The sequence below is a fragment of the Crinia signifera genome, chromosome 11 (assembly GCF_055691185.1).
Source record: "Crinia signifera chromosome 11, ASM5569118v1, whole genome shotgun sequence".
NCBI classification, from domain to species: Eukaryota; Metazoa; Chordata; class Amphibia; order Anura; family Myobatrachidae; genus Crinia; species Crinia signifera.
Genome location: NC_139227.1, coordinates 73,619,424 through 73,763,602, shown reverse-complemented (window position 1 = coordinate 73,763,602; position 144,179 = coordinate 73,619,424). Strand labels below are relative to the sequence as shown.

General features: G+C 46.2%; 2 protein-coding genes across 2 annotated transcripts; both read right to left on the bottom strand.

Annotated features, from left to right (window-relative positions):
- Positions 1 to 31,800: 31,800 nt before the first annotated feature.
- LOC146045770 (phospholipase A and acyltransferase 3-like) lies at positions 31,801 to 51,267 on the bottom strand. The gene is made up of 5 exons (XM_083164822.1): positions 51,150 to 51,267; positions 50,586 to 50,636; positions 48,939 to 49,038; positions 33,459 to 33,712; positions 31,801 to 32,238 (listed from the first exon to the last, which is right to left on the bottom strand). The coding sequence occupies exons 2-5, from the start codon at positions 50,595 to 50,597 to the stop codon at positions 32,134 to 32,136; spliced, it is 471 nt and encodes a 156-aa protein (XP_083020948.1). The 5' UTR covers positions 50,598 to 50,636; positions 51,150 to 51,267; the 3' UTR covers positions 31,801 to 32,133.
- Positions 51,268 to 68,787: 17,520 nt separating this feature from the next.
- LOC146045769 (phospholipase A and acyltransferase 4-like) lies at positions 68,788 to 107,611 on the bottom strand. The gene is made up of 5 exons (XM_083164821.1): positions 107,513 to 107,611; positions 97,899 to 97,953; positions 97,128 to 97,227; positions 81,843 to 82,111; positions 68,788 to 69,507 (listed from the first exon to the last, which is right to left on the bottom strand). The coding sequence occupies exons 2-5, from the start codon at positions 97,908 to 97,910 to the stop codon at positions 69,463 to 69,465; spliced, it is 426 nt and encodes a 141-aa protein (XP_083020947.1). The 5' UTR covers positions 97,911 to 97,953; positions 107,513 to 107,611; the 3' UTR covers positions 68,788 to 69,462.
- Positions 107,612 to 144,179: the final 36,568 nt, after the last annotated feature.

The following is a 144,179-nucleotide window of genomic DNA, read 5'->3' as shown; positions in this document are numbered from 1 at the left end:
TGCTGTTTTGAATACTGTGAGGGGTGCAGTTTTTGAAATGGCATCATTTATGGGGGTGTCTCACATACAAGTCCCTCAAAGTCACATCAGAACTGAACTGGTCCCTAAAAAAATCAGTGTTTGAAATTTTCTTGAAAATTTGAGAATTTGCTATTCATATTTGAAGCCTCCTAGTGTCCAAAAAAATTAAAAGGAAGTTGAAATAATGATGGCAACATAAAGTAGACATATGGTCTATGTTAGTTATTAACTATTTTGAGTGGTATGATTATTTGTCTCACAAGCAGAAAATTTAACATTTTGCAAATCGCTAAATTTTCCATTTTTTCACGACATTTTGGTATTTTTCACAAAAAAACACAGACTGTATCGACCCAAATTTACCACTAATTTGAAGTACAATGTGTCACGAAAAAACAATCTCAAAATCACTGGGATAAGTAAAAGCAAAAAAAAGTTATCCCCACTTAAGTGAGACATGTCAGATTTGAAAAAAATGGCTCTGTCAGGAACGCAAAAACTAGCTCTGTCAGGAAGGGGTTAATAACAATGGAGGACCATACAGAGACACGAAAATAATGATTGTGGACATTCCAAGCAGGAGTTTTACATTACAGGGTATGTGAACTACCATCACCCAAAGGCGCCATTTGGACTGACGGCAGTAGTGGATATATGACTCATAGAAATATAAGTTTAAGTGTCTCATTAACATGTGACTTATGCGAATGACAAAGTTGCAGGATCAGCTTTCTGGTCAAACAGGAAATAGGAGGGGTGAAAAATAAGGAATACCTATAATACCCAAAGCAAACCCCCCCAAAAGGACCCAAAACAAACCTCCCCAAAAAACCCCACCCTGTATAACCTGACCCCAACCTAGGTATACCTGGATCCCTAACAGCCCAGCACCCCCCCCCCCCAACTAACTACACTATCCCTCACTAAAAGGAGATAAATTAGTGGCTTATAGCTATATTAGCTAAACTAGCCTAAAAACCTAATTCACCCCTTACGCGACAGTATCTATCTAAACACCACCCCCCCCCCCCCTTCATATAGTGGTCGAATAATAAGCGGATGGATTAACTGGGGCCATGGCTTAGTAGTAGTTGTAAGGTATAATCATCTGTGGGGAACTTGTCCCTCCCACCGATAACAGGATTTTTTTTAATCTAGCATAGGATAGAAACAACTGTACAATAAGAAACCAAAACGCCAGTCCGAGGCCACAGGATCGGTGCGCGCAAGCATAACTAATAAACTTATAATCTTAATAAGAAAAACTAACCAGGCTTTTATAGAGAAAAGTGAGAAACAAGACAGGAGTGTCTCACATGTTCATATCTAACACAAGGGTCATAATGCCAGCAGGCATCTAAGGGCACAGGAGAATATTAATCCGGGCAAGCCTCTGTTAGCAACAGAGAGATATATAAAACAGTACCTCCCCCACATACCCAAGGGCACACACATAAAAACTGACAACAACGGGACAGAGCTTTTGGAGTCATGGCAAAAAACAAAAGGGATGTAATAAAATTACGGAGACAGGCAGTAAAGGAGTGCCAAGGTGTAGAATGTCCCGGTATTAGTACATAGCCTTTATCCAAGTAGGGCCTCCGAATAGCGAGCAAAACATCAGTAGTGTCAGTAGGGGACAACTCTCCATGGTTAGTTGAAGTCAGGAGATTTGTAGAAGCAACTTCGGAGACTCTAGACCACTTTTCATTCCAGCTGGACATGTCGAGAGTATCTGTGGATTCAGGCAATGTCATATTGAAAGGATTTGATATCCCAGCGGCCACGAAACCAAGTTTGGCAGCAATCCTCTGAGTAGAGTCGGCAATCGCCCTCAGCAATACATTTAGGTTAGCAGCCATAGTGACGGCGGTCGGCACTATAATGTAGCAGCACCAGGGTGGTGGCTAGCACACCACCAGGGCTAACCCCCTTTTAGGTTGGAAGGATGTGATGTAGCTATGTCCGCAATACAAATTAAACAGAGTAAGGTGTACTGTCTCTGCACACTCTCAGGGCACTCCTCAAAGACAAAGGTTGAACAAGTTTGCTTAAATCCAATAATAAATTAAGGGCAGCCAGAGGTCTGCATCCTCCAGTAAATAGACCAGCAATATAAATATAGCAGGATGAAGTATGTAGGGTGTAGTAGGTTGTATTTCACCCAGGGATGTTACCATTCATATCTGAGCCCCAAAATGGCGACCGTTGTAGCAGTTTGAATAATGCGTGCAGGGCGGTACCGGAGGAGACCACCGCAAATCTCGGCAGCAGGTGGCCCAGCGTACAGTGTACAGAGCGGCAGCACAGGAGGCCGCCGACCTGTGGAGTCGGGCGGAGCAGAGCAGGAGCCTGGACCGGCAGGGGAAGCAGCCGCCACTCAGGAGCCGCACTCACCACTGGAGCTGAGACCGGAGCACCGCAGGAGGAGGATGGCAGCGTCAGCGGCGCCCCTGGAGCCTATTCCACCGACGCAGCAGCAGGACCATGCCGAAGAAGCCAATCCAAGATGGCGCCCGGGACCGGAGGAGAAGGAGCCCGGATCTCAAAAGCCCCAAACAGCCGTTGAAGCCCCCACAAGCCGTCTGCGGGAGCCGTGGCCAGCACAGGAGATGCAGGAGAAACTCCGGAAGGCAGTAAGTTGAGGGTGATACGCCAGCGGGCCCTGGGGCAGGATATTTAGTCAGGATTTTTGGAAAGCTCTCTCCCCCAGCGACCGCTTGCTTGCCAGGTCAAGCCACGCCCCCCCGGTGCTGGTTCTTAAAATACGGGGGACCCCTAGTTCCCGTATTTTGGGAACCAGCGCCGGACCTTGAGCCTGGTGCTGGTTTCATTAAATCAAGGGGACCCCTATTTGTCGGGGACCCTGATTTTATGTCACCAGCACCGGCTCAATGTTTTATTTTTCATTTTTACACCAGAACCCTGCACAGAACATTGCGATCTGTGCAGGGTTCTGGCTAATTCGCCCATCAGAACCTGGTCTGATTTTTGGGCGAATTATAGTCACACTTTAAACAAATCGCATACCATTAAATATGCGATTTGTATACTTTTCCATGTGAAAACATCTGGATGCGATGTGCTGCGAAAAGCAGCCATCGCATTTCCAGTGTGTCCAACTTGTGGGCAAAAATCGCATTTTTTTCACATTTTCGGGCCTCATTAAATATGCGAAAATGTAAAAAAATGCGATTTCGGACGTTTTTGCGAGAAAATTCGCAAAAGTCTAAAAATCTCATCCCATAGAATGTCACCCGATATATCATAATGTTGAGCAAGATTACTATAATGATATAAAGGGAAGGAAAATGCATATTGCAGGGAGCTCCGTGCATGCCTGTCTTGCACTTTAGACTACACTGTATACAGCACCAGGCAGTGGCATAACTTCATCCCAGGGGAAAGATGTGATGAAAGTGTTTGCAGAGACAAATGTTCCCATGTGGGTGCAATGAGAGCCTCAAAGCAAGGTTTTACTATATGCCCGCCCAAACACCAGCGGCAACCAAATACATCAGCTACGAACCAAAAACCAAGTTGATATACACACAACAAATGCATCAGTCATGTTATGTATTACAACAAGGAGGAGCGCAATTGTACACAGCTTACAAATAACAATGACTTTATACTGGTAAATCTCATATCTACAGACGTTTCAGTCTCCAGAGTCATTATTGAAATTGAAGCATTATACTAAAGAATACAAGGATTTCACAAGCCTTTCACGGTGTTCCAGGAAAGTCAGGTGAACGCAGATGTGCTCGCAAAGACTTGTATTCATGGAAATTCAATGAAATCCGGCGTTCCACAGATTTCAACGCAGTAATAGTGTTGCATAAATAACGTCTTATTTTCTATTATTGAAAATGACCCGATCGTTGTACTTGCGGCACCTGAATTTAGATTTTTGGTACTTGATTAGTTTCAAGGTGGCAGCGAGAGGATGCTGAAGCTATGAATATTGGCCTCTCACACAGCACTTGTGCCCGCATGGTATCCTCGCTCCTGTGGAGAGGGGATCATGCGGGTGCCGGCGGAGAGGCGCTCCATCTGTGTGATACGTCGGAGCGTCTCAGACGCTCCAGCAGCAAGCCAATGATACAGAGTGCCTCAGACGCTCCAGCAGCAATGCAATGATACCCTCCTGCCTCTGACCTCTGAGTAGCTATTTCTCAGATGTATGATATGGCAGGTTTGAATGGGTTCCTGAAACACCCCCACCATCCACGCCATCTCAAAGCGTAGCGAGCGGCGGCGGTACGCGTCCTACCGACCTTTTGCATACCCCCACCATCCACGTTGGCTTGGAGTTGATTTTATATAGTGTGGCGAGCGCAGCGAGCGCCCGAGCCTGAAGCGTGGCGAGCGCAGCGAACCCTGTGAGGGGACACGGATAACTTCACATGTATTCCGCGTGCAGTCGCCACGCTTCAGGCTCGGTGGCTCGCCACACTATATAAAATCGACTCCATGCCGACGTGCATGGTGGGTGTATGAAAAGGTCGGCAGGATGCGTAAAGCGTGCGCTCGCCACGCTTCGGGATGGCGTGGATAGTGGGGGTATGAAATGGAGGCATTTGTCAGTATGTCACATGGAACACTGACAAATGCCTCCTTCACTGTGCATGATACGCAATTGCGTCCGCACCCGCTCTTTGGACAGGAGAGGCACGCGCTGCTCAGACGCAGGAGTCTCATTGCTAGAGCGTCTGAGACGCTCCGACTTATCATAAAGATTGAGCACCTCTCCGCCGGCGCCCTCATGATCCCCTCTCCGCAGGACAGAGGATATCATGCTGGGGTGTGGTACAGGGTTCCGACAGTCAGGATCCCAACAGTCATTAGCCCGACGTCGGGATCCCGACTGGCCAGACAGCTTGGCAAGCGCAACAAAGCCCCTTGTGGGCTTGCTGCACTCGCCGCGCTGCGGGCACGGTGGCTCGTTACGCACGCCACTTATTCTATTCTCCCTCTATGGGGGTTGTGGACCCCCACGAGGGAGAATAGCCGGTGGCTGTCGGGAACCCGTGCGTCGGTATTTTAACAGTCAGGATACCAACGTCGGGTAAATGACTGTCGAATGATTTCTCTCCCCTTCAGTACACATCCTTTCGCATGCTAGCGAGGAGATGCGTGTGCTAACCCATTCGCTAAACTGCGAGTATACAGACAATTCCAAATTATTGTGGGGGAGACCAGAATAAACATCGCTGGATGAGCACTTTCTCTCCAAAAATTGAAATTGGAACCAAAGTTTAGAAACAGCGCCGGATGAAATTCTCCATTTTAAAAAAAATATTTGGTAAACCCAGGAGGATTTCATTTGGCGGCATTTAAGGGGGCGCACTTCCCCTCCTACACCCCTTTTTCTTGTTATTATACGCAGCCTAGCGAGCAGGTCTGAATCAGGCACAGTGTGCGTGAATCTTTGTGTATACGCTCAGTAAATCTACTAGCCGCTTTGCACCCGACCATTGTCTTTGTAGGGCAGTTATGGAGAACCTTGTCAATAAAGCTGTTGCTAAACTACACATCCCAGCATGCACTGCAACAGTTTTGCTATTTGACCACACTAAAGCTGTCGCAGGGCATGCTGGGATGTGTAGTTCAACAACAGCTTGAGTGCCCAGGTTCATCACTGTTATAGGGGGATATATACGGATGATGGAAGGTGAGAATGCTGGCGCTCAGAATACCTGACTTTCCCCCTAACCCTTCCAGCCACTCCGCAGCCTACCTTCCACGCTAGTGGCTAATCCTAACAGTGCCACCCTAACCTAACCCTACCTCAGCGCATCCCGCTGTAGGTAAAAGCAACTACTCTCTTAAGGATGGCGAGTTGGCACAAAGCAAGTGCTCACAAGCAGGACCCTCTCTCCTCATGTGCTTTTCTTAGAATATATCTCTGCTGGCCTAATAACACCCTCAACTGTCTTTATTTACCATGTCCTTGTCCTGATTTGCCTTGTACTGTAATTCGTAATTTTCTAGTTTTTTTGCTCATCTATGTGTTGTCAGGTGCTGCGGAACCCTTGTGGCGCCATATAAATACATAAAAATAATAAAGTGGCAATCTAGCATATCTTGGTCCGAGATCCCAGTAACCGTGAGCATTCGCAAACTGTTCATGCACCTGCCACTCTCCTTATCATTCTGGCAGCGTGCACCAAGTAGCTGGTACATTAGTATAGGTACGGAATAAAGGGGAAGGTTTTATCATTTTTGGCTTTCAGATACTTCGTATGAATTAAAATATGCACCCCTGTTATATAATGTGTTCTACAGATAGAGTAAGTGATCACTTTACACCCAGTATCACCGGTTACTATTTATTATAGTGTGACTGTTGACTTATTATGTTATTAGGTAATGTTACATTATTTTAGGTAGCAACACTACTTTATGTTTATTTACAGTAATTATAGTATTATTTTGTTTAGGTAATATTACATTATTTATATTATGTTTCTTCACTAGTTCAGTTTAGGCAATATTACATTTTGTTTATTCAAGATTAGGGAATGTAACCTAAAACTGGTTAGAGGCAACAACGGTGCAGCCCAAAGATGCACTGTAATACTACTGTATATCGCATTGGGTATGCAGTCCCTGGATTGACCACTAATGTTCGACAATGGCTAGGTCGGCACCCAAGAATGGTTGACATACCCTAGGTCGACACAAATATGGCAGACATCAGTTTTTCACTTTTCTGCGAGCACAGAGAGCCATGCGCAAGGACGTGGTACATATATACGTATCCATGTCGACATAGACACCAAAAACTCATGTCGACCTTACTCATGTTGACCTAAAGATTGTGTCAACCTTCGGTCGATGTCGACCATTCTTAGTGTCAACTTTGTCACTATCGACCATTAGATAATATTTTATTGTATTATTAACTATTGAGCAGCTTTTTCAAACACAGCGCAGTGGTTAACTCCATCTATTATCACATACACCAGGTCTGTCCAAACTATGGCTGTTGTGAAACTACAAGTCCCATCATGCCTTGCCACAGGTTTGCTATTTGGGAATGCTACAACTATGGCAAGGCATGCTGGGATGTGTAGTTTCACAACAGCTGGAGGGTCACAGTTTGGACACGCCTGACATACACAGTCTGCCGATAATCGCTCAGCTACGATATAATTGAATTTGTGACCAAAAGAGGTCACTGCAAGTTGTCACCAATGACTCCATCGTTCACTATATACCGTACAGTATAGTGTGTAAAACAGATGAAAGGCATCATTAACCATTAATGGAAATATGAAATCCCAGTCGCTATTTCCACCAGGTGGAAATAGCAGCTGGCAGTATTCAATCCCGTCCAGGACTCGCTTGCAACAGGTTTGCCTCACTATGGAGGCGGATCTGTATTGTCGGAAACGGTGCCTGGATTGCCATTTCAGACTATCGGTGTCCATTTTCGCCGATGCCGGGACTTTAAGGGCTATTTCACAAGCTCCGGCTCCTGCATGGCGGCAAAGCCCCGCACTTCGAAGAAGCCATGGTGCGCACAGAAATTTTCAATGGCAGCCTGGCAGCCGTCCGGGATCCGTCTGCAACCGGTTGGCCAGGCCGTGGCCATCCCGTGTGAATGGACACAATCATGTCCATTATTAACTACTGTGGCCCTTATTCTGATCTGTGCGGAAATTCCCGCATTCTTACGGAGCGGTCCGCACGCCACGGTGTTTTGCCGCATGCGGCCATCGTCCGTAGAAACGCCCACGTGTCCTCCGCATTCGGACGGACTCACTCTTTAAGAACAGGGCGTGTTTACGGACGACATACAAAGCATGCGTGTGCGGGAGAAACACTCCGATTCGGCACGGTATTACAGAGTATTACAGTGTATGCTCGGGAATACCGCATCCGAACGGGAGCCAAGCGGTGCTACCGCACGTAAGCGGAGTATTTACGCCAAACAACCCACTATGAAGTATCTTCTGCAATACATCACATGACCCACTTATTCAATTACCTATGTGTGGTTTCATGAGTACATGTCAAATACACATGTGTATTGCTAGTATTAATATTCTGTCATGTCCATTGTTAGCAGTTTGAAAGTGTCTGACAAGTACAGCATATGTGGGTGTTTAGTACGGGTTCCTTGAAGCAGCAATGGTTTCAATTAAAGCACTGACAAGCGTCCTATTAGTGAGTAATGAGTAAAGGAGTCGATTCTATTGGGTTCAGGTGTTAATGGTTGTAGTCATTAGGCGTACGTTCGCCTACCGCATGAACGAGTGGTGTCCGCAAAGCAATAGTACACTTGTGGACACCGCACATTTCTGCCCTTTTTGATCGCGTGCATTCGGAGTGGTTTCCGAATGTACGCCCCCCAACATAAGTGTACTCCCCCGTGTCCGCCCATGTTTCCGCCCCGTTTTGCCCACTTTGAAACTACGCCCATGTGTCATTCCGCATGACGCCCATAATACGCCCCTATTTCCCGACTGATAGCGGTGAACAGTTTTGTACGGGATTTGGCCGAACTGGTACCGAGTCAAGGCGTGGCACATGCGCGTAGCGTTCTCCACGCATGTGCAGACGCCATAAAGACGCGATCCGTAAGTACGCGGTAAAGTCCGCGTCAATCAGAATAAGGGCCTGTGTGCGGCACCGCTTTTGGCCGTGCGGGGTTTTGCCACCCGGCAGGAGCCGGAGCGTGTGAAATAGCCCTATGACTGTCAGAATATATTCTGCCAGTTGGAAGAACAGACCCTACATTGAATAGGAATGTCATTCATTCAGTTACTGTATATTGTAAAGTTGGATACGGTCAGTTGGTCGACCTAAAAATAGTCAACAGTCATTAGGTCGACATACTGGAAGGTTGACAGGGGTCTACACTAGGTCGACATGGCACAAGGTCGACACAAGCATTATGTCGACATGGTCTAAGTTGACATTCAAAAGGTCGACATGGGGGTTTTCCCTGTTTTTATGAGCGCAGAAAGCCATGCGAGGGGACGCACTGCAATTAAAACTGTTTCTATGTCAACATTCGGGTCAATAAACAGTGAAAACCCCATGTCAACCTAGACCATGTCGACCTAATGCTTGTGTCGACCTAATGGCCTGTCGACCTTGTGCCATGTCGACCTAGACCGATGTCGAACTTCCAGTATGTCGACCTAGCGGTGTCGATCTAATGACTGTTGACCATCTTTAGGTCGACCATACATTCCATACCCGTAAAGACATATTTAAGTATCAATGCAAACGATAAAACTTACATTTAAATCCAACACTATGGGCCTTATTCTAGTTCACTCTTTCTGACAAAATCCTTCTTAAGATGGACAAAACAATGTGCACTACAGGGGGGCAGATGTAAAATGTGCAGAGAGAATTAGATTTGGGTGAGTTATTTTGTTCCTGTGCAGGGTAAATACTGACTGCTTTATTTTTACACTTCAATATAGATCACATTTTAAAGTAAAACCCCACCCAAATTGAATTCTCTCTGCACATGTTACATCTGCCCCACCTGCAGTGCACATGGTTTTGTCCATCTATGAAGGATTTTGTCAGAAAGAGTGAACTAGAATAAGGCCCTATGTTTTGTAATACAGATGTAGCGGGATTCATCTTTGCAGGTGATGGCGATGGCGTCACCATCCCCTGCCCCGCCACCATCTGTATGCCGGAAGGGGACGCGCGCGCACTAGGTGCGCGCGTGTCCCCTTCCGACGGTGCTGCCCTCCGTCGCCCGGTGCCCACACCGGGCGCCCGCACACCCCCCCCCCCCCCCGCAGTGCCTCGGGTCCCCCCCAGCCCCCTCGAGCGGGAGGCGGACAGTATTGCGTCCACCTCGCCGCCCCGCTGCCCGGATACTGAGACGCAGTCAGTCAGATAGAAGCGGCGTGTTGCTGGCGGATCGCCAGCAGCATGTTGCTGGCAGTTCGTCAGCAACAACGAGGCCAGATTCATCTGTACATATAAGTCGCTAAGCCTAAAACAAAGGTCATCTTGTATAATATATCCAATACTACTTACAAGTTCTATACTGTGCTATAGCATAAATCTGTGCTTCAGAAACATACAGTATCTGACATTGCTTCCATATGTGCTGTATAACAGAAGGTCAGTGGATGGATGGTAGCAGGAGATGGCCGGATCATGGGCAAGGAGAGAGCCTAACAGAATCCTGACTGAATCCGCTCCGAGGCATTGACCTCAATCTCACTGCAAGTATAGAGGCTGCTTCCACAATAGTTTCTTCAGACAGCTGATAAGTATCTAAGAGCTAATCTCATCCAGGAGGCACAGCTAACCCTGCTTCATAGCTCCAACAGACGGCAGCCAAGGTGGTCCGTGGGGGCAGTAAAACTGTAATAACGATAAGGCCCAGAGAGTGAAATTAGAATTATTACTACTATAAGCACTGGATGGTCCTCTGACCCGCCACCACTCTATGGAATCCTAATTTATTCTTTTAGGATAATTATTGTCCTACCTTAATACACATTTAGGGCCTCCTGCTGAGTATATATTGTGATCTTATCTATAATGCCTTTGATTGGTCAACATTTTGGGGGCATGCATAGCGCTCCCCGAACAGCTGGGCACAACTCGTGTTCCCCTCCTTGACACTGCGACATCGGGACTGTGCAATTCAGTGTGACCGCTGTAATTGAGACAGTGGTTATGGTATACTGAATCGGCCATGTTTGGTCAGCAGCCCACAGATGCTAAATTACTGTCCCGGCGCCTGTACACTGCAAATGACAGGCACGGTGAATGTGCACTAACGGCATCTGAACTGCACATGCGCATACCTCTGATACATACCCACCACTGTACTTTGTCAGGTACAGCACCATTTTTTATGGCCTGTATCTTTTTTGGGTCTGCAACTGTACATTGTAAGTGTAGGAAGGGAGCATGACCACGCCCCCTTTACCCATGACTACGCCCCCTTTACGGATTTGTACCGGTTTCTGCTCTTCAGATGTTGGAGGGTATGCAGATAATATGGGCTGCAGTGAAGCCAGAGTAATGTCACAGGTTGTATCTGGCTTCACTTAGACAGAGCACAGTGGCGGAATTTACCTGGGCAGGGGGCGGGGTTGCAGCCCTGCAGCCCTGCAGCCCATAGGTAAAAACCGTCACTGGATGTCACCCATAGCACCCAATCAAATTATACTTAATGGACAATGGAAAGCAAGTCGGTGGTTATAAAATGTACGCTGTGTGTTTAACAATAACAATTTTTTTCTACTTCTACATCATTTGGGTGACTGACAAAACACCTATATTGTTAGGACCATAGCTGCACAGCCTGGTCTTGTACTTGTATTTAAGAGATTATTTTTTTGCTTTTACATACATTTGTAAAAATAACTATTATATATATATTAATAAAACATAATTAACTTTTATAATTTACACTTTTTTCTTTATTTTAATATTTCACTGACTTAATTTTAACCCACATACAGGCTTGGGAACCGAAGACAAAGAGACCCACATACAGGCTTGGGAACCGAAGAAAAAGAGACCCACATACAGGCTTGGGAACCGAAGACAAAGAGACCCACATACAGGCTTGGGAACCGAAGACAAAGAGACCCACATACAGGCTTAGGAACCTGAGACAAAGAGACCCACATACAGGCTTGGGAACCGAAGACAAAGAGACCCACATACAGGCTTGGGAACCTGAGACAAAAGAAACCCATCCCACTCCCCCCCACCCTCTCCCCCCCCCCCCCCCCACCCGTGGCTGTTATTGCATGGCTATCGGGCGTGGCCCCTTGGCAATGGGGTTACCAGTTCTTTAAGAATTGGTAGTGGCACAGCCACCATGGACCAACGCAATATTCATTTTGTTGTTATTAAGTTAGAACTGTGTAAATGTGCTGTCAGACTTACTGTGTGACTGTACTGACAACTTTCAGCTTCATTTGCAAAACATAAATTATTCTATATAAAGTATACCAAAAGTTGTGCAAAGATTAGGGCCATCTGTCCTCCCTCTCTCTCTGCCCAGCATCTGTCCTCCCTCTTTCTGCCCAGCTTCTGCCCCCCCCCTCCCTGCCCAGCATCTGCCTCCCCTCTCCCTGCCCAGCATCTGCCTCCCCTCTCCCTGCCCAGCATCTGCCCTCCCTCTCCCTGCCCAGCATCTGCCCATTGTCTCTGCACAGGATATTTCCTCCCTCTCCCTGTCCAGCATCTGTCCTCTCCCTCTCTCTGCCCAGCATCAGTCCTCTTCTCTCTTCATTGGCCAGCATCTTGCTGCCACCCCCTCTCTACCCAGAATTTGTTTGCTTTCCAATTTATCTGCCTAGATCTGACTGTCCCACCTTTCTCTGTCGAGTATCTGTCCTCCCTCCTTTTCTCCCTGTGCCCCATCTATCATAACTATACATCCTTATTCAACCATTTCCAACAACACCCTCATAACTCATTGTTCCTCTTTCCCATTCTCCCACCTCCCCATACTTATTCCTCTTCTGCTCTCTTCACACCGTACACACACCTTGCGTCACTACTACTGTGAGAATTATGTGTATAAGGTGCATTACTACTATAGACTTTGGGTGAGATTTAATAGGATGAGAGATTCAGAAAGTGAGAGATTTGGTAAGAAATCTCAAGTTTTTTAAAGCAGCAATCATTTACACTGAAAAACCAGTTTGATTTTGAAGTGTAAATGATTGCCACTTTAAAAAAACTGGAGATTTCTTCCCAAATCTCTCACTTTCTGAATCTCTCATCCTATTAAATCTCACCCTTTATGTGTAATGGGCACTACTACAGGCTATATGTGTATAAGTGGCACTACTGAGGGCGTTATATATGTGGCACCACTGTGGGTGTTATGTTTAAAGCGCATTACAACTGTGGGCGTTATGTGTTTAACTGCACTACTGTGGGTGTTATGTTCAAGGGGCACTACTTGTGTGGGCATTATGTGTATAAGGGGCACTAATGTGTGCTTTGTATACAAGGGACACTGCTATGTGGTGTAATGTTAATCATGTGTGTTGTAAAGTGAATAAGATTGTGCTACTATATGGTTTAATTGAATTGGTGGTACCATTGTGTGGCCATGCCCGGCACCATAAAAAAAAATTGAAACTTGATCGGTTCTCCTTTGTCATCGATGTAGGGAAACCATCTGGTCCTCGCACATCGATGGCAAAAGTATTCAACAGCCGCCATAAACCATCAATGATTTTAAATCATTGATGGTCGATGGGCATCCCTAGAACTGGAGGAGGGTGGGGGACAGTATGCAGCTCCCGGCAGTGGGTGAGAGCGTCTCCTCCTACTGGGAGGGAGTGAGGGTGCATGAGAGCAGGAGGCTGCATAATAGTGGTATGTGGGCAAGACATTGACAAAGGTTGTGGCGCTGGTGCAGAGGACCGTGGGGACAGTGGGGGAACCTGCAGTGCGGCAGCCAGGGCCATAATTTTCCACCTAGGGGCGGCACATGTTTGGGGGCGGCACTTGGATGCCTGTGATAGTACTGTCAGCCCAAAATGTACCAATGACTGCAAAATATCCACTGTACTGTACTATATTCCATCTTAAGTAGATTGTAAATGGATAGGACAAGCAGATACTGCCCCTGTAAACTGTCCTACTTAGTAAATATGTATTCATAATAAAAGAACATGTCACAGTTAGTGGCTCTTTTTATAAATACATTATATTGGCTATTATCAAATGAGGGCTTATAAGTAAACAATAAAAATAATAGACGGGGTGGGGGGGGGGGGCGGCGTTATTGTTGTGCCTAGGGGCGCCTTCATCCCAAAATCCGCCCCTGCACACCGCAATGCCCATTACACATTATGTGACACACCGCAATGCCCATTACACATTATTTGACACACCGCAATGCCCATTACACATTATGTGACACACCGCAATGCCCATTACACATTATGTGACACACCACAATGCATATTACACATTATTTGACACACCGCAATAAATGCATATTACACATTATTTGACACACCGCAATGCCCATTACACATTATGTGACACACCGCAATGCCCATTACACATTATTTGACACACCGCAAAGCCCATTACACATTATTTGACACACCGCAAAGCCCATTACACATTATTTGACACACCGCAAAGCCCATTACACATTGTGACACACCAGCAAAGCCCATTACACATTGTGACACACCGCAATGCCCATTACACATTATGGCCCTTATTCTGATCGGTGCGGATATATCCGCGTGCGTTCGGCCCGTCGATGTTTTGTGTCTGCGCATGTGCAGAGGCGTCTCTGCGCATGTGCGAGCGGGGCGTACAGCCAAATTCCGCATGATGGGGGAAATTTACTAATATGGAAAACCTAAAAATTCGTATTCGTATTTTACCTACGACCGATTACGAATGTGTACGAATGGTATTGTTGTAGAAATAGTCGTGTTCCGGGCTTTAATTTACTATGTAGTCGTAATTGAAAAATTCGTATTTTTCGATGTCGTAGCCATTCGTATTTTGTTTTACAAATGTTTCGTATTTTTGTAGAATCGTAAATTGAAATACAAATGTCCTAGGGAAGTTTGTTTAAAAACCAGGATATTTTACGAATTTTCGTGAAATGAAATACAAAAAATTGTATTTAATTCCACATGCATCACTATGAAAATGAAACCAGAATCGTGATTGGTGTATTTGTTTTACACTTGGGAGGTCTCTCACAGCCATATATAAGTCGTGGAGGCGCCAAAACTTCAGTTTAATGTATAGCACACACTGTTTGCATTACAACACAATAGCACAGGTTAGGTCTGCAGAAACACTGCAAACCACAATACTCATCACTCTTTACAAGCGTTTGCCACCATTTCTGCCCTTGTAATTCCCAACCTTACTTTTCCAGATTTTTGTTCCCAACACTTACATCAGACATAACATCTGTAAGTGTGTACAGAACTATATATATATATATATAACATATATAACATAATATCTGCTCATTACCTTCAATACGAATTAATGATTCTCCTCACCTAATTTGACACACCCTTGTTTGCACAGCTCATCAGTGCAGCAGCTGACATCATTTCTTCATTACTCTGAAAGTCCAGAAGGTTACTGCTTTTCATCCTGGTTTTAGCCATTTGCAATATTACAGTGTTGTAAACATTATACCCACTAACTGCAGTTTTTATTGATCATGTGACCTGCTAATTGAATGTGTATTAATGCTGTGCGTCACTGATCTTGTTTAGGAAATCACAGGTTCAATCACATACATATATGTTTTACTGTGTGAGTGCTTCAGGTGGGCTTTAGCTGCTCAAGGGTTATTAGTGGACATACATTTATTCTGCTCTCAGCACACCAAAATTTCACAATCCACATTTTCAAACTCTTGTGCAGTGCAGGTGGGGCAGATGTAACATGGATATAAACAGTTTTATATATTTCTATGATTTTTAATTCCTGTGCAGCCTAAATAATGTACTTATTTGTAAAAACACAGCACTTTACATTTCTGCTTCCACACACCCAAGCCCAGGGCTGGAGCCACCACTAGGCAATGGTTGGAAGCAGGGCAGGAGGGAGGTCTCACTGCGCAGTTCAGTCCCGATGCATGTTAACGACATTTTCCTCCACGCGTACAGCCGTTCAGCGTCTGAGGGTGAGCCAAGTGCTCAGCGCTGCCCGGCTGAGCGGCTGTACGCGGTGCGGGTGGAGGAAAATGTCAATTAACATGCATCGGGACTGAGCTCTCCCTCCCGCCTGCCCGCTCGCTCGCTGGACCGTCACCCGAGGTCCTCCTTAAGGGTGAGTGGTGTCCCCCCCCCCAGGAGCAGCATGGTGGCCGTATTCCTCCCCCACCGCACCCCCCCCCCCCGCCTGGGGCGCTCCGGCGCCTTGCACCGGCACTGCCCAAGCCAATAGTATCTGACTCTGCACATGTTACATCTGGCCCACCTGCACTGCACATGCTCTGACCCACGTTGTTGAAAACATTGAACTACCATCATAACAGAATAATAGTCATAGTGCAACGCTAACACAAAGTAAATTTGTACACTACAAATGTTACATGAACTCCTGCATGAGTGTGTGTTCTTCTCACACATGTGTATGGGGCTTGTTCTCCTGGGCTGGCTGGTACCAGGATGTCAGTTGCTGGCCATGTCTTTGATCAACTTAGCTGATGTATGAGTCACCATAACTGCTGGTTACAGCTGACTTTACAACAGTAACAGGTGTATTTGATCAGCTGTGTGTAGTGGTGCCTCGCTGACATCTGTCTTAGGGCCAGATGTACTAAGCTTGAAAAGTGATAAAATGGAGAGTGATAAACAACCAGCCAATCAGCTCTTGTCTGACAATTTTCAAACACAGCCTGTGACATGGAAGGTAGGAGCTGATTGGCAGGTTGTTTATCATTCTCCATTCTATCACTTTTGAAGCTTAAGGCCCCCATACACTATGAGATTTATCTGACCTTTAAAATTGCATCTGATTTCCCTTGAACTTCCCCGGCAACTTCCCAGGAGGCCTACATCCAATTTGACACTTGATGTGCCATTTTTTACATCCAATTTGTGTCAGATAAATCACATGTGATTTATCACATGTGATTAATCACAAGATTATCTGATGGGATGGCTCTAGGGAGTGGGCTGAACAGTGCTATATGAAGCAGGGGCTAAACACTAATACATACACTGAGGTGATTTGGTCCGATTTCGGGCGATTGTGACCAATCGGCCCATTAAATTGGACCAAATCGCCTCTCCCTGACATGCAGTTGGGTCCAATGCGCGGTCCCTTTCACATAGGACCCGACCAGGTGGTCGGACCGGCAGGCCGTCCGACCACCCGTTCTGGGACCTCCCTAAAGGCGGCGAGGCAGGCGGGAAGCAGGGACGCATGCGATCCATCACAATGGATCGCATGCATCCCTGCCACCGGGAAGTTGCGGCGGCTTGCAGGGTATCGGGGGTCCGAACACTGCTGCGAGACGTCACAGCAGTGTATGGGCACCTTTACAGAGCATCTGTAATGTTTCATTATATAGATTATATAGATATTTTATTAATGCAAAGTAATGAATGACCCGACTCCCTGATTATATATATATATTTGAGAGAGAGACAGTGGACTTCAATGATATACCAAGGATACACAACAAGTTAGTGTGTATTAGATGATGAATTTACATTAACATCTATGCATTAACCCCCTGCCTGGATTTCCTTTCCTATGCTCTTCCACTATGGAAGGGGTTAATGGTGCAAAAAAGACAGTTATCCCACAGCCACATACATTGTCCCAGGTGGATGCAGAAAACATGATGGTTTCTTTCTTGCTTTTTTTTTTTTTCTTCTCATCTGAAACCTTACAAAACTTGGAGATAGAGGGGAGGAGGACACTTCCAGTGACGTCAAGGGGGAGGCAGAACAGCCAATGAGAAGCTCCCCCTGACCTCCAGCAGCAGCAGCAGGAGAAAGAGGGGAGGGGGGTCACTGGCTCTGGTGTCCGTGCTGACCTCGACGTCCAGCAGCAGCAGGGGAGAGGGGGGTGTCAGACTCTCTGCTGCTCTCCGACCTCCAACAGCAGAGGAGAGGGGGTCGGGCTCTGCTGCCGGCGCCGAGCTCCAGCAGCAGCAGGTAACTGGAAGAGTCTCACTGCCTCTTCTCTCCTGCCCCTTCCGCTGATGTGTGTTCACTGCTGCTACTGCAGAACACCGGAAGGAGGTACCAGGAGTTGTTCACTTAGATATATCGGATCTGAAACATCGTGGGTGCTCAAAAGCACTCACGATGTGCCCATGATGGGTCAGATTCCGATATATCTTATATTCTGCAGGTCCGACGCACTGATCAGATCTGATGCGCACGGGACCGCGCATCAGATCAGATCAGATGTCAAATACATGCGATTTTCGGCCGATTTCACCCGATTTATCGGCCCAAAGGCCCGAAATCGGGTGAAATCGGCCGAAAATCGCATAGTGTATGGGGGCCTTTAGTGCATCTGGTCCTTAGAGAGATAGAGAGAGAGATATGGAGCAGATTTATTAAGCTTGGAGAAGAGATAAACTGGAGATAAAGCGGAGAAAAGGTAAAAGGAGATAAAGCACCAGCCAATCAGCTGTGTTTGAAAAAAGACAGTTGGGAGCTGATTGGCTGGTGCTTTATCTCCTTTTACCTTTTCTCCGCTTTATCTCCAGTTTATCTCTTCTCCAAGCTTAATAAATCTGCTCCTATAGAGGGAGACAGAGACAGATTATAATGTATTCATAATCACACAAAAAGCCAGAGAGATAAACACACACGTGTAATCAATTCCCTATGTATCACATACAGCAGTTTATACAGTATTAGAGACTTACCCAGTAGCCAGCCCTCTGCCATTGATCCGGCTTCAAACTCATCAAAGAGGACTGACTGGCCGAGGATATAGGAGTCATGACATGAGCCAGGGTAGCCTGCAAACACACACATGATCTTAAGATTTGCATCACAGACCACCTACACGTTGGTACTTGTGCTTCCATGTCGGTTATAATAGGAACGGGCAGTATCCCGAGGTGGTCTCAGCGGAATGTGTGTGCAGTCAATAGCACCAAGCACATTTGGCATGCATGTAATGCGATGGAATGCTACCCTAACATCATGCCACTCTGTCTCCTGGCTTAGGAAGCAGATTGAGGCATCTATATGTGGCTTAAGGGCTTCAAGCACCTGGGTCAGGTACCATACCTCCCAACTTTTGGGCTGAACAAATAGGGACACGAGCGCCCGAAAAGGGGGCGGGGCATATGCAAATGAGGGCGCGGCTTATGCTAATTAGCCGCGACCTCATTTTCATACGAGAATAGACGCTGTGCGCATGTGCACAGCGTCTATTCTACTAGATTGGGGGTCTCCCAACTGTCACCCCCCGCAGCGGGACAATGCCTGCCGCGGGTGGGACAGCGGGACAGGACCCGAAAATCGGGACTGTCCCTCTAAAATCGTGACAGTTGGGAGGTATGAGGTACCTGGACAGTGTGGGCTGAGATATGCCAATGCCTTGGCCAGTGACATGTTGAAAACTGCCAGATGCCAGAAAGTACAACACAGCCAGCAGTTTGTGCAGGCCTGAGACAGCGCATGAGTCGTCTTCTTCCTTGGCACTGCCAAGACATCAGGTCTCTCAAAGCCCACACTGAAGCACCCTGATATAGCATATAGTCTGCCATGCTAGAAGTCAGGAAGTGTTTGTAGGTAGTTATTTGGCTTTTATAAGGCACACATTTGGGATTACAATGGTCTGTGATGTATTGTTAAAATGATAACACGTGTCCCATTGAAGCAGGCGAAAGACACTTCAAAATACACCTTGCAAAGGAAGGTGTATTTTTTTTCACGAGTTTGTTTACGAATCGTAGGTGTTTACGAATCCGATTTTACAAATTCACGAATACGAATTTTTAGTAAATGGTGAAAATACGCCTAGCCAATGCAAAAATCAGGCGTATTCTATCGATGGTGTAGACTTTTCGTAAACATGCGTAATCGTATTTAAAAATACGAATACGATCTCAATATGACATGTTTACGACAATACAAATTTCACGAATCTACGAATTTTGCACTTGATAAATGAACATTTCACGAATACGACAGAAATTCACGATTATTTCCCTACGAATACGACTTTTTTCTACTTTAAAATACGAATCCATATTAGTAAATTTCCCCCGATATGTGAACACTCCGAATAGGGGGTGGAGAGGGGCGTGAAGGTCTATTTGGGCTCATTACCATATGCATACGCCCCACGTTTCATGGGAGTTCCCATGAAAACGCTCGGCGTACGTATGGTAATGCGGCCGTGACGCACGTGTAGGGGGCAGACATATGACATCGCCGGATGTCAGCTGCCCGCCCAGATCCCTGCTTTTGCACGGAACAATGTCCGTGTGGTCTGAGGTTGCGGGTGCTGGTGGAGCATTCGGTCCTGCATTCGATGGTCTGCGACCATCGAATGATGGGGGAGGTTCCCTTAGATGGAGGAGGCGTATTCCGTGTAAAATACACGTGCGGTCCGTTCGGACAGCTTCTTACCGCATACGGACGGAGTTGGCGATCCGTATGGAAGGCGGGGTTTCGCACGCACGGTCCTGGCCGCATAATCGGCTCCGGCCGCACCGATCAGAATAAGGGCCTATGTGACACACCGCAATGCCCATTACACATTATGTGACACACCGCAATGCCCATTACACATTATTTGACACACCGCAATGCCCATTACACATTATGTGACACACCGCAATGCCCATTACACATTATGTGACACACCGCAATGCCCATTACACATTATGTGACACACCGCAATGCCCATTACACATTATGTGACACACCGCAAAGCCCATTACACATTATGTGACACACCGCAAAGCCCATTTACACATTATTTGAAACACCGCAATGCCCATTACACATTATGTGACACACCGCAAAGCCCATTACACATTATGTGACACACCGCAAAGCCCATTACACATTATGTGACACACCGCAAAGCCCATTTACACATTATGTGACACACCAGCAAAGCCCATTACACATTGTGACACACCAGCAAAGCCCATTACACATTGTGACACACCGCAATGCCCAATACACATTATGTGACACACCGCAATGCCCATTACACATTATTTGACACACCGCAAAGCCCATTACACATTATGTGACACACCGCAAAGCCCATTACACATTATGTGACACACCGCAAAGCCCATTACACATTATGTGACACACCGCAAAGCCCATTACACATTATGTGACACACCGCAAAGCCCATTACACATTATGAGACACACCGCAATGCCCATTACACATTATTTGTCACACCGCAATGCCCATTACACATTATGTGACACACCGCAAAGCCCATTACACATTATGTGACACACCGCAATGCCCATTACACATTATGTGACACCGCAAAGCCCATTTCACATTATGTGACACACCACAAAGCCCATTACACATTATGTGACACACCGCAATGCCCATTACACATTATGAGACACACCGCAATGCCCATTACACATTATGTGACACACCGCAAAGCCCATTACACATTATGTGACACACCGCAAAGCCCATTACACATTATGAGACACACCGCAATGCCCATTACACATTATGAGACACACCGCAATGCCCATTACACATTATGTGACACACCGCAAAGACCATTACACATTATGAGACACACCGCAATGCCCATTACACATTATGTGACACACCGCAAAGCCCATTACACATTATTTGACACACCGCAATGCCCATTACACATTATGTGACACACCGCAAAGCCCATTACACATTATGTGACACACCACAAAGCCCATTACACATTATGGGACACACCGCAATGCCCATTACACATTATGGGACACAACGCAATGCCTATTACACATTATGTGACACACCACAATGCCCATTACACATTATGTGACACACCGCAATGCCATTGCACATTATTTGACACACCGCAAAGCCCATTACACATTATTTTACACACCGCAATGCCCATTACACATTATCTGACACACCCTATGGCCCCCTTTTGCCTCATAAAGCAATTACAAAAACTTACCCTCCTTCTTCCTTCTTGTCCCTTGCTTCTCCTCAGGCACCGCGGCTCCTCTCTGCTTCACAGGTGCGGGATTACGATAGGCCTCTGGACTATCGCCTTACTGCTGGGCAGTACATGTTAAGCATGGGGGTCCATTTAATCATGCAACAAGAGAAGGAGTGGGGGGGGGCAGGCGGGCGTGCTGCTGCAAGGGAGTTGGACAAAATGGGACTGGTGTGTCAGGCCCAATGACAGGCATGCAAGGAGACAGTGAATCCATAAACAAAGCTCCTGAGTTGCAGGAGATTGCTGCTACTGTTGCTCCTAGGACTCTGTCTGAGCAGTTCGGGGACTGGGCTGGAAGCCAAACTTGTAGTTCATGGACAGTGGCAAATTCAACATGCAGTTTGGCTTCCAGCCTATTCCCCGATCTGCTTGACTCAAGGTTCCGAATCCTGCCCCTGTCCCTCGGGGCAGGGGTATCGGTGGCGGCAGGCAGGGGGGAGCCGGGGATATCAGCGGCGCGTGGAGGCGGGGCCGGGGTGTTGGCGGCTGCCGGCGGGGGGGGGGGGGCAGTGGTATCGGCGGCGGCAGCCGGCGGGGGGCTGTGCCTCCATGGTCACAGCCAGTCACCACCACGTCCGCGCGCATCGACTCGTCACTGGCAGGAGTCTTCCCTCACTGCCATGCCAAAGGTCAGACAAGGATCCTCCCTCCGAGCAGCCAGCATGGGTGCGTCCAGTTCTCCTTCTCCTCCGGCTCTTACTCTCCTGCGTGCAGCTTAGCCTTCTTACAGGCTGCCGCGGCTCTCTTGAAAAAATAATAAAGATTCTAAGCATGGTGCAGGGGAGTGCCTGCTGTCCATCGGGCCCCCCCAGCCACCGGGCCCCATAGCAGCTGCACCCCTGGTAGTTCCGCCACTGCCCCCAGCACTCCTTTCCTTAGTGTGAGTGCCACAGAGACTATGCAAGTCTCCGAAGGCTCCTGCAAAGAAGCCCTGCACATGCACATAAGCGAATATGCGCATGCGCAGGGCTTCACCATCGGCTCTGTTGCGAATTTGCTGGGAACGAGGGCCTGTGTGTACGGGGCTTGTCTCTGGCTGCTCCCTGCTTGTGATGACTGGTGCCCAGTGGAAAAAAGATTCAATGGTGAGCAGCTTGCTATGGGATTTGGTTACTTTCACCCGGGGTGAATTCTTTACTAGCCGTACACATCCATTCTCAAGGCTGGATTTCACTATAGCGGGGCAGAGTCTACCTGCACTGCTAATTCGCTCAGCAGCTATCAGGTCTGAATTGGGCCCGTTACTGTAGGACAGTGGTTCCCAACCCTGGTCCTCAAGCACCCCCAACAGTGCACGTTTTGCAGGTCTCCACACAGAATCACAGGTGACAAAATTGGCTCCACCTGTGGATCTTTTAAAATGTGTCTGAATAATGAGTGCACCTGCTGGGTGAGATGGAAAACGTGCACTGTTGGGGGTACTTGAGGACCAGGGTTGGGAACCACTGCCGTAGGAGACACAGCAGCTGGCAACCAAGAATGTTTTTCACCATTTACAATAACCATATACTCAGGGCCGGAGCTACCACTAGGCAGCTTTAGGCAGCTACCTAGGGTGCTGGCCACTAGAGGGCGCTCCTTATTTATCATTTAAATGTAGCAGCACCGCAGGTCCCATGAGCGGCAGCCTGTTTTCTTCCGCCACCATTAAAAACTTTTTACACTACCACGGTTTCCGGAAGGCAGGAGCGAAGACCAGCAGTGCTGTAACAGCACTGCCGCATCAATCAGATAACAGCCGCCCGCCCAGCCTTCCCTCACCACTCCGACCACCCCGGCCTCTCAGTGGACTCAGCAGTGTCTGTTAAACAACATTGGCGCTGTGGAGGCTGCCCGCAGAACCAGCAGCGGTGCCTCCTTGTCGGCAGCAGTGACATCTCATCCAGCTGAGAAGTATCCCCCCACACCAACAGTAAGCTGCTCTTTGATGATGTGTCTGGTACTTGCAGTAGTGGCTGCCTGGGGTTAGAGCAGTGGTAGCCAACCCTAGCCCTCGAGAGTTACCAACAGTTCACATTTTCCAAACAACCTAGCTGCTGCACAGCACTCATTAATCACTGACAGATTTTAAAAGATACACAGATGGAGCTAATTAGCTCACTTGTGATTCTGTGAGGAGACCTGCAAAACATGCACTGTTGGTAGCTCTCGAGGACTAGGGTTGGCTACCCCAGGGTTAGAGGGTTATATTGCATGTGTGTGTGCATGGCCATGTACATGTGTATATATAAATATATACAGTGGCGGATTCAGGGGGGGGGGGGGGCACCTGGGCACGTTCCCCCCCCCTGTCATTATATTTTGTAGCTGAGGACCAGGGCTTTCCAACGAGCCCAGCCCCGTGTCTCTAGCCCCCCGGGAACCAAAGATATCGCCTGGCAAAGCTGTAATGTTTTTTTCCCCATAGGATAATATGGGACCCAGCAATTCCGACCCCCACCTAGTTCCGACGGCTGCCAGTTCCCTCCCTGGCATCACAGAAGCTTGTGGTTGATCTCATTCAATTCCAAATAAAATTCTTCCTAGCCAGACGTTCATCGTCTGCAAAGCTACTCTGTCAGTCACTTCATTGGTTACCTGTATTCTACCGTATTCATTACAAAATTCTTTTACTTACACACAAAGCCATAAACCAAACTACACCAACATACATATCTTCTCTTATCTGATAATATCATCCTACGCTCCTCCCAAGATCTGTGTCTCTCATCCACACTCATTACTCGCTCCCATTCCCGACTGCAGGACTTTCTACGGGCTGCACCCACTCTGTGGAATGCCCTCCCAAGCACAATAAGACTCTCCTCCAGTCTCCAAACCTATAAGCGTTCCCTAAAAACTCATCTCTTCAGGCAAGCTTATCAAATTCCAGAACCAGTCATAGAACCTTGCATTCTGGTGGAATCGATGCAATAAAGAATACAGTATCTATCCTTATGTATCAATGCCTATTTCCCTATAGATTGTAAGCTTGCGAGCAGGGCCCTCCTACCTTTTGACTGTCTGTAAATACCCTGTTTTGTTGTATCACTGTCTGCTATTGTAAAGCGCAACGGAATATGCTGCGCTATATAAGAAACTGTTAATAAATAAATAAATAATACCAGTCTGGTCCATATCGGACCTCTGGCAATGAGCATGAGGTCCGATATATTACATCCATGCTCATTCACCAGTTACTCCAGCCTCCGAGTGCCGCTTATTACTATCCTGTGTATATATATATATATATATATATATATATATATATATATATATATATATATATATATATATATAGGTTACAAGTGGGAGACGCACACCAGCATAGAATGATGGGGAGTGCCAGGTCATAAATTCAAAATAGTCACTCTCCAATTGCACAGAGTTATGCAAAAGATGGGACCAGCACATCCAATAGATATTCAAAGGCAGTTTTTAATAACACATGAATGAATTACTCATCTGTACAGCAGGCAAAGGCAGCTTATTCCATATCGAAGCAGCATGACAGTACAGCCAAAGAGCCAAGCATGTACCCTGACGGGCCGTTTCGGCGCACAAGCGCCTTTATCAAAGGGTAACCACAACTGCGAGGGTCTGGATGGTACATATAAGCAGACGGACCATACCATTACTCACCTATAGCAGGTACATCGCCGCGCTTTCCCGCTCCGTGCTGCCGTCTGTCTCCCGCCGCCAATCCTATCCGCCGCGTCATCCTCCTCTCTCCGGAACCAAAGAACCGGAAGGGGAACTAACGAAGCGGTCATAGGGTGTGGGGGACCATGTAGACTGGCGCACAGACCGGAACTAGTCAGCGGCGCGTCACCGTTGCTATGGTGACCCGGTATTCTCCAAGGTTCAAAACAAAAAAGAAATATGCATAAATATATCGCACAAAATGGAACTATTAATCACCATACAAATACTGGGCAGTGCTTCTCATATCACAAGATAAATAATCATACCATTATTAGCACGCTATGACACAAACAAGTTCCATTGTAATTGCGACAAAAGAAAAAATAAAAAAAACATAAAGAACAAAGGAAACTTATAAAAGACATCTATAGGCACACTGGATAAACAGGACAAATCAAGACTGTTTAAACATAGACCCAGGATCACTTAATGATCCAACGGGCCCCATCAGGTATCAACCCAACATGTCTATATAAATATTGACATATTGATTTCCTCATTCAATCCTTGTGGAGCCAGTGAACGAAGATTATATATCCACTGGCTCTCACGTTGGAGGAGTCTCTTTTATGCATATTTCTTTTTTGTTTTGAACCTTGGTGAATACCGGGTCACCATAGCAACGGTGACGCGCCGCTGACTAGTTCCGGTCTGTGCGCCAGTCTACATGGTCCCCCACACCCTATGACCGCTTCGTTAGTTCCCCTTCCGGTTCTTTGGTTCCGGAGAGAGGAGGATGACGCGGCGGATAGGATTGGCGGCGGGAGACAGACGGCAGCACGGAGCGGGAAAGCGCGGCGATGTACCTGCTATAGGTGAGTAATGGTATGGTCCGTCTGCTTATATGTACCATCCAGACCCTCGCAGTTGTGGTTACCCTTTGATAAAGGCGCTTGTGCGCCGAAACGGCCCGTCAGGGTACATGCTTGGCTCTTTGGCTGTACTGTCATGCTGCTTCGATATGGAATGAGCTGCCTTTGCCTGCTGTACAGATGAGTACTTCATTCATGTGTTATTAAAAACTGCCTTTGAATATCTATTGGATGTGCTGGTCCCATCTTTTGCATAACTCTGTGCAATTGGAGAGTGACTATTTTGAATTTATGACCTGGCACTCCCCATCATTCTATGCTGGTGTGCGTCTCCCACGTGTAACCTATATACCAAGCTTCATTTGGAATCTGGATATGCACCTGCTACAACCTTGTATATACCTATTTTCGTTTTTTTATTGCTTCATCTTTTTTGTGCTGAGACTCTCTCCGATTACATCGGTGAGATTTCTAAGCAGTGGGTCCATTATGGAAGATATCACTGGCACAAAGAGATTTACGGATAAAGACATCTCTAAAATACTATTTAATGACACCACTGCACTGGCGTTTGATCAGGACACTCCCAGTGAGATTTTTGCCGACCTGCTTAAACTCCGGAAAAGGCTTGTGGAACTTGAGCTACATGGACTTACGTTGTCCCAGTACCATAAGGATAACCTTATTCCACGTGGGTTTAGGGTTAGAAATCAGCCCACACTGGGCAGGTCCAATAAAGAATTTTGCACCCAATGGTGCCAAATTCTCAACCAGTGCAGCAAGGACTTAATGGTCCTTGTGATCCAGCAGGTGAATAAGGACATAATAAGTGTTCAATTGGAGATCTCACAGTGTGAGCAAAATGGTGTTGACTGTTTAAATGCTGATACTGGGGGAGAGTGGCTTGCCAAACTAGAGGACTCGGTGTCCAAATTTAAAATCGAATTACTTATTTTCAAGAAGAGTAAATACAGGAGGGTAAAAGAGGACTATAGAGATTCCAAGGTTTATCCTTGGTTATCTGGTCAACCTGTGCGAAGGACATGGAGGGGCGGATTTGGGAATAGGAGAAGAGGTGAGATGGAATTCACTGATGTGGATTCATCCCAGAGTGAATCTGAATTACCCCCTAGGGGTGCAGCTGCGCCTTTTTTAGGGGCAGGAACCTCCACTCGCAATCGGCCGAGAGGAAAAAACCCTGTAGGAGAGGAGGTTCCAAGCATAGAAAAAACAAAAGGCCGGAAGGGGAGGGGGAAATAATGGTATTTAACCTCTCTAAACATGTCTTATCAGCTGCAGAGTTGAAGGTTCTGAATAGGGGACTTACGTTCGTCCCAACCTTCAAACAAAATGTATTTGACTGCGAAACTGAATTGTACCGTTTCCATAGACAACTTAGGTTGAAAGACCATTTTTCCAAACAGAGTACTGAGACACAGGGTACCAAGATCAACCCCTTTAAAGTACGCTCCACAGTAACAATGTACCCTCCCAGTAACAATGCCTCTATCGAGACCTTCATGCGGCTGGTGCGCAAAGATATACTTCCTGTAATAAGGAAAGCGCATGTCCAGCGGTCCAATATCTCACGTGAGGAGGAGATGGCACTGAAGTCTCTACGTGAGAACAAGAACATCATTATCCGCCCCGCCGATAAAGGCGGGGGGATAGTGGTGTTGGACCATGAGGCATATGTAAAGGAGGTGATGCGTCAATTGATGGACGGTACTTGCTATAAAAAATTATTGTCTGATCCCACCTGCAAGTACAAAGCAGAAATAGACTCTGTTATCAGTCTTGGACTGTCTAATGGGTGGATAGATGAGGGGATCGCTGAGTTCCTTACACAGGAATTTCCGCGGATTCCCCTCATCTATGTCCTACCCAAAATACACAAGTCCATGGTAGCGCCCCCCGGACGGCCAATTATTTCTTCAATTGGCTCGTTATGCCAACCGATTTCCCAATACGTGGACTTCCACCTTCAATCTGTAGTCCAGAATACCCCGTACTGGCTACGGGATACTACTCACTTCTTGAATAAACTGATGACGTTTGACGGGCCACTCTCCAACAGTATGCTGGTGACAATGGATGTCACCAGCTTATACACAAACATAGGCCATGAGGAGGGAGTGGCTGCCATTCGACGAACCATCACTGGGAGCTCACACTACAATGGTCCTGCATCTGAGTTTTTGATTTTACTTATCGAAGTCATATTACACAAAAATTATTTCCTTTTTGATAATGATTTTTATTTACAGCTGAAGGGGACCGCGATGGGGTCAAACATGGCCCCATCGTACGCGAACCTGTTTATGTATGATTTTGAACAGCGCTATATCATGTCAGATGCTAAATTTTCTTCTTTCATTTCGATGTACGTCCGGTACATCGATGATTTATTTTTTGTTTGGACGGGTAGTGTTGAGCTCCTTGATGAATTCGTTGGGCAGCTGAATGCCCTCCCGGGCTCCATCAGGTTTACCCACAATGTTAGTCCGCTGTCCATAGATTTTTTGGATGTCTCTGTGTTGATAGTGGAAGGCCGATTTGTCACACGACTATATAGAAAGCCCACGGACAAAAATAGTCTGCTTTTAGCGACTAGCTTTCATCCTCAACCACTTAAAGCAGGGCTCCCGTATGCCCAATTGCTTAGGGCGGTACGTATTACCTCATGTCAAAGTGAACTTACCAGTGTCCTCATCCATATGAGTAAAAGCTTCCTGGAGAGAGGCTATGCGAAGAAGGACGTTGAGCGTGCAAGAGAGAGATGCCTGACCCTAAAACGGGAAGATCTCCTCAATGTGACAACTGAGAGGAAAGATAAGGAGGACAGGATGATGTTCTCAAATACATATTCGATAACGTCTGGTAAACTGCGGTCAGCAATGACGAAACATTGGCACATGCTTAGCTCGGACCCCACAATAGGGGATATGTGTAAAAGACCCCCCGATGTTTTGCTACAAACGAAGCCAGAATATAAAACAACGTATAGTCTATTCAGACATTAGTCCCAGAGTGGACAGAGCTGAAACATGGCTTGGTGGCAGAAAAGGCTCCTTCAGATGCTCGGGGTGCGTCAATTGTAAGCATATAATTACAGGCAGCAGCTGGCAGCATGTTCTGACGGGTCGGACATATGATTTGAGACACCGCATGGACTGTAACACAAGATACGTGGTGTATATCGTGGTGTGTCCATGTCAAAAAGTATATGTGGGCAAAACAGTGCGCACACTAAAAGAAAGGATTGCAGCCCACAGATCCTCTGTGAAAAAAGCACTTCTCAAAATTGAAAATACTACTCCTCCTGTTGCAAGGCATTACGCCAATTCTGGTCATAAGATGAGCGAATTCAAATTTATGCCCATTGATCATATTCCCCCGTTGAGACGCGGGGGTGACAGACACAAGAGACTCCTCCAACGTGAGAGCCAGTGGATATATAATCTTCGTTCACTGGCTCCACAAGGATTGAATGAGGAAATCAATATGTCAATATTTATATAGACATGTTGGGTTGATACCTGATGGGGCCCGTTGGATCATTAAGTGATCCTGGGTCTATGTTTAAACAGTCTTGATTTGTCCTGTTTATCCAGTGTGCCTATAGATGTCTTTTATAAGTTTCCTTTGTTCTTTATGTTTTTTTTATTTTTTCTTTTGTCGCAATTACAATGGAACTTGTTTGTGTCATAGCGTGCTAATAATGGAATGATTATTTATCTTGTGATATGAGAAGCACTGCCCAGTATTTGTATGGTGATTAATAGTTCCATTTTGTGCGATATATTTATGCATATTTCTTTTTTGTTTTGAACCTTGGTGAATACCGGGTCACCATAGCAACGGTGACGCGCCGCTGACTAGTTCCGGTCTGTGCGCCAGTCTACATGGTCCCCCACACCCTATGACCGCTTCGTTAGTTCCCCTTCCGGTTCTTTGGTTCCGGAGAGAGGAGGATGACGCGGCGGATAGGATTGGCGGCGGGAGACAGACGGCAGCACGGAGCGGGAAAGCGCGGCGATGTACCTGCTATAGGTGAGTAATGGTATGGTCCGTCTGCTTATATGTACCATCCAGACCCTCGCAGTTGTGGTTACCCTTTGATAAAGGCGCTTGTGCGCCGAAACGGCCCGTCAGGGTACATGCTTGGCTCTTTGGCTGTACTGTCATGCTGCTTCGATATGGAATAAGCTGCCTTTGCCTGCTGTACAGATGAGTACTTCATTCATGTGTTATTAAAAACTGCCTTTGAATATCTATTGGATGTGCTGGTCCCATCTTTTGCATAACTCTGTGCAATTGGAGAGTGACTATATATATATATATATATATATATATATATATATATATAATAGTACAGAATGGAGTCACTCACCAGTCTTTCAGGCAAATCAAGATGGGTTTATTCAGGCAGCATGGCAATGGCAGTGGGCATCGACGTTTCGGTCCGCCTCTGGGACCTTTTTCAAGATACAGTACAGGGGCTAATGCCTCACTATTTATGCAGCCTGTGACCCGGAAGTGCTTCATCACAATCAATTAATCAATAAATGGTAAAAAATGGTAAAAAATACATGTACCTCAATGTTATGTATCTCAATAGTGTTGTGACACATAAGTATATTGGCGCAGAGTCCAAATGTAAAGTGCAAGTGCGTATATACAAAGTTTAAGGTGCTTAAAACGTTGTGCAGTGTATAGGCATACCTGTGGTCCGCATATGTGGAACGCACGCCACCGGACCTGGAAGTGACGTGCGCGAGGTGAACCTGCCGGCTCACGTGATGCATAGCATCTGCGTCTCCGGCTTGTCCTAAGTGTATGGTGTGTATTGTGTGGCCCGTATGCGTGGGTACAGGTAAGGTCACTCGCCAGACTGAAGTTTTTAAATCATTGCTTTATTTCATCATGTTCATACGCTGCCAACACTCTGGTCAACGTTTCGACCCGAATTAGGGCCTTTATCAAGACTTGTTTTGACAGCCATCATAAATACATCGAACAAAGTACACACCTTGCGGTGTGGAAAGAGTAGCAACACGATCTGTTGCACGTGCCAACGCCGTGTGCACGTGCAACAGATCGTGTTTCTACTCTTTCCACACCGCAAGGTGTGTACTTTGTTCGATGTATTTATGATGGCTGTCAAAACAAGTCTTGATAAAGGCCCTAATTCGGGTCGAAACGTTGACCAGAGTGTTGGCAGCGTATGAACATGATGAAATAAAGCAATGATTTAAAAACTTCAGTCTGGCGAGTGACCTTACCTGTACCCACGTATATACCAAATATACTCCATTTGGAGGACTATTTTGAGTGTGCACCCCAGCATTAATGAATCTTTCGAGTGAGTGTCGTCCCACCCCATGGATATATATATATATATATACACACACACGACTATATATATATATATATATATATATATGTGTGTGTGTGTGTGTGTGTAAGTACATGATAAACGGTTGTTGCGCTATATAAGGAACTGCAAATACATAATTCCTCTTTCTAAGGGGTAATGAAGGGGGGGGGGTGCAGTTGGCAGAGGTTTTGCCTAGGGTGCCCACAACCCTTGCACTGGCCCTGCATATACTAACCCTTCTGTCATTTGGGCTAAAAAGTCACAGATTGGTCAATGTTTCAAACATTTCAATATTATCTTTATTCATAGAACAAAGTTTACTTTTAAATTGAATTACAATGAAATACCCTTTAACAATTCTAGCAGTGTTTGAAGTCACGCCATATTAACATTTACATTTAGCGGAACTTGCCAAAATCATACAATTCCTATAATCTGCAAACCTATTACATAACCACGTATAACGGATTATATAGCAATAGTCCACATGACACCGAATGGAGGTGATTTATAAAATCTGTTCTGTAGTCCTGTGGTAATAATTGTCCATCCGGTTTATTGGTTTTGTCTTTTATTCCTCTTAGAGCTAAACAGGACAGCTGCTAAAATGCCTGCAACTATACCAACTCCAACTACAGTTCCCACAACAGCATTTTCCACCTGTGAGAAGTAGAAGAAAAGGTTCATTCAATATGTCAGGTTAGTCTACTCAACCACCCATAGTGCCACCACTTTTTGTGACATTACCGGACGTTGGAGGTCATTTTGATCTGTTCTCACCGTTACGAATTCCCAACGGCGAGCAATGTTAATGGGCTGCACATGCACATATACACTTATGCGCATGTGCAGGCCATCTGTGCGAGAGGACGTAGCAACTTGTATAGTCACCAGCCCATTCGCAAGGATCAGTGCAGGCGGGGGACTGTGGTCGCAGACTGGAGTCGCCATGAAAATGCTGGGCATTCCTATTTTATTTCGCCTGCGACATGGGTGCCGGGGGCGGGCCACTGACGTCATTGGATGTCAGCTGCCCGCCCTCTTCCCATACCAAGGCGCCGCATATCTAAGTCACCAGAAAGTGACTTAGATTTGCGAACACCTTTCAAAACATTTGATGGTTGGCAAACATAGAATGATTTTGTCCCGCGTGCGCAAGATGTGAATGGATGTTATGCGGGCGTGCGGGTGGGTGGGGGCGGCATTTTGGTGACTCGCAAAGCTGCGAATTTCACAGCTTTGAGAGTCAATCAGAATGCCCTCCAGTGGGTGGGATGTACCGATCATTTACGGCACATACTGCCACTTGCTGCATTGTTACTAATTGCATATGTATTAACATAAGAATTGCGATGTCTATACTAAACATAGGAGCTGGCTTAGACCCATTTGTTATGGGCCCAATTTGGCCCCGTCTCCGATGGTTGGGGTTTGCACATGCCAAGCCATTCGCTCCATAGTGGGCTGGGGCGGGAGCAGCGGACCGCCCAGCATTTTATTGGTGTCCCCATAAAAACGCTGGTTGTTCCCCTGCAGACTCAGGCGTGGCAATGCCTGCTTGGGGCGGGTGGTTGACGTCACATGACATCAGAGCCCGCCCCAAATTTGTAGTACAGCAGGCGCTAGAAAAGTCAGTCCAGGCTGACTTTTCTTAGCGAAGGCAGGAGAAATCATTTGATGGTGAGCGTCCATCGAATGATTTCTTCTCCTTACACATGCCATCGCATGTTAGAGAGTGGATTCGCGCGGCGGGGGGGGGAGTGTGCATTCGGCAGGAAGGCGGGCGGTGTTTATCTGATCGCTATACTGCGAACATACACAGCCTAGCGATCAGGTCTGAATCAGGCCCATAATACATTACTCTGTGACTCATACAATACCTGTTTGGAAGACCCTTCGCCATATCTCAGCTCTGTCACAAAGTGCTCACAGTTGGCACTGGTGATGCTATAGTCCAACCGCTCCCCCACACGCTCCAGTGCAGCTCTCACTATTTTCCCTGGTGGGTGCGGGCAGCTCTGCTTCTTGTTGTTCACCATATAGATGCAGCCAGCAGCAACTTCCTCAATATGATCTTTTCTGACGACAGCTTTGCCTCCTAATGCCGAGGATATGCTGATCCAACCATCTTGGTCTAATGGCAGAATGGTAAAATCACTTGCATTAGTGGCAGGCCTCATAAAGGGGGAATTATCACATAACCATTCATGTTCAAGAAACATTAAGCTATTGAGCCCCAGAACATTCATCCTACATCATATATACAGTATGTGTGTATGTAGTATAAACACAGTGGGGGCAGTGTATTACCCGCCATCAAGATATACAGTACAATGGGGGAAATTTACTAAGATGTGTTTTCTACTTCACATGTGATGTTGCTATGGGCAACCAACATCACATATGAAGTAGAATACACGGTACTTGTTTCCTATCTGGGCGCCCAGGTTTTCTACGTACGGCACCGTAATGAAATCGGATCGCATCGCATCGGATTCGGTACTCGATGATGTACGATGGCATAAGATGCTATCCGATCCGATTTTATTTTAAATCGGATCGCATCGCATGCGGTGACGCGATCAACCTGATTTTTACATTGGAATCAATGTGAAATGGTCCCTGAGACCCGATTTTACATTGATTTCAATGTAATAACCCCGCAAACCCACGATTTGTATAGGAAACCCCCCCTGATGGTTTAAAATGCGCCTCCATTGTTAACGCCACCCCAGTATTGACGTCAACCCGAAGCGTGGCGAGCGGCTGCGGTACGCGTCCTCCGACTTTTTCATACCCCCACTATCCACGTCGGCGTGGAGTTGAGAATAGAATAGTGTGGCGAGCGCAGCGAGCCACCGAGCCCGAAGCGTGGCGAGGGGACGCGGATACCTGTGAAGCCCGGGAGGGGACACGGATACCTGTGAAGTATCCGCGTCCCCTCGCGGGGCTCGCTGCGCTCGCCACGCTTCGGGCTCGGTGGCTCGCTGCGCTCGCCACACTATTCTATTCTCAACTCCACGCCGACGTGGATAGTGGGGGTATGAAAAAGTCGGAGGACGCGTACCGCCGCCCCTCGCGGGGCTCGCTGCGCTCGCCACGCTTCGGGTTGACGTCAATACTGTGTTTCTGTGCAGATGTGACAAGGGGAGGGCTTTGAAGGGTAAATAAATACAGTAGTGTTACAGATGGGCCATCCTATGGGCCAACCATAAAAGCGGGAACGAAATCGGATCGCATCGCATCGCATCGCATCGTTCAATATCGTGTATGTGCATTTGTGGTATCCGATGCGATGCGATCCGATTTTTATACGGAGAATAGCATGGTGCGCAATTAACGTAGCGGGCGCCCAGATAGGAAACAAGTACCGAATACACATCTTAGTAAATTTCCCCCAGTATCTTGTATGTCTAGAATATACAAGTAATGCTGAATGTCAACTACAGTTCAAAAGTACGCACAGTATACAGGACTGTTCTAAATCGCAAAAGGTTTTTTCTGAAGTCAAACTGCTGCAACATCAGTGGCAATGGCACTGCAGCCCAAGCGGTGGGTTGGGGGAGCCAGTGGCAAACGCAGGATTTTCAGAAGGGGGTTTCCAGAGGGGCGGAGCAAAGCACGCAGATGGACACTTAGGTGACCCAGTATATGCCAGGTCAGTTAACCCCTTCCCGACATTTGACGTACATTTACGTCATGGTCGGGAAGTACTTCCCGACACATGGCATAAATGTACGTCATGGTTTGTAACTGTCACTGCGTCTAGAGACGCAGTGACAGTTAGGTGATGTCTGCTGTCCCTGACAGCAGACATCCCCCCTCGCCGCCCAGGGGGGGCAGGGGTGCCCCCCCCGGTCGGCGATCGCTGTGATTGGCTGTTCAAATCTGAACAGCCATTCACAGCGTTTCCTGTGTTACCGGCGGCTAAGCCGCTCGGTAACACAGGGATCGGTGGTGATCGGTGCAGCACCGATCACCACCGAGCGGCAGCACCCCCCTCCCACCCGCCGGGCACTCACCCGGCAGCAGCAGCAGCTCCAGCGGCTCCACCGCTACGTCCGGAGCGCACGCTGCGCTCCCCTCCTCCCCCCTCCCCCCCGCAGCAGCAGCAGCAGCAGCAGCAGCATCATGCTGCTGCTGGAAAAGTTAAAAATAAAATAAAATATAATGTGCAAATGTGTGTATATATATATATATATATATACACACACATATATATATATATATATATATATATGTGTGTGTATATATATGTATATATATATATATATATATATATATATATACACACATATATATATATATATATATATATATATGTGTGTGTGTGTGTGTGCGTATACCGCACCGATCACCAACGATCGCCAGCCCCCCCCCCCTCCCACCCGGCAGCCCCCCTCCCTCCCACCCACCCGGCTGCCGCAGCGCCAGCACCCCTCCCACCCCCCCGCCAGCCGCAGCGCCAGCCCCCCTCCCAAAGCTGGTGACCAAAATGGGGTCACTTGTGGGGGGGTTCCACTGTATTGGTGCTTCGGGGGTCTTGCTAATGCGACATAGCACCCGCCATTCATTCCACCACCAAAAATCACTCCTTCCCTTCTGAGTCCTGCCATGCACCCAACTGGTATTTTTTGGTCACATGTGAGGCATTGCCGTACCCGGGAGAAATTGGGGCACAGATTTTGGGGTGCTTTGTCTCCTTCATTCCTTGTGAAAATTAAAAATTTTGAGCCAGAACTGCATTTTTGTGTAAAAAATTAAATTTTTTTACACAAAAATGCAGATCTGGCTCAAAATTTTTCATTTTCACAAGGAATGAAGGAGACAAAGCACCCCAAAATCTGTGCCCCAATTTCTCCCGGGTACGGCAATGCCTCACATGTGACCAAAAAATACCAGTTGGGTGCATGGCAGGACTCAGAAGGGAAGGAGTGATTTTTGGATTTTGCAGCACAGATTCTGGTTGAATGACCCCCGAAACACCCATACAGTGGAACCCCCCCACAAGTGACCCCATTTTGCAAACTACACCCCTCAGGGAATTCATCTAGGGGTATAGAGTACATTTCAAACCCCCCGGGGTTTCACCAATTTTGATACAACTGAGCTGTGAAAATGAAAAATTATTTTTTTTCATTTTCACTGCCCAGTTGTACCACAATTGGTGAAACCCCTGGGGGTTTGAAATGTACACTATACCCCTAGATGAATTCCCTGAGGGGTGTAGTTTGCAAAATGGGGTCACTTGTGGGGGGGTTCCTAACTTTTAGCATCTTATGGTGCCTAGAAACCTACATGGTGCCTAAAAAATAATCTCATAAAAAGGAGTCTCCAAAATCAAGTAGGTGCTCCTTCTATTATGAAGCCTGTGGTTTGGTCACCGTGCACACTAGGGCCACATATAGGATATTTATGAAAACCAAAGAATTGGGGGAATCAATTTTTAGTCACATTTCTCTAGTAAAATCTACTGTGTTCCTTAGAAAAATGTATTAAAATTGAAAATCCGAAAAAAAAATGAAATTTTGAAATTTCACCTACACTTTGTTTTAATTCCTGTGAAACACCTAAAGGGTTAACAAACTTCCAAAATGCTGTTTTGAATACTGTGAGGGGTGCAGTTTTTGAAATGGCATCATTTATGGGGGTGTCTCACATACAAGTCCCTCAAAGTCACATCAGAACTGAACTGGTCCCTAAAAAAATCAGTGTTTGAAATTTTCTTGAAAATTTGAGAATTTGCTAGTCATATTTGAAGCCTCCTAGTGTCCAAAAAAATGAAAAGGAGGTTGAAATAATAATTGCAACATAAAGTAGACATATGGTCTTTGTTAGTTATTAACTATTTTGAGTGGTATGATTATTTGTCTCACAAGCAGAAAATGTGACATTTTGCATATTGCTAAATTTTCAATTTTTTCACGATATTTTGGTATTTTTCACAAAAAAACACAGACTGTATCGACCCAAATTTACCACTAACTTGAAGTACAATGTGTCACGAGAAAACAATCTCAAAATCACTGGGATAAGTAAAAGCAAAAAAAAGTTATCCCCACTTAAGTGAGACATGTCAGATTTGAAAAAAAGGGCTCTGTCATGAAGGCACAAACTGGCTCTGTCAGGAAGGGGTTAAAGTATTATAGATAGACCAAATGTATATAAATAACAATAATAAAATATATATATATATATATATATATATATATATATATATATATACACATACATACACACATACAGGGGCGTCAACAGCATTGTATGACCCCTGGGCATAGCAATGTATTGGGGCCCCTACCGATCCTCCAGCGGTAGGGGTGGGGGAAGATTTGATGTCCTGCGGGTGGTAGGGGGTATTATATCAACAGCTCTGCATGTGTAGGGCCTGGATCAGTAATTTCCACTAATTACCCCTTTACTGCACAGATGGTGGGAGATGGAGTGGGAGAAGGGGGCATTGGGCTGAATGAAGGGGCTCTGATATATAACTTCCAGGGTGGTAGAGGATGTTTAATATGCAGAGGAGGGGTGTATAGTGGAGTGGGCTCATTATTCATAATTTTCTGGTGGGAGGACAGCTTGCTTGACTGCAGATATCTCCAGTTCCCAGAAATAGGTTTCTTAGATTGGAATAGAAAAACTAGAGAATCCCACCTACCAAATGGTATTGGGGACTAGGGGATCAGAGTTCAGGAGGCAGAGCAATCTGCCAACGAGTATATAAAACTACATACCAGGTGTGTGGAGCTGGAGCAGTAACCAGCTGCTTGACGGCTAATATCTCTGGTTCTGGGAACAGTAGAGACAAGCTGCTAGTGTCCATCAAAGGGGGAGAGTCCCAGCTTTTGGAATATACCATCAGAACCTGAAATATCTGACTGGGAATAACAATTAACAGGCTTGGATGGGGACCACTGCTTTGAAGTCAGATATCTCCGGTTCCCAAGGGCCGATTTTTACAATTCTTATATCCTTGGAAAGAGGGGACCCTCAGCTTTCAGTTGAGGGTCCTTAGACTCCTGGGAGGGTTTCTGGGTACTCAGAAACCCCCCCTGCGTGCGCTACTGGGAGCCGACTTTTTGGGGGTGCATAATCTCTGCAGATTCCAATAGGTCTGGCTGTCTGTATGAAATCTGCTGAAAATATCCCTCAAAAAATGGCCCCCATCTTGGAGGAGACAGATGCTAGAGGTCCTACTGGACAGAAGGATAGATGGTAGAGGTACTACTGGGTAGCGTACAGATTTACAGATTCTGGGTAGCAATATACAGTAGATATATTCATACAGTGGCGTAACTATAGAGGGTGCAGGGGATACAGTTGCTATGGGGCCCGGTGGCTTGGGGAGCCTGAGGCAACCCACTGCACTCTATAGTTGGGATACCAGCATGTTTCTTACTGGACGGAGGATGAAGGTAGGCACTGGCGGTGCATGGCTGACAGACTGTACAAGATGGTGGAAGTACAGATATAGTCCTGGCCCGGCTTATTGTACTCCACATACACTGTGTTCAGGTGCTCGATGCATAATGTCTGACTCACCCTGACAGGAGGAGGGATGGAGTGGCCAACTATGTTACCACAGCAATCAGCTCAGCAAGTAAGCATCCGGTCTCCGTTCCCCGGCCGGCCCATCCCCTTCCCACCCGCCCGGCATGCAGTAGTGTCAGTCTGACACTGACTGACTTGTCCTCATGGGTGTCAGCTGGCTGCCTGCTCTGCACAGCCACAGGAGGTCAGACAGTGCTGCAGAGCAGGGGGCCGCCAGCGGGTCACGGGGGTGAAGTAATGGAGGAGACCCTGGTCTAGACCCTGCCTGTCCTCCGGCGGCAATGAAACAGCAGTACGAGCCGTACGAGCCGTATTCACCCTGTGTCTCACCATCCCCATCCTACCGCCCTGCGTCTCTCCATCCCCATCCTACCACCCTGCATCTCTCTCCCTGCCCCCTTTTTTTTCATGTGTGGACAGATATGTTTATCTCGGGGGGGGGGGGGGGGGGGCTTTCAAGATTTTGCTATGAGGCCCACAAGCTTCTAGTTACGCCCCTGTATACAAATACAACCTCATATGCATATAACCCCTGGCAACGAACACCACAGTAGGTACAAACTAATGCTACATTTGGGTTCACTATGATTTACAGACAGATGCATGTTGATATGTTGACCTGTCGGCATGTTAAATGTCGATATGATGACCATGTCGGTCAATTGAACATGTTGGTATAATGAATGTCGGTATATTGACTGTCAGTCAATGGGTGTTGGCATACTGACCATCATTCAAATGTTTGCCGGTAAATTGACTGCATCCCCTACATTCCATTGTAATTTGTAACATATTTAGTGGCCTATTTATTAAGCCCAAAACTACAGCAAATACTGTAGAAACCATCTGTTTTCAGAGGATCATTTTTGACCATCAGCGACAGGCTACCAATACACTCACTGGAGTGCCTGTCTTTATAATCACAAATGCAATCCCATAGTTTTCTATGGTGACAAAAGGCCCTACTGTATTTACAGTTCCAAAAAGATTAGCTTTTTTGAGCTTGCCCGGTTAGGTAATGCCATCTGGTGCCAGCCTGTTCTAGCCCATGGGCTACATTTGTGCATATGCAGCAATATGAAATGTTATGTCAATTCTCCTTAATTATGTTCTTTCTTTCTAATTTGGTTTGTAATATCCTGAATATACATTATATTGGTTATTCATTTTTCGGGGCCATCCCAATGACTGACCATAGTAATGGGGCTCTTAGTCATTAGTCAAGTTATGTGCGCCTTGGAAATCCATCTCCCTTTCCATGACCATTTTGTCATACAGTAGTTTCCTACTGTTTGTTTTTCTTCCATTTCTTTAATTACATGCCTCTGTCCACTACACACGCACTACATACACACTACATACGCAGTTTTTCTTGAGACAGAAAAACAGAACAAATAATATTCCCCCTGCGGTGGTCTGGGAGTTCCATAAGGTTACCAGTAGAGGCTGCTTTATTGTTATTTTTTCAGAAGCTGAAGAATAGCCAATGAATTATTGACTTGGAAACTGAGCATTGAACGCTCACCAGAACATATCAGCGTCAGGGGCGGATCCAGGATAAAATGACAGGGGGGGCACCATGATAAAAGAGGGTTTAGTTGGGGGGGCGGTGTTAGTGGTGCCAGTGTACATGCTAAGAGAGCGGCAGAGAGAGGGTGGGAATGGGATTAAAAATAGGCCCTGGCATTTAAAGTATGCAGGCCCACCATGGTGACAAAAGTGAAGGATGTAGTTTTGCGCGCGCCAAAGGCGCGCTCCGGAAAATGTGGTGTGGCCACTCAACAGGGGGCATGTCCTTGAGTGTAGTGTACAACACCATATACAACTTCTACACATTATGCAACAAAATACTAGACCCCATTATACTTGCCCCTTACACATGATGCCAAATGGAATAAGCCAAAATTCACATAATGCAACACGGATTGAGCCAAAATTCAAATAATGCCACATGGATTTTGTCAAAATTCACATCAAGCTACACGGATTGAGACAAAATTCACATAATGCCACATGGATTGAGCCAAAATCCAAATAGTGCAACATGGATTGTGTCAAAATTCACATAATGCCACACGGATTGAGCCAAAATTCACATAATGCCACACGGATTGAGCCAAAATTCACATAATGCCACACGGATTGTGACAAAATTCACATAATGCCACACGGATTGAGCCAAAATTCACATAATGCCACACGGATTGAGCCAAAATTCACATAATGCCACACGGATTGAGACAAAATTCACATAATGCCACACGGATTGAGACAAAATTCACATAATGCCACACGGATTGTGACAAAATTCACAATACGTTTCATAAACAGGAACATTGTCCACCAAAGGCGCGCATTAAACATTTACACCATAATGTCCATTACACATTAAGGGGTTTATTCTAGTTCATTCTTTCTGACAAAATCCTTCTTAGATGGACAAAACCATGTGCACTGCGGGTGGGGCAGATGTAACTTGTGCAGAGAGAATTAGATTTGGGTGGGGTTTTTCTTCAAAGTGAGATCTATATTGAAGTGTAAAATCATGCAGTCAGTATTTTCCCTGCACAGAAACAAAATAACTCACCCAAATCTAATTCTCTCTGCACATGTTACATCTGCCCCCCTGCAGTGCACATGGTTTTGTCCATCTAAGAAGGATTTTGTCAGAAAGAATGAACTAGAATAAACCCCTAAGTTACACGCCATTATATCCATTATGTATTATGTCAAACACCATAATGCCTATTAAAAATTATGCTACATAAGTGCTGCTTATCTACATGCTCATTGCCAAGGGTTCCATGCTCATTGCCAGAGGTTCCATGCTCATTGCCATGTGGGATTACATGCTCATTGCCAAGGGGGATACATGCTCGCGGTAAATGGGGGACAGCCGCCAGGCAGAAGTCATAGCCACTGACAGTGGCAGAGCCTGGCTGTATTCAGAGCACTGCAGGTCCAGGCTATTTGAAATGATACCCCTTTCACACCAGAAAATGCATTCCCAGGTTGGCCCCTTTTACACCAGCCTAGTCCCTGCATTTTCTTGTGTGAGGGGGAGAGAAAACCACCCCTCCCCCCCTTTAACCAGTTATCTTATTTAACCGGCTATATCTTCGGAACCAACTGATCCATTTACATGAGACAAGTATCATATTGAAGAACTTTTGAGTGGGCTTTGAATGATTTTGGGTCAGTGAAACTGGAACGTTTGGTTTCAGAGTAATCTGCCCTCAAAGAACAGCCATGAAATTACATTTCAAAAATAAAAAATTTAGCTTACACGTAATATCTCTGAAACCGATTGCCCGATATGGACAAGCCTGGTATCATATTGAAGGCCCAGCAATTTGAAATTGAATGAGATCAACCACAAGCTTCTGTGATGCCAAGGGGGGGACTGGCAGCCGTCGGAACCGGGTGGGGGTCGGAATTGACGGGTCCCATATTATCCTATGGGGAAAAAACGTTACAGCTTTGCCAGGCGATATCTCTGGTTCCCGGGGGGCTAGAGGCACGGGGCTGGGCTCGTTGGAAAGCCCTGGTCCTCAGCTACAAATGAAATGACAGGGGTGCACGTGCCCGGGTTTGCCCCCCCCCCCTGAATCCGCCACTGATCAGCGTCATCTTAAGCTCAAATGTAAGTAATATGGGACAACTTAATCAGATTCTCTCTCATATGCAGCTAAAACTTTATGTTGCAGCATAGTTTATATGATATACAGTAGGTGACAATGCAGAGTTATTGGCAACTAAACGATGTGCTCTTTGTACTTATAGAACAGACTCCATCAAGCTCTCTTAAACTCAGACCAAATATGTATCTGTATAAGTCTGAATTACTGTAATACATACAGCACATTGCACTTTGTTTGGGATATACTATAGCTGATTACATGGCAATAATGCATCCTGCATGGGTTGGTGTTGGTGACAATCACTCCACAATCAAACATTTGATAAACCCCTTCCAGACATTCTGCGTTTGCCCATGGACCTCCCTACTAAACACCAGTTTAATTCCAGTTTGGAAGCCCACAACGACCAGTTCCTGCACAGTTCCCAGATATCCTTCCTTAATAAAACTATTTCTTTAGAGGAGCTTATGCAAACCATCACAACTCTCAAAAATGCCTCCACATTAGGTCCAGATGGTCCGAATCCTGCCATATATGACGTAAAAACTAAAATTTCCTCATCACAAATCATGGTATTTTGACAGGTTTAAAGTTTGACAGTGCCACCACCAGGGCAGATATAGTAATATAAGTGTCCCCAAAACTGGTAACAATTCTTCTGACTGTGGAAGCTACCACCACGTCTCATTGCTTAACTCTATAACTATAAATCTCTGCTGGTGTCTAGTGCCACAGCATCTCCATAAATATTCCCTTCCTCCGATTTATTGGAGGGGGTGCAGCCACAAAAGCACTATTCCTCGACTACAGCCCAGGAATTTGCGCAAATACATGGGTTTTTGGTGAATTCATAGCCATTTTGGCCTATTTTTGTGTCCGCTTTTGCCCATGCTGATCACCAACAAAAACTGAAATGGCATGGGAGAAAATGTATTCAAAATGGGTGAAAATCCAGTGATTGAATAGTGATCGTGAATAAATTAAAAAAAATTTCACCTGGCTAAAAATTTTGCAAGGATTGAATAACCTCCTAAAGCTGTCAACATTATCTCTGTATTTCGAAGAGGAAGAAGAAAGACTCTCTTTTTTGTTGGGGCACTCTTATTTGGAGATTGTTTATCGTAATCTCAGTTATGGCAATGGTAGGACATATGAGTGGTAAATAGGGAAGAAGCCAAACAAAGATACTCAGGAGACACCCCTAGTATAACAGTCAATGCTAGTCTGACAAGTAGAGAAAAGAGGAAGTGTGGAAATTGTAAGTTACATGTTTAAAAATTAACTTTTATTAAAGAATTTCTAAAATTAATACACACATATAGGGTTTAACACACAAAATAATTAAAATGTAGCACGCTTGTGATTCGAATGAGCCACTGACATGAGAGTATTCAAAGTTGTGATAACTTGTTGTCCCCAGCTCAGTATTTTTTAGCCAGAGAAGAGAACCACTGTTTGAGATACAGTAGGATACTCTGGAGAACCTATAATAAATGTAACAAGTGATCTTACTGTTAAAAACTGTGTAGGAGGTATCATACCTCCTGTTGCAGAACAATTACGGCATATTTTAAAATGCCACACATACTAATGCAGGGGTTCCCAATCTTTTTTGAATCATGGCACCCTAGAGTATCAGAATTTTTTTCACGGCACCCCTAGGCCCCCCAAAAATTAATTAGATTGGGTTTATATGTGATTCTTAGGGTCATTTATGTGGGATAGGGCAGGATTTGCTGTAACATTTTATGATTGGCAGCCACCAGCACTGGTCTTGCTCATAAATAATTAACCATAAATAATTTGAGTTGGTCCTTAACCACCAACCCAGGGCACCCCTGCATGTGTCCCGAGGCACCCCAGGGAGCCACGGCACACAGTTTGTAAACCACTGTACTAATGTAAGAGTATATTATTCGCAATATTTTCACTGGTTATGTCAATATTCAAGATAAGTGGCCATGATTCATAATATTACCAGCATGAGATACCACATACATCAATGTTTAACTCCGAGTTCCAGAGCATTGATATCTTCCCTTCACAGGCTTTGTGACAAGTGTTATATTATAAATTCACAATCCTGGAGATTGCCTCACTAATGCTGCTTTCCCGCTGCCTAAACGGGTAAAGACCAGGTATTTGTAAACGGGTCTTTAAACAGGTAAGAGCTATAAAGACCCTTAAACAGTAATTTGCCATTTAAATGCCGTTTTTGTCACATTCACATATACCCGTTTAAGCAACCCGTTTAAACCTATAGTAAACATGGGCTGTCATATAGAATGGACTTTTCTGCCCCCACAGGCCCACACTGATGACGTTTTGAGAGAACAAAAGGAGGGGGTGGGGACAGTGGCGTAGATTGTGTAAGGCAGCCCCCGCTGCTGCTTGGGGGAGCGGGGGCTGCGCGGGCGCCGGGAGCCGGCACAGTGGCGTAACAGGAGGAGGAGTGGAGGAACCAGCGCTGGACCCGAGATGCTTGCTGCACTGGCAAGCAGGGGCAGCAGAAAATCAGACGGGCACAGCCGTGCGCCTCTTCCTCTTCACTCCCTCCCGAGTGCAGCATGTGAGACCGTGCGCCTCTTTCCCTCCCGAGTGCAGTATGTGAGACTGCCCCAGTGCCCTGCTCAGCCACACAGCAGCCAAGTTCTCTCCGCACACCCCCGCCCACACTACACGACACCCGGACCCGGCTGCTATTTTAGTCCTCCCCACGCTGAGGCACCCGGCCGCTGTGCCCTGCAGTCAGGCATGGCCGGGTAGTAGCAGCTAGTTCCCTCCATCAGGAACCCGGAAGACAATGAGAACTATCCCCCTGCTTAGGCACCCAGCAGCAGGCCTCCTCCTCCCCAGCTCTCCTAATTTCGAGGCATGATCCCCTCGCCCCGCTCAGACACCCGGCGTCTGCTATGTCCAGGCACACAAAAGACAAGTTACCTGCGCTGCGCTCTGCACCTCCCCCCTCCTTTCTGGTACCCTGACCCGGTGACTGTGTTACCCCTTCCCATACCCACTCAAGCACCCTCCCCTTACCCACTTAGACACCCAGATGATCATGCAGTGTTAATCTCCCCACCCTGACTAGCCAGGCTGGTGCTGTGCCTCCCCCCCCCCCATATCAAGCATCCAGCAGCTGATGTATTTCCCCTTCCTCTCCCCATCCAGAACTTGCAGCTGTCCTCATCACCCCTCCCCCACCAGTCTGACACCCTGCTGCTTTTACTTTATGCAATTGTTTAAATTTCATTCTTTAATTGTGAAGATTAAATTACAATCAGTGCTCGAAGTGGGAGTAACCATGCTCCTGATTGGCTGCCGGTCCACTGGCATATTAGAAATGACGGCGACCATAGGTGGACTGTACACAGAGGGCCTCCTCCTCACTGCCGCTACCGCTGTACAGAGCCACCGCTGTTGCCGCTGATGCCCAGAGACTACTTTGCACCACAGCTGCCAGAGCCGGCTCCTCCTTAGGTAATCGTATTTCTCTTCCTGCTGTTACAGTCTCTATCCCTGCTGTCCCTATGTCCATGATTTCACTCTCTTTGTCCCCGTTATAACTCTCTTTGTCCCTATGTCCCTGCCATCCCTCTCTCAGTCCCTCTCTGTCTGATTTTTGTCTCATTACGTGGGAATTTTGTCTCTTTCTGTGTGGCATGTGAATTTTGGCTCATGCCATGTGGCATAGTGAGATTTTTGGCTCATAATGTGTAGCATAATGTGATTCTTGGCTCATACTGTGTGCAGAATAATGCAAATTTTGTTTTGATCTGTGGGAATTTTGGCTCACTCCATGTGGCATAATTAGATTTTTGGCTCATTCTGTGTGGCATGTGTACTAGATAGTATAAGGGGTTATACTATTGTGCATAATGTGTATAAGGGGTATATGGTGCAGTAGAATTCACCCCCTTTTGAGTGACCACATCCCCTAGGCACACTTCACTTCAAAATTTCCTCTTTGAGCACTGTTTGTGTGTGTTTGTGTGTGTGTATGTGTAGATCGGCACTCCATTTGATGAAGTAAAAGGCTGTGTGCCTTGGCAGAAACGTTTCAGGGTCAGAGATACCTCAACATCTTTATAGCAAAGTACTATCCGGATGACGGGGCATATCTGATCCCCAAACGTTGTACTTACTTTAATACATTTGAAATTTGCTGAAGTGCCGGGCCTGAGTTTTTTTCTTCCATACTGGGGGGGATTCTCAAACTAGACTCTCTTGGTGTGTGGCATAATGTGTAATGAGCATTACGCTGTGGGGTATAATGTGTAAGGGGCATAACGGTCTGTGGCATATTGTAGAATGAGCATTACGGTGTGTTGCGAGGCCACGCCCTTGCAGTCAGGCCATGCACTCTTTTTAAAATGGGTGCCTTAGAGGTACGTGCAAATTATTTATTTTACAATCAAAATGGGGGCAGGGGGGGGCGCCAGAAACGTTTTTTGGCAGGGGGGAGCAAAATTTCTAGTTACGTCACTGGGTGGGGAGTGGTCTGATCAGTGTTGCAATAATGACAGACAGAGCACATGTCTCTGCTGATTTCATGCTTGTTTCTGCTGTTGTGCTGCTGGATTCAGCATGTGATCGTTTCAATGCCTTCAGCTTATTTATAATTTGCGTAGTGGTTCTTATAAATCCTGATGCTGCCATCATATTGCTGATATTACGGTATATTGCAGCATCCTTTACCGTACCGGTCATCTGACACATGATTTCTTCTTCCTCACGAATTCGAAGGAGTTCCCTGATCTCCTCCTCTGTCCAACTGGGCATGGTAGCAGAATGTAAACAGCAGTACAGCACAAAAACGTTTTATCTCTTTTCAGTCTACTGTCTGCTGTGATTACTTCCTGGATGTGGTGACTGTACAGTCATCACAAGCAGGAAGCCAATCATGTTCTTAACCTTTTTTTATTCTTTTATTACTAAATACCATTTAAGACCCTTTCCCACTGGCAGAAAAACGGCTCTTAAACGGGAAAACCTCTGCTTTTTACCCATTTAAAAAAAAATGGTATTTTTAGACGGGTACAGCAACCTGGAGCATTACCACTGCAGCTCTACCCATTTAAAAAGGCAAAAAAATTGCCAAATTACCATTTAAGAGCTGCAGTGGGAAAGGTGTATAATAAACTTCAAACAAACAGGCCTTATGTCCAAGCCACAATACAGACACATTTTGGGAAATACACTTATTTTTGACATTTACTATCCCGAAAATACGGAAATTCGTATTCATATTGAGGTGCTATCAATACGAATACGAATTGCCATATTTTCGGGATAGTAAATGTCAAAAATAAGAGTATTTATAAATACAAATACACCTATTTTTTTTACAAATTTCCTTTAGTAAATTTCACCCATTGTCTCTGCATAGACTCTGTGCCAAACTTTGTAAAAATTAGTGAGCTGGGGACAACAAGTTATCACAACTTTGAATACTCTCATGTATGTGGCTCATACGAATCACAAGCGTGCTACATTTTTATTATTTTGTGTGTTAAACCCTATAGGTGTGTCTAGTATTCATTTTAGAAATTCTTTAATAAAAGTTAATTTTTAAACATGTAACTTACAATTTCCACACTTCCTCTTTTCTCTACTTGTCAGACTAGCATTGACTGTTATACTAGGGGTGTCTCCTGAGTATCTTTGTTTGGTGTCTTCCCTATTAACCACTCACATGTCCTACAATTGCCATAACTTAGATTACAATAAATGATCTCCAAATAAGAGTGCCCCAACAAAAGAGTCTTTCTTCTTCCTCTTCAAAATACTTTATTTTACTCTCTAGGGTGCACCTCCACTACTCTAAATTATTTAAGAGAATCACACTCTCTTATCTATTATATTTGTGGATCCTAAAACACATCACTGATACTTTATCCAAACCTTGTATTCACCTGTGCACTGGTCTACCTTCCCATTCCCCTTTTCCCTTGTTAGCTAACATTATCTCTGTATGTTCCCCTACTGCAGGTTGAACCATCATATAGCCTCTATCATCCCTTGGCCTCTAAACATTCAAAAAATAGATTATTAAAAGAAAGAAATAAACTTATTGGGGTAATGTTGACAATATTGTTAAATTGGCCCTTAAGTCACCACATATGATGCAAAGACCCTGTGGAAGGCATAAACCAATGGTCCTCTTACCTGTTAAATGCACCACATACCCTCGTCCAACATAAATACCCCAATGTTGATAAGCAGGGCGGAAGAATTCAATTAAGTCTCCAGCCATGGGAGGAGGACCCTGCAAAAATATTTAAAAAAAAAGAATCAGTAAAGATAAAGAATGGATTATTAAAAAAAAAAAAAAAATCCTATAATAAAACAGTAAAAACAAATGATTAAGGTCATTTGTACAGTACACATGCAACATACTAAAAACGAAAAAAAAAAAAAGTAAGCCTTATATGGGTTCGTATCTCTATCAGCATTTTAGTATAAGATGCCCTATAACAATTCCAGCTTTATTGCCTTCCATGAGTGTATCATATTTACTGTGCAAGTGCCACGTATTAATATTAATATACTGTTGTTGCTATCCCATGTACAGTGTCAGAATGGGGCCCACCTTAAAAATGTATTTTTAGAGGCCCATTTTTATGGGATAACCAGTATACAGAGGGGGTATGGTCAGCCACCCCATAGGTTTGGCTAACCATTGAGAAGGTGAGAGAGTGTATGGTCTGGGCCTCTTGATAAAAATGCACTGTAAATACTGATAGTGTATGCATGGTAATGCACCAGGGTAACAACAACAATGCACTGCAGAAAAATATATCATAGTCCTGGGCAGAATAAGGTAACATATGAATAGGTGCCTCCACCCAGAGGCGGATTTAGACCTCATAGGGCCCAAAATACAGGTTTGGGACCCTCTTCCCTCCAACAATCCATACATATTTTTGCTGCTGATTGCAGGCAGCCTCGATAGAGTACCTTGGGGGGGGGCGCCCAAAATGTAGCTACGCCACTGAGTGAGAGACTAAACGTAGAGCGTTCCACATATAGCTATGCGACCATGAATAAATAATGAGTACTTTTGCAGAAAGTCTGGAGAGTGGTCTCCAATGTACCCACGTTATTTATATATGTATATACAGTGCCTTGTATTCACCCCCCTTTGCATTTTTCATGTTTTGTTGCCTCACAACCTGGAATTAAAGTGGAATGTTTGAAGGGTTGCATCATTTCATTCACAGAACATGCCTACACCTTTGAAGATTTTTTTTTAATTGTGGCCAAGAGCAATTTCACTCCCCCTTTGCAATGAGCATTTAACAACTCCCTCTTGGCAATGAGCATGAAGCCCCCTTGGCATCGAGCAGGAAGCCCCTAGCATCAAGCAAGAACCCCCTAGCAATGAGCATGTATGTAAGCGGCACTTATGTGTCAAATATGTAACGGGCATTACGGTTTGTTATAAAGTATGTAATGGGCATCATGATGTGTGGCACAATGTGTAATGGGTATTATGGTGTGTGGCCTTATGTGTATTTGGCAATACGGCGTGTGGCTTTATTTGTAAATGGGTATTACGGAGTTTGCTGAAAATGTGTAATGGGCATTACGGTGTGTGGTCTAATGTGTAATACCATGCCCCTTTTTGTGATGACATGTCTCCTTTCCACAAGGCCATGCCCCCTTTTCGCCGCGTGGCTTCGACGCACAAAGGTACGACCTGCTTCAGTGTTTGGATCTGGGACCACCCATTACCATAATTCTAGTTTCACCTATGTGTGTACTATATACCCCTGACTACATATCAACTTTAGCAATTGTTTGATAACTTACCCGTAGAGGCATGTTGAACAGATTCACTTCTTCCAGCACACAATTGTTAATCTACAATAAACAGTATATTAAACGGAGGGAGATTCTTTTCATCTTGCAATTATACTGAATCAGCGTAACATTTACAGTACATCTGTCATAAGAGAACTCAGTGTAAAAGTAACATGTCTGTTTGTCTTGTCAAAGCCAGTATCTGACCTAAGTATATTTTACTAGTAAGCCCGCTTGAAGCAAATGCTTTCAAAGCTAGTCTGCTACCTTGTGATTGCCTCTGTGTTTGTGCATGTGTGAGAGAAAGGTGTAGTTTCACATGCTGCCAACAGATGGCAGTGTTTTAGAGACACACAAACGGCCACTAGACATATACATAGATGATATTCAGGTTCATTTACAATATATATGAATCCTATGGGTATTTTGTAATTATTTTATTGCATAAATATTATGCAAATAATGTGTTATATCTGCATATAATATACTGACATGTTCAGTAAAACATTGTGTTATTGTGTATATTATGTGATTATTGTAGTGTAGGCATGCAGCAATCCCTCCAGTACTTACCAAACGCACAGCTGCACCAGATATAACCGGCAGTACGGCAGGTAGCCCTTTATATACTCCGCACACATAGTTTCGGTTCCATTTCCTCACTGTGCCTTTTATATAGCGGAATTCCCTGCAGACACTGGAAAACAGAAACCTTTGTACCAGTCATTTATCTACAAATGGAATCTGATACCTGTACTTTGCCTCTGTTGTAACAACATTGAAGTGTTTGCAGATATTACGTGTCAGTCTCTCCACCCATAATACTGTACCCAATATACTGTATCCTTGTCTTGCACAGAAAGGATTAAATGATGTCATTGATAATAAATCATTGCTGTGATTTTATTGTTGAAGAGTGGAACAAGCCACTGTACAAGGCCCTGAGGGAAATGGGAAATATCTAGGAATGTTATGATCCGGCCATGTAAAGGGGCTGAGCATTCTAGGCTATGACAGATCTCTCAGAACGCATCAGCAAGATCCCTCAGCACACAGCAATGTGTCAGCGATGTGTGCCAAGCGATCTGTCAGGGCCAGAGTGCTCCGGTGAGAACACTGGCCCTGCCCGATTAATATCCAGCATGCTGAATATTAATCGCCAGCCGATAGCGCTGCGCGGAGCCATGCATCGCTATAGCCATGGCCCCTAAACATAGAGCAATGTAGGGGCATTTTCTAAGCGATTTAGTGAGATCACTTAAGGAATGCCCCTAATTAGGCTTGTAGGCCCCATTCGATGAGCGGAATAGGGGCCAGATCTTCAAAAAGTGATAGAACTGAGAGTGATAAACAGCCAGCCAATCAGCTCCTGCCTGCCATGTTACAGGCTAGGTTTGAAAAAATGACAGGTAGGAGCTGATTGGCTGGTTGTTTATCACTCCCCACTTTATCACTTTTGAAGCTTGATACATCTGGCCCTAAATGAGAGACTGCAGTTTAGAGCTGGACATGAGGACTGTGAACAGGTCTTCTGAGTCTTGGCCCCTCTCACATATTCCTATGGAGATCCCATTAAAACAGTTTGTTTACCTGCACCCAGTACTTTGTATCCGGCACCTATCCAGGTGGGACCCGTTTAGACTGGTGTTCCTACCTGACATAATATCAACGGATGTGGATAGTACGCCGGTGCTTAGAGATGAGAGCATCTCCCAGCACAGGCTACAGTATGTCACTGAAGTGAATGGGTCCCAGGTTACATCGATCACGAGCCAGGTTAAATCAATGTTCAACCCAGCTTGCTTTCTGTGCTGAAATGCCAGGTCACGTGGTCTGGCATATTTCAACTGGATGGCATTTACACAGCACAATATACCAGGTTGCTGAGTGTTCATGGGCAATAACCTAGGATATTTAGGGTACTGTAAAAGCAGTATTTTCTTTACAGAGTGACACAAGTCCCAGTCCTCATATTAATATATAGAAACATAAGTCCCTTCTGTCCTGCAGCCTAACCCTTCCCTTAGTGCCTAACCCTCCTATCCCACAGTCTAACCCCCCCTGTGTCTCAACCTAACCCTCCTGTCCCACAGCCTAACCCCCTTGTCTCTTAAGCTAACCCTCCTGTCCCACAGCGTAACCATATCCGTTCCCATAATGCCTCACCCTAACCCTCCCCCTAGTGCCTATCAATCCTGTCCATAGGTGTGCGCACATTGAGTGTTAGGGGTGCACAAGCACCCCCAAATGCTGTGCCCACCCTTATGAACAACTCCCTGCCGCTAGCAGTACCAGCATTACCTTTTACCAAAGGCTTTTTTTAGACCTGTATTCCATTAAATAAAAGAAATGCCCATCAATCAATTGTGTTTTGCATTGTTAATTGTACTAGACCATTGTCATATCACGATGTACCTACGTCATCCATATATGTTTTTACTTTATTTGCATGTACTGTTACACAGAGTAATAACAAGATTAAATCTGAAATAGGCAGGATATAATGGTGTGGCTGAGAGACGTTTTATATTGTAGCGAGTGCCAATAGATGGGGTAGACATGCCTGATTGGCGGTGTTAGACACACCCAATTGGTGATGCTAGAGGTGCCTAATCGGTGGTTCTAGACACACCCCTTTGACGGTGCACCCCCTAATAAAATGGGCTGCGCACACCTATGATCCTGTCCAGCCTAACCCTAGCAGCAATCAATAGAGGTGATTGGAGGTCCGCACACAATTAGGTTGTGTCCCTTTTATAATTTTTTATTAATTATAATCTGGCGGGGGTGCTATCCAGGCAAAGGTTAGGACAATTGTTTGTAGCAGAGAAAGAAAGATTTTCACAATGGATTAGTAAATTCAGATAAAAAGAAGAGAGGACACTGTCTTGTGCAAACTTTTAACATATAGGATTGCACAGGATGACCTCCTTCTGCAGCTTGTTAAAAAATTTGAACATACATACATACAACATATAGGGGGAAATTTACTAAGATAAATTCATAGAAAAAACAATCGTATTTTCATAGCAAAATACAATATTTTTTTTAGCTATTCGTATTTTTGTCATTTACTATGCCAAAAATATGAATTTTCGTATTCTTAGTAAATTTCCCCCATTGTGACGTGCAAATGCACACAAGAAGGAAATGGTGTTTTTAGGGATTAAAAGAGTTTCCCGTGGACTTGTTACAATTTTCTAGTGCTGCAATTTTTTATATTCAATATAGATTATGCATCTTTAGTTCTTCAGTACTATTTGAAGAAATACCCCTATGAGAGAGGAGAGTCTGATATCCCTTCTTTGGGATTTAATTTCCACTTGCAATGAGTTTTTTGTCAGTAAACGTATTTTATTTGGTGTTATGTGTTTATTTTTTAACACACTAAATCCAGTTACCTTTAGTAATACATTGGTAATTATTAGTGTACCCAGATGGTTTTGTTTTGCAGTAACACTTTTTTTATCTTGATTCTATTATGATGGATCTGTTGCCATCTAGTGGGTATCTTCAATAATTACATACAAGTATGCCCTCATTTAACTGTGCAGGAGTGGTACCAGGGACGGCGCTACCCACTCAGCAGCTCCTGCAAAGCAGGGAGGCGCCATGCTGAAAAGGCACTTTCTCCCTCCCTGCTCTGCTAAAGCTGCCTCAGCCCTCACTGTCACTGCCTCCTGCACGCCGCCCACAGCGCCTGTCTGACAGCGGGTGGCAGTATGGAGAGGCTGAGTAGCTCCCTGCACTGCGCACACACTGTCCTCCTCCTGCGACCTGCCCCCTCTTCCTCACGGACACTTGCGCTGTCTGTGAATGTCTGTATGACATGTCATGTCCGGATCCGCCACCTACCCATTGCTCCCTGCACCTGTCAGCTGTCAATCAAATGACGAACAGGCAGCAGCGCCGCCTCCCCTTACTTCCCTCTTCTCAGTGTGCTGTGCCAGTGCCGCTGCCAGTCCTCAACACTCTGCCCCCTCTATCTCCTCCCCTCTTCTTCCATCTCCTCCTTCTCTCCCCTCCTTTCCCCCTCAGTCACGAGTGCTGCACATACTTTTTGTACTGCTTTCGGATCGCATCGCACACACATTGCATGCATGCCGTGCGATGCGATGTGATCTAGCCCCTAACGTGTATGGGCTCGCAGCGTGTATGGGCACCTTTAGTGTGGACACAGCACTGAGATGGTGTATGCATACATGTACATGCACCCAAGATCCTCCATAATATCGCATGTTGCATACACTCCCACAATCGGGCTGCAGCTTGTTGCAATGGCAATGTGAAAGGGCGCAACATGTATGGTTTGCAGGAGGGCGCCGGACACCCTAGCACCGGCCCTGGTGGTACTTTATTAATTCGTATTCAAGTATATTGATCAAGCAGCCTGTGAAACAAGTGTAGACCCCACCACTTGTTACAATGTTGCAAACAATAATATATGTGTAAATTATGATGTAATAATGTTGTGAAGTAAATACCCACTAGCAAAGAAAAGTAGCTCTGTGAGAGGGAGTGAAAGCGCTGTGAGAGTTATCCAATATAGAAGAGCACAGGAGATATAAATACAAAATATATTTGAATACTAATTAATAAAGTATTACTCCTGCACAGTTAAATGAGGGCATGCCTGCATGTAATTTCGGAAAATACCCACTAGATGGCAAAAAGATACATACAATAAAATAGAGGTTAGAGAAATCACTGGGAAAATGTATAAATAACCTCTTTAAAATAAAACCATCTGAAAAAATAAAAACACATTGGTACTCTTTACTTAGCACAGCGGGCATTGAATGCACTAAAAAATCGGGTGCGACGCGACCGACGCGATGCCCGTGATTTCCCATAGGGAACAATGTTAAATGTCTCAATTGACCCGATTTTCCTGTTCAATGCCTCAATTGACCCGATTTTTCCATAGGAAACAATGTTAAATGGCCCACAGAGGCCAAATAGGCACCCTGAAGTGTGAAATGGCCCCCACAATTGTTAACGCCACCCCGCGAATCAACGTGAACCCGAAGCGTGGCGAGCGCAGCGAGCCCGCGAGGGGCGGCGGTACGCGTCCTACGACCTTTTCATACCCCCACTATCCATGTCGGCGTGGAGTTGAGAATAGAATAGTGTGGCGAGCGCAGCGAGCCACCGAGCCCGAAGCGTGGCGAGCGCAGCGCGGGCTTGCGAGACATTTAACATTGTTCCCTATGGGAAATCGCGGGCATCGCGTCGGTCGCGTCGCACCCGATTTTTAGTGCATTCAATGCCCGCGATACCCGCGATTTTTTTACCTGCGATGCCCACGATCAAAATCGTGGGCGCCGTGCTAGGTAAAGAGTACCAACACATTTTACATCTGCCCCCCTGCAGTGCACATGGTTTTGTCCATCTAAGAAGGATTGTGTCAGAAAGAGTGAACTAGAATAAGGCCCTATATGTTGTATGTATGTTCAAATTATTTAACCTCTAAAAATATTTTCACAAGCCGCAGAAGATCATCCTGTGCAATCCTATGTGTTAAAAGTTTGCACAAGACAGTGTCCTCTCTTTTTTTTATCTGAATTTACTAATAAAAGTTTGTTTTAAAATATTTTTGGTGTGCATCCATTGTGCAAATCTTTCTTTCTCTCCTACAAACAATAACCCTAGAAGCAGCCTACCCTCTCTCTTCCTGAGTGGGTGTCCCATCTGCCAGTGTCAAGGGATCTGACTGCAGCCACCACTGTTATTAATGTTCTATGTACTCACAGGACCAGCACTCCAGGTCTTGGCTGATCCACCTTGCCTTCTTTCCATGCATACCTTAGTCTGTCTTGGGTGGCTTATAAGCCACTTGGTATATAGATGTTCTCTAAGTACTGAACCCTGCCTGTTATATTCCTGTGTTACTCCTATTATATTATGTGTTAGTGTGTCAGATCTGGCTAAATATATGTGTAACCCCTGGGAGTGCTGCAGTTGGACTTGAGCACCCAGAGGCTACTAATAACTTCTACACAGATAAGGAGAGAGATGGACAATGTCTTTTAACATTCCAGGAAGAGAAACTACACCTCCCAGGAGGCCACTGTAAAAAGAGGGAGGAGCTAAAAACGGATCTGTGTGTGGGAGGACTGGAATCTCCCAGTGCATGAGGGGGAGGAGATCAAAGAGTATCCAGAGAGAGAGACTGCGCTGTGTGAGAAGTCCAGGAAAGGGGACCCAGTACAAGAAGGCACAATATTCTTGATATAGACAGAACTTACAGTTTGAAGAAGGATTCCAGAGCCAGGGGGAGTGCTGTGAAGTGACAGTGAGGAGCACCAGGGAGAGGCTTGCATGCACCTCTGAGGAAGTACACATTGCTAGTCAGCCATCTTGAATGAGAATCAAGTTCAAGTCTTGTGATCCCCATGTCTGCAGATAAGTAACTGTTATTTAAGTGGGGTTTGGACTGTGTCTGGCCACAAGGGCTGAAGAGTTAGGGATACAGTAGATTGGAGGGCAGGTAAATATGCAGCAAGCATCATGCATTTGAACTTATACTCCATGGTATTCCCCTGATGATAAATAAAAGCTGTGGAACTACAAGTCTCAGGATACACTTAAGCAAGGATACATGCCGAGGAATTACTATTTGTTGCTACATACACATGTACACACTGGGATTGTTCTACTTTACTGCAAAGGATTAACAACTCCTGCAAAGCTGTAAACTGGACAGAGAGTGCTTCCAAGCCATGCTGACATCAATATAGAAGGGCCCCAACTTGCAGTGCACTGCTCCATTTGTTTGGTTTTGTGTGGTATCATTGTGCATGGAAGGTATTGTAGAGTTATAAGTAAATATGTTACATACAGCACATGTGGTTATTCCCATTAGCCAGCACCTGTAAGGTTAGTCTCTGAGATACTGAGTCAGTGTAAAAGTGTATGACAAGTGATGTTTATGTCAGAGACAGTTGGGATCAGTTAGAGTTATTGTGCTAGGCGATTGTTCACAGTATAAGCTAGGAGCTGGTGTTATGCTTTCATCCACAATGTCCTATTATTGTATTGTTCCCATCATTCTGTCATGTCATTCCAATGTATGATTTTCATATAAAATTACAAAAGCTGCATTTAGTTGCCCCAGTTAAATAAATGTGCCAAGTTGGCTTCTGCAGCACACAGTGTGTCACAGCGTAATAGTACTGGGCAGGGGGTTTCCCGAATCTCCCCCTGGTGTACTTCCAGAACACGCCCCAGAAGAGAAAGCCATGATTCAGGTGGAGGCACTGCCAATAAAGTTCCGAGGTGAGATACACCTACATCATTCGGTACATATATACCCTCACTCCGCATATTACAGAAGGGGGTGTTACAGTGGAGGCACTGCTGAGATTCTGAAGACACCCTCAGTGAGCACCACTCAGCACAGACGCCATGGATAGTATAAGAGAGGAAATGTATTTGTGATGTGAACAGCAGGTTGCAGACCCAACCCAATGTTTAGGGATCTATGGGGATTCTCAAGGTGTGACCGAGGAGGAAGTAATCCAGGTGCTTCACAGGGTTTATGGGATTGAACAGCCTAAAATACTTGGACAGAAACATAGAGATGCTGACAAGACCAGCCTGATATTATGTGAGACACAAGCAAAATTGGATAGAGATTTTCTACCTTCCATCATATTTGGGCCAAGTAAACAAAGATGGAACATTGCTATTCCTTTGAAGCCAACACACCTAGCCACAACACCTCTTATTGCTGAAGTGTCTGATGGAAGTATTAGCCAACAAGTATTCTCTGCCACCAGGGAAGAAAATCCTATGCCATCCTCCTGTACTAGTAAAACTGACAAGGGTCAAAGTGAACTGTTCCTCACTGCAGTACAGCAATTGGTGGAACAGTTAGGAAAGTCACAGCATGATGGGAGCTACAGAAGGCTCAGAATTTTCTCAGGACTAAAGCCAGTTCCTGCTGGGGAAGAAACTTATGAAGCTTGGAGGGAGGTGGCCTCCCAATATCTGGCAGAATGGCATTGCTCAGAACCCTATAATAGACAATGGGTAGTGAAAAGCCTGAGAGGTCCAGCTGGAGAATTAATCCAAGCTGTAAGGAGAAGTAATTCCCAAGCCACTGCTCAAGAGTACTTAGCGGCTCTGGACCGGGAATATGGGATAGCAGAGGATGCCACTGATCTTCTATACCAGCTACGCCACACTTACCAGGAGTCCGGGGAGAAATTGTCCAGTTATATCTATCGGCTGGACAAGCTTATCCATTTTATCGTATCAAAGAAAGGGATATCCCTAGCAGAAGTGGACAACATGCGTATGCAACAGTTGTTAAGGGGAGCTTTATCCCTTGACCCAGTAGCAATGAAGATAAGAAATTCTCAACCTGGGAAAACGTCACCTACCTTCCTTCAGCTGATAGAGGATGTTAAGCAAGAGGAAGCTATAGTCGAGTCCAGAGAAAGGGTGATCAAGAAAGTCAAGGTTGTACAGCCAAAACCTGATGCTGCACTCCCCGGCGCTGAGCTAATGAAGATTGTGGAGAAACAAGGGGAACAGATTGCCCAGCTGTTGGAGATGCAGAAACAGATCCAGTCCCAGATGCAGAAAGGCCACCTTGCAAAACGACTACCCATATCAGAAGATATCTCTGCTCGGAGGCAGGGAGAGTGTTTCAATTGTGGAGAAGTTGGGCACTTCGCTAGACAATGTTCACATAGGTGGAGAAAGAGGAGGTCTCCTTCACCATGCCCAAGGGATGGGAAGCCGGCGGAAAACTGAGGGGGAGGACCAGGGTACCCCACACTGGCTCTCTAGAGAAAGTGAACATTAACACTGTGGGGAACTGTAACCCAGGATGAAGCCATTTTCCTGAAGGATTGCTAGGCCCTACGCCTCATGTTCCTGCATTATTGAATGGAAGATCATGCATAGCTTTGCTAGATAGTGGTTCTCAAGTGTCCATTGTGTTTGAGAACTGGTCCTGAAAGAATCTGTCTGTCTGACTTCCCCATCAAGCCATTATGTGGACTGACTATCTGGGGCTTGAGTGACAAGAGTTATCCCTACCTCGGATACATCACTGTACCATTGAAGTTCCCAAAAGAAATAGCTGGAATAGAAGAGGAGGTAGAGGTGGTTGCACTTGTTTGCCCTAATAGTGAAGGAGAACCTCGAGATGTCCCAGTGATTATTGGAACAAACTCCCACCTGTTTGAGATACTAGCCAAATGGTGCAAAGAGGCAGGGGGGGCAAATTATGGTAAAACTCTTAAAATTCACCCTATGTGTTTGGATGCTTATAAGAAGAAGGAAGAGGGAAAGATTTCTTCAAAAGATACCAAATTACACATGCAAAGTTTTGATCACTGCTTTTCTGGAAGTGATGCTGGTCAAGAAGACAAACAATGGCTTGTTGAGCAGATGCTGCAAAGAGAGGCTGCCTTCTCCTCAGGGGAAAGGGATTTGGGCCAAGCCAAAGGGGTGGAACACCACATCAGGCTGACAGATGACAGGCCTTTCCGAGAACAGTCAAGACGCCTAGCACCTGCTGATTTGGATGATGTTCGAGAACATTTAAGAGAGATGCTCGAGAATGATGTAATTGAGAAATCAGAGAGCCCCTATGCATCCCCTATTGTAGTAGCTAGAAAGAAGAATGGGAAAATACGAATGTGCGTGGATTATCGGACTTTAAACAAGCGTACTATTCCGGACCAGTACACAGTCCCTAAGATAGATGAAGCCCTTGACTTTCTTCAGGGAAGCAAGTGGTTTTCTGTGCTGGACCTACGCAGTGGATACTATCAGATATTGATGAGTCGGAAGGATGCTGACAAAACTGTCCAGTTGGATTCTTTCAGTTTAAAAGAATGCCACAAGGAATAAAAGGAGCCCCAGCCACTTTCCAAAGATACATGGATGATGTTGTGGGTGACATGAACTTCAGAGAAGTGCTGGTCTACTTGGACGATTTGATAGTATTTGGCCGAACATTAGAAGAGCACAATGAAAGACTCCTCAAAGTGCTGGATCGCTTAATGAAAAAGGGGTTGAAGTTATCTCTTGACAAGTGTAGTTTCTGCCAAGCCAAAGTCAAGTATGTGGGACATATTGTGGACAGGAATGGAATTTCTACAGATCCGGCAAAGATAGAAGCAGTTGTAGAGTGGCCTCGACCAACAAAACTAAAGGACTTAAGGTCATTCTTGGGGTTTGGTAACTTCTTCAAACGGTTTGTCCCCAACTACAGTAAACTTGTCAAACCTCTTACAGATCTAACTCGGTGTTACCCAGCTCCAAGAGGCTCTCACCAGAAAGAAAAACCATTGTTCCGGGTAAATGATGCCTTTGGTGAAAGGTGGAATGAATCTTGTGAACAAGCATTTGAGGGTTTGAAAAACAGCCTGATTCAAGCACCCGTTCTGGCATATGCTGATCCAAAGTTGCCATATATTCTTCATGTGGATGCTTCCTTCGAGGGACTTGGAGGAGTGCTATACCAAGTGAAAGAAGGAAAGCTGAGACCAGTCTACTACATCAGTCGAGGCCTCTCAACCAGTGAACGGAACTACCTAGTGCACAAGTTGGAGTTCCTGGCCCTTAAGCGGGCAATTGTTGACAAACTTCATGACTATTTATATGGAGTACCATTTGAAGTGCACACAGACAACAATCCTCTTACATATGTGCAAACCACAGCAAAGCTAGATGCCACGGGGCACAGATGGTTGGCGGCCCTGGCCCTTTACAATTTCACCATAAAGTACAGACCAGGGAAAAGCAATGTAGATGCAGATGCTTTGTCAAGATTACCGGGCAGGTTTGTGGAGTCTCAAGAAGATGAATGGATAGAGGTGCCTGCTCCAGATGTGAAGGGGATGTGCCATGAGGGGCGAGTTGTGGTGCCCCCAGTCAAAGAGTGCCTAACAGCCTTAGGTGCCACAATAGATGCACTACCAAGACAATATTGCTGGTTGAGTCAATTGGAGCTCAGTGATCTTCAAAAACTGAGTCCATGCCAAGTCAGAGAAGATCAGCAGAATGACTCTTCTATAGCAGCAGTTAGGTGGTCTGTCAAACACAGACAAAGATTCCTCCAGGAGAGTTTAAAGCAGGGGATACTGTTTCGACAAACCAGTCACAAAGATGGGAGAGAGAGGAACCAGCTTGTATTACCCGAGAAGCACCGTCCCATGGTCCTCCGTGCTTTGCATGATAACCACGGCCACCTGGGAATAGAGAAAACCATGACTTTAATTTCAGATAGATTTTATTGGCCAAAAATGGAGAAAGACATTGAAGCTTATTGCAAATCTTGTGGGAAATGCATACTCCGTAAAGCACTCCCAGAGAAGGCAGCACCGTTAAAGAATATCTCCAGCAATGGCCCCTTGGAGTTAGTTTGCATTGATTTTCTGTCAGTGGAACCAAATGAGAGCAACATTTGTAACATTCTGGTGGTGACAGACCATTACACCCGTTATGCTTAAGCCTACCCAACAAAAGACCAGAGGGCTGTGACGGTGGCCAAAATCCTATGGGAGAAGTTCTTTGTCCATTATGGATTGCCTGCCCGCATTAATTCAGATCCAGGTCGGGACTTTGAGAGCAAGCTCATAAAAGAACTGTGTATTGTGTGCGGGATAAAGAAATTAAGAACTACTCCTTTTCACCCTCAAGGAGATCCCCAGCCAGAAAGGTTCAATCGGACACTTTTGGGCATGATGGGCACTCTGGACACTAATAAAAAGGCACATTGGAGTAGGCACATCAGCCAGTTGGTGCATGCCTACAACTGTACGAAAAACGAGTCCACAGGGTACTCACCATATCGCCTAATGTTCGGAAGAGAGGCTAGATTACCAATCGATATCTGTTTTGGAGTAGACACTGCTGACCCTAAAGAAAGGCCATATTTAAAATATGTACAGCAGCTGAAACAGGAACTAAATGAGGCCTACAGAATAGCTGAATCTGCTGCATCCAAAGCTGGACAACGAAACAAGCGTCGATTTGATTTACGGGTCAAGGAGCCTGTTGATAGTCAATGTTCTGGAGCCTGGTGATAGGGTTCTACTTCAACACTCATGTTGTGATTGCAAAATTGCCAGACATCCCAGCCTACACGATAAAACCTGAAGGACAGACAGGCCCTATAAAGACCTACCACCGACAGCATTTGCTCCCCCTCAAAGCTGAAACCAGGTTCTGGGAAGAGCAAGAAAAAGATGTGCCTAAAGTGTCCACAAGCAGAAGATCAAAAAGATTCAGAGAGCCTCTCACAGAAGATAATGAGGAAGGAGATGATTGGGGTTATGATGCCCCAGGGCCATCAAGAGAAATTAATTGCATACAAGATATCCCAAGGTTCTCTGGGTCTACCGAGGGGGCCCCTATGAGACATCCACAAGTAGAAGAAAGTATACCTATGGTTTCCATACCATATGAAATAGGCATCAACCCAAGGATATCAGGAAGGTTAGATTCCCAGCATTCAGAGGAAGAAGGACTTGAACCAATCAATGACATTGATAGAGATGTGATTGTTCCAGATGTGGGGAATACTGAATGCCCCAGAAGAGTATCAGGGGGAGAGGAAGGGACCCCACCAGTTCAAGGTTGGCCTAAAAGGACACCTAGAGCTCCAATGATGCTGATTTATGATAGTCCAGGTCAAATAAGTGAGGTTCCTAGGATGATTCATCCTTGCTGGGTCTACCAGTGGCCCTATTTAACTCCCATATCTATTATGACAGGGCTTGTTGAGTATGACTGTGAAAGTTTATTTAGACAGGATGTCTTAACCCCTATTAATTTTCAGGTTGTGGGACAAGCCGCATCATCTGTTCATTATGGACTTGCCCCACAGGGGGAGTGTGTAACCCCTGGGAGTGCTGCAGTTGGACTTGAGCACCCAGAGGCTACTAATAACTTCTACACAGATAAGGAGAGAGATGGACAATGTCTTTTAACATTCCAGGAAGAGAAACTACACCTCCCAGGAGGCCACTGTAAAAAGGGGGAGGAGCTAAAAACGGATCTGTGTGTGGGAGGACTGGAATCCCCCAGTGCATGAGGGGGAGGAGATCAAAGAGTATTGAGAGAGAGAGACTGTGCTGTGTGAGAAGTCCAGGAGAGGGGACCCAGTACAAGAAGGCACAATATTCTTGATATAGACAGAACTTACAGTTTGAAGAAGGATTCCAGAGCCAGGGGGAGTGCTGTGAAGTGACAGTGAGGAGCACCAGGGAGATTGTTGCATGCACCTCTGAGGAAGTACACATTGCTAGTCAGCCATCTTGAATGAGAATCAAGTTCAAGTCTTGTGATCCCCATGTCTGCAGATAAGTAACTGTTATTTAAGTGGGGTTTGGACTGTGTCTGGCCACAAGGGCTGAAGAGTTAGGGATAGATGGGAGGGCAGGTAAATATACAGCAAGCATCATGCATTTGAACTTATACTCCATGGTATTCCCCTGATGATAAATAAAAACTGTGGAACTACAAGTCTCAGGATACATTTAAGCAAGGATACATGCTGAGGAATTACTATTTGTTGCTACATACACATGTACACACTGGGATTGTTCTACTTTACTGCAAAGGATTAACAACTCCTGCAAAGCTGTAAACTGGACAGAGAGTGCTTCCAAGCCATGCTGACATCAATATAGAAGGGCCCCAACTTGCAGTGCACTGCTCCTTTTGTGTGGTTTTGTGTGGTATCATTGTGCATGGAAGGTATTGTAGAGTTATAAGTAAATATGTTACATACAGCACATGTGGTTATTCCCATTAGCCAGCACTTGTAAGGTTAGTCTCTGAGATACTGAGTCAGTGTAAAAGTGTATGACAAGTGATGTTTATGTCAGAGACAGTTGGGATCAGTTAGAGTTATTGTGCTAGGCGATTGTTCACAGTATAAGCTAGGAGCTGGTGTTATGCTTTCATCCACAATGTCCTATTATTGTATTGTTCCCATCATTCTGTCATGTCATTCCAATGTATGATTTTCATATAAAATCACAAAAGCTGCATTTAGTTGCCCCAGTTAAATAAATGTGCCAAGTTGGCTTCTGCAGCACACAGTGTGTCACAGCGTATTAGTACTGGGCAGGGGGTTTCCGGAATATCCCCCTGGTGTACTTCCAGAACACTCCCCAGAAGAGAAAGCCGTGATTCGGGTGGAGGCACTGCCAAAAAAGTTCCGAGGTGAGATACACCTACATCATTCGGTACATATATACCCTCACTCCGCATATTACAGAAGGGGGTGTTACATATAAGAGATAAATTTGGTGAATGTATAATATTACAATATAATCCCCTATTATTACTATTGTTGTTATTACTGACATCTCATATATTTAGCCAGATCTGTCACTCATCCCCTGTGTATATAACGTTCCCACCCAGGAAACCCACACAAACCCGCCCCCCCTAGGGAAAAGACCAGTGTTTTATGTATATAACGTTTTCATGTGTATAACGTTCCACCCCCTTGACATCACCTCCCCCTGCCCAGCCAGGGCAACAGTACACGCCCACCTTCCACCATTACTCCACAGCCACCATCCACCATTACCATTACGCCCCCTCCCGCAATTTGCAGACCCCCTCCCGCGATTCACGCCCCCCCTCATGCAATTCACGGCACCCCCACACCCCCCCTACTGCAATTCACAGCCCCCCACGACCCCCCCTCCCGCATTTATGCCCCCTCCCTTGATTCACGGACCTCCGCGCCCCCCACTGCGCCACCCCCCTCCCTTGATTCACGGCACCCCCCGCGCCCCTCCCGCGATTCATGGACCTCCACAACCCCCCCTTCCGCAAATCATTGACCCCGACAACCCCCCTCCTGCAATTTGCGGACCCCCCTTCCGGTGATTCAAGCCCCCCCGCGCCCCCTCCCGCAATTTGCGGACCCCCTCCCGCTAATCTCGGATCCCCACACCCCCCCTCCCGCAATTTGCAGACCCCCTTCCGGCAATTCCACCCCCCAGCGGACCCCGTGACAATGGGGGATCCTGTACCGCCACAAGCAGGTGCCGCCCCTAGGTGGGAAATCCGGCCCTGGCTGCCACGCTGCAGGTTCTCCCACTGCCTGAAGTGGGGGAAGGTACGAAAATTCCAATTTCTATTTTTTTTTTACTGGTCATCACTTCTTTTATTTATCAACAGAAAATTTAATTATACACCCCATATATGTGCACATCATGCAACATTAGGTACAACATTCTCTGTTCCTTGACTTCCTTACCAGTGTCAGGGTGCTGTTAAAGACACAAATAGTTATCATCCACAAGACAATTAGAATCAATGCTTCCTACAAGTGGCAGTTTTTACCTATGGGCTGCAGGGCTGCAGTCCCTCCAGGTAAAATCTGCCACTGTTCTCTGCGAGACTGCTGTGGATGTCTGACCTCCCAGTCACCCAAGATAGTCCCATTGGGTGGTGTTCCCTACCTCCGGGATGCCTCTATTTGGGCTGCTGAACAGCAGCCCATAAAAAAACAGGTTCTGCGCATGAGCAGTACCGAGAACGATACTATACATGCGCTGGACCCGGGATCCTGAATATGCCTCTGCGGACTGTTGCAAAAGCAGCCCACAGAGGCTGAGGGCCAGCGCATGCACAGTACTGACGAAGCTACTTCGCATGTGCAGGCCCCACGGCGGGAACCAGGAGCACTGCGACAGAGGTTGCGACAGAGTATGGGGGAGCTCGCATCACGCCAGCCACCCTCCTTCGCAGAAGTAAGAGCCTCCGCTGCTTCTTACTGTATATTGTTTTTAGTTGGTGCTAAATTAACACTTACATACATTCCAAGATGTTCCTAACAAGGCCCAAACTCCTGTGAGGCCAAGTCAACTTTCTGATGATCATTTCAATTTTAATGTTGGAGAAATGAGACTGTGTAACTAAAAACAACTCAAATTGATTATTCTAAAAACAAAAATTGTATATTCTTTTATTGATAAGAGTATTATCCTGCCTAGAATCTTCTATGTTAATACACTATTGCTAAAGGAACAAAAATGTCTGTTGGCTCTTTACACACCATGATCTAAGTAAATAATAGTTTTAACGATAATATTTAATAATGCGAAAACCTAAATCATATAACCAATCATGGAAACTTAGTAACCCAAGGTATTGTTGTTCAGGCTCTTGGAATGGGACATTTTAGCTGCAAAACTAGGGATGCCAATCCCGGGGCATTTTTTGAATCCCGTAATTCGGGAAAAAAGGCCCAATTCCGGTATTGGCTTCCCTAATGGAAAAACCCGCCCCGGCCACCCGCAAATTTACTTACATGTGTGGCCGGCAGCTGGGAGGGTGGGCGGTGAAGGGCATGACAGGAGCCGGGAGCGGTGAAGGCAGGAGTCGAACAGTTTGGTGGGTGGGCCGTGAATCCGGGGGAGCCGAAAGGCTGGTGAAGCAGAGAGGTGGGCGTGCGATGAGAAGGGAGGGCTATGCGGCACAGGACGAGGAGTGCTGTGCAGCTGTATAGCGTGACCTCTGACCTTGTCATGCTGCACAGAGTCGCACTGATAGCTGGGCAGTGTCTAAGCAGCCGTTCAGATGCTGCCCGGCATTAGACTACGCATGCGAATGATATTGAATGAGCCAATCTTGTCTGGGAATACCATATCCGAAATTTACTAAACATAAAAATTGGCAGAGTTTGCACAAATATAAATCTCAGATGGTCGCCGACCATCGAATGATGTGGGTGTTACCCCGCGGACTGCAAATGGATGTTTATGGAAAACATCCATTCACAGCCAGTGTGTTCGCACGCATGATGCAAATGGGTGGCTCCCAAACCACCATTCGCAAAGCGGGGTTTGGTGGACTCGCGAATTGGCAGCCTTGTGTAGTAAAACAAAACAGCTGGCTGGAACAGTAAGTTTCCCTTAGCTGAGGCTCTCCAAGCTGGAAATAGACACCCAGCTTTGCAAACTAGAACCATAGAATTGTAATATAAGTGTACTACAGTAGAAGCATTTATATATGTATTTATCATAGCAAGATGAGTCTAGCAATCATTTTCAATATCACCCCTTACAATTGTTTCTGGCAATGGACCAGACAAAAGATTTTTAGACAATTCTGATGTGAGATGCAGCAGATGTCCAGAATTCTCAGTGCTTCTGTCGATTATTTTCATACTATAAAGTATTATAAGCCGTCAACAGACCTGTATACGGTTCCGCCTGTGGAGTATAAAAGCAAAAGACATGTTAGTTTCTCACAATGGGGCAGATACTATACATGCGCTGGACCCGGGATCCTGAATATGCCTCTGCGGACTGTTGCAAAAGCAGCCCACAGAGGCTGAGGGCCAGCGCATGCACAGTACTGACGAAGCTACTTCGCATGTGCAGGCCCCACGACGGGAACCAGGAGCACTGCGACAGAGGTTGCGACAGAGTATGGGGGAGCTCGCATCACGCCAGCCACCCTCCTTCGCAGAAGTAAGAGCCTCCGCTGCTTCTTACTGTATATTGTTTTTAGTTGGTGCTAAATTAACACTTACATACATTCCAAGATGTTCCTAACAAGGCCCAAACTCCTGTGAGGCCAAGTCAACTTTCTGATGATCATTTCAATTTTAATGTTGGAGAAATGAGACTGTGTAACTAAAAACAACTCAAATTGATTATTCTAAAACAAAAATTGTATATTCTTTTATTGATGAGAGTATTATCCTGCCTAGAATCTTCTATGTTAATACACTATTGCTAAAGGAACAAAAATGTCTGTTGGCTCTTTACACACCATGATCTAAGTAAATAATAGTTTTAACGATAATATTTAATAATGCGAAAACCTAAATCATATAACCAATCATGGAAACTTAGTAACCCAAGGTATTGTTGTTCAGGCTCTTGGAATGGGACATTTTAGCTGCAAAACTAGGGATGCCAATCCCGGGGCATTTTTTGAATCCCGTAATTCGGGAAAAAAGGCCCAATTCCGGTATTGGCTTCCCTAATGGAAAAACCCGCCCCGGCCACCCGCAAATTTACTTACATGTGTGGCCGGCAGCTGGGAGGGTGGGCGGTGAAGGGCATGACAGGAGCCGGGAGCGGTGAAGGCAGGAGTCGAACAGTTTGGTGGGTGGGCCGTGAATCCGGGGGAGCCGAAAGGCTGGTGAAGCAGAGAGGTGGGCATGCGATGAGAAGGGAGGGCTATGCGGCACAGGACGAGGAGTGCTGTGCAGCTGTATAGCGTGACCTCTGACCTTGTCATGCTGCACAGAGTCGCACTGATAGCTGGGCAGTGTCTAAGCAGCCGTTCAGATGCTGCCCGGCATTAGACTACGCATGCGAATGATATTGAATGAGCCAATCTTGTCTGGGAATACCATATCCGAAATTTACTAAACATAAAAATTGGCAGAGTTTGCACAAATATAAATCTCAGATGGTCGCCGACCATCGAATGATGTGGGTGTTACCCCGCGGACTGCAAATGGATGTTTATGGAAAACATCCATTCACAGCCAGTGTGTTCGCACGCATGATGCAAATGGGTGGCTCCCAAACCACCATTCGCAAAGCGGGGTTTGGTGGACTCGCGAATTGGCAGCCTTGTGTAGTAAAACAAAACAGCTGGCTGGAACAGTAAGTTTCCCTTAGCTGAGGCTCTCCAAGCTGGAAATAGACACCCAGCTTTGCAAACTAGAACCATAGAATTGTAATATAAGTGTACTACAGTAGAAGCATTTATATATGTATTTATCATAGCAAGATGAGTCTAGCAATCATTTTCAATATCACCCCTTACAATTGTTTCTGGCAATGGACCAGACAAAAGATTTTTAGACAATTCTGATGTGAGATGCAGCAGATGTCCAGAATTCTCAGTGCTTCTGTCGATTATTTTCATACTATAAAGTATTATAAGCCGTCAACAGACCTGTATACGGTTCCGCCTGTGGAGTATAAAAGCAAAAGACATGTTAGTTTCTCACAATGGGGCAGATGTATTAAGCCTTAACAAGAGATAAATGCAAGGGTGATAAAGAGAGATAAACGTCCAGCCAATCAGCTCCTTACTGACTTTTTTCAAACACAGTTTGTAACATGGCAGTTAGGATGTGATTGGCTGGATGTTTATCTCTCTTTATCTTTATCTTGTTGCCTCTTTATTCCAAGAGTTGTGTTATATTAGAATTTGCACAGTGATATGACAAATCCAACACACTCATCACATCACAGTACTTGGCCAGTTGTACTGAGGACCTTATTCTGGTCCGTTCGCTCCCCTGCGCGTTCTCACAGGGGAGCGATGTTGAGAGACTGCACATGCGCATAAACATGTACTGTATGCATATGTGCAGCCGCGTTGTGCGAGCGGGCACTGTGAACTGTTTGTTCGTCATCTCCCTGACTCCAGTAGAGGGCAGGGGGATGGGGCCAATGCTGGGGGCATAAAGGGGTGGTGCGGTGGCGGAACCAGGAGAGGGCTGCCTTGCTTGGGGGCGTGGCAAGGGTGGTAGCATCATTTTAGCCCCGCCAAGCAATGCAGTATTTTGGGGGGGGCTAAAATTACACAATTCAAATAATTTGACCCATAACTTGAGAATCGGGGCACCCTGATGCACACGGGAAGTGGCTTTTGGGAAAAATTTTTGACTTTTCCGTGAAATGTGGGACGGTTGGTAAGTATGCTAAAATGATCTTATCTGGTAGTCATGACCCACTAAGGGTGACTCCAAAGTGGCGGCTACTACACTGTGACAGGAGCCGGGTGCTGCACATAATATTACAGCGCAGCAACTGGCTCCTGTCAGTGAGTAGGAGCCTGAACTTTGGAGTCACCCCTCGGCTGCCTCTCTCTCTGTGATAGACCTTATATGTATGTACAGTATGTATTAATGTATTTTACTTTGTGCCTCTGCCTGTATTAATGTGTAAGGGGTGCTACTACCATGGGCATTACTAAGGTGGACTAGATCAGCCAAGTGGTTCTTATCTCTCGTCAAATTATATGTTTCTACGCTGCATGCAGAAAATCTAGGAGCGAGAGGCCAGCTGACTGAACATCGTGACATCGCTGTGCTGTACAGTAATCGGAGGAGCCGAGCCATGGGCGGATCAAGGAGAAAATGACAGGAGGGCCCAGGGGCGGATTGGGAATTAAAACCAGCCCGGGAAATATCTTGAAGCAGCCCTAACGGGGGGGCGTGTTGTTGCGCGCCGGAGGCGCGCCCGATTTTTTGGGGTGGGCGTGGCCTACCAATATAGGGGTGTGGCCTATTTCAGTGAGGCCATGCCCAATTTTTTGCCGCTGTGGGTACATGGCTAGTGGCTCTCTGAGCTGCTGGCTATGTCCCCAGCCCCTCAGGCTGCAGAATAGGCGCATGCGTACAGGGTCTATTCTGCAGCTTGTGGGGCTGGGGAGATAGAGACAGGGGGTCTTCCAACTGTCGTCCCCCCCACCAGCCGTGGGACACTGAGTATGGGCCACCTCCCTTGAACACATTATGCACCATAACAAGAGGGAACTTTTGTCTATCGAAAATCCTGTACACCTTATGCCACACAGTATGAGCCAATATTCACATTATGACACATGGAATGATCCAAAATTCACAAAATGCCACACAGAATGAGTAAAAAAAAAAAAGCTAAACTTCACATTATGCAACGGAATGAGAAGATACAGGGTGAGAGGGGGTTGGTGCATGGTGAGAGGGGTTGGTAATGAATGGTGAGAAGGGGGTGACGAGGGGTGAGAGTAGAGTAGCAGGGTAGAAGAGGATGCAGGGAGGGAGGGGGGATGGAGGGTGGCGTAGAATGCTGGAAGGGGAGATGCAGGGTGGCTGAGAATGAAAGGAGGGAGGACGTATGCAGGGTGGCACAGGATGCAGAGTGTGAGGGGGGCATGGTGGCACAGGATGCTGGGTAGGAGGGGGAATGCAGAGTGGCAGAGGATGCAGGGAGGGGAGTCACAAAGTGTGGAGGATGCAGGGAGGGGAGACAGTGATGCCCGTTATACATATGCCACACACCGTGATGCCCATTAGACATATGCCACATACCGTGATGCTCATTATACATATGCCACACACCGTGTTGCCCATTATACATATGCCACACACTGTAATGCCCATTATACATATGCAGCACACTGTGATGCCCATTATACATATGCCACACACCGTAATGCCCACTATACATATGCCCCACACACCGTGATGCCATTATACATATGCCATGCACTGTGATGCTCCATTAAACATATGCCACACACCGTGATGCCCATTATACATATGCCACACACCGTGATGCCCATTATACATATGCCACACACCGTGATGCCCATTATACATATGCCACACACAGTGATGCCCATTATACATATGCCACACACCGTGATGCCCATTATACATATGCCACACTCCGTGATGCTCATTATACATATGCCACACACCGTGATGCCCATTATACATATGCCACACCGTGATGCTCCATTATACATATGCCACACCGTGATGCTCCATTATACATATGCCAAACACCGTGATGCCCATTATACATATGCCACACACCATGATGCTCCATTATACATATGCCATGCACCCTGATGCCATTATACATATGCCACACACCGTGATGCTCCATTATACATATGCCACACACCGTGATGCTCCATTATACATATGCCACACACCGTGATGCCCATTATACATATGCCGCACACCGTGATGCCCATTATACATATGCCACACACCGTGATGCTCATTATACATATGCCACACACCGTGATGCTCCATTATACATATGCCATACACCATGATGCTCCAATATACATATGCCATGCACCCTGATGCCATTATACATATACCACACACCATTATGCCCATTACAGATATGCCACACACTGAGATGCCCATTACATATTATGGCACATAAGTGCCGCTTACTGACATGCTCATTCAAAGGAGGTTTAGTACTTGTTGCCAAGGGGGTGCTATTTGTCAGGATGAAGCAGTCTGACAGCCGGGCAGAGAGGGGTGGGCTGCCTGGCTGTCTTTAGAGCGGGCCCGCAGCTGTTTGAAATCTCACCGTGGGTCGCCAGCCAATAGAAGCACAAATTTACATGTCCCCTTCCCCTCCCCAACACACATTTACATGTCACCCCCTCCCCTCCACATATTAACATGACACACACCCCTCCCCAGCACACATTAACATTTCATACCCATCGCCAGCACACATTACATACTGTACCTGGCTGGCTTGCTGTAGAGCTGCTCCATGTTCTGCCCATGTCTGGCCCACACACACACACAGTAATCACTCACTGTTTCTGCCTCCACTTACCCAAGTACGCTGACCCTGTGGAACTGGAATACATATCTGCAGTGCAGACTGGAGGGAGACTGCTTCTATGTAGCCCCGCCCCCTTTGAGACGTTTAGCCACGCCCATCTAGTCCGTGTAGCTCCGCCCATTTTCGGGACCCACTGTGCTCTCAAAACATGCTGCTGCTGTCAAAGGGCACGTGAGAGGGCTCTTCTAGCTGCCGCTGCCTGTCTAACTCTGTGACGGAAGAGGCAGCAGCAGCCGACAGGACAAACCAGTCTGAGACTCGGAACACATAGCAGCAGGGGATGCAGAACGGGAGTGCGCCTCCAGCCCAGCGCCTCCCTGCAATGCATCCTCTGCTGAGCGGCCCTGCTCCTGCGCTACCTTCTGGAGATCACTTGAGCAGCCGCACACAGGACCGCGGGAGCAGCTGCGTGCGATCGCGCATGCGCACCAGCGCTCCCGCGGCCATTTTAACTGTGGCAGCACTTGAGGCCGGCCGCGGCCATCTTTGATCAGGGCAGAATGCACGTAGATGCCGCGGCCGGCCCTGTAAAGGAGGGAGGGCGGCCTTTTACACTGCAAATATGCCGGCCCACCGGGAAACAGCCCGGTTTCCCGGTAGGCCAATCCGCCCCTGGGAGGGCCCCATGATAGAAAAGGGTTTGGGAGGGGGAGGGGGGGGGGGGGGTGAGAGAGTGGAGAGCAGAGAGAGGGTGGGACTGGAATTTAAAATAGGCCCTGGTGTTTAAAGTACACAGGCACACCTTGGCAACAAAAGTGAAGGATGTAGTTGTGCTTGCGCCGAAGGCGTGCTCCAGAAAAAGGGATGGGGCCACTCATAAGGGGATGCATTCTTAAGTGTAGTGTACCACACCATATACAACTTCTACACATTATGCAACAAAATACAGTACTAGACCCCATTACATGCCCCTTACACATGATGCCAAATGGATTGAGCCAAAATTCACTAAATGCCACAGAGATTGAGCCAAAATTCACATAATGGGGCAGAAACATGCAAGGGTGATAAAGAGAGATAAATGTCCAGCCAATCACCTGATAACTGCCATGTTACAGGCTGTGTTTGAAAAAAGTCAGTAAGGAGCTGATTGGCTGGATGTTTATCTCTCTTTATCACTCTTGCATTTATCTTTTGTTAAGGCTTAATACATCTGCCCCAAAGCCACATGGATTGTGCCAAAATTCACATAATGCCACACAGATTGAGCCAAAATTCACATAATGCCACACAGATTGAGCCAAAATTCACATAATGCCACACAGGTTGAGCCAAAAATAACATACTGCTACACGGATTGAGCCAAAAATTCACAATATGCTTCATAAACAGGGACATTGCGTGCCAAAGGCACGCATTAAAAACTTACCCCATAATGCCCATTACATGTTATGCCAAACACCATAATACCTATTAAAAATTATGCTACATAAGTGCTATTTACCTATATGCTCATTGCCAAGGGTTCGATGCTCATTGCCAGGGGTTCTATACTCATTGCCATGTGGGATTACATGCTCATTGTCAAGGGGGAATACATGCTCACTGCCGGGCCGAAGTGACAGCCATTGAAAATGGGCAGAGAGTGAGAGACTGCCCGGCTGTATTCAGTGCACTGCTCTTTGAAATAATACCCCTTTCATACTAGTAAGTGCAGGGACTTACCCAGGAATATGGTCCCGGGATCATGCAGGGACATTCCCAGTTTGGCCCCTATTACACCAGCCTAGTCCCTGCATTTTCTGGTGTGAGGACAGTGCCGGCGCAAAACCACCCCCTCCCCTCCTTTAACCGGCTACATTGTTTAACCAGCTATATCTTCCGAACCAACTGAAACTGGGCCGTTTGGTTCCAGAGAAATCTGCTCTCAAAGAACATGCCATGAAATTACATTTCAGAAATAAAAAAATTGGTTTACCCACAATATCTCCGCAACCAATTGATCCATATGGACCAGCGATTTGGGTTCGAATGAGATCAACCAAGAGTTTCTGTGATGCTGGGGAGCAGAACTGGGTGGGGGTCGGAAGAAGCGGGTCCCATGTTATCCTATGGGGAAAACGTTCCAGGTTTGCCCGGCAGTATCTCTGGTTTCTAGCAATGCTGTGCCAGGCTCGTTAGAAAGCCTTGGTCCTCAGCTACAAAGCTATGTCTGAAGTGGGGGGGGGGGCACGTGCCTGGGTGCCCCCACATCCCCTGAATACACCCATGATCTAAGCCATCTGTGAAGAAAGAGCAGATGATTCAGTAATGCATGCAGCAGGGGGTAAGTGTTGGCTGGGCCAAAGACATATGGGGATTCAGGGAGTCACAGGAAGGCTGAGTCTGAGAGACCCAGGAATGGGCAAGCTAAGAGACACCAGGGAAAGCTGAGCTGGAAAAGGAAGAATAGGCTGAGAGGAGGGCCTGCGCAACCTGCTTAGCAGAGGATGCAGTGCAGGGAGGCACTGGGCAGGAAAGGTACTCTTTCTGCTCTGCATCCCTGCAGCACTTTGTGGGCTCCATAGCAAAATCTTGAAAGCACCCTTCCTCCCCATTACAATGTCCTTGGGGGGGGGGGGGGGGTAAGACAAAAAGGGTGTTGGGGAATGAGAGAGAGTAAGGGGAATATACAGAGAGAGAGAGAGAGAGAGGGTGTCAGAGTGAAAAGGGGATGTCAGGGAGAAAATAGGGAAGAGAGAATTAGAGAGAGAGAGGGTGTCAGGGAGAGAGGCAGCACCATCTAGGGACTGTCAGAGATAGAGGGGAAAGTGTTGGACTAGAGGTGGAGAAGAGAAAGATAGAGGAGAATGGGAGAAGGGGTGAAGAAAAAGGACATGCATAGAGGAAAATTGAAAGAGAGGGAAGAAAGAGAGGAGGAGGGGAAGCAGAGGAGAGGGGGAGGAGGAGGGAGAGCAGAGGAGAGGGGGATTGGAGGAGTGGGATAGAGGTTGGAGGGGGAGTGGTGGATATGTGGAATGGGAGTGGAGGATGAGGGGGAGTAGAGGGGGGTGGAGGAGAGGTGGAGCAGGAGTGGATGAGAGGAAGAGGGGGAGCAGAGGAGGGGATTAAAATAGTTGTGACAGCAGGTGTCCCTCCTAATTTGCTCTGTCCCCCCTCATCTGCGCTGCACTCTCCCCAGGCCGGATATCATCCTCTCTGTCCCCGGCACCAGATCTACATTGCATGCGATTTTATAGGGTGTGCGATGCCATGACATTAGGTATACAATAATATGATTGTATGTTCCAAAAATAGGTTTAACGCACCCCCCCCCCCCCGCACTATCCACACCACTCCGAAGCGTGGCGAGCGGCGGCGGAACACGTCCTCCGACTTTTTCATTACTCCACTATCCACGTCGGTGTGGAGTCGACCTTATATAGTGTGGCGAGTGTAGCGAGCCACCGAGCCCGAAGCGTGGCGACCGCAGCGAGCCCCACGAGGGGACGCGTATTACTTTACATGCGTTCCACGTGCGCTTGCCACGCTTCGGGCACTATATAGAATCAACTCCATGCCGAAGTGGATAGTAGGGTAATAAAAAAGTCAGAGGACGCATTCCGCCGCCGCTCGCCACGCTTCGGGGTGGCGTGGATAGTGTGGGGGGGGGGTTGCGTTTAACCTATTTTTTGGGACATACAATCACATTATTGTATACCTAATGTCATGGCATAGCACCCCAGAAAATCGCATGCGATCAAAAAATCGCATGCGATTTTGCGTGAGGTGCGATGCCATGCGATGGAATGGCCCTGGGGACATACTGTAACAGCAGTGGATAAATTAACTTAAAAATCACATCGCATGCGATTGCGATGCGATGGCCTGGGGACATGAAAGCAGTGAATAAATTAACTAAAAGCATCGCATAGCATCGCATGCAATAAAAATCGCATGCGATGCAATAAGATTTTTTTTTTAAACGTAGAATAGCCCTCTACGCAACTAACGTTTAAAGATTGTGCTAGGAAACAAGTACCACATATTTTGCCATGAAACACATGGCAATGAGTAATAGAAGCCTTACTGTGGGGCATCATTTGTAAGTGGCATTTTTGTGTGTGGGACATAAAATGGTATCAGCAGCATAACTGTGTGTGGCATAATATGTAACGGGCATTACGGTCTGTGGCATAAAATGAAATAAGTTTTATGGTGTGTGGCACAATGTGTAATGGGCATTATGTTGTGTGTGGTGTAATGGGCATTACGATGTGTGGCACAATGTGTAATGGGCATTAAAGTGTGTGGCATAATGTGTAAGTGGCATTACTATAATAAGGAAAAATTACTAGGGGGGTTCCAAAATGTGCTATGGGCACCATATCATCTAGCTAAACCTCTGGGTCTAGGTACAGCTCGCCTGTCCTCTCAGCGGGTGTGGTATAGGGTTCTGACAGTCGGGATCCCAACAGTCATTAGCCCGACATCGGGATCCGGACTGGCCGGACTGAGACAGCATGGCGAGCGCAACAAAGCCCCTTGCAGACTCGCTGCGCTCGCCACGCTGCGCTCGCCACGCTGCGCTCGCCACGCTGCGGGCACGTTGTCTTGCTACTCTTGCCACCTATTCTATTCTCCCTCTATGCGGGTCGTGGACCCCCACAAGGGAGAATAGCCAGTGGCTGTCGGGAACCCGTTTGTCTGTGTTTTAACAGTCGGGATCCCGACGTCGGGTAAATGACTGTCGGGACCCCATCCGGCACCCTTCTCAGCAGGGTTCCTCCTCACTAGCAAGCAGCATGGTGTCTTTCAAACTGTTTACCCTGTGAACGGGCTCCACACAGCCACGTCCAATGGCCCTCATTCACTGACAAGACAGCGCACAATAATTAATACAGTAGGTAGGGCGAATAAGGGCAGAGGCAGAGTGCGTCAGAGTCTCCCTCCTTGCTTTTTATACCCCTTTCACACCACATCCTCAACCTGGGTTATTGCCAAGTTGATAATGTATCAACCTGGGTCGAGGTTTGATTTGAAACCACCATTTTACATTTCCCGGGTCCAGCAACTTGGCATTCCGACCCGGGTTAGAAGAACATTTTCCTCCATAGAATGCATCCATTTACTACAACTGTCTATGGGCCTGATTCAGACAATTTTTCAGGGCTGCGAATTCGCAGCTCTGCCAATTATCAGAAGACCACGGTGCGGCCATAGCCAGTGACAATCTTTAAACGCACGCTGTTCACTGGCTGTGTGACAGGTGGCCTGAGTTTGTGGGCGGCACCCCAGCATTTTCTGTGAGTGTCGTGGGAGTGTTTTGGGAGTGTCGTGGAAAAACGCAAGCCATAGGAAGGGAGGGAGGGCCACTCTCAGCGGCCCTGATCTCCCCAGGGACATCGCAGCCCCACTGCAGCGCCGAGTAAGTCTATGCTTCTGTGGCCACTGAACACGGAGGAGGGGGGGGGTCTATCTGATGGTGATTGATTATGACTGGAGTTCCCCCTATTCACACGGCTGCAATGCCATTCTCAGCCATGCACAGGGGCAGGATTTCCCAACTGATCACTGCAAATACTAGTAGCCAGGTGATCAGGTTACGATTCGGGCCCTATTTCCTATCCTACATCCAGGTTCTTAGCCATTTAACTATTTTATTATCCAATCCAATGCTATTTAGTTTATTTATCAATCTGTGATGTGACAGTGTAAAGTCTAGGGGCCAGATGCATTAAGCTTCAAAAGTGATAAAATGGAGAGTGATAAACAGCCAGGCAATCAGGTCCTACCTGCCATGTCACAGACTGTGTTTGAAAAATGTCAGGCAGCAGCTGATTGGTTGGTTGGTTGTTTATCACTCTCCATTGTATCACTTTTGAAGCTTAGTACATCTGGTCCCAAATATGCTACAGTACATCCAGAGGCAGAACTACCATTGATGCAGCCAGTGGCGTAACTTCATGGAATTTTCCCAGAGGCAAGACAGATTTTGGAGAAGACACCCCCCCCCCCCCCCCCCCACACACACACAAAAATAGGGTTGCGATCAAAGATGTATTTTTACCTGAGGATTGTAGACTTAAAGAAGAGGGCTGCAGTGGCTGAACAGCATGTTCCTCTTCATGTGCGGTGTGCATGCCACTGCCTTCTCATTCTCCTGTGCAGTGCCTGCGTGCTGTCCTGTTACAAGCCGCAGTCTGCAGGATCAAATTCCCTTGGACAGCTGCTGCTCTATGGTGCCGGCGGCTGTCTGTCACTGCCTGTGTGTACAGTCAGTTGTGCTGCGGAAATAAAGACACGATCCGCAGTGGGTAAGTGGGGGGATGGTCCCAGAGTTTTCAGGGGGACCCAGGGATACTTGCCCTCCAGAGCCCAACTCTGGCTGTGACAAGGGAGTGGAGTGGAAGTGCCCCCTCCAGGGCTTGGCGCACGGCGTCAGGAGCCTCTATTACCTCACAGAGTTCCGCCACAGGATGCAGCAGTTGCAGTGTGTTGGGGCCCCTGAGGACTAATTGGCCCACTGAAGCCCCTGTCTCGCTCTTCCTGTCACTCTCTGCTTCTCCCTGTCACCCACTGTCGTGTTGTATATTGTGAACTTGGTTTGGGGTGGAGGATGGGGCCCAAATTATATTTTTGCACCTTGGCCCAGCACCAAGTTTTGCCATTGGCTTTATCTACAGTTTCTCTTTGATCTATTAATTTAGTTACTTTTCTGCATTCTCCTGTTACCAGGGGCATAGGGAGGGCGGAGCCGGCGGAGCACAAGCTCTGGACGGCGAGAGATCAAAGGGCACTGGAGCAGTGTGCAGCCGGCTCCCCCGCCCTGCTTGCCTGCTCCCTCCCCTGCCCGGATGTGGCAGTTACAGTGAAGATGATGCTGCCGGGATTCAGCAGCTGTCAGCAGCATAGGCGTGCGCACGGGGGGTGGCGGTGGTGCACATCATGATTACAGCACCTCACAACAGCCACAGCTACCACCCGCCCGGCCAGCTAGTCTACCAATTTTCAATTGCTGACACTCCCCCCGAACTGTCTGTGACTCGTCTCACACACACCGCCGCGGTGGGAGGAGGAGGGACAGTGTGTGTCTGATGTGCCCTCCTGCTCCAGCGGCAATACGTGATGTGATACCCGCATGCGCCGTATGGACACAGTTTCCGTTCTGTGGCCTCCAGACCCCAGCCGACTGGCCCAGCCCCAGGACGCAGAGAGCAAGGCAGCCAGCAGGAGCAGTTTAGGAATAAATTAAAAAGGGACAGTCACACAGTCAAAAGGAGACTGTCATTTATTATTTGGTGTTTGACTGGGTCTGATGTTATTTCGCCCATCTGGGGGCCAGCCCCAGCAGGCCTGGCAGGCCTGCCCAGCACAAGCCATCATTGCCCAGCCTGCCCGGCCATAGATCGCAGAGGAGCCACTGCCACCTGCACAGAACGCCGCACAGCACAACTACCACAGACTAAGTGCATGCAACCCGTGGCATCGAGCATGAAACCCCTTGCATCTAGCATGAAACCCGTAGCAACAAGCATGTAGGTAAGCGGCACTTCTGTGGCATAATATGAAATGGGCATTATAGTGTGTGGCATAATGTGTAATGGGCATTATGGTGTTAGGTATAACATTTAATGGGCATTATGGTGTGTGGCATAACGTGTAATGGGCATTTTGACATGTGGTTTACTATGAAATGGTTTTGTGACGTGTAATAGGCATTACGGTGTAAATTTTCAGCGCACACTGTCCCTGCTTTCCTTATTTAAAAAAATATTGTCAAGCTCTGGCATAATGTGTAATGGGCATTATGGCCTGTGGCTTTATGTGTAATGGGCATTACAGTTTGTTACATAGTATTGCACCCCAGGACCCCACCCTTGTTACATAGTATGTAAGGGGCATCATGTGTGGCCTTATGTGTAATTGGCATTACTGCATGTGGATTTCTGTGTAATGGGTATTACAAATTTTGCTAAAATGTGCAATGGGCATTACGGTGTGTGGTATAATGTTAGGCTGCTCCCCACCTACTACAAATGAAGGGGGGGGGGGGGGTTGCGAAACATGCTCTTGCTCCGGTCACTGTGGCACCTAGCTCCACTGCCTGTTACATAAATAATTTAATAAAGGTGACATTTTCTGCCAGGCAGCTCACAGCAGCCTTGGCTAATGGCTAATACATTTTAGGGAGTGTTTCTGAATAAAGGCTTCAAATGACCGCAAATTGTATAAATACCAACATAGTAAATGTTTGTATAATTTTGTGTGTGTGTGTGTGTGTGTGTATGGGGCCGGTTTGGCAAAATCAACAACAAAACCAATGATGGTTTCAGAAACAAAGGCAATGAAAGTGCCTAATTCAGCATGGATTGCTATGTTGAGAAAAGGCAATCGGGTCATTCATCAAATGACTGCACATGCGAATGCGCACTTGTAATTTGCAAATTATTCTGCGTATACGTTCTGCTTCTATGCAATGGCAGTTTGATCGACAGGAAGCCAGTGTTTAAGGGGGAAAACATGGTATTTTGTGGGTGTGTTTTTTCCAAACGCAGACCCACCAAGGTGATTTTCAGGATGACATCCTGTTGCTTTAGTACAGGCCTGGCCAACCTGTGGCTCTCCAGATGTTGTCAAACTACAAATACCATCATGCCTTGCCACAGTTTTGCTATAAGGGGGTGTTAAAACTGTGGCAAGGCATGCTGGGATTTGTGGCTTCACAACATCTGGAGAGCCACAGGTTGGCCTGTCCTGCTTTAGTCGAATTGCGGATGCCTTTGAAGGATAGTACTCTTCGTTATTCCGTTGTTGTGAATGGATCTGAATATGCGTCACGTTTTGCGATGCTCTCACAATTTCTGCTCTGGACGTATTTTTTTCTCTTTCTGGATGGCAATTACTTGATTGCAGCAACTGCTTTTTTCTCAGCTTGGCCATCCATGATGAATTAGGCGCATAATGTGATTTGTCATCTTTCTACATTACCCACTACCCCATACTATACCTGATCACAGAAGCTTTCACCATATCTCAGCTCTGTTGCAAAGTGCTCACAGTTGGCAGTGAGGAGGTTATACTGCATTGCTTTCCCCACTTGCTGTAAAGCTTTCCGTACTATTTCTCTTTGTTGGCGGGGTCTTCTCCTTGTGTCATACTTGTTGTTGACCTTATACATGTACCAACCAGCAGCATCCTCCAAACATTCTTTTTTCACCACGGATGGTTGCCCAAATGCAGCGGCAAATGCATCTACACTGAGCAAGCCATTCTGACCTGTGTAGATAAGCAGAAAGTAATTTTACTGTATGTGTAAGGAATGTACCTGAGTTTTTGGTAGTGCTAAAGCTCGGTACACACTGGGCTATATATTATTACTGATATGGAGGATATCAATATTGGGTACTTGTTTCCTAGCACGGCCACAATCGCGGCCATCGGGTGTCATTTTTCGTGGCCTGCGACGCGACCGACGCGATGCCCCCGATTTTGCCATTGAAATGCATTGAAAACAGTGAAAATCGCGTCGGTCGCGTCGTATGCGGCTAAAAATGCTTAAATGGTCCACACGCGATGCCCGCGATTTCCCCATAGGGAACAATGTTAAATGGCTAAGTTTACCCGCGATGCCCGCGATTTCCCATAGGAAACAATGTTAAATGGCTCAATTTACCCAAATCATCATAGGGAACAATGGTAAATGGGCCAGAAAGGCCAAAAAACACCCCTGAACATTGAAATGTCCCCCCAAAAGTAGTTCACGCCACCCCGCGATCAACGTGAACCCGAAGCGTGGCGAGCGCAGCGAGCCCGCGAGGGGCGGCGGTACGCGTCCTCCGACCTTTTCATACCCCCACTATCCACGTCGTCGTGGAGTTGAGAATAGAATAGTGTGGCGAGCGCAGCGAGCCACCGAGCCCGAAGCGTGGCGAGGGGACGCGGATACCTTCACAGCTAAATGCGTCCCTTCGCGGGCTTCACAAGTATCCGCGTCCCCTCGCGGGGCTCACTGCGCTCGCCACGATTCGGGCTCGCTGCGCTCGCCACACTATTCTATTCTCAACTCCACGCCGACGTGGATAGTAGGGTTATGAAAAGGTCGGAGGACGCGTACCGCCGCCCCTCGCGGGCTCGCTGCGCTCGCCACGCTTCGGGTTCACGTTGATCGCGGGGTGGCGTAAACTACTTTTGGGGGGACATTTCAATGTTCAGGGGTGTTTTTGGGCCATTTACCATTGTTCCCTATGATGATTTGGGTAAATTGAGCCATTTAACATTGTTTCCTATGGGAAATCGGGGTCATCGCGGGTAAATTGAGGCATTTAACATTGTTCTCTATGGGGAAATCGCGGGCATCGCGTCTGGACCATCGCACCCGTTTTGTAGTGCATGCGATGGCCGCGATGCCCCCGATTTTACACCCGATGACCACGATCATGATCGTTGTGGCCGTGCTAGGAAAAAAGTACCCAATATTGTTCACAATATCATGTACATACAGATGGAGCAGGCTCCATCTTTGCAGGGGCTGTTGATTCTATCGCCAGCCCCCTCCAGCGGTCGGCTCTCGCCAGGGGCGTGCACGCACGAGACACTCGCGCGCGCCCCGTGGCTACGGAGCTGGCTCCGCCACCTGCTGGCTCCCCCAGTGCCCCTCGCCTCCCCGCCGTCCCCCCTATCCCTGCCCGTCTCCCTGAAGAGGAGACGGGCAGGATGCTGCTGCGGCGCCTTCCTGAAACTGATGCGTGTCCCAGTCAGATGGAGCGCCTCTGCACCGGCGATCGCCAGTGCAGGTATGCTAGCAATCCCTGGCCAAGGATCAGAGGCGCTCCATCTGTATTGTCCAATGTGTAGGTCAATATCGTTAATGATGCGCATGGCCACAGGTCGTTAATGACCCGCTCTGTTGTCTGTACATGCAACTCAATATTGTCAGTGACTGCATGTGCGGAAGGGGGGGGGGGGGTGACATCACTGACCAATATTGTGTATACAGTATATAGTTCTCACGCGGCACCTCCGATATACTGTAGTGTTTACCCAGCATAAGTTCTTAGATTTGGTTAGCTTTACCCATGACAAGTTGCTAGTTTAGCTCCCTGGTGCATAGCAATTCTGGAATAACTCCCAATTCGAAGTTCTCCCAGCATCTGTGAGAATAAGCAAGCCTTTTGCATCTTTCAATTATATCTGGTGAAATGGGCAGTGATCATACTATCTTTTTAAATCATAATGACAACAAACTACCCAATGACCCTGATCAAAATTTTCCAGTTCTTAATACCGTATTTTGCCCCCTTTAACCCCTTCCCGACATTTGACGTATATATATGTCATGGCCAGGATGTACTTCCCGACACATGACGTATATATACGTCATGACTTTAAACTGTCACCGCGTCTATAGACGCGGTGACAGTTTAAACATGTCTGCTGTCCCTGACAACAGACATGTCCCTGCATGCCCAGGGGGGGGCGGCGATGCCTCCCCCCCGTCGGCGATCGCTGTGATTGGCTGTTCAATGTGAACAGCCAGTCGCAGCGTTTTCCTGTGTTACCGGCGAATCAGATGCTCGGTAACACAGGGATCAATCACCGCCGGGTGGGAGGGGGCGTGAGGGGGTCACCGGTGATGACCACACCTCACCCCACCTGCCCCCAAGGCTGTGATTGGTCCGTCGGACCGACGGACCAATCACAGCCATGGCACGTGATTTAAACTAACGGTGACTGCGCTGCAGACGCCATTCCGGTCTGGAATTGCGTGCAGAGCGGTCACCGTGCCAATCTGTCGTGATATACTGACCTGATCCTTGCCTGATACTTACCTGATCACCGCTGGTAGCGTGCTGCCAGCAGCTGGATGCTTCCTGGATCTTGTGACTTCCTGTGTGCTGCTGCTGCAGTGTCATAGAGTCACAGATAGTGAGAGATAGTGAGAGATAGTGAGAGATAGTGACAGAGAGTGATAGAGAGTGCTATATTTTGTGTCTGCTGCCCCCCCTTTTGTGCTGATCAGTATATCTGTGCTGATCAGCAACTTTTTGGGGGTGCAGGGTTTTTTTTTTTATATATATATATATACCTGTCAGTTGCACCAAAGGTTGTGCTGCCTGTGCAACTGACTGTTGCCCCCCCCTGCTGCCCCCCCTTTTGTGCTGATCAGTATAAACTAAGTGATCAGCACCTTTTTTGGGGTCCAGGTTTTTTTTTTTATATATATACCCTGTCAGGTTGCACCCACAGTTGTGTGCCTGCTGCCCCTCACTGCTAATCAGTGTTGCATCACTGCATCACTGATCTGCAGTTTTTTTTTTTTGGAGAGTGCAGTGGGGTTTTGTTTTTACACCCACGTTGCTTTTGTGGGTGTCCTGTGGCCGCTGAGCGCTGATCAGTGACATACATCACTGAACAGCATTTTTGGCACAGGGTTGATATAATTTTTTTTCTGCAGTTTTTTAAATTGTTTTTTTTTTGGAGAGTGCAGTGGGGTTTTGTTTTTACACCCACGTTGCTTTTGTGGGTGTCCTGTGGCCGCTGAGCGCTGATCAGTGACATACATCACTGAACAGCATTTTTGGCACAGGGTTGATATAATTTTTTTTCTGCAGTTTTTTAAATTGTTTTTTTTTTTGGAGAGTGCAGTGGGGTTTTGTTTTTACACCCACGTTGCTTTTGTGGGTGTCCTGTGGCCGCTGAGCGCTGATCAGTGACATACATCACTGAACAGCATTTTTGGCACAGGGTTGATATAATTTTTTTTCTGCAGTTTTTTGTAAATTGTTTTTTTTTTGGAGAGTGCTGTGGTTTATTTTTTTTAATTGTTTTTACACCCACGTTGCTTTTGTGGGTGTCCTGTGGCCGCTGAGCGCTGATCAGTGACGTACATCACTGAACAGCATTTTTGGCACAGGGTTGATATAATTTTTTTTTTTTTATTCGTGATCAAATTCCTGTATAAAGTATTTTTTTTTCTGCACTACATACACACTACACACTACATACCCCCCGTGTTGAAATAAAGTTTGTACCCCCCCTACACTATACACGTGTTGAAACATTACACTTACAGAAACACAAAAATAAAAATGGCATCCCAAATGTCATCCCAAATGTCATCCCAGTCATCCAGAAGAATGTATTCAGCGGAGGAGGCATATGCCATGCTTGCCTCTGACTCTGACACAGCCAGTGATGCAAGCGGGGAATTTGAAGGATTCGTCTTAACCTCATCTTCCTCCTCTAGTGATGAGGGACCCCCTCAAAGACGCCCCCGTAGAGCAGCTGAGACACCCCCCCCCCAAATGATTGATCCCGTATGGACCCCACCACCAGACAATTTTGAGCCCCAGGTTCCTGAGTTTTTGGCCATCCCAGGAATCCAATTTGATTCAACAGGTCTCAGAGAAATTGACTTTTTAAAATTATTTTTCTCTGATGATTTTATAAATTTAATGGTGGACCAAAGTAATTTATATGCCCAGCAGTTTATTTCTCAAAACCCCACGTCATCATTTGCTAGGTGGACCCCTGTAGATGCAGTAGAGATGATGACGTTTTGGGGTCTGGTGTTACATATGGGCATAGTAAAAAAGCCAGAAATTAGGCAATATTGGAGTACAGATGTTCTGTACAGCACCCCACTTTACCGTATGGCCATGACTCGGACTCGTTTTAAGATAATCCTTAAATTTTTACATTACACCGATAATGCACAGTGCCCACCCAGAGATGATCCCACCTTTGACCGGCTATTCAAAGTCAGGCCGGTCATTGATCATTTCAGTGCCAAATTTGCAGAGTTGTACATCCCTGAAAAATTTATTTGTATCGACGAGTCCCTTATACATTTTAAAGGAAGGGTTAAATTCCGCCAGTACCTTCCCAGTAAGAGGGCAAGGTATGGCATAAAAATGTATAAACTGTGTGAAAGCACCTCAGGGTACACCCACAGGTTTAGGGTATATGAAGGGAAGGATTCAAGAATTGAACCACCAGAATGCCCCCCCTCCCTTGTAGGTGTTAGTGGAAAAATTGTCTGGGATTTAGTGCACCCCTTCCTGGATAAAGGTTATCACCTCTATGTGGATAACTTTTACACTAGCATCCCCCTGTTTAAGGCCCTTGGTTCAAGAGGTACAGCAGCTTGCGGTACTGTGCGCAAGAACCAAAGAGGCCTCCCAAAAACGCACATTGCCCAAGTACTGAGAAGGGGTGAAAGCAGGGGAATATGCACCGAAAATATGTTGTTGGTCAAATATAAGGGCAAGAGGGATGTCCTTATACTGACAACAATTCACAGAGACAGTACCACCTCCGTCCCTGTACGAGGTACCAGTACCCACACCTCAAAACCGAATTGTATCCTAGATTACAATAAGTACATGGGCGGAGTGGATCTTTCAGATCAGGTACTGAAGCCGTACAGTGCCCTGCGGAAAACAAAAATCTGGTACAAGAAGCTGGCCGTGTATATCATCCAGATGGCACTGTATAACGCATACGTGCTATTCCGTTCTACCAGCCAGAGGGGGACATTTATGCACTTTCAAGAGGAAGTCATAAAGGGCCTAATATTTGGGAACCAGCAGGCAGAGGGCCCCAGTACTTCTAGTACTGGCCCCCGTATTGTACCAGGGCAGCATTTTCCTAACGAAATCCCCTCCACTGCAAAAAAGGGCAGGACACAAAAAAGGTGCAAAGTTTGCTATAAAAAGGGAATAAGAAAGGATACTATTTTCCACTGTGAAACTTGCCCCGACAAACCCGGCCTATGTATAAAGGAGTGTTTTAAAATATACCACACATCTATGGATTATTAGGTTCATCATTTCACCGTGCTTCGGGGGTCTTGCTAATGCCACATAGCACCCACCATTCATTCCACCAGAATCTGTGCTGCAAAATCCAAAAATCACTCCTTCCCTTCTGAGTCCTGCCATGCACCCAACTGGTATTTTTTGGTCACATATGAGGCATTGCCATACTCGGGAGAAATTGGGGCACAGATTTTGGGGTGCTTTTTATCCTTCATACCTTATGAAAATGAAAAATTTTGAGCCAGAACTGCATTTTTGTGTAAAAAAATGTAATTTTTCATTTGCACAGCCCAGTTGTATCAAAATTGGTGAAATCCCTGGGGGTTTGAAATGTACACTATAGCCCTAGATGAATTCCCTGAGGGGTGTAGTTTGCAAAATGGGGTCACTTGTGGGGGGGTTCCACTGTATTGGTGCTTCGGGGGTCTTGCTAATGCGACATAGCACCCACCAACATTCCACCAGAATCTGTGCTGCAAAATCCAAATATCACTCCTTCCCTTCTGAGTCCTGTCATTTTTTGGTCACACATGAGGCATTGCCGTACTCGGGAGAAATTGGGGCACAGATTTTGGGGTGCTTTGTCTCCTTCATTCCTTGTGAAAATGAAAAATTTTGAGCCAGAACTGCATTTTTGTGTAAAAAATTTAATTTTTCATTTTCACTGCCCAGTTGTACCACAATTGGTGAAACCCCTGGGGGTTTGAAATGTACACTATAGCCCTAGATGAATTCCCTGAGGGGTGTAGTTTGCAAAATGGGGTCACTTGTGGGGGGTTCCACTGTATTGGTGCTTCGGGGGTCTTGCTAATGCGACATAGCACCCACCAACATTCCACCAGAATCTGTGCTGCAAAATCCAAATATCACTCCTTCCCTTCTGAGTCCTGCCATGCACCCAAATGGTATTTTTTGGTCACATGTGAGGCATTGCCATACTCGGGAGAAATTGGGGCACAGATTTTGGGGTGCTTTGTCTCCTTCATTCCTTGTGAAAATGAAAAATTTTGAGCCAGAACTGCATTTTTGTGTAAAAAATTTAATTTTTCATTTTCACTGCCCAGTTGTACCACAATTGGTGAAACCCCTGGGGGTTTGAAATGTACACTATACCCCTAGTTGAATTCCCTGAGGGGTGTAGTTTGCAAAATGGGGTCACTTGTGGGGGGGGTTCCACTGTATTGGTGCTTCGGGGGTCTTGCTAATGCGACATTGCACCCACCAACATTCCACCAGAATCTGTGCTGCAAAATCCAAATATCACTCCTTCCCTTCTGAGTCCTGCCATGCACCCAAATGGTATTTTTTGGTCACATGTGAGGCATTGCCGTACTCGGGAGAAATTGGGGCACAGATTTTGGGGTGCTTTGTCTCCTTCATTCCTTGTGAAAATGAAAAATTGAGCCAGAACTGCATTTTTGTGTAAAAAATTTAATTTTTCATTTTCACTGCCCAGTTGTACCACAATTGGTGAAACCCCTGGGGGTTTGAAATGTACACTATACCCCTAGTTGAATTCCCTGAGGGGTGTAGTTTGCAAAATGGGGTCACTTGTGGGGGGGTTCCACTGTATTGGTGCTTCGGGGGTCTTGCTAATGCGACATAGCACCCACCAACATTCCACCAGAATCTGTGCTGCAAAATCCAAATATCACTCCTTCCCTTCTGAGTCCTGCCATGCACCCAAATGGTATTTTTTGGTCACATGTGAGGCATTGCCGTACTCGGGAGAAATTGGGGCACAGATTTTGGGGTGCTTTGTCTCCTTCATTCCTTGTGAAAATGAAAAATTTTGAGCCAGAACTGCATTTTTGTGTAAAAAATTTAATTTTTCATTTTCACTGCCCAGTTGTACCACAATTGGTGAAACCCCTGGGGGTTTGAAATGTACACTATACCCCTAGTTGAATTCCCTGAGGGGTGTAGTTTGCAAAATGGGGTCACTTGTGGGGGGGTTCCACTGTATTGGTGCTTCGGGGGTCTTGCTAATGCGACATAGCACCCACCAACATTCCACCAGAATCTGTGCTGCAAATCCAAATATCACTCCTTCCCTTCTGAGTCCTGCCATGCACCCAAATGGTATTTTTTGTTCACATATGAGGCATTGCCGTACTCGGGAGAAATTGGGGCACAGATTTTGGGGTGCTTTGTCTCCTTCATTCCTTGTGAAAATGAAAAATTTTGAGCCAGAACTGCATTTTTGTGTAAAAAATGTAATTTTTCATTTTCACAGCCCAGTTGTACAACAATTGGTGAAACCCCTGGGGGTTTGAAATGTACACTATACCCCTAGATGAATTCCCTGAGGGGTGTAGTTTGCAAAATGGGGTCACTTGTGGGGAGGGTTCCTAACTTTTAGCATCTTATGGTGCCTAGAAACCTACATGGTGCCTAAAAAATATTCTCATAAAAAGGAGGCTCCAAAATCAAGTAGGTGCTCCTTCTATTATGAAGCCTGTGGTTTGGTCAACGTGCACACTAGGGCCACATATAGGATATTTATGAAAACAAAAGAATTCGAGGAATCAATTTTTAGTCACATTTCTCTAGTAAAATCTACTGTGTTCCTTAGAAAAATGTATTAAATTTGAAAATCTGCAAAAAAAATGAAATTTTGAAATTTCACCTACACTTTGTTTTAATTCCTGTGAAACACCTAAAGGGTTAACAAACTTCCAAAATGCTGTTTTGAATACTGTGATGGGTGCAGTTTTTGAAATGGCATCATTTATGGGGGTGTCTCACATACAAGTACCTCAAAGTCACATCAGAACTGAACTGGTCCCTAAAAAAATCAGTGTTTGAAATTTTCTTGAAAATTTGAGAATTTGCTATTCATATTTTAAGCCTCCTAGTGTCCAAAAAAATTAAAAGAAGGTTGAAATAATGATGGAAACATAAAGTAGACATATGGTCTATGTTAGTTATTAACTATTTTGAGTGGTATGATTATTTGTCTCACAAGCAGAAAATTTAACATTTTGAAAATTGCTAAATTTTCCATTTTTTTACGACATTTTGGTATTTTTCACAAAAAAACACACTGTATCGACCCAAATTTACCACTAACTTGAAGTACAATGTGTCACGAGAAAACAATCTCAAAATCACTGGGATAAGTAAAAGCAAAAAAAAGTTATCCCCACTTAAGTGATACATGTCAGATTTGAAAAAAAGGGCTCTGTCAGGAAGGCAAAAACAGGCTGCGGCGGGAAGGGGTTAACATCAATGACAGCTTGAAGTCTTTTGTGGTAGTTGTGGATGAGGCTCTTTATTTTCTCAGATGGTAAAGCTGCCCATTCTTCTTGACAAAAAGCCTCCAGTTCCTGTAAATTCTTTGGCTGTCTTGTATGAACTGCACGATTGAGATCTCCCCAGAGTTGCTGTTAGGTGCCATATTTACGGCGCCTCTGGTGTCCAGCCGGCTCCCAGGATACAGGATACATGCCCCGTCGGCTGCTAGGCAGCCGCAATTAGATGCCGCTAATCAGGCAGGTTGCGTGTCTCCCTCCGCCAGCACACCCTCTCCCACAGTGGATGCCTAGGTGACGGGGACGCCGGGCAGCTGCAGTGAGTGTTCATTAGCACACCTGAAGCAGCATCCAGCTGCTTGCTCTTTGTAATCAGGGGCGTCACTCTGCAGCAGGTGGCTGGGAAGTATTTATAGATGTTTCATTTGGGCTGCCCCGTCGCCGGATATAGAGTTCTGTCGAGACTCTGCTCAGATTGTGCTGGTGTATCTGGTCCCTGTCAGTTACTCCGTGTTGCCTAATTCCTGAACTACCCACTGGCTGTCACCCTCCTCTTCTGCTGAGCAAGTATCATCTAGCTTTTCTTTAGAAGTTTGGTGTTGGAGAGTATCAGCTATTACTGTTTTCACCTGTAGTCAGCCCCACTGGGGCACCTGTGGAGGCAGTGGCCTCAGGCCACACATGCTGTGCTTGTATATACTTTAGTTATTTAGTGTCAGTCTGTGTGTATTCTTTATGTACTCACTCCTGCATCAGGATTGATTTGTTTATCTTAGCTGCTGCTGAGAGAGTCTGTGTATATACTTTATGTGCTCACACTTGTTTTAGAATACACTTCTTGGTCTTGCTCTTGTCTTGTCTTGCCCGTTCCTGTTAGGCACCAGGGTCCTATTAGCTTGTGCTTAACAGGATTCATCCGTTGTCTCCTGAGTCCATGTTTTGTGCTTGCATGCTTTATGTGCCATTTTGTGTCAGCTTTATTTAGTCATTTGGGGTTAGGCTAGGTTGCTGTAGGCAGTGTAGGTCCATCTGCTACCGGTAGCTGCTTGGATCCCTTGGAGTCAAGTTCACACTGCCACTTATTGACATAAGTCCTGGCAGCATACTAGTACCGGTAGACACAGGGCAGTATTCAATGAGAATTTTGACGATGTGCAGCGAATCCTGTATAGGAGTCGCTGCACATTCACCACTGCCCGCCGCGTTCCGGAGCCTCGCCGGCTCCAGTATTCAACGAGTCAGGGGCTCACTGCCCCTGACCGGCGAATTTTAACTCCTGCGATGCCGCAGGGAGCCTGAGGACGGTGGCAGGCAGGGAGATGGAAGTCTCCCTGCCTGCCCCAGAATATTTGTGGGGGGGAGGTGGGCTCCCCGGGAGCCAGGCAGCTCAGGCTGCCCCCCGGGATAGCCAACAGGGGACCGGGTATTCACTACACCCGATCGTGCATATGTAATGATCGGGTGCAGTGAATATATGAATATCTAATGAGCGGCTCGGCCCCCGGCCCCCTGCTGGCTGCTGTGTAAAAATATATATATATATTTTTTTTTTTAAATTAAATATACTGTATATTCATGTGCTTACAGCACATAATTAAAAATAGCATGCCCCTCTTCAGAATAAAATTCCTGATTTTTTGACACCAAATGTAAAAAATAAAACACTTTATTTGAAAAGTTCACATTCCACTTCACCATAAAAAGATAGCGATTGCTACTCGGTGAATCATGGCGATAAAAACCTTGAAATGTATTCGCCATCTGGTCATTGAATAGGGTGATTCACCGTTTTAGTCAAAAATCGCCGTACAGCATGAAAATAGCACAAAATCGCCATAAAACATGGCAAATCAGCCTCATTGAATACTGCCCATAAAGTCTTATGGGAAAAGGGCTGTTATAGGCATGAAGACTCGATGGTGTGCTCTGTGGACTTGGGTCTGGGGGTTCTGGGTGGCTACCAAGAAGACATCCAGAGGTCCATCTACTGGGATTCCACTCAGCCGATCAGCACAGAAACTCCACTCTCCTGCCCTTGTATCCCTCTGCTGGATGTGCCCATGGAGGCCTCTGTCAGGATCCGTGACTCCCTCCTGGTGAGCATAACATTATATCCAGCCAAAAAGACTGAAAGAAAGGGATTATGGATCCAACTCAGCAGTCCCACGTGCAAATCCTTGCGGGTCAGGTGCATAACTTAACCCAAAAACTTCAGGACCTCACCCTTCGAGTTAATTCCCAGGATGAGCGTGTGGTACTTTCCACATCGCGGGGTTCCGAGTCCAAGCTGAACCTGCCTGACTGTTTCGCGGGAGACCACTCTTTAATTTCCGTGAAGCATGTAAGTTGTATTTCAAACTTCGGCCTTATTCGTCGGGCTTTGAGGCCCAACGAGTTGGTATTATCATCTCCTTGCTACAGGGAGATCCCCAAACCTGGGCGTTCGGCTTGCCTGCTTTTTTTTCTGTAGACTCTTTTTTCTCCGCTATGGCTTTGTTGTATGATGAGAAAAAGGTTTTGTCTCTTGGATGAAGTTTGAGGCTCCACCCAAAAGTACAAAGTCCTGGCGCTTAATCAATAGTATGAATTAAAATAATGAAGAAATTATTATTTATCAACTAGCTGCAGCTTGCATCAGATGAGTTCACCTAAGCTCATCAGAAGGATAGACAGAAATTGCAACAAGGTGATGCCTTGCGCTGCTGGGTAAATCTATAATAAATTGTATCTGCTGAGTGAATAAGGCTGGACACACTGTTTAAATTGTATCAATTTTATAGTAGTCATTTTAAAAGAATAGGTCACAAAATCTCATAAACATAGTCATAGGCAATACAATAAAATAATATGAAAAATAAATAAAAATAGAAAAAAAAATACACAGTAATAAGAATGCGTAAAAAGATTTAGTATTTTGAATAATCAATCTAAAACAAGTGATGTTATAATTATGAGGTCTCCAGTTAATAAGGTGAGGAATTAGTATTGTTAATACTGACAGTTCAATGTCTAGTAGTAGGGTCCACACTTTGCAAGATTAGGGGTAGCAAGGTATAGTCAACCACGGTGGTGGAAAGAGCCAATCCTTTTAGCATGTAAACATAACACGCAAATAGTAAATCGGAGGCAGTCTGTTAGTGCTATATGCACTGTTTAAACAGATATAGTCCTTGTAAGGTGAAGCTGGGGAGAATTAGAAGTAGCAATTTGCTCACCTAGTATGTGCGGTATCCAGTTCAGAATGTGCACCGGTAATTAAGCAGCTGAACGGCTGTTGGTAGAAGAGAGCTGGTAGACAAAGTTGTTTAAGCTGCGCCGGTCCTGGAGTAACCCGTGGTGTTAGCTGGGCAATGCACGGTGTCTGTGCTGGAGGGCTTTGTGAGCCGGCAGCACTTACAATGCAAGCCGCAATAGGTAGCGTGTAGCGTGGTCCGACTAAGTCTCGTCGGACAATCAGGAGACCTCACACTGTGTTTGCTGACATCAACGTGTTTCGTAACCACTTGTATGCTGGCAACTTTTTCAAGACAGATACAGCATTAAAGCCCAGAGGCTATGTATAGGCTGGAGTGTCACTCTTAATTCTCAATTAAATCATTATTGTTTGTAATATACGCATTTTAACATACTTAAAACTTAAAACTACAAATAAAAATGAAAAACAGTGTGTCCAATTGTCCAGAACAAATATATCATTATAAGTAACCTAATAATCAGTTCGCAAATATTAGATAGATAGAAAATTACATATTTGAATATAAATTTAATCAAATCATCTAATTAATTTTAGCTCATTTAGTTCATTGGTGATTCATGAAGTACAGTAGTAAATTAATTTAATCAACCAGACAGGTCTAGAGAGAGTTTCACAATTAGTTGTATAGGTTGAACAGTATTTCAAATTTCTGCATATTGCCTTATTAACTTTGAAATACTGTTCAACTTATACAACTAATTGCTGTCCTGTGTTGCGCCATGCGGGTTTGTATTATGTTGGCAAAACCGAGTGCCAGTTTAAAACCCGCATGGCGCAACACAGGACAACAATACGGGCAGCCTTACAGACTGGCAATAATGACCAGCCAGTCGCTCGCCATTTTGCGCAATTAAAACATGGGATGGCCACATTGCAGTATAAGATCATTGATCAAGTACCATTAAATGCAAGAGGTGGCAATAGGGCAAAAAAATGGCTGCAAACAGAGTCACGGTGGATATTCCGCCTTGACACCCTGTACCCCAGAGGGTTAAATGACTCCTTGGGGTTAATACATTTTTTGTAAAGGATTATATTATGAGCAGTTAGGCTTTACCCTAGGAGGTCTCAGGGTTGTCGACTTAATGTAGGTATATAAGTGGCTTTTATTAAAATACCACACAATAGTCTGACTAAATATAAGCAATAATATTTGGGCAGACAGGTCTCAGCTGCTCCCTTTCAGTATATGACAGTGGGGACATCACATCAGCATCCAGAAACCCCATTTTTAAATGTAATCTGTATATACAACATAAAGCTGTCCAGGCATTACCTGGACATTACACTGTAATCCATCAAGTAGTATATACTGGTTGCATCTGTATGTTCTTTTTGATAACTCTTTGATCATTTTTTTATTTTTTGATATATTTTTCATCTTTACGCATAGCTCAAAGCAAATGTGTAAAGTTTTTTTCACAATTTTTTACATAGCACTGTCACTTTAAGAAATTTATATATCTGTGCAAGTGAGCGCAGTCATCCATTCACAGTTGATTGTTAAACGCACCAAGTTTGTGACAAAGGCCCTTATTCTGGTTGGTGCGGTAATGTCCGCGTGCGGTCGGTCCGCCGATGTTTTGTGTCTGCGCATGTGCAGAGGCGTCTCTGCGCATGTGCGAGCAGGGCGTACGCCCAAATCCCGCATGAAATGTGAACACTCCGAACAGGGGGTGGAGAGGGGCGTGAAGGGCTATTTGGGCTCATTACCATATGCATACGCCCCGCGTTTCATGGGCGTTCCCATGCAAACGCTGGGCGTACGTATGGTAATGCGGCCATGACGCACGTGTAGGGGGCGGACATATGACATCGCCGGATGTCAGCTGCCCGCCCAGATCCCTGCTTTTGCACGGAGAAATGTCCGTGTGGTCTGAGGTTGCGGGAGCTGGTGGACCACTCGGTCCTGCATTCGATGGTCTGCGACCATCGAATGATGGGGGAGGTTCCCTGAGATGGAGGAGGCGTATTCCATGAAAAATACACGTGCGGTCCGTTCGGCCAGCTTCTTACCGCGTACGGACGGAGTTGACGATCCGTATGGAAGGCGGGGTTTCGCACGCACGGTCCTGGCCGCATATTCGGATCCGGCCGCACCGATCAGAATAAGGCCCAAAGAGCCACAGAGAAACGTTTTTAGCTATAACCAAGTAGTCTGTCACTTTATACTGTATGTAATTTTGTATGCTTGTATTTTATCATTATAGGTTATCCCCTGGTGCGTCCCCGGACCCTGTGGTAGCCATGGCAACAGCTAGGTGCCGGCTCTGACGTAGCCGCCGGAAGTGAGGCACCATGCACGGAAGTCGGGGCTGGAGCACGCTGGGCGGGATGCCAGCCACGGAGGATGGGGGAGGAGACGCATGGGGTAAGTGTATTTATTGTATGTAGTGTACTCACTGTGTTAATCCTGACGAAGGGGGCAAGATCCCCGAAACATTGAAATAAAATGTTCACTTAAGTTACCAGTGTTTCCAAGTCCCTGAGTGCCGCCGCAAACAAGGAGTATATATATATATATATATATATATATATATATATATATATATATATATATATATATATATATATATCTTCCAAGCCCGTGGTTGCTGATGGGCTTCCCACGGGAGACAGAGGCGGCACTCAAAGGTCTTCAGTAAATCTTTATCGTACTTTGCCGAACTCTGTCACACACCAATATATATATATATATATATATATATATATATATATATATATATATATGCCACTTTTTAAGAAAGGATGTGCCAGTGGTGCCTCTAGTGGAGAATCACTGGTGCACCAACATACCCCCTGACGCTGAACCCTCCCCAATAGATGGGATAGGGCCAAAACAGAGGAGCCTACACACGGGCCTCCTCCTCTCTTAAAGCATCTGCTTCTAATTTCATTTTTAACATATTCCTGCTGTCATGCCAGGCTTGGATGTATAATCCTATAATATCAATATATCTTACCTGTTAAATGTACAATTTGTCCATCTCCAACATATATACCCCAGTGTTGGAAACCTATGCATTGAACTTCAATCAAGTCTCCTGGCTCTGGTTTACGACCCTGTGAAGATTCAAAAGATAATACTGTAACATTACATTTATATGCAAATGTTTATATACTGTGCATTATGGGGGTGATTCATTATCATTAGGTCCCCAGCATATTCGCATAGGGGACCAATGGTGCGGCTCTGCACATGCGTATGGGCCATTATACGCATGTGCAGGGCCACTGTGCAAATTCCATTGGCTACTATCACAGTTGCCGATGCGTTTGCACAGGTAGGGGAGGGAGGGGGCACCCAGTGTTTTGTCCTCTCGCACTGGCAAGCAGATCAGCTGTGAGCTGGCAGGCAGGCGAGCTTTGGAAATGGCTTTTACTCAGGTTTTTTGACCAGGGCAGGGAAGGCTGGCCATTGCGCAACCACCTCCGGCTGCCCCCTACTGCTGCTGCTGCCCACCTGCCACAAAGTTACCACGGTTTCCTGCCTCAGCTGCCCACTTGCTGGTGCCCACTCATTACGGAGTGCCCGGCCGCAGGTTCCTGGCCACTGCTGATCATCCACCCAGTGGCACCATCCTGCTGCTGACAGCCCACACGCTGCTGACTGACCGCCCTGTGGTGCCCCCTACTGACCTGATACGGGTTTCCCGTATCACTGGAAATGGTGTTGACCCTAGAAAAACTGTTTTTTTACAAAGCTCCATATGTACTCCAGTATATTTACTTACCACTAAAGGCATTTCTCCTTATTTTAGGTACTTCTTTGTCTTCTTTTATATTTATCTGTTGACAGAATATTGTAACAATTATTACTGGACATAGGGAAGTGTTCTGCAGTCAGTACACGCTCATACATTCCATTTTCTGCTATGGTGAAACAAACCAGCCATGCACTAATTCAGTCTATTTGCTTCTCTATTGGTTCCAGAGAAATCACTAGAGAGAAATAGTGTAGTGCACCTGCGTCCAGGGGGCTTACTGCGCACATCCTGCACCAAAACACAATATTTACCCCTAATTTGGCTCACTGGGGAAAAGGCACAAGCCTTATTTTCCAAAAATTTGCACATGCCCAGAATTTAAATCACAGGGAAAATGGTGCAAGCCGAAATTAGGATTTTCATCACCAAGGGCAAGGCAATAATCAAGCTCCACTATGTCCGTCTGTCCCGTTCCGTCTCCCCCAGTGCATGCATTTATGGATTTCACATCCAGCACCCAAGAAATGCAACTCTAGCCAGGGTCCTGTAGAAGGCACCATGGGCCTCATTTTGACCGGAACACATGGTCGCAAATTCGCAGCGGCCAGCATTCAGTTAAGCCACCACCGTGCTAGAGTGAAATACCGCCTTGCAAATCAATGTGCATGCTGTGCGTTTGGATGTGTACGACTACACATCCATTTGCAACCATAGGAAAATGGGTACTTATGTATTATCACGGCGCCCAATTGCATTGATTGTATGCCTTAACTGGTAGGCATAGAGATGGGGCCGGTTTTATCTTTGCTGGCGAACCACCAGCAGCATGCTGCTGGCGATCCGCCAGCAACAAGGCGCTCCATCTGACTCAGACGCGCGTGCGTCCCCCACGCACGCGCGTCTCAGTATCCGGGTGGTGGGGCGACGAGGCGGACGCAATACTGTCCGCCTCCCGCTCAAGGGGGCTGGGGGGGACCCGAGGCACTGGGCACCGGGCGACCGAGGGCAGCACCGTCGGAAGGGGACGCGCGTGCACCTCGTGCGCGCGCGTCCCCTTCCGGCATACAGATGGCGGCGGGGCAGGGGATGGCGATGGCGACGCCATCGCCATCACCTGCAAAGATGAATCCCGCTACATCTGTACAATCATATGCGATTGACGCGATTTTGCGGTAAAATCGCATCCATCGCATGCGACCAAATCGCGCATGCGATGCAATCGACGCGATCGATGCGATTTTCCCATAGGAATCAATGTTAAATGGTTAAACATGGTCCCTGACACCCGATTTGACTTTAGGGGCAATGTTAAATGCCCCCCAGGGCCCCCCATTAGGTGTATTAGCCCAAATGCCCCCGCATTGTTAACACCACCCCACCATCAACGCCAACCCGAAGCGTGGCGAGCCGCGGCGGTACGCGTCCTCCGACCTTTTCATACCCCCATAATCACGTCGGCGTGGAGTTGATTTTATATAGTGTGGCAAACGCAGCGAGCCACCGAGCCTGAAGCGTGGCGAGCGGACGAGGAATACGAGCCCGAAGCGTGGCGAGCGCAGCGAGCCCCGGGAGGGGATGCGAAATACATCTTAAGTAATCCGTGTCCCCTTGCGGGGCTCGCTGCGCTCGCCACGCTTCGGGCTTGTATTCCGCGTCCCCTCGCGGGGATAGCTGCGCTCGCCACGCTTCGGGCTCGGTGGCTCGCTGTGCTCGCCACACTATATAAAATCGACTCCACGCCGACGTGGATAGTGGGGGTATGAAAAGGTTGGAGGACGCGTACTGCCGCCCCTCGCGGGATAGCTGCGCTCACCACGCTTCGGTTGGCGTTGATGGTAGGGTGGCGTTAACAATGAGGGGGCATACACCTAATGGGGGGGCCTGGGGGGCATTTAACATTGACCCTAATGTGAAATGGGGTGTCAGGGAACATTTGAAACCATTTAACATTGATTCCTATGGAAAAATCGCGTCGATCGCATCAATCGCATCGCATGCGCGATTTGGACGCATGCGATGCGATCGACGTGATTTTTCCGACCCGATGGAAAAATCGGGCACGTGATAATACATAAGTACCGGAAAATGTTCTAAGCTCATTGATACAGGCTCCCTTTCAAATGATTATTACACTGGCAACAACTCATCGCAGGTGCCGCATAAACCAAGATTACTTGGCAGTGCGATGGAAAAATGCTCAGGCACACCTAGTATTTTCCCAAACACTCCCAGCATTTTTCTAGACACTACCACTAAACAGCTAGTTTCCACCACCACACACCTACTTCATGTCAATCACCTTGCGAACAGCGTGCGTTTCGAAAAAGTTGCAGGACTTCATCGCAGCATGGACTTGAACATGCGTACTGAGAACCATACACATGGGCAGTGTATCCATAATCGGCCACTGTGTGAATTCGCAGCTGTGCATTCAGGTATGAATCAGGCCCCATGATCTCGGTAATCAGTTAGTGTGCATAGACGGGTTCGGTACTAGGGCCCATTTTATTTAACATTTTCATTAACAATATTGGGATGGGGGTAATCAGCAATGTATCCATCTTTGCTGACGACACAAAATTGAGCAGAGTTATTAAATCAATAGAGGATGTCGCCCCGCTTCAAAATGATCTTGACAATCTAGATCAGGGCTGGGCAACAGTGGCCCTCCAGATGTTGATGAACTACACATCCCAGGATGCTTTGCATTAGTTTTGCTATGTGGCCATGCTGAAACTGATGCAAGGCATGCTGGGATGTGTAGTTCATCAACATCTGGAGGGCCGCTGTTGCCCAGCCCTGATCTAGATGAATGGGCAAAAAAGTGGAAGGTGAGGTTCAATGTGGATAAATGCAAGGTTATGCACCTCGGGAGACATAACCAGTGTGCTAGTTATAACCTAAGCGGGGAGGCATTGGATAATTCAGTACTTGAAAAGGATCTAGGAGTCCAAATAGATAACAAGCTGGGGTGTAGTGTGCAATGTCACATAGCAACAGAAAAGGCCAACAGAATTCTAGCATGTATAAAAAGGGGCATGGAAACGAGGGACTCAAAAGTAATTATACCACTGTACAAAGCATTGGTTAGACCTAACCTTGAATACGTAGTACAATTTGGAACTGTCAAACACCATTTTTACTGCTAGAAAGGAATCTAGGACATGAGGGCACGAGTTTAGATTAGAAGAAAAAAGATTTCGTTCCCTTAGAAGAAAAAAATTCTTTACGGTCAGAGCAGTCAAACTGTGGAACTCTCTTCCTGGAGAAGTGGTGTCGGAGGACACAATAAATACGTTTAAAATAAAGTTGGATAAACATTTTTTTTTTTTGTTAAAAACATCCAGGGGTACAAATAAGAATCACAATCTGTCTTTAAAAATTTCAGAACATAGTATACAACAAGGGATAAGCTATTAAAACCTAGCTTGAACTAGATGGACACAAGTCTTTATTCAGCCTTATCTACTATGTAACTACTTTATGTATGTAACTATGTAACTAGTCTCTGGCACAGTAAAGGGCCCTACATACGCAGAGATGTGTGCCAGAGATACATAAGGGGAGATTCAGCACAAGAGATTTCACTCTCGTGGCTCATTTCAGACAATGAGCCACATACAGAGAGATTTGAGTCAGAGATTAATAATGGGAGATTCAGCACGGGAGATTTCAAATCTGTCACACCATCAAACTGCACTGTATGTATAATATATATATATATATATATATATATATATATATATATATATATATATATATATATATATATATACCATGACACCATAACACCATAAAAACAGCCTTATGCTCAATGGGGGTTCAGTACTCGGGATCTATGTCCGAGCACACTGACATTGTTTTTATTATTATGTTTTATATTATGTTTTTATTATTATGATTGGAACACTGCCCCAAATTTACTGGTGCCAATGCAGGAGAACTTTGGGGGCACTGAGATTTCCGCAATGAATTCGGTCCGGGCAGAAGCAGCAACACAGGACCGGGCAGCAGCAGCAGCACAGGTCTGGGCAGCAGCAGCACTCATCATCCGCGCTGCTGCTGACTGCTCAGTTTATAGACGCGCAGGTGGATGGCGTGTATCGGGTAGCGGCAGAGGGGCTTCCGGATCACGCGGCCGGGCAGCAGCAGCAGCAACACAGGACCGGGCAGCAGCAGCACTCATCATCCGCGCTGCTGCTGACTGCTCAGCTTATAGACGCGCAGGTGGATGGCGTGTATCGGGTAGCGGCAGAGGGGCTTCCGGATCACGCGGCCAAGCAGCAGTGGATCCTGTCACTGCTGCAGAGGTATGGCTGCCAGACCGTGCTGGACGGCACCTGTGGCAGTACGGCGGTTCGTTGGAGCGGAGTCCGGGGAGCTTCAGTCAGTCAGAAGCCCCTGCTCATCTGCCCGCAGCCACACATGCGGGAGATGAGCAGGAGCTTTCTGAGCGACTGTTCTCAATTGTACAGCCCGTCCGTTCTGAATCTTGGCCAGATTCAGAACGGCGGGTGCGCGCATGTAAATCGCTGTGTGGGCTATATACACAGCGATTTACATGCATTTTCAGGTATTTTCTGAGCGGTTTAGTAAAATCGCTCAGAAAATGCCTTGAAATTGTGCTGTGTGTGGGGCCCATAACAATAAAGACCAAGCAATTGATGGTAATGGTGTTATCTGAAAGAAGCTTTTTAAAGGAGGGTGTCACGGCTGAAGGGCTGGATGGAGTCGTGTGGTGCACAGGAACTGGAGACGGACCAGGAGGAGTAGGATTGAAACGTGCCGGTTTAATAACGGATTTCATAAATGATAAACTTCACTCAAATACTTCTTTAAGTGACAGTTGGATAACTTAAATAGAGTCCAGCACAATACTAACAACGGGCAGGTGAATCTGGAAACGTATACTTGATGAGCCAGAGTACATAGAGGAAGATCCGGAAAGAGGTTGATTTGATGATAGAAGAAATGGATCCGGATGACTGAAAGATGATGGAATGACTGAGTTGAATGAAGGAGGACAGCGGAAAGCTGAGCAGGGTAATTCTGTGACACAAGCAGGAACAAGCACTAGGTAGGACTTGCAGCATTGGTGTCAGGAGAAAACTTCCTTGTAGAAAGATGCAGGGAGCAAGGCACCAGAGTCAGGAGAGAAAGAGCCAGGATCCGGGAATCAGCTAGGAGTTGTGAATGACTCCAAAGACTCATTGCACTGACACTGAACTGCCTAGGCAGATCCCCTTTATCCCCAGGGGGCGGCTGCCATTGGCTGTCAGCGCAGGAAGAGGAGGGAACCTCCACTCTGGGCCAATCTGTCTCCTGCCCTTAACCAAAATGGCGACGCCGGCCTCCTGGCGCCGCTATCTGCAAGGACGCCGCTACCCGACGCTCCCCTGCTGCCATCCCCACCTAGAGCTGCTGCTACCCGCACACCGCAGACCGAGACCTGCACACGCTAGCCGGCGGCGGGCGCGGATGGGTGAGTACTGTATCCGCCGCGCTCCGTCTCGGCTACGTGTGACAGAGGGTGATTATCTCCTTACAATAATTAACAGTAGAAAAGGGGTTAAAAACACCACAATGGGTGGGCAAATATAAAATAGAAATATACACAATGCGGCTTGGTAACTGAAAGGTCAATTAATTAATATTTAAAACATATGCTAAATAGTACAGAAAATAATATTCACTAATGAATCTTTAAATATACTATCATTCATTAAAAATGGCGTCGGAATTCCCGTAGACCAATTAATTGGGATTACAGTCTAATTAATTAGGATTACAGTATATAATTAATAACTAACCATGAACAAGTAAATAAGAGCAAAATGCAAAGACGAATGTAAAGTATTAATGACACTGAAATCGATATACTGTACACATACAGCTCCACCATCCCTTTTAAAACTTGTAGGGGGAATATACATGCTGCTTATCAGATATCCCTGTTATACAGTAATGCAAATAGATCACAGCAGCCACATCACAGTAGTATTTGTACAAGTGAGAGGAATTTGGATTGTCATCGTCATGAATTTAGTTTGCACCAGTGGTTGAGCACCGGGGTCATGGATGGCCTCCCGAAAGTCACGATTTGGACAGTCTTTACAGTCTTTACACCGATGTCGGAATCCCAATTGCTAAAGCCCTCACAGTCAGGATCCTGACTAACTGGGGCTATTCTCCCTCATGGGGGTCCACGAGGGAGAATAGCCTGGCAAGCACAATGAGCCCACAAGGGGCTTTGTTGCACTTGCCCCACTGTTTGAGTACTGACAGTCAGGATTCCGATGTCAGACTAATGACTGTTGGAATCCTGACTATCGGAGGCTTATACCACACCTGAGCACCTTAAGTGATCTGCTGCCACACTCACGTTTATTTTTGCAACAACCATGATGGGACACATTTAGTTTATTTACTAAGATGGGAGATGGGATGTTCCCTATAGCTAGGGTTACCACAGCCCTTCTGGAATTACTCCAGACAGTCCGGTAATTAAGACCAGAGTCTGAAGGGGTAGCATTCCCGGACTATACAATGTCCGGGAATAGGCAGCTGTTAGCCACCTATTCCAAGACTTCTATAGCGCCACCCCTCTAGACTCCAGACATGGCCCTAATTACCAGGCTATCTAGAGTAATCCTGGACAGGTGGAAACCTTACCCAATCAGAATCATCTTTATTTGGTATACTTGCATATACTAGGAATTAGATTTGGATGGCGCCACTTGGTCATTGCAACAGCCAGTTGGGTAACAGCAAACAGTGAACAGTACAATAAATATATTACACGTACAGATTTACACTAGATGTACCCTGGGAGAGTGATGGACCAGACAGCAGAGACACTGGGAACATATTTAGGCTGAGCGGTACAGTTCTTAGGCAGCCATCAGAGGCACCATCTTGATCATTGCTACTCACAGGGCAGCAGTAGAAGGGCTCAACTTCTCACCTTCAGCCCACCACAGCACTCAGCCAGCGTAGATGGATCCTAACGCTGTCCCTCTGTGGGGCTGGGGATGGGCCAGCGTATCAGGGGACCTGGCTGGAGCCACGGCTGGGGGGAAGAGCCAGGAGAGTGGGGAGAGTGTGAGAGTCAGTGAGTGTGAGAATGAGTGAGGCTGGGGACTGGAGTTGGCCCTCACTGGGTAGAGGTCCACCATCACTGCTCCCCAATGTAGGAGCCATACCTTCTCCTGTAGGAGCCACCACTGGATTCATCTGGGACTTTCATGGGGGCGTACATGTTTTCTCAGCCCACTGGTGGTCTAGGCTGGGGCCTACAGGCCTGGACTCTCCTCTGCAGTCTCTGCAAGGCATCCTTCAGCCAGTGGTCGTTCAAAGTGTCTGCCGCCAGGTGTCGCAGAAGCAGCTCTTGCTGGCCGGAAAGGTCTAGATAGGACATCCTCTGCATGCTGCCGCTGGGGCAGGGGGACGCTGTGTCCTGCGCCAGGGGCACCCACAACCTGTCCTCCTTCTCCATGGGGTCTTACCCTAGAGGGTCCTCCGCCACAGCATGCCAATGCTCCCCCTCTGCGGGGGTCGAGGATGGGAGCTCCGTGTATGGGAAACAGGAGCTCCACGTGCTTGCGACCATCCCCGGCCCCCACCGGAAGTATAATCAGAATTTATTTATTTTTCATTAAGCACCTTATAAAAGATAATCGATAGAATTGCCCATAATCTTCAATAGAACAAATCATAAATTGTGGAGGGAAAAGTGTATATTTCGTTTCTGTCCGAATCTACATGAGTTCCATTAGGTACTTAGAGGACAATAACAAGACAAATAAAGACCAAAACCTGTATAGAAAAGACTAAAGTGCCATCAGAACATTGGAATAAATGGTGAGGATATTAGACAAGTGTCTAGATAGACAGTTAATTGGTCGATACTATAAGGTTAACATGGTCAAAAGGTTGACATAAAAAAGGTAGACACATAAAAAGGTTGAAATTAGTTTTTCACTTTTTTTGGTGTTAGTGTTAACATGGACCCCCAGCTCGCTATGCTTTGGGCCTCAATTGTAGCCAATGGATGGTAAACCCCGGGTATTTGCCAGGGCGAGCAGTAATTTCCTGTGTCGCGTCTCTGTGTTAAAGGGTCTTTGTGAAATTCCCAGGTGTTATGCCCCGGGAATTACACATGGGTTTTTTGCAGGGTTTTTTCCTGGGTAATACACGAATGTATGGCAGTGTGAACAGGCTAGAACCGGGTTTTTCTCACAAAATGTGCCCCGCAAAAAACACGGGAACAAAAACCTGGGTTTTTGCAGGGGCAGCAATGAGAACGCAGCTTAAGTGAAAAATCAAGTTGACCTTTTTTCATGTCATCCTTATAACCATGTCAGCCGTTTGTCTATCTAGACATTGTGGGGTAATTTGACTAATACCACGTTCTCATTGACGCCCCTGCAAAAAGCCGGGTTTTTGTTGCTGGGTTCTTGGCGGGGCCAGAGCATCTCAGCTCTACAGACCCCATTCATACTGCACCTTAGACCCGGGAAATTCCTGTGTCTGCCATGTTCAAACTGCTTCCCCTAGTCTGCCTGCCAAAAAGTGTGTGGAATCTGAGATCAGCTTTGATTGGCTGTTGAAAAAGTATCTTTGATTGGCTGTTTAAAAAGCAGCTTTGTGCAATGCAATGAGCTTGCTTTTTTGCATCTTGTGAGAAAAACCCGGGTCTAGCCTGTTCACATTGCCATACACCCGTGTATTACCCAGGAATAACCCTGCAAAAAGCCTGTGTGTAATTCCCGGGGCATTACACCCAGGAATTTCACTCACACCCTTTCACACTGAGACAGGACACGGGAAATTACTGCTTGCCCTGGCAAAAAAGATGGGATGCTGCCGATAGCAACCAATCAGATTCTACTTCTTAGTTATTTAGAACCTTTTAGAGGATAATAGACAGAATCTGATTGTTGCTATGGACAACATCCCATCTTTAATAGAACTCCCATCTAATGCCGTGTTTTCACTGCAAGTGAGAAATACACAGCTTTTACCCAGCATTAAAATGCCGGGACTGCCGCGCTGGACCCCCGTTCTCACTGCAAGGCAAATTCCCGGGTGAAGAAGTTCTACCCGGTAATTTGCCTTTTAACACTGGTTTTTATGCAGTGAGAATGGGTCAACCCGTGTCTGCATACCAGGATCTCAGACACGGGTAAAAAGAAGGGTTTTACCCATGTATGAGATCCGGGTATGAGACCCGTTCACACTGCCCAAAATCCCGTGTTAAAAGGCAAATTCCCGGGTCGACATGCTAGACCCGGGAATTTGCCTGCAGTGAGAAGGGGGTATTAGTAAATTTACACCTGTAGATCTATAAGCCAGAGCGAGATTTTATTGGCTATCCACAACATGTGACAGCCAATAGCGAATAAGATCCTGATTTGAAATCTGGGTAAATCCAAACCCGCACATCTCTAGCAAATAATACAGCCCTATTTCCATTTTAAGCTATGTATTAATGTTGACAGAAAGTTTGTTATACGGAGAGAGAATAACAGAGAAGGGAGGTCAATTTACATTGAAAATCACCATTATACCCACATTTCTCCTATTATGTTTTGCAGCATATACAGTATGAGCTATTCCAATATGATAACTCTAGGACTAACCTGAGGAGCGGCAGGATCCACACTGTTACTGTGTATGTCCACCCTAGCTGCTATATTTATACTGTTAGTGGTTTCACTTTCAATATGCATACAAGAAATTCCACCACGTTATGTTATCGGTTTGGCTGAGAGTTAATCATATAAATGGGTGTGCCCGCCATCACATTCCTCACATCTGTCTGCATATTGTCGATTTCTCAAAGAAAATAAGCAACCACATGCTATACCAACTGTATTTCCGGGACTGTCCCTTTGTCCCAACTGCGGGAAACAGTATCCCACAGTATGTGTGTGTGTATGTGGGGGGAGGCCAGTAGTGAGTCCTCCTGTGTCTCCCTATTCTGCTTAGCAGAGCAGCATTGAATAGAAGCTGTGTACATACGTGTCTAATCAAGGCAGAAAGAGGGACTGGGGGGATACTATCAGCTCATAGAGTGATGGCCATGCCCCCGTAATGGTGGCAAATGGGGGCATGGCTCACAGGTAAGCATCAGCTAATATTAGCTAGCCTCAAGACAGGGAGGCAGTCCAGTAGTGGAGTAGGAGCTGTGAAGAGCTTCTGGAAGATAAAAAATGCCAGGGAAGTCCTAAATGGGTGGTGGTGACCAGGGGTGGATTGGTCATAGACCTTACAGGGAAGATTCCCAGGAGGCCGAGGCACCTATGAGGCCATCTGTTGGCCAGTGACTTTTTATATTAAGATGTGGCCCTGCCCAGAGTTGTGGTCTCGCCCCCCTCCTGTCTCCCACGTAAGTAACCTTTGCCTGTTCACATAGCAGAGTACCCAACACTGGAAATACTCATCTACAGTAATTCGAGCTCTCATCTACAGATGGATCCCCTCTAATGCTTGCATTCCAGCCACCAGGCCCCACCAGCCGTCGAAAGGGGGCGCACGCACAAGAGACGCTCATGCAATAGTTACGCCACTGTTAACATTATAAATTAAAATGCTTCAAAACATGGCAATCTCGTCCGGGGGTGTCAGCACACATGGAAACAGCAACAGCACGGACTCTCCCTCTATGGCCACTGCCAGCATTTAGTCTGCCCAGGAAGGGAAGTGGCGCTGCTGTTGGGATAGAGCTGGGAGAGAGGGGGACGTGGCTGATTGGCCAGCATGGGTCACATGGCGTGGTGGTGTCTTTGGCTGTGGCTGGCTGGGCGCTCGGGTGTTGGTGGCAGCAGCAGTAGTCTATAGATTGTAAGCTTGCGAGCAGGGCCCTCCTACCTCTATGTCGTTTGTTTCTACCCAGTTTGGTTAATCACTGTTGTTTCCAATTTTAAAGCGTAACAAAATATGCTGCGCTATATAAGAAACTGTAAATAAATATTAATAAATAAATATTAGTTGGGACAGAGAGAAGCTGGGAGCGAGTGAGGGGAAGGGGCCTGGGCAGAAGAGCACAGTGCCAGGCGAAGTGGACAGGCTGACAGTGGGAGGGGCCGGAGAGTGACTCCCCTTCCTGGGCAGCATGAGTTAGTGCACGAGGCACCAGACCCTGAAGTTGATAGGGTGCCAGAAATTGGAGAGTGATAAACAGTCAGCCAATCAGCTCCTACCTGTTATTCTTCAAACCCAGCCTGTAACATATCAGGTAGGAGCTGATTGGCTGACTGTTTAACACTCTCCAATTTTATCTCTTTGTGAAGCCTGATACATCTGGACCTTAGTGCCATATGCACTAAGCTTTAAAAGTGATAAAATGGAGAGTGATAAACAGCCAATCAGCTAAATCTCACCCTTCATTTTACGCACTGTATACAGTATGTTTATCTTTCTAACCTTTGTCTTGGCATTTCTGCATTATCACCCTTCCTTTATGGACTTTCATAAATTATTTACAACTGCCAAAGGACAATTATAAAATACTTTACTACTGTTGACCCGTTATGTTTACTGGCTTAACCCTTTGAGGGCCAAGTTAATTTGAGCCTTATTCTAGTTCACTCTTTCTGACCAAATCCTTCTTAGATGGAGAAAACCATGTGCACTGCAGGGGGGCAGATGTAAAATGTGCAGAGATAATTCGATTTGGGTGGGGTTTTACTTCAAAGTGAGATCTATATTGCAGTTTACAAATAAAGCAGTCAGTATTTACCCTGCACAGAAACAAAATAACTCACCCAAATCTAATTCTCTCTGCACATTTTACATCTGCCCCCCCCCCCCCTGCGGTGCCCATGGTTTTGTCCATCTAAGAAGGATTTTGTCAGAAAGAGTGAACTAGAATAAGGCCCTTTGTCTAAATAGGTGTGAAAATTGGCAAGCAAACATTTTTATTCATCATGTAATGTTAACCTTATATAGGAAATATAAAAAAAATTTTACACAACATTTTGTATTTGAATTGAACTGAATATTTTTATTAAGAAAATTTTACATTACAAATTATGCAGAGTGGATTCAGCACAGGGACAATAATGCACAGTTAGGGGGGAATTTACTAAGAATACGAATGCAAAAAGTTGCATTCGTATTCTTAATACGAATTAATACGACAGCATTCCTCGTATGCTTTGTCGTGTTCCAAAGGGGGATTTACAAAGCAGTCAAATACGACTGCTTTGTAACCCTCCTATGCCGTACTAATTTGTATTAGCTGGACGTATATACGGCCGCTAATACGAATTAGTGTCAATCAGTCAGATCCGTGCAGGCTGCAGAGTGTAAAAAAAAATAATATAAAGTTTAAAAAAAACAGCGTGGGGTCCCCCCCACAGCTGGAACCAGCACCAGGCTGACAGAGCCGGGGCCGGTAATTAAAAATCAGGGGACCAAGCAAATAGGGGTTCCCTGATTTTTAACAACCAGCCCCAGGCTCCAGGTCCGGGGCTGGTTCCCAAAATATGGGGGACAAAATGACTAGGGGTCCCCCGTATTTTAAGAACCAGGCTCAACCAGCCATCAGGGTAATGCCACAGCCGGGAAGAGACTTTTTATACAAGTCCCCCCGGCCAAAGCATTAACCCTCTGACCAGTCAGCCTGGCCAGGGGCCCTGGGGGAGTGGGGACCCCCCCAATAAAGGGGTCCCCCCCTCCAGGACTTACCTGACCAGGCTGAAGCCTGGTGCTGTCCTCGATGCCCCTGGGTGGTGGGCATCGAGCTGATTGTGTGTAAAGCTGGGACTTGGAGAACCACAAGTCCCAGCCTGCGGGGCATTAAAGGGCCCACTGGGTCTTGTAGTTCCACAGTTAAAAAAATAGTTAAATAAACACACACTGACACACCAGAAAAATAAAACTTTAATACATACATAACACACACATACTGATACTTACCTATCTTGATCCCGTCGGTAGGTTCCTGGGTCCCGGGTCCCTGGCTTCGGTGTCTGGGGTCGGAGGGTTAATGCTTTGGCCGGGGGGACTTGTATAAAAAGTCTCCCCCCGGCTGTGGCATTACCCTGCTGGCTGGTTGAGCCTGGGGATGGTTCTTAAAATATGGGGGACCTCTAGTAATTTTGTCCCCCGTATTTTGGGAACCAGCCCCGGACCTGGAGCCTGGGGCTGGTTGTTAAAAATCAGGGAACCTCTATTTGCTTGGTTCCCTGATTTTTAATTACCGGCCCCGGCTTTGTCGGTTACGGCTGTGGGGGGACCCCACGCTGTTTTTGTTTTTTAATTTAATTTAATTTAATTTTTTTACACTGAAGCCTGCACGGATCTAACTGATCCGTGCAGGCTTAAAGCCAAATATAACAGAAAAATAAGGTGTATTTTTCTGCCGTATTTTCGTGGCCATTAGCGGCCGTATATTCTATACGGCCGCTTAGTAAATCAGGAATCACCATTCTTTTGAATGGTGATTCCTATCGATGGTGTAGACATTCGTATTTGTAAATACAAATACGAATGTCCCATCCATAGGAGTACGAATTGACGTATTTTCGGGATAGTAAATCCCGAAAATACAAATGTGTAAAAAAAAGGTGTATTTATGCCTACGAATACACCTTTTTTTTTTACGAATTTAGCTTAGTAAATTTCCCCCTTAATGTCTCTGCATTCAACATAAAACAGATAACATTAATATAATTGAAATCATGTTGAAAGAGAATAAACATAAAAGAAAGAAAGAGAAAAAAAAAGGAAAGCCAGAGGGGGAAAAGAGAAAAAAAATCTAAATAAATTAAAAGGTAGGGTGGGGAGATGCCATATATCCTTGTACGAGAATTTTTTTTATATATATATATATATAATAGAGGGAAACAGAGATACCTATAGTATCCCCAGTGAGTTATGATTGTGGTTGAGATAGTGAGGTCTCATCATAGTCAGACCAGGGAAACCATTTAGTCAATTTAGGAGTTTGGCGCCATGGAATATTTAAATCCAATAGTTTTCATTTCGTAGCTGCGTTGCACACCTGCTATAATCTTAGGCAGACGAGTAGGATCTGATCTCTTCCAGTATTGAGCAATAGCTGCCCGAGTTGCTATGAGAATATGCCTTATAACAAAGATATAGTGCCTTGGAACCGCTAGGGGAAATCAATGCAGGACTATAATTTCAGGCAGTAACGGGATAGAGACTTTAACAATATGTTTAATCAAGTCATAGACCTCTGTCCATAGTTGCTGAATGACAGGGCAGGACCAGAAAATATGCACACGCGTTCCCGAAGATCCACATTGTCTCCAACAATATTTCGAGGATTCAGGACAGATTTTGTGAAGCCGTTCTGTGGTATGGTAAAGTCCATGGATGAGTTTAAACATCATTTCAGAGTGATCTTGACATTTTGAATACATTGAGGAAGACAGTGTTCCATTTAGCATCTGTCAAGGTGATACCCAGTTCTGACTCCCATTTAGTTTGAATTTGAAGTTTAGTTTCATCATGGGGGGACAACAAAGTGGAGTACCATTGGGATATACCATTCTTGTGTCCCTGAGTTCTAAAGTTAGATAATACATATGGGGGGGGGGGGCAAAAATCTTGAGGCGTAAGTCTGCGCCATGGACCAATGTCTAAGGCGTAAATATTTATAGAAATCCCTCTTTGGGATATCGTATTTCGATTGGAGTTGTTAAAAAGAAAGGATTGTCATAAAGGTCACCGATAGTTATAATTCCAGCCTCTATCCAGTTATGTATGGATAAATCAGGTAATAATTTTGAGACTGCCAGGAGCGATAATCTAGAGGAGGGAAGGGAGAATTCACCCAAAGCAGCAATTACTGTAGTTTGTCCCATTCATGAATGGTATGGGAGATGGGGTGTGCCGATATGGAGGAGAGTGGTCTATTAGCGGGATTCAGCCAAATGAGGTCTGAGAATGGGAAGTCTTTACACAAATAACGTTCTATGTCAACCCACGGTTTCACAGTATCTAATGATAACCAATCTTTTAATTGGTCTAATAGAGAAGCAGATTTATATAATTCCAAAAAGGATAAGCAAGGCCGCCATTGCATTTGGACCGGTGCAGCTGGGCACTGGCCATCTGTGGTCTTTTGTTTTTCCAAATGAAGGTGGATATAACAGATTGGAACTTATTGAGTACATTAAGGATTTTAGGGAGAAGCATAATTTTAATGGAGGCTAGGTGGCCCATCCAAGTGATATTATAGTTCATCCATTGTTTAGTAAGGGAAGAGAATTGGGCCAGAAGGGGAAGATAATTAAGTGTGATTGCGTCTGAGAGAAGTAATGGGATTTTAACACCTAAATACAGTAGTGAAGGGAAGATGTTTGCCCGGCATAATTATATAGTATTTGTAGAGACTGAAGAAGGGGGCCATCTATACCGTAAGCAAGTGCCTCCGTTTTGGTAGTATTTAGTTTATAAAAAGAAACATTAGAATACTCTTGGAGAATATAGTGAATGCTGATAAGGGAGAGTTCAGGATTAGCTACAAATAGAAGAACATCATCTGCGAAGAGGCAGATTTTGTGCTGTAGAGTACCAATATGTATTCCTTTAATAGAAGAGGATAGTCTAATTTTTTGTGCTAATGGTTCTATCATTAAGGCAAAGATAAAGGGGGACAGGGGACAACCTTGGCGGGTACCATTAGTGATAAGGAAAGGGTTTGACAAAAAAACATTACTGAAACACGAGCAGCAGGCTTAGTGTATAAGCGAAGAATATTTTGTAGGAAGTTGCCAGAAAAACCAAACCTGACAAGGACCTCATTCATATATTGCCAGTGAATCCTGTCGGAAAGGCCTTTTCTGCATCCAAGGACAGTAGAAGCAATGGTTTACGAATTAGGGAACGTGCTTCTAACAGCGAGAATACTCTTCTGGTGTTATCGGGGGCTTGTCGTCCCATAGTAAAGCCGAGTCGGTCTTGGTTAACTAAGGATGGTATTAAAGGGTTCATCCTATTCGCTAATAATTTAGTGTATAGCTTTAGATCAGTGTTTTGGGGTAGGGATGGGTCTTTGGCAGGTTTGTGAATTGTTACTTTTACTATTCGTGCTTCAAAAATTTCAGCGGGGAAAGTTATATCGTTATAGAGATTGAGGAGGACAGGGGAGAGGGAGTCTCGAAACACTACATAAAAAGTATTAATAAACCCAACCGGGCCAGGGGCTTTATCTTTCTTAAGAGACTTCAGCGCACTCTGCAATTCAGTAGTCCAATGAGAGCAGATCACAGATGAGTCATCTGAAGACAAAGAGGGAAGGCTTATGGAGTCTAGAAAGATCTTATGAGAGGTATGGAGGGTTGGGGTATAGTTGGGTCATGCTTTAAGTTATATAATTTTTCATAATAGGAGGCAAATTGTTTAGCAATGTCCTTTGGATTTGTTGATGCAGATCCATCTGGGTTGGTTTTAATCCTATTTATTCCATTTTTGCTTCTCAATTTCCTCGCTAGTAATTTACTAGCTCTGTTACCTAGAGCAGTGGTTCCCAACCTTTTTTGTCTCCTGTGCCCCTTGATTAGGCTTTTCATTTATGAGTACCCCCTCGTGAAAATTTTAGGGGGCGTGGCCTAAAAAGGGGTGTGGCTTAACAGGGGCAAGTCATACTGGCAATGACAAGAAAAAAAAAAAAGTGCAACCACTTGACCACAATATAAGCTCAGCCCATTCTGCGGACAGCATATAAAATAACAGAACCTTGTCAAATCTCGATTACTGAAGCAACAGACCTTCCAGCGGATCACGTTAGCCTTCCAATAGTGCCAGATACACATATGCCCCCAAAAGTGCCAGATACACATATGCTCCAATGGTGCCAGGTATGCCCCCACAGTGCCAGAAACGGGAATGCCACCACGGTGCCAGGTATGACCCCATGGTACTGGGTATGCGCCCACAGTGCCAACAATGCCCCTATAGTGCCAGCAACAAGTATGCCCCCATAGTGCCAGCAACAAGTATACCACACAGTGCCAGCAATGCCCCACAGTGCCAGCAACAAGTATGCCCCACAGTGCCAGCAACAAGTATGCCCCACAGTGCCAGTAACAAGTATGCCCCACAGTGCCAGTAACAAGTATGCCCCACAGTGCCAGCAACAAGTATGCCCCACAGTGCCAGCAATGCCCCACAGTGCCAGCAACAAGTATGCCCCACAGTGCCAGCAATGCCCCACAGTGCCAGCAATGCCCCACAGTGCCAGTAACAAGTATGCCTCAGAGTGCCAGCAATGCCCCACAGTGCCAGTAACAAGTATGCCCCACAGTGCCAGCAATGCCCCACAGTGCCAGTAACAAGTATGCCCCACAGTGCTAGCAATGCCCCCATAGTGCCAGTAGCAAGTATGCCCCACAGTGCCAGTAACAAGTATGCCCCACAGTGCCAGCAACAAGTATGCCCCACAGTGCCAGCAATGCCCCACATTGCCAGCAACAAGTATGCCCCACAGTGCCAGCAATGCCCCACAGTGCCAGCAACAAGTATGCCCCACAGTGCCAGCAATGCCCCACAGTGCCAGTAACAAGTATGCCTCACAGTGCCAGCAATGCCCCACAGTGCCAGTAACAAGTATGCCCCACAGTGCCAGCAATGCCCCACAGTGCCAGTAACAAGTATGCCCCACAGTGCTAGCAATGCCCCCACAGTGCCAGCAATAAATATGCCCCCACAGTGCCAGCAATATGGTATGCCCCCACAGTGCCAGCAATGCCCCCATAGTATTTCCCAGCAGCGCACCCACCATTGACGCTGCTGCTGGGGAGAGTACAGCACACTGCGTATCTCTCCTTCCCTTCACTGTGACTGGGCTGCCCGCCAATCAAAGTTCGTGGGCCGGCTCTTGATTGGCTGTCGGCCCGCAAGCTCTGATTGATTGGCAGACGGGTGGCCAGTCACAGGGAAGCACACTGTCTGACTGCCGCAGCTGCCATTACAGGCTGGGCCGCCACGTACCCCCGAGCGGGTGGACCCGTACCCCCAGGGGTACGCGTACCACAGGTTGGGAACCACTGACCTAGAGTATAACATTTTTGATTTAATGCTGAAATTGCTCTCTGGACATGGGCAGGGGACAGACTGTTAAGCCTCCATTTGGCCTCAGAGAGGGCAGCTGAGGCAATGGGATCTTTAGGGGTCTTTTTATGCTGGGATTCTAGTTTCGTGAGTGGCAATTCATAAGCTAGTTTAACTTCCTGATTTCTACTGGAGATGCGAGCTGCTGCATGGATGGCAGCACCTCTCATAACAGCCTTAAAGGCACACCAATGATTGGTGGTAGAAGTATCAAGTGGGTCTTTAAGTTCTATTCGTTGGGTGAAACCAAAACCACACAAGGGGGGCATGATCTGACCAGGTTATTGGTAGTATTTGAACCTTAGGGATTGATTGTAAAGACCATTTATCAGTAAACAGGAGATCTATTCTCAAATAGGATTTATGTACTGCCGAGAAGTAGGTATAGTCTTTGGAACCAGGGTTTCTAATTCTCAAGGCATCATAGAGGTCAAACTCAGTGTATTTGAATTTATATAACAAATATGAGCAATGCCGGCATTTTTACCATGTATTTTGCACATCTCTCACAGAGATCTTGGCAATCACAAAGTTAAATGCCCATTTTACATTTATATTGAAAATTTAAAAAAATTACCCCGTCTTGTGTTCACATTACCTGATTAATTTGTGGAGTTCCCGCCTCTGTACATTACCTCTCCTCTGTGCCCTGTTACCTTTTGGGCGAGATGTAGTAGGTTGTGATTTTTTTCAGCTGAAAATCGCACATGTAGTACAGTGGGATTTTTTTTAAAACAAGCAAGAAATCACTTGCGATTTCTGGTGATTTTTTTTTAGTTACAGGAATGTGCGATTTTTTTCAGTAAAGGAATTATTATTAATAATGGGAATGTGCGTTTTTTTTCTAGTAAAAGTAAAAGAAAATGACGTGGGATCCGCCCCTGAACATAACCAGCAGTTATTGGACCGGTTCTGGTTTGCGTTAAAGTCGAACTGCATACACACCATTTTAGAATGGTATGGCCGCCATTTTGGTTCACAGAGTTGCGCAAATAAAGTATAATACCCAAGTTCTGTGTAGCGAAGCGAACCTTGAGCGCAGCCATACTAATACACATAAATTCATATCCCACACTTACACGAAATAAAATATAGTTAAATGTAGGTTTAGTTCACAACACATAGTTTAACCAATATTACACAACTGTTTTTATACATGTTTGGTATCTTTATGTCCCGTGTCCTATGCGCAGCACTCCAGTGGTAGCGAAAAGTTTGCAAGCCCAAATGTCTTATATTTACGGACAAAATCCATAAACTATGTACTTTTTCCATATGAACTGAGGAAGACAAAGGATCAAGTTGTAACCGGTTCTTGTGGTTGATTTACGACCCCCTATGACGATGCCAACAGACAAAGGACACCGAAGTATATTCCCTCTGCACCAATCCACCTTAAGTGCATTTCCTATGCGCACTTCACTTGTTATCCATCTGGTTATTTTATATCGGTATTGATAATTAGGGGCTGCGTACGAGCGTTACATTCTTTAAAACACTGTACTAAGCGCAGAACTTGAGCCTATACCAGCAAAAGGGTGGAAAGTGATCATTTAACCATTGCTGGAAAGGCCAAGTCGGCGGCGGTACAGAGATTGAAAGGTGCTAGCATATGAACCCGAGGTATAATAAGTGAAGTCCAAAGAGAAATTACGTGTTTAAAGTATATAAGGTGTCTATATTAAGAGTGTTTTTACTTCTGCCTGCCACAAGTAGTTTAACGGGGTATAGTGCTTGAGTTGCTTGTTTATAGTTACGGTACATGTGCACGTGCGATAAGGTTTTCGCACACGTGAAGGCAAAGGCCTGTGTTTATTATAGTACATAGAGGATTCCTTCTGTGTAAAACTCTAATCTTTAGTTGTTTGTTACTGCAAGGGCAGGGACTACGCCACGTGGCGACAAGTCTTGGGCCTCTTACAGTAACGTGAAGCATCTGCAGTGTATTACATAAGGTACGCACAGAGGTGCTTACGTTAGGAAATTTTCGCATCTTTGTACCTAATTTACGGATTTAGTGCAGGATTTATTTCGCATCTTTGTACGTAACTTACGGACTTATTACGGGATTTATTTCACATTTCTGCGCAATTACTGCGTTTAGCGAAACCCGATTGCAACCTTACAAATACACTATAGAACACGTGTGTGGCCGATCCATCGGCGGCCTGTGAACAGGATTGAACAAAGACACGTGCAAACGTAGCTGTTCACAGGTACTGCACACGCAGCACACATAGGAGCCCAGGGGTGGCTGGTATTAAGTACAAGCTTTATTTAACAGTATATTAACACACTGGTGATAGAGCAGTAATTAATACATAAGTATAGTATTTGCGGTTATATTTCCAAAGCAAGCAATTCAAGCATTATTTTAATAGATTCCTATAGCCATTAAAAGGGGTTTATACTCGCCTAAGTATCTGGTGACAAATTACCAACCAGGGAAAGCTTTCTGTACAGAAATATTCCAGTTTTGTGTAAGGCCCAGGTGAAAATAGCACTCAGTGTGGAAATCATTGGGTGAACGGGCGCATGATGGTGTGACCCATAGCACGATAGAAATCAGAGTAGGAAGTGTGTTAACATAGGACATACAGGTGGTGCATGACAACGTACCAATAGGACTGCCCCATCACAGATACTGTTCCATAGAACTGGTATCTGTTGAATAGGGTATCGAGGCAAAGGCAGAACAAAAGGATCTGCCTGGCTTCTCAAAAGTGAAAATACAAATCTTGCCGAACACGAGAAAAACAAGTTTTTTTGTGTTCTGCGAAATTTGGCCGCATCATTACGAGGCATGCTAGTGATTCGTCGCTAGCTGAAGGATAGTGGTGATTGAGAAAAGGAACCCTTAATTGTCGGAAAAACTGTGCCTATGGGGGAAGGAGTATTTGGGTGCTCTCAAGTAAACTGCCCACCAATTTTTTGCTTGTGGTGAAAGATTAATTCTCATAACTATGGGAAATAAGAACTCATCCAGAGAAGTTGTGCTACCTAGGGATGAGGAGTTACGCTGGCCCCAAGGATCGGCGGCATTCATAATGAGCATGAAGTATGGTGAACCAGCAGTTGTTTACCTAAATAAGTGGTAGGATATGACCAAGGGCAGCCTGTTAGAATTTCCCAGTCTTGGTAGTTTTGACCCAGAAATCTTATCTGCAGTTAAAGATAAAATATGTTGGTACTTGTGGAGTATCACGGCTCCCACGATGTGCATCGTATGCTAAAAAATCGCATCGCATGCGATGCGATGGCATCTGATTTTGCACTGAAATGCATCCAAATGCATGGAAATGTGTTGCAAACATGTTGTTTTCAGAGTGTACCACCCCCACTATCAACGCCAACCCGAAGCGTGGCGAGCGCAGCGAGCCCGCGAGAGGCAGCGGTACGCGTCCTAGGACCTTTTCATACCCCCACTATCCACGTCGGCGTGGAGTTGAGAATAGAAAGTTTGGCGAGCACAGCGAGCCTCCCAGCCCGAAGCGTGGCGAGCGCAGCGAGCCCCGCGAGGGGATACGGATACCTTCACAGGTATACGCGTCCCCTCGCGGGCTTCACAGGTGTCCGCAACCCCTCGCGGGGCTCGCTGCGCTCGCCACGCTTCGGGCTCGGTGGCTCGCTTCGCTCGCCACACTTTATATTCTCAACTCCACGCCAACGTGGATAGTGGGGGTATGAAAAGGTCGTAGGACGCGTACCGACGCCCCTCGCGGGCTCGCTGCGCTCACCACGCTTCGGGTTGGCGTTGATATTGGGGGTGGTACACTCTGAAAAATGACATTTGGGGGCATTTAACATGTTTGCAACACATTTCCATGCATTTGGATGCATTTCAGTGCAAAAACGCATGCAATCGCATCGCATGCGATTTGATTGCATGTGATGCGATTGCATGCGATTTTTGCTAAAAATAGCTAAAAATGGTAAAAATCGCATCTCATCGCATGCCATCTCATGCCACTACATATTGCATGCGATGGGAGCCGTGATACTCCACAAGTACCAATATGTTTACTCTCATCACTTAGAAAAAGAGTGAAACATAATGAGGTACTTAACTTGTTTCAGAAGGAAGGTCTGAATCAAAAGGGGATTGGATGTTCAGCAGGTGCAAATACAATCAGCCCTAGGAATGCAACTGCAACCGCACCTCCCCCTTCATATGTGCCAGAGGGGGCAATGACCGTCAAACGGGAAATGAGAAAGAATGCACATGTGACTAACTTGTACCCTGTTTTATCAGATTCAGATTTCCCTGATCCTAGGAAAGATCTGGCACTGTGTCAGAAATTTAGAAAGGATCTGGGAAATTCTGATGAACCCATCAATAAGGATTGGAGAATCCTGTTGAGGGCCTGTCTCCCTACCCACATAGACATCCCGAAATTCGTTCAGGACAGTGGGTTGAAGGTTAATAAGGAAATAAGTGATGATATCAACCAGGAAAATATACGCCTAATCAACTTACAATTGGGTGTGCATATTCCTGCAGCAGTGGAATATAGCAAGATATTCACTATCAAACAAAAGGATGGTGAATCGGCTAGCGAATATTTCAACCAGTCTTTGCAAATGGTATCAAAACTCATTGGTGTCTCCGATCCTAAGGATAATCCACACCTGAGGGAAATGAATGTCTCTGTGCTGGTACAAGGGCTTAGAGAAAACCTGAAAATCAGGGTCCAGACATCTTTCCCCAATTGGAGGGGAATGACAGTAGATGCCCTAATGGTATCCGCTGTCGACCATGACAAAAACATAAAGAAAAGCCGAGAGATGCAAACAGACAAGTTGATGACTGTTAGCATCCAATCTTTTACTAATGCCCCAACCAAGACCACACAACACACAACCACCAGAGATACAGGTAGAAAGGCAATGGTGTGTTACAATAGGGAGGGACATTCAGCCAGGAACTGCAGGTCGGGAAACCCCAGGAGATACACTACACATAGAAGAGACTGGGAGCCTCACCAGGGTGAGACATGTAGATACCCAACTCCAAGACACTGGGAGGAGGCAGACAGGTCACGCAACATTTATTGGCTGACTCAGTGCTAAGGGCAACACAGTTGCAACAATAGGAAACAGGTCATACCTGTATCCTACAGCCAGTTAGATTAGCACAACACCTTAGAGAAGAACCTCCGGTAAAGGTAGATGTAGCTGGTGTAAGACAATACCTTTTTGGTTGATACAGGGGCGGCCAGGTCTGTTCTCAACACTCCTTTAAATTTGGGATTCACTGATCAATCGGTAGCAGCAATTGGGGTAACAGGAAAGGTGCAACATTACCCATTGACGAGACCAGCAGAGGTTACAATCGGGCCTCTGCATACCAAACATTCTTTCCTGTTGGCTGCAGCGGCTCCGACCAACCTCCTGGGTAGAGACTTACTATGCAAGATGGGATGTGTCATCTACTGCACCCCTGATGGTGTATTTCTGGATACTCCTAAAGACCTTGCACAGGAAGTGCAAGATTTGCTGGACTCTCCTCAGAGGCTAATGTTGCATTCAACTGTTGTAGATTCAAATCCATCACTGAAATTACAGCTCAAATACCGAGTTCCCTTTGGACTAAAGATGGACAGGATGCTGGGTTAATGGTAAACGTAGCTCCAGTAGAAATCCGTTTAAAAGAAGGCAGGATATCCCCAAAAATACCACAATACCCTTTAAAACCAGAAGTCGAACTAGGTGTGTACCCTATGATACAACGATTACTTCAACAAGAAATCCTAGTTCCAACCTCTAGCACGGCCAATAGTCCCATCTTCTCCGTGAAGAAGAGTAGAGGGAGGGGCTACAGACTAATGCAGGACCTAAGAGGGGTAAACAAAGTAGTTGAGAGCCAATTCCCCGTAGTGCCAAACCCAGCTGTCATCCTGATGCAAATCCCACCTCACTGTACGCATTTCACTGTCATTGACCTGTGTTCTGCTTTCTTCTCTGTCCCTTTGCACCCTGACAGCCAATACCTATTTGCCTTCACCTACAGAGGAGTACAGTACACCTGGACCCGACTCCCTCAGGGATTCATAGACAGCCCTAGCATCTTCTCCCAGGCCTTGCATGATTGTTTACAATCCTTCCAACCCTTGAGTGGTTCGATACTAATACAATATGTTGATGACTTATTGTTGTGTTCTGAGTCACTGGAGTCATCAGTTGATGACACTCGACGGCTGCTGATGCATCTCTCAGAGACAGGACATAAAGTATCGAAGGATAAATTACAATTATGCCAGACCAGGGTTAAGTATCTGGGCCACTGTCTTACCCAAGGGTTGAGCCACCTCACTGACGACCGAATCCAAGTGATTCAAAATATGGTACTGCCGCAGACCCAGCATCAGATCCGTACGTTCCTAGGCATGTGTGGATATTGTCGCAATTGGATCCCAGGATTCTCTTTTCTGGCATTATCACTACAAGAAATGGTTTCCTCCACTAAGCCAGATCGGGTCTCTCATAGGCCCTTATTCTGATTGACGCGTACTTTACCGCATACTTTCGGATCGCGTCTTTACGGCGTCTGCGCATGCGTGGCGAACGCCACGCGCATGTGCCACGCATTGACTCCGTACCTGTTCGGCCAAATCCCGTACAAAACTGTTCACCACTAATAGGACGCTTGTCAGTGCTTTAATTGAAACCATTGCTGCTTCAAGGAAACCTTAATAATCACCCACATATGCTGTACTTCTGACACACTTTAAACCTGCTAACAATGGACATGACTGAATATTAATACTAGCAATACACATGTGTATGCGACATGTACTAAGTAAACCACACAATTGTTGTAAAGTAAAGCAATTTATTTATATACATTTCACAGTCAATGCCACTGTGATACAATGACAAAAAAATAAAAATACCAAAAAAAAAAAACCATGCCAGGAATGTACCAAAATAAATTATAATACAAAACAAATATAATTGCACACAGATGGACTCCAGCACCTCCTATGCGCCACTGCACATGCAGCCAGTGGGAAATGAGGAGGCTGCTGGCCCTTCTACAGCAGGCCAACCTGCACCTGACCATTCTACAGCAGGGCAACCTACACCTGGCCCTTCTGCAGCAGGCCAACCTGCAGCTGGCTCATATGCACCATCAGCAGAATCTTTGGGAACACAACCGGGGACTTAGCAACATCACATCAAGTGCAGCTGACAGTAATGGCAGGCAAAAGAGGGCAACAGGGGAACCAAAAAGGACATTGGAAGCAAGGGCTCATCTGGTTACCCTCAGCACGTGATTGGACATAAGAAGCTGACACACACAGTACAATGGAAGATTTGGGATGAGATAACGGTGGAGATTAATGCAGCCACAAGTTCATTTTCGACCACGTTTGGCCTTGGTAGGCTCCTTGGCCTGTGCAGCAGCTCTTCGGGCACGGCCAGATGCTGGGGCAGGTGGAGCAGATGCTGGTGAGGGGTTGGCTGGTCTACCCCTCCTGCCAGCAGGGAGTGTTGCTGGTGGTAATGCACCAGAAACGGATGACATTAGGACCCTGTTGCTGTTAACCAGCTCCACCATAAGCTCATTATGGTGGAGGAGGAGATCATTTTGGCGGGTGGCTTGCTCGGCCAGCACCTGAGCACTTGCAGCCATGGCCTGATGCGCCTCAGCCATGGCCTGCAGGCTCCCAGCGATGGCCTGCTGGGTGCTGACCAAGCTCGCCATGATCTCCTCGGTCCTATGCATCCGTTCTGATGCCAACTCTCCCTGCTGGTTTATGTCCCCAAGCATCTGGGCCAACCTGGCCAAATCGGCTTGGGCCGATGGCGGCTGCTGCTGCACAGGCCTACCACTGGGGCCAGGTGGCACGGACTCCTCCACCTCCTGAGCAGAGTCGTCACCAAGCAGTGGGGTGTCTGTGGAAAATGATAAACACAATTAGGACACATTCTAAGATAATTACTTGCACAAGCTTATGGCATGACCAATATTTACCTTCCAGAAAAGACGCAAACACTTCAGCTGGGGCCTCGCTATCCATCGTGCTCACCCCCCTGACCTCCTCAACTGATATACAGCTCTCGGCCATCAACTCCAGGGGGGTGAGCTCTAGCCCTGATGGCATGGGCCCGGCCCCAGATCTCTGGCTGTGTTCCCACCGCTTGGTCATCTTCCTCTTCAGGTTGGTTTTGAAGTCCTGCCACCTGCAATGTAAGTTGACATATTAATCCATGTCACTCCAGATGTTTGCTGTTGCAGCCATTGCTCTGTGCTACATATTACGACATGTGCTTAATGTCCAAAAGATAACATTACATGCAACTATGATATCAACCGTTACAATACACATTCACAATCACCATACTCTAACTCTCAACTAAATAACATGGCAATAATGTCTGTGTATCGTAACAACCTCACGGGGCATTTGCAAAATCCATCTAAGCATGAATTCAATCATTACTTGTCTATTACTGGGCACATGTATCACAAAACAACTTGCCTCTTCTTCACATGGTCCGTCTCACGAACTTGTGGCGCTACTTCATTAATCTCTGCCGTTATCTGTTCCCAAATCTTCCATCTGCGTGTGTGTGTCAGCTTCTCCGATGGACACTCAATCCAATCACGTGCTCGGGGAACCAGGATGGCAAGCTCCTGTGCTTCATATGCCTTATTTCTTGTAGTTGGTTCCTCTGTTGCCCTTGCTCTCCCCTTGCCACGTCCATGGCCACGCCCCCTGGCACCTGTCGCTGCACTTGAAGTGCTGGCCATGGTACTATCTTGTGAAGTCCCCGGTTGTGTTCCCAAAGATTCTGCTGATGGTGCATATGAGCCAGCTGCAGGTTGGCCTGCTGCAGAAGGGCCAGGTGTAGGTTGCCCTGCTGTAGAATGGTCAGGTGCAGGTTGCCCTGCTGTAGAAGGGCCAGCAGCCTCCTCATTACCCACTGGCCGCATGTGCAGTGGCACATAGGTGGTGCTGGAGTCCATCTGGTCAAATAGTTGCTGCAGGTCTGGGTCCACCTCTGGTTGTGATCCAGACATGTTAGCAACAACATTGTCACCTTCTAATACACCTTTATATACTGTTTGTGTATCCTGTTTGGCGGACATCAGCGGCAGCTGCGTTCCGTGCACGAGCGTACGTCGCTGTTTTTTCGCGCCGCATACGGTGGCGGAAATTCCATTGTGTAAAACCTGGCGAAACTTCGACATGAAATACTGGTCACCAATTCTAACATTGCATAGAATCTTCTGCTACACCTGTGACTATCGCACAATACACATGCTATTTGCTAGCATGACATGACATTTGGTTCATGACTACTGTGGTATTGTGGCGTTTGATTGCAAGCTAAAAGTAGCCCAATCCCTTCGAAAATCCAGGCCACAAGTCATGCAATACTCATCACTACTGTTATAGACCACACATGTGACAGGCCTATAAATAGTGAGTTGCTGCTAGAATCATTTGTCTCCAGATCTGGACTTGTCAGGGTCTAAGGTAAGCTCTTCCATGGTCCTTGTAGATATGATATCCATTAACAATGTAAGTGTATGAATGTATGCACCATTGGCTCACTGACTAAAGATTGTTGGGCCAGCAAAGTCTTTGTAGCATTATTGCAACATGTCACATGTTCACTATTTCACTCACAGGTCTGAAACCTGTGTGTGTTCATCTATTGCAGGACAACATGTCCCAGCAATAGCTGGAATGTCTCATAGTACATGATGTCGGCAACAAATGCAGACACCTTGGATACTCAAGTAGTGTTTAGTAGTTCGATGTTGTAAGCATCTGTGTGTTTAGGACGGTGTGTATTGAGTTCATATTATTGTTACATCATTATAGAGTCAAATGGATCCTCGGGATTTTACGGGGCGGCCATCTATTGTACGTATTGAAGCCTACAAATCTATTTGTAGTGGGATATGGCCATTATGTGCATAGGTCCATCAGTATTTATGTTCATTTCTTTATAGGTTGCTGAAGCAATGCTGCGGGACATGGAAAGGAGGCTAAGGGCACTTGCGGTTCTCCCCACTCGTCGCCCAAGGAGGCCAGGACGTGCTAGAATCTATCGCACACGGGTGACTCTGTTTGCTATGCCCGATGATGAGGTACTTACTAGGTACCGGTTACCGCCACATGTAATTCTGGATCTGCTCTCGTTAATTGAGAGTGATCTGGAACCTCTACACGGGATCACGACAGCAATTCCGCCTCACACACAGCTGCTGGCGGTGTTGCATTTCTGCGCCTCAGGATCATTCCAACAAGTAGTGGCAGTACTTGCTGGAATATCTCAGCCGGCCTTCTGCCGAATCCTGAGGCGTGTGACGTCGGCCATGTTCAGGCGCAAGGGGCACTTCATGGCCATGACATTTGCCACCGAGACCCTGCGCAGAAGCCAGCAGGCCTTCCATCAAATTGCTGGCTTCCCTAATGTGATAGGGGCTGTGGATGGCACCCATGTACCATTTGTGCCTCCATCTCGAAGTGAGAAGATATATAGGAACCGCAAATTGTTCCACTCACTGAACGTGATGGTGGTATGTGGCCCATCCATGGAGATTCTCGCCTTCAACTCGAAGTTTCCCGGAAGTGCCCATGACTCTCATGTTATCCGACAAACCGGGATATGGTAAAGACTACAAGAGCTGGAAGGCCGTGATGCGTGGGTTCTGGGTGACTCCGGTTACCCATGTACGCCCTGGCTACTTACGCCGTACAGCTACCCAGCACCGGGCCCACAGGAGGCATTCAATGTGGCGCATGTTGCCACCAGGCAAGTGGTGGAGCGCTCAATTGGCCTTTTAAAGGGTAGATTTAGAGTGCTCCACCGCACTGGTGGTGACTTACAGTATGCGCCTCAAATGGTGTCGAGAATCGTGGGCCTGTGTATATTTTTCCACAACATTGCTGTGCGGCGTGAGATACCCTTTGATGAGTGGGAGGTACCATCTGAGCCGCAAGATCCGCCCATGCGCCCATCCCGCGCCCCTGAATGCCGGAGGGGATACCAGCTGCGGGACTCTGTGGCGCAAAGATACTTCAGGTACATTTTATCTAGTTGACCAGAACACACCAATTGTTGTCAAAATCACCCCTTCAAATAAGTACAGTGTGGTAGTTGTCAGTGTTACAAAACGACAATTATCCAGCCTGCCCTCCTAATGGCAAAGAAATAATAGATATTTATCATATGTGCTTAGTTTTGGGGGAAGTACAATATAGGTGCTCATTATTATACCTTCTACAAGGGATCTTATGTGTTTGTTATATCTTCATTATTGTAGTTGATACTATCCCTGATGACTGGTGAGTACATTCATTTATTCTCTAATGTGTTGGGGATTTTTTCCTGTGTTGATGTATGATTTGTTTGCAGAAATATATATATATATATATATGATATTTGAATTTATTAACATGTTTAAACATTTCAAGGAGCAGGCAGGCAGCCAGGCAGCCAGGCAGGCACCCAGGCAGGCAGCCAGGCAGCCAGCGCTGGTGTATAATGCTGGACTCAGGATACCTGCAAGTATGTGTATGTGTCTTTTAAACATAAATGTACGCATACACATAGATGCATAGAGTAAGTAATGCGAAGTACAGCTATGCGTTGCTAAGCTATAGCACGCGTTGCTTGGCGGAGCGAGGCGTCATTGGATTTGCTAAGTGCATACACACTGTGTTTTATATATATCAGATTTGTTCATTGCCATACATCAGCACTACTGTTTTGAAGGCATGCGAATTTGTCACCATTTGTGTTGGCGCAGAGACGCTGCTCATGTAAAGATGAACAATAAAGTTATTAACACAAATAACTGTGATAAACCAATGCCACCACCTGATTGGTTGATTGATGCCATTGTTAACATGGCGGAGACACGAAGGGCAGACCCGTTTTCTCCTGCGGAGCTGAGGGTTCTTGTCTCCGTCATGGAGACAAGGCTGGGCCGTGCTGGGCCCTTTATCAGCAACCGACATAAACGCCGGGCCTATGCTGCGGCAGGGCGCAGGATTTACGCCCGCACTCGGGTGCGGAGGAGCATCGGGCAGCTCGAGAGGCGGTGGTCGGACCTCCGCAGGCGCCAGCCCCAGCTGTTACAGCAAATTAGGGGCGAAATAGCTGATTGTGAGTATTTTAGCTATGAAAATTCGCACTTACAACATAGCATATATAAACAATAAAATGTGTCTCATGATAAGTGGGTGTCCATGGGTTTAAAAGTCCATAGACTGTTATGTGTGCTTCTTCCTGGTTAACATGCAGTCATGTGGCTTTTATATGTAATGACATAGCATTGATGATTCTGATGCATACAATGTGCCAGATCTAATATGTGTTACACATTGATAAATGCCAGGGTTGTAATGTTTGAACAAATTACTAACAATCACATAATATTTTAAATGTCACATTTTGGAGTCCATTAACAGTAAGGAGCTACTTTCCAGCATCGTTTGCCATCATTATCACCCTTCCATGTATGTCTTGTTATGGATTAATACATGTGCCCCAATGACCCGACATTGACCATGATTTTTTTTTTCTACCACACAGCACGAGCCCGAGCCCGACAGGCACGTGAAGAGGCCGAGGCAGCCATGGCCGAGGAGGAGGGGCAAGAGCCTGAGGAGGAGGTGGCGGCAAGGGTGGAGGAGGACCAAGTGGAGGAGGAGGAGGAAATGTTGGAGGAGCAAGTGGAGGATATGGTGGAGGAGATGGTGGAGGAGGTGGTGGAGGAGGAGGAGGTGCCTGAGGAGGTGGTGGTGGAGGAGGTGGAAGAGGAGTTGGTGGCAGAGGAGGAGGTGTTGGTGGCGGAGGAGGAGGTGGTGGTGGTGGAGGAGGAGGTGGAGGAGGAGGTGGTGGTGGTGGAGGAGTTGGTTGTGGCGGAGGAGGTGGACGAGGTGATGGTGGCGGAGGAGCTGGCGGAGGAGGGGGCTGAGGAGGCCACGGTTGCCCCAGAGGTGTCCGATTCCGAGGGGGAGGAGGCGTGTCAGGCCCCGGAGTCCCATCCGGTATGTTTACATAATGCATCATTCATGAAGTAGTTGTACTGGTATTTGTTATGTAGCACTGGCGATAAAAAATTTTGGTACAATACTATTAATACAGACCCCAAAGTGGGTAGTTACAGATACAGGTACGGGTTAGATGGGGTGTCCAAGGCATCCCTTTCATCCAGGACACCTCTGAATTACACAGGTTTGTGGGATGGCTTTGAGCTCCATTTTGACTGCCACATAACCGTTGTAGTTAAACAGGATCCTGGAGTAAAGGGATGAGTGGATCATTTGTGGATTAAATTCACCTGCTGCAAGCGTTGATTATGACCCATCAAATAGTGGAATCTATATTGTTGGTGAATGTTATTTATAAACTATAGGATGTATGCTATAAATGGAGTATGGGCCGGCCTACCTTGGAATGGAGTCACAAGTTGCCAGTGTCCCAGGAGCCTCCTCTACCTAAACACCCCCTGTAGTTCAGATTGTTTTTTTGCCCTCACAGAATTGTAGGTTGGTTTAGACAGAATTATGATTTTGAGGATGTGTACTGTGCATTCCTGACATTTGCATAACTCCCATGCCACGAACCATCACTGAACTTAGACTGAGGAGATTGTGACAAGTTCTTATTGACGGAGGCCATGACATGCTTGTCATTGGTTAGTCATGGGTGGGTTGTGACTGAGAAGAAACACTATGACTGTTATGTCTTCTGCAGAGTAAAGGGTAGAGGGAAAAAAACACAGTATGTAGTAAATAAGTTTGCATGTATGTATATATGTATGTGTCATATCTATTTATCTATGTGTGTCTCTATCTCTCTACATAGATATATATATATATATATATATATATATATATATATATACACACACACATGTCACCTAGCATTTGTGCAATTTATGTAGCAGTATGTGAAATGTATGCATGAATATCATGACTAATTTTTGCCCCTTTGACATGCCCACAGATGACACCACACCGGCAGATGAGGGGGTTCGGGGGGCCCTCCTGCGGGCGGAGCACCATTTGAGGCTATTACTAGCCGATCTGCAGGACCTGCGAGATCTCCTAGTCTAATTTATTAATGTATATTTTTTTTATTTAAATGTTAATTTTTGATTCTAATAAATGTTTTATGCAAGTTCACAGTTGTTGGTTTTATTTGCACATTAAACAGTATATGTGTAGATTGTTTATAATCTTTTACACAGGGTCTAATACAAACCATTGCACTTAAATTGCTGTAAGGGTTAATGTGTGCAATGCATGTGTTAGGCATGCTTGTAAGGATATATTGGCATCTAATTGATTCCAATTCCAAATAAGCAGTTTTTTATGAGGATAGGTAATTGAATAAGTGGGTCATGTGATGTATTGCAGAAGATACATAATAGTGGGTTGTTTGGCGTAAATACTCCGCTTACGGGCGGTAGCACCGCTTGGCTCCCGTTCGGATGCGGTATTCCCGAGCATACTCTGTAATACTCTGTAATACCGTGCAGAATCGGAGTGTTTCTCCCGCACACGCATGGTTTGTATGTCGTCCGTAAACACGCCCTGTTCTTAAAGAGTGAGTCCGTCCGAATGCGGAGGACACGTGGGCGTTTCTACGGACGATGGCCGCACGCGGCAGAACACCGTGGCGTGCGGACCGCTCCGTAAGAATGCGGGAATATCCGCACCGATCAGAATAAGGGCCATACTGAGGAATCCGAGCTGGCCTTCGAGGAATTAAAGGCGAGTCTAACAAATGCCCCAGCACTGGGAATGCCAGATTACGGGAAACCCTTCGAATTGTATGGTATGGAATCAGCTGGGTGTGCGGCAGGAGTACTTACCCAAAAACATGGTGATGCCAACCAACCAGTAGCGTACTACAGTGGCCATTTGGACACAGTAGCACGCTCACTCCCAACTTGTTTACGAAGCGTAGAGAAACAAGACACGCACTAGGCGAGTCGAGCAGCGCTTAAATCAATGAATGATACCAGATGGTAAAAAAATATCAAATTTTACTGTTAAAATACATACAAGACAATATAATACATGAAATACATAAATAAAACCAGTATAATAGATCAGGTGGGGAAATAAACGTAAATTGGAATTAATAGAAATAATAGTGATATGGATAAATGAATCCCCGCCTCAATGGACACGTCTGAGTCAGTTATGGTGGTCACTTTGTGAGAAACAGGTAAGTGCACATTACCAGTTGAAGATAGGATGTCCTTTATGGTTGGTAGAACTGGGAGTCCTCACGATGTCTGTGGCTGAGTGGGTTGCCACTGGAGGAAGGTAGCTCGCTTGATGTTGTTGAAACCTCTTGATTGGGGTGAGAGAAGGTGTTAGTGTCTCGAATCACCAGAGGGGGAGCTGAGATGGTACACCCAATGGGTAGTTCTGCAATATTGTGGAATCTGGCTTCCGTGCCCAGGAGTGCCTCTCACTGGTGTAGATGTTGTTTACCAGGAGTTCCTCAGCACGGTGTCCGCCATAAGAAATTGTCCACAGTAAAAGTGATGAGGAGGTAGTGACCACAAATTTTGTGAATATTCACAGCGATATCCAGAGGCTGGGGTAGATCACCTAACGCATTTCACTGCGTCCTGCAGCTTTATCAAAGGCACCTTTGACACCGTGCTGAGGAACTCCTGGTAAACAACATCTACACCAGTGAGAGGCACTCCTGGGCACGGAAGCCAGATTCCACAATATTGCAGAACTACCCATTGGGTGTACCATCTCAGCTCCCCCTCTGGTGATTCGAGACACTAACACCTTCTCTCACCCCAATCAAGAGGTTTCAACAACATCAAGCGAGCTACCTTCCTCCAGTGGCAACCCACTCAGCCACAGACATCGTGAGGACTCCCAGTTCTGCCAACCATAAAGGACATCCTATCTTCAACTGGTAATGTGCACTTACCTGTTTCTCACAAAGTGACCACCATAACTGACTCAGACGTGTCCATTGAGGCGGGGATTCATTTATCCATATCACTATTATTTCTATTAATTCCAATTTACGTTTATTTCCCCACCTGATCTATTATACTGGTTTTATTTATGTATTTCATGTATTATATTGTCTTGTATGTATTTTAACAGTAAAATTTGATATTTTTTTACCATCTGGTATCATTCATTGATTTAAGCGCTGCTCGACTCGCCTAGTGCGTGTCTTGTTTCTCTCCTTTTCCAAAAGTGGGGAGTGACTACCCCCACACCCGAGCAGTAGCTTTATTGGAGATCCAGCTCAATACCAGGCGCCTGATTATTCCTAGTGAATAAAAACCTATTTTCCTTGTTTACGAAGCGTAGCTGCAATAGCACAACTAGTAAACAAGAGTGAGGATGTGGTATTAGGACACAATTTAACTGTTTATGCTCCCCATGCTGTTTCTGCTCTCCTAAACTCTGCCCAAACTCGACATGTGTCCTCAGTGTGGTTCACCAAGTGGGAACTGGCACTGATGGCCCCAGTAAATATTACCATGAAGTGATGCAATACATTGAACCCAGCCACATTCCTACCTCATGTCCCCTCCAAGGCACAAAGGGTGGGGGTTGATGGGAATGTTGCTGAAAATGGTAAGGCAGAGTTTGGTGAAAGTGAGGACAAACATGAATGCATGACCTACCTGAATCATACCTTTACAGCACGTCCTGACATAAGCGACAGCCCATTAAGTGAGGTAGACATAACCTTATTCACTGATGGCAGCTGTCATAGACAAACGGAGACGGGAGAGCTGTGCACAGGCTAAGCAGTAGTAGATGGAGAAGGTATTGTGGAAGCTGAACCCCTTGGACGACCTCACTCTGCACAAGTAGCGGAACTGGTGGCACGGACCAGAGCATGTGAACTGGCCAAAGGGAAATCAGTTAACATATATACCGACTCCAGATATGCTTTTGGAGTAGTGCATGATTTTGGGGCCCTATGGCGCCTCAGAAATTTCATGATGGCAGCTGACACACCAGTGGCACATGCGTCATATATCAGAAGACTTCCAGACAGAGTGGCTGTTATCAAGTGCAAAGCTCACACATCAGAGAAGGATCCAGTGTCCCTTGGTAACAGCCGCGCTGATGAGGCAGCGAAAAGGGCCGCATGCCCTGTAAATATCGCTTCTTCCCTTACGAATCTTTGAACACTGAGCATGGTATTCACATCAAAACTGATAGACATGCAGAATTTGTGTTCCCCACAGGAGAGGGCAGTATGGAAGTCGAAGGGATGTGGTCAAGAGTCCACCGGACTCTGGAGAGATGGACACGGAAAACCAGTGGCCCCCAGGGTATACCTTCCTAGTCTAGCCGTGGCAGCTCATGGGCTGACACATCTCGGGAAGGAAGGTATGTGTAAGTTGGTAAATGCCTACTGGTGTGCACCAGGGTTCGCTTCTCAAGCAGGTAGAGTGCCAATGTCATGCCTCACCTGTTTGAGGAAGAACATTGGGAAAGCCATTTCAACAGAGCCATCCCTCATCCCTCCTACAGAAGGCCCTTTCCAGGTAATACAAATTGACTTCATACAGTTACCACCCTGTAGAAATTTAAAGTATGTGTTAGTATGTGTTGACATGTTTTCCAATTGGGTGGAGACTTTCCCTGCTGCCTCCAACACTGCTACCTTCACAGCTAAGAAAATATGCCAAGAGTTTGTCTGCAGATATGGTATCCCAAAGGTTATCCAGAGTGACAGAGGCACTCATTTCACAGAATAAGTCTTCCAAATCATGTGTAAACTCCTGGGAATTAATAGTAAACGTCATACTCCATATCGACCCCAAGCGAGCGCCACAGTTGAGAGAATGAATGGTACTATTAAGAATAAATTGAGTAAAGTTATGGCCGAAACAGGGTTATTATGGCCAGAGGCACTGCACATTGTGCTGTATAGCATTAGAACCACTCCCAGGGCTCCGCTTAACCTGTCCCCCTTCGAGATATCGATGATCTAAAATGTAACAATGAACTGACTGTGCAATATATCCTGAAACTAAACAAACATCTGAGGAAACAGCAAAAGGAATTGAACGTGTTGACACCTGACATGCCTGTTGAGAACTGTCATAATCTTAAACCAGGAGACTTTGTTATGAGCCGCAATTTTTTACGCTCAGGTTGTGTGAGAGACCATTGTTAAGGACCATACCAAGTCTTGTTGACCAGCACTACATCAATAAAAGTCGCAGAGAGAGAGACTTGGATACATTTGTCCCACTGCAAGAAAGCCAGAAACCCGGAAGTTCCTTGTGTAGAGAGCGAAAGAGAAGAAATATCGCTAGAAGCATTGTTCCGGGAGGATTGAAAAGCAGCCAAGGTCAAGAAACCTGTACGAGCTAATTAAAGGACAGAGCAATAAAAGACCCCTGGTAAAGAGGATGGAAGGACTACAAGCAACAGGTTCATGGTTCTATTTTTGTTCCCTTGTTTTCCTTTTCTTTTTCCACCCAATGACACTCTGGCTGCCAAACCCTAGAGCGAATAGAGCAGAGCTCTGAAAGTGTACTAATCGACCCAGATCAGGGTGAGGTAGAATCCCTAAGTAAACCTGATACTTTGCCCATAACCGGAGATGGTAAGAGGTATGAGGGACACGTGGTTCAAGGGCAATGTGATGAGTTATTGTCTGGTGAATACTGTGTTTGTAGATATTGTCAACCAAAAATGGAAGAAGAATGCCTCCAGCAATGTCAGTCGATGGGTAAGGTGACAACGGGCCGACATCCTCTGAGTGATTACCACTCATTAGTGGGTAAGGTCTGAAACCAAACAGAATGCTGGGTGTGTTCATAAGTATTACACAAAAAAGAGTAGTGTAGGCCTAGTCCCATATCCATTAAAGATATCAGAGATAAGTGTTTAGAGATAAAGGGAGGCCACTGGATAAGAAATACCTGTATACCAGGTCCCCTAGCCTTAGACTGCACCCGTACCAGGTGGATAAGTCCCTGGTGTGTATGAACTTCTCTAGTTCCAGACAGATTGGTACTTGGGAAGTGACATGGTACAACCAGATGATAACTTACTCCCAGCGCCCAGATGGAGAGCCTATTGATAAGGAATTGCTGTTGAAAATCCGCACCAGTGGAAGACATTATAAATATATTTATACTTTAAAGAAAAACAAAATGGTGGCTGGCAGAGTATCTGCAGGGTATTGTGATATGACCCTACAATCAGAAACTTGTGAAGACCAGGTCAGGGACCAGGGGACTGGAATGTTTTTATGGATAATGTGCGATAAGATTATGAAATATTCTGTCCCGTATTTTCTCCCTGATGATGTTTATTATATTTGTGGTAGAAGGGCATACAAATGGCTCTCCATGAACTACGTTGGGATCTGTTATTTAGGTAGAGTGTTGCCCGAAGTAATGACCCTTACCCATAATGAAATGGTAAGCATACACCAAGGTATACCTCCTCCTTACACTCATACTCATTATGACCAAATCCACAAGAGGGATTTAACAATCAGAAAGGAACCAATTGCCTCAGAATTGATACATGAATCGTTCGGTATCCAACTCCTCATTGCATTAGACATTACCCGTACTGCCAGAGGAGTCATAAATTTTAAGTATATTCAAGCACTAGCAGGCTTGATAGACAACATTACGGAGATTTATGATGACACTTTCAGGTACACTGGAAAGGAGTTGCAAGCTTATAAAAGAGAGCTAGTTCAACATCGGATGGTGTTGAACTATCTGACAGCCATGACAGGAGGATATTGTTGGATGAGATGGATGAGATTCTTCAACTTAAATGGGAGTTCAGGAGGGAGCACAATATCAGCCTGGCAGAAGTAGGTGACAAGGTCAGCAGATGGACCTCCTGGTTGAACTCAATGCATTGGTTCTCTGGGTTAGGAGAATGGGCACAAGGTATTATAGCCAGTATCGGAAAACTACTCCTTTGTGTCTGTGGTGCCATCATAGTCTTTGTGTTATTGTTTAAGTGTGTTAAAATGTTGACCCGGGGAAAAACCAAACATACTGAAATCATGAGTGTAAGAACGAGGGATTCAGAGGAAGACAAGGGTTTGGTATAAGACCCTAATATCGAAACCATTACCCATTAAAGGATACCATGTCTGAAAAAAGTGTATATATTGTAACTTACCCTGTTTTTATTTTTACCTCAAACCTGTACATTATCCTTCGTCACCCTGAGTAAATTGTTAGATAAATGTGGCCTCTCGTTTATCCATAATCCAGGATTGGCCAAGCGCAGATGGTTTACTCCCCTTTTATGTTTAATTCAAAGATCCCAAATTGCTTTGTTAGGATTATGAATTTCTTTTGTGTTTTTAGGAAAAATTTTGAACAGTGACAGGTTTATATTTACTGTCAAAGGGTGGACTGCATACACACCATTTTAGAATGGTATGGCCGCCATTTTTGTTCGCAGAGTTGCGCAAATAAGTATAATACCCAAGTTCTGTGTAGCGAAGCAAACCTTGAGCGCAGCCATACTAATACACATAAATTCATATCCCACACTTACACGAATTAAAATATAGTTAAATGTAGGTTTAGTTCACAACACATAGTTTAACCAATATTACACGACTGTTTTTATACATGTTTGGTATCTTAATGTTCCGTGTCCTATGCGCAGCACTCCGGTGGTAGCGAAAAGTTCGCAAGCCCAAATGTCTGATAATTACGGACAAAATCCTTAAATTATGTACCTTTTCCATATGAACTGAGGAATCAAAGGATCAAGTTGTAACCGGTTCTTGTGGTTGATTTACGACCCCCTATGACGATGCCAACAGACAAAGGACACCGAAGTATATTCCCTCTGCACCAATCCACCTTAAGTGCATTTCCTTTGCTACAATCCACGAGGACCTAACTTTTGAACCCTTGACCAATGGAAACTACCTTTGACCCCTCTTTGTCTGGACACTATAAAAGTATAAAAGTATCCCTGTGCTGGATTGGTCACTCTTCACTGCTTTTCCCCCTTCATCCTGACTGGGCTAAGTTCTATCAGAACCTAGCGAGCTCGACCGGACTGTGCTGCGCATTTAGATGAGACGGTAAACGGTTGCATTCCTTTCTGCTTATCTTTATAGTTACGGCTGATTGTATTTTGTATCTGTTTCTTTTCCCCCTAGTAGCGTAAGCATATTTAGTATTGTTAATTCAACTGTTATCACGTGTTATATTGTGTTCTTCTTTCGGTAACCCCCTGCTGTCTCCTTACTTTTCAGTTAAACCCTTGCCTTGACTTTTATTTGCATTTAGCGACTAAGGTGTAATACGAACATTTTACTTAAAAGGTGTACACAGTTTGAGTACTAAGTACTGCGAAAGGATACTAAATTATAAGTATCGGTCTAACGTGTATAATACATGAGAAAGGTTCGCTACGCTTTGTTCGCACCTAGCTAGGAGTAAAGGGTCAGCAGGTTACAGACAGAGTACGTAAACTGCGCACTTCACTTGTTATCCGTCTGGTTATTTTATATTGGTATTGATATTTGAGACATATGCGGCAGAAAAACAATGGGGTCCCTCTATATTTCAAATATCAGCACAGGGTTCTTGCACTAATTCTGGTTCCAAAAATATGGAGTACGAAAAATGTAGAGTTTCCTGTATTTTTGAACAAGCACCAGAATAAGGAGGGATTCTCCTTTCTAAATAGGTCTGAGAACTTTTCGGTTTGCTAAACTACAAAGGTTATTTTGGTCAGACCACACACTTATCCTAAATAACCTTTGTGTTCCAGCAAACGGCACTGTTTCCAGGCCTATTTAGAAAGGGGAATCCCTCACCATACTAAATACACAGTGAGCTCTGCTTGACTGACAGGTCAGCGGAGCTCAGCCAATCAGGGGAGTGCTGCTGACGTGGTGCTCCCTGATTGGCTGCCAGGTCCTGTAAGTGACAGCAAGTGCATTTATTGGGGGAAGGCACTCCCCCAGGGACCCCAGCCAGAGGGTGATATATTTTGGCCAGGGGAGCTTACATAAAAAGTCTCCCCTGACTGAGGGACCCCTACATTTATGTAAAACAGCAGAGAGGACACTGAGGCTAATTCAGTTTGGATCACTAATCTGCACAGTTGCAGATTACTGTGACTAGATTACAAATGGCCAGTCAGAAAGACATCTGCCCCGTGTAAATTTACGAATGAATTGCGAATAGCATCAACTCGCAAATCCAAATATAATTCCAGAACCATCAAAAGGACTTTGCTGTCTGTGCAAATCTGAGTAGCTCTGACCCTTCCATTTATCTGTTACAGAGACAGGCTGAACGAGGTCATTGCTGATGTCACAGAACCACACTGTCTTTTGTCAGGTGCTTTCAAAACTGGAATAGGCAAGAAGCCTATTCCTAAAAAGGCCTTAGAATACAATAAAAACAGGGAGAGGGTGGTGCACTTCCTGTGGCGCTACTTTTTGGACCTGTGACAAAATAGGACACAATAATGGCCCTTATTCTGGTTCACTCGCAAAGGCGAGTGTCTGTGTATGTGTCAGTGTGCCCGGTCCTGTCTCTGTGTGTGCCAGTGTGCCTGGTCCTGTCTCTGTGTGTGCCAGTGTGCCTGGTCCTTTCTCTGTATATCAGTGTGCCCGGTGCTGTCTTTGTGTGTGCGTCAGTGTGCCCGATGCTGTCTATGTATATCAGTATGCCAGGTCAGTCTCTGGGTGCGCCAGTGTGCTCAATGTTGTCTCTCTGTGTGTGTCAGTGTGCCCGGGGCTGTCTCTGTTTGCGCATCAGTGTGCCTGGTGCTGTTGTGGAGGGACACAGAGGTGCCCCCTTCCTCCAGCGGCTGCCGGCCGTGGCTCTGATCCCGGAAGCCGCCCGAGGCCCCCCGCACTGCTGGGCGCGCGCACGTCATCTGATGCGTCATCAGCGGGTGACGCACGCTCACCCAGCGACGGCACGCGCCCCGCCCCAGCAGCCGCCGCGGCGGGGTATGTAAGGAGAGACCCCCGGGAGGAAGACCCACGTGGAGGAGAAGGATCCGGACCATGGACTGGACCAGGCTGGCCTGCTACACCCTGGAGCAGCCGAGCGTTGGATAAAAGGTAAGCCCTCATTGAGACTTTCTTTAACTGCATTGCTTGTGTAGTTAGACTCTGTGTTAACCCCTAGTTAGTCAGCATTGTTTGTGTAGATAGATTCTGTGTTAACCCCTAGTTAGCTTGTATTTCTTGTGTAATTAGACGCTGTGTTGCATACTATCGCTTGCATTGTGCTAGACGTGGTGTAGGATTGCGCTAGGCCGCAGGCTGCGTAGGATAGCGTAGGCCGCCGGTTGCGCCAGCATGCTATAGGCTGCAGGCTGCGTAGGATTGCGTAGGCCACAGGTTGCACCAGCTTGCGCTAGGCCGTCGGTTGCTTTGGATTGCGCTAGGCCGCTGGTGGTTTAGGATTGCGCTAGGACGCAGTTTGCGCCAGCCCGCGCTAGGCCGCCCGTACCGTGGTGTTAAGCCGCCTGTTAGGCTGCATTGCCCTGCCTTAGGGAGCAGGAGGTTGCGTGTGTTCATTCGCAGGTGCCGGTACCAGTATCGTTCCCGAGTCAGGGGACCGGTGGACGGCCGGTGAGTATATTGGGCGTTGCATCTGTTGTTGTGTTGTTTGTGCTCCTTCCCCTCCCCTGGAGCGTTTCCCAACCCAAGTTACACCCGCCGTGTTCCACAAGCGGATGTAACCAGTCTGAGGCCAGTAGTGCCTGTGATGACCATCCCCCCCCTAGTGGGATCCTCCACCCCCGTTTCGCCTACAGGTAGTGTTGCCGCAGAGCCCAGCGGATTGAGAGGGAAGTACCGGGACCATCGCCGACCGAAGGTGAGAGATGGCGAACAGCGAGGTGAGTGCGCGCCGTGAGTGTCGACGCAGGCCCCTCCCCCGCCTCTCTCACACTGTCACTGTATATCAGTGTGCCTGGTGCTGTCTCTGTGTGCATGTGTCAGTGTGCCCGGTACTGTCTCTGTGTATAGGCTCCAGGTCCGGGGCTGGTTCCCAAAATACGGGGGACAAAATGACTAGGGGTCCCCCGTATTTTAAGAACCAGCCCCAGGCCAAACCAGCCAGCAGGGTAATGCCACAGCCGGGGGACACATCTTCTTTCCGTAGGTAGCCCTGGTCCTGATGTCCTGCAGTCCTGTGTCGGCGTTCTTCTTCATGTTGACGCCTTGCGGCCTAGCGGCTTCTGATTGGCCGCTAGGCCGCAAGGCGGCCAATAGCGGCATTCGGGAGGCGGAGCCGCACGATGTACCCAAACACCGTGCGGCTCTCTGCTGTCCGGCTGGTTTCGCGTGTCGGTTTGTTTTTTTGCAAAGACCCTTACCTGGACTACGTCGCCCTGGGACAGGTGAGTATGGTTTCCTTCCACAGCTTCCTCCATGGATTTCATCGGACTCCGGACGCCGACGCCATCGCCGACAGCGACGTGTAGAACCCCACATGTATGTTTATAGTATGTAGAATCCCACATGTATGTTTATAGTATGTAGACCCACACATGTATGTTTAATAAGAGGAATACATATGTTTATATAGCTTGTTTAATGATTGATAGGAGGTATGGTAAGCTGCGTTTAATATGCAAAGAAGGTGAAATGTCCTTGTGGAAAGAACATTGCGGAGAAATCCGTGCATGTCACAGGGAAACAAGCTGATTAAAGTTTTATGGCTCATGGGAGAGGGGAGCTCAGCACCAGCCACAGGACAGAGGAGTTCGTTACAAGCGGCTGTTGAGCGGTGACGCAGTGTGGAGAGAAACAGGCTGCTGAACGGGAGTGACAGAGGAAGCGTCCTGTGTTGCCGGCGCTGTGTACTGCGCGATATAACAAGCAGTGCTTACCGGAGATCCCGGAGAGAGCTACGGTGACCCTTACGGGTCGTGGCGTCGGGAGAAAGGTCCGGCAGTGACTTGGACGAGTGCCGCAATATAATCCTGCCCATCCAGGCGTCATAGGGGCGGCGCCATCGCCGACGGAGGAACAGCCCACATAGAGGAGTGGTCTAGCTGTCATTCAGCGACAGGAACAGTGAGACGGGGACTGGTGAGTGTACAGCTTGCCCCTAAGGGAGGTTACAAGGCTTAGGCCCACCCCCCTCCATATACGCCTAGCTAGCAGCAGCATCCAGCAGCCAGATCAGTGTACAGTTAAACTGTCAGGGACTGCAGCTACTGATCCCCGCATTGATATGCTAGTGGAAAGATAGCGCAACATTAACCATAATAGACAGCGCAGACAGGCTAAACCCGACTTCTCTGTGGGTCTGGGGACGCCTTAATGAAGATAAAATCACATTGACTGCCTTCGTTAATAGCAGTTATTGGCTACTCCTGCAGGTCACCAAAAACCAGAAGAACCAGGCTAAACCCGATCGCTAGTACAGGATCAGGGGACGCCTCTGCATATACACTTAACACCCATTATAACCGGAAGATTTCAGGAGAACAATTCCAATTAAAAACAAGATAGAGAGAGAGACAACAGCCTATAATCCCTATACCAAACAGTTAGCGACTACCTAGTCTGTGCACAGTGAAACTCATATAAACTGTTCTAAATTGTATCAGATACATTAACTGACAGCCTCTGCAGTGATAGAGGTATAGAGTGGCCAATTGCTCTCAAAGTGGCAGCTACAGAAGAATAAACTATATGAACTATTGTAAGGTCCCATTGGATCACCTAGTACTTACCTTTGATGTTGGATATATCCGGGGTGGGATTGTTTGATCTGTAATTGTTGATGTACCCTGTAATGAGATAAAAAAGTAGAAGATTGTTTAGTATTATAATAAATACAGTTAAAGCATTTATTACATAGGCATTCTGTGGTGATATCTACGTCTACGTTATTTGAGACGTTTCATTGCCGCAGAAGTAGTGATCACTATTTAGAGATATAAAGGTGTATACACCCTGTTCTATCATTTTGTTTGATACTGTGTTGAAAAAGTTATTGTTATGTGATTTGAATTTGCTGGACCCTCCGTCTTCAGTTTCCAGAGGGACTTCGAGATTCCAGTATAATAAAATTTATCTTGATCTTGTTTCACTGAAACGTTGTTATCGTTAATAGAGTATAAAAGAGAAATTGTTAACCTGAGTAAAAGATTCCTATATACTTACCTTATCACCCCGACGGGTGTTACACAATTCTTGGCGTCACGAACAGGATCGTACAAAGCAACTATGTCGACATCAGGAGAGTTGGAGGCCCCGGTAGATGTACAACTAAACGCAGAACCCAGCACTTCATCCACCCAAGCAACCATGACGGGTGTAAACGCCATTACGCTACCATATTATTTCGGAACCCCCTGGCTACCTAGCTATTCAGGAGAAATTCAGAGGAAAGTTACCAATACATTGATCCAGTTCCAAACAAAGCTACGATCAATGTTCACTTTATGCCCGATGGAAGTGCACCAACAGGTGGAAGTCCTTATAGGACAACTAAAAGGATCAGCTCTGAGAGAGGTACTATCTTGGCCGGATGAAGAAAGAAAAAATGCAGAACAGATTTTTGCTAGACTGGCGACCACGTTCGATACATCGACTATCCGAACTGAAATCCGATTTCTATGCAAGGAAGCAACTACCGGGCGAGAGTCTAAGAGATTTTGCCCTAAGCCTACAGGAAGCACTCAAAGCAATTCAGTTGGTGAATACCAAGGAAGTGGTAGAGGTCAATGATACTCTGATAAATAGATTTATCGAAGGGTCTAATAACAGCGGTGTCAAATCTCAACTTAAATTACTGAGACTCCAAAAGCAGGGATGCTCTTTCCTAGACTTCAAGGAAGTCGCCATAAAGGTTATTGGCCGTAAAACAGTCAGTGAAGTAACCTTCCCAGAGTTGCCAGGCTATCAAGAACCCTCGCCCCGGTCTGTAGAAGATCACGTTGAACTTGAAGAGGCTGAAAAGAAACCTTCAACTATAGTACAACATGTCCAGTCGTCATCCTCAGACTCTTCGCAGGGGCTAAAAGGGCAAGTGGAAGACTTGGCCCGCGGGATGGAAGAGATCAAAAGAGAACTTCGAAGGCTTGCAAGGCAGGGATCATCTGGAAGGGGTGATAGAGACCGAAACTATAATTACCGACAACCAAGAAACGAGTGGAGGTCAGCGGCCTCAGAACGGGGGCGCAGGCCCACCGACCGATTCGACGCACAAGGAAGACCTATTTGCAGGAGGTGTAATAGAAGTGGACATGTCGAACGATTCTGCCAACAGGACGAAGATTTAAACTCGTCAGCCCCGGGGACGGAGATCAATCCTCTGGGAAACCAAATGTAAAAGACCCCACTCCGGAGGAGTGGGCCCCCAGATACGTGGGTCTGTGTCCCGTGTTACCGATTGTCATCGATGGAATCGGGGTGTTGGCTATGCTTGACACGGGTTCTCAGATTTCGACCATTCAAAGTGACACCTTTCAACGTTACTGGGGCGCTAAAGATAACTTACCTCCTCCTCCATCCTGGCTACGACTGTTGGCCAGTAATGGCTTAGATATTCAATGCAAAGGGTACTGCGAAATGAACATGTGTTTGGGTAAGACCGTCTTACCACGTCAAGGCTTCCTTATTACACAAACCACCAATCCGAATGTGCCATCTATCATTGTTGGTATGAACATTTTACAAAACTGTCCCGACGAACTAATCGGAGCACTTAAAGAAGAGTTGTCTCACGGCACTGCGATGATGCAGAGAGCTATCCGAAAGACCATCAAAGTCTTACAAAATCAGCAACGCTTTGTTAATCCTAATGGAGATGTGGGAAAAGTGAGGATGACTGATCAGAGAACTGTTATTGTACCAGCGAACTCCGAGATCATCGTCTGGGGAAAGGCGAAGTGTGGTCCCTCTGGGCGGGAATACAATGCAATGGTGGAACCGTGCAGCGCCACCAACCAGAAAGATCTAGTAGTGGCAAGGGCCTTAGTGACTGTGACCAATGGCCGCGTCCCCGTCCGCATAATGAACCCCCATGATCATGCTGTCCGCTTACCCAAAAACCAGACTATTGCTAAGTTATTGTGGGTAAATTTTCAAAACATCTACGAAATCTTACATATGAATACGACGATAGAAGAGAAAACCCTATTGGCAGAGGGTACAGATGTTGATTGGTGGACAAAAATTCATATTGGAGAAGCAAATACTCCTATCGAACTGATTGAGGGAGTTCTAAAA

What these genes read in the sequence shown, in the direction of transcription:
- LOC146045770 (XM_083164822.1), bottom strand. An exon ending in GTATGTGGTGCATTTAACAG is followed by an intron (nt 33,713 to 48,938) that starts GTAAGAGGACCA and finishes TTCTGCCATTAG; the next exon opens with ACCAAGATGGTTGGATCAGC. An exon ending in GCGAAGGGTCTTCCAAACAG is followed by an intron (nt 32,239 to 33,458) that starts GTATTGTATGAG and finishes TACTTCTCACAG; the next exon opens with GTGGAAAATGCTGTTGTGGG.
- LOC146045769 (XM_083164821.1), bottom strand. An exon ending in ACAAATTGTACATTTAACAG is followed by an intron (nt 82,112 to 97,127) that starts GTAAGATATATT and finishes TTATCTACACAG; the next exon opens with GTCAGAATGGCTTGCTCAGT. An exon ending in GTGAAAGCTTCTGTGATCAG is followed by an intron (nt 69,508 to 81,842) that starts GTATAGTATGGG and finishes TATACTCCACAG; the next exon opens with GCGGAACCGTATACAGGTCT.